This window comes from Notolepis coatsorum, assembly GCF_963971535.1.
Source record: "Notolepis coatsorum genome assembly, chromosome: 20".
NCBI lineage: Eukaryota > Metazoa > Chordata > Actinopteri > Aulopiformes > Paralepididae > Notolepis > Notolepis coatsorum.
The window spans coordinates 13,337,497-13,471,724 of record NC_140184.1 but is presented as its reverse complement, the minus strand read 5'-3'; the positions used below and the strand labels follow the sequence as shown (position 1 = coordinate 13,471,724).

At 42.6% G+C, this 134,228-nt stretch overlaps 2 protein-coding genes, 1 long non-coding RNA gene and 1 pseudogene across 4 annotated transcripts; 2 read left to right on the top strand and 2 right to left on the bottom strand.

The window, feature by feature from the left end:
• Positions 1–7,331: 7,331 nt before the first annotated feature.
• On the bottom strand, positions 7,332–19,397 carry LOC311247312 (WW domain-containing adapter protein with coiled-coil-like; annotated as a pseudogene). Its single transcript has 3 exons — positions 18,845–19,397; positions 11,712–12,299; positions 7,332–7,469 (listed from the first exon to the last, which is right to left on the bottom strand). The product of its transcript is annotated as a WW domain-containing adapter protein with coiled-coil-like (transcript).
• Positions 19,398–20,083: 686 nt separating this feature from the next.
• On the bottom strand, positions 20,084–21,184 carry LOC311247311 (heat shock factor protein 1-like; the record flags this gene model as incomplete). The annotated part of the gene is made up of 1 exon (XM_084337670.1): positions 20,084–21,184. One exon carries the CDS (start codon positions 21,182–21,184, stop codon positions 20,084–20,086), a length of 1,101 nt encoding a protein of 366 aa, XP_084193796.1.
• A 23,552-nt stretch (positions 21,185–44,736) lies between these two features.
• On the top strand, positions 44,737–45,961 carry LOC311247353. Its single transcript, XR_014620841.1, has 3 exons — positions 44,737–44,875; positions 45,266–45,325; positions 45,519–45,961. It is a non-coding gene; the product is annotated as an uncharacterized lncRNA (long non-coding RNA).
• Positions 45,962–53,659: 7,698 nt separating this feature from the next.
• On the top strand, positions 53,660–116,687 carry LOC311247310 (uncharacterized protein; the record flags this gene model as incomplete). The annotated part of the gene is made up of 9 exons (XM_084337669.1): positions 53,660–53,700; positions 54,199–54,235; positions 71,071–71,150; positions 71,260–71,398; positions 71,776–71,886; positions 93,832–93,882; positions 98,702–98,855; positions 98,987–99,096; positions 113,324–116,687. 9 exons carry the CDS (start codon positions 53,660–53,662, stop codon positions 114,797–114,799), a joined length of 2,199 nt encoding a protein of 732 aa, XP_084193795.1. The 3' UTR covers positions 114,800–116,687.
• Between the last annotated feature and the right edge of the window lie 17,541 nt (positions 116,688–134,228).

The following is a 134,228-nucleotide window of genomic DNA, read 5'->3' as shown; positions in this document are numbered from 1 at the left end:
TATGGTTAAGGTTAGGCATGGTTAAGGTTAAGGTTAAGGTTAGGCATTGTTTCGGAGTTGGTTAAGGTTAGAACGGTTAAGTTTAGGCGCTGTTAAGGAGCTGGTTAAGGTTAGAGTTTGTGTTAGAGAATGGCAATAGACAGCCTATTTCCTCAGCAGCCTCGTTGCGCGTCCTGAGTTTGCCGTGTCACGTGCCTGTCGGGGCCAATCAGGCCTACCCCGGAAGTCACTTACTGTTGCGGAACAGGTACACGCGTCCGGGTGACGTACGCTGTCTGCGCCCCGAAGATGAAGTCCTCTTGTCCCGCTACTCTCTGGGCGTCGTCTCGATTCGTCTCACGTCCACCGTCGCCGCCATCTTGTCCACTGCCACCATCTTGTCCATGCGCGCTCTGGTCGCGTTTCTTCCTGCACACTTTGTCTGTGTGCCCCGTGGATTTGCAGAAGCTACACCAAACAGTCTTTGTGCAGTTATATTTCCGATGGCCTTTTTCTCCTCGCATCGCCAACACGCCAGCTCCGTCGTGGGCCTGGTCTTCTCTCTTGGCGTCGCTCGGGCCTTCAGCACCCTCTCTCCCGCCTCAGCGGCGGCTGGGTGGGTATCTTCTGAGGCCTCGAAATTTCGCAACTTGGCCTTGAACTTTCCCAGCGTCATGTCCGCTGAACCGTGTGTTACCAGTAGTGTGAACGGTTTGTACAGCTCCGGTAGTCCTCTCATCACCATCGCCATCATTAGTCCATCGCTTGGTGCTTCTCCTGCAATCTTCAGCGCTGTAATGATCTGCTCAGCTCTGATGACGTATTCGGTCACAGTCTCGGTGTGCCCCTTCTTCAGTGCTGTTAGTGTGATGTAGAGGGATACGATTCGGGGTCTTCCTTGTCCGATATAATGTCCTCTCAACACTTCCAGGCTTTCTCTGCCTTTGTCCTTAGTGTCGCGGAATATCAGCCCCAAGCTTGTGTCGTCGAGCAGTGGTGCTAACTCACAATATGCATCTGCATTATGCTTGTCGTCCAGGGCTTGCGCTTCCGCCGTTAGTGGTCCTGTGGGGGCCGTCAAGATCGTCGTCTTCAGTCCCACACCGTGCATGCAGCATAACATGCGCTCTTCCCAGAGCTCATAGTCCTCGGCTCTTCCGTTGAGCGAGGGCCATTTGCTCTTTCCTTTTGTCGCCATCCTCTTGTTGATGGTAGGCCTAGCTTTAGCTCTTGTTGGCCTAGCGTCTAGCCACGCGGTGCTCCCGGTGCTAACCTAGCCTATACTTCAGCTAAACTTGCTACCCTTTATTATTTCGCCCCTGCATGATCTGAGCCCATAACCTGTTGACAGCGTCAGCTATGGGGCGACAATAATATGTTCATGAGGCATGGTTTATTTCACATTGGTACACAGCAGTACATGAGACATCCTTCTCTTATGAGAGCGAAGGTGGAAGAGACAGAGGGGGAGTTACCATCTCCTTTTATACCTCTATACCTGGCGGCAGCATTAGCAGCTCCGCCTATAGCGCCCTCTTGTGGAAACAGTTATACACAGTTAGACATACATAACCTCTAACTTTAACAAGCCCAGTGGGGCCCTAGTCTTGCCGGAGAAGCTAGGGATGGGAGTTGGCTTGAGATGCGGAGTTGGGGGGGGGGGGGGGGGCATCTACATGTTCTGTGGATCTTGCACTGTGGACTGTCTGTATTATAATCTCTAATAATTGACTTTTATCCCTTTTTATGTTCTATTTATTTGCATTAGGTAATTTTATGTGTGCCGATGGCGCTGGCGAATGGGGATCTAGAATGGGCTGTGGGGTTGAGACATGCGGGCCACGTCTTGGGGCCTGACCGATATCGACAATCATCCCGCGTAGAGTTAGGAGCGGTCCGGTTTGCATCGTTTGTCGCTTGTAACATACATAAAACAAACAGCTAGATGATCATTGCTTCAACTGCTTCCTCAACGGATAGACTTGGTCCTTGGAGAGTTATCCAGAGTTATCAGTGCTTTATATACTGTTGGAAATAGTGAACAAGGTAAGTGTCTAATGCTGTTTTTCTGAATACCGGTAGATATATATCTAGTGTAGATATATATATGGTTAACGGGTACGTTAAATCAAATGTGACGTAGGTCGGTTGGAACGGATAAAAAGTTACTGTTAGTTTGTATACAGCGCGAGCCACGTACGGAGAAAAAGTTACCTAGAATGTCCTCGTCTTGTCAACAAAGCACAGGGAGGCAGCGGTCTCCGACCAGGGTCACCTCAAGCCAGAGGTGATCCTGGACTACAACCGCTGCAAGGGGGCAGTGGACACCTTGGACAAGGTATTTATTATTTCTTTCTTTATTATTTTATAGTGCATGCCTGGTGTTGTGCTTTATTTATTTATTCTGTGCATTTATGCGATGGGCGACCCACAGGAACACACATGCACTGAGTCGCTGACGAAATGTTCTCTGCACTTCCATATGTGAATTATTTTTTTTGGTCTACAAAATGAAATTAATAATTTTATTTGGTTTCTCTCTTTTCTTTTGTTTCAGCTGGTAGGCACATACAGCTGCCGGTGGGGGATGCGTGGGAGGAGGTCCCAGCCCTAGGACAACCAGAGGACTAGGACCACCTGAAAAAGGGGCCTGGTGAGGCCAACGAGGCAGCGGCATCGAGACCCCACCAGACGGTCACTGGTGACACCACCCCCCACATCGCCAGCATATCGGACAGGGCCCAAATCAAGTGAAGGCCCTTCCCCCCTTGGCACGCCACTCTGAATCACTCTTCTCAAGAGGCTACCCCGCCACAACACTGCGGGGCCAGTCGACGTGCCGGGGAGACAACCCTCCAAGGAGGTTGATCCCTCAATCCAGGCAACAGGCCCCAAGAGCAGAACTCGACCTGTGCCCGGAGCACTGCGGACTAGACAGGCGCCTAAAGCGTCTACTGCAAGAACAGTATCCCAGCAGAAGGGGTGTTCGGTATGCTGTGCACCATGTCACAACCTCCACAAACCCGACCCCACAATTCATCAATCCAGCGGGTTCGAGGTTCAGAGAAGAGGCTGACACAAATGGCAGACGTCATGAAAGATGCGGGGGCATACTCTCGGGCAGACAGGGTCAGGCCCGGCCTCAAGTCGACTCTGCTACCAACACACCGGGGAACCAACCACCCCCCTATGTTTAGTTTAACAGGAGGCGGTTGTTCCCTTAACCCACAAAGAAAAACTCAGAAACATAACTGCGCGTATACACAGGCTATACAAGCAGTACAAGTGTTTCAGCTTTCAAAGGGTTAACCCAGGCCAACAGGTCGACGAGAACGAGTTCAGACCTGGGCCCGGGACCTACACAGGGATGCCTAGAGGAGTTGACAGCAACCTCCCTGACAGCCCCCTCCTATCCCCATCCTAGCAGGGAGGGAGGGGTGAAACAAATGGAGAGGGACCAAGCCCCCTAACACAGCGCAAGGTACAACACAGTATGGACCAAGCATGTCACTGTTAAGGGCAACTCGTGGTGGCATACATATGACACACACATCCACAACATCAAAACCTTCTGAGGTAGGTCTGCTTTTTGGTGGTAGTGAGATTAAATCCATTCTTAAACAGTTTTCTAGATACAAGCGTTAAGGTCAGATAGGTCAGTGACTAAATGTAATGATTTAGTAATCCTCTCTGGCTTGTTACTAAACACTAGGTCCATTTGGGTCTTATCCTAGTTGGCCCTTTAATCATCTGAACAAAAGCAAATTTTTAGGGCTTTTCTACCACGTTTATCTTCCCAGTTTGTTGAAATCTCCCATCAAAAGTACTTCTTTATCAAAGTTGCACTCTCTAAGTATGGTGTGTTCAGCTGGTCAGAAAATATAGCTTTGGAGTCTGGTGATCGGTACAACCCTAGGAGGGTAAAGGACATTTGGGGAGACACTCTAATTCCTTATCTGAAAAGTGGATCTGGGTACAGTGGATGTTATCTTTAACATAAAACATCACACCTCCCCATCTCCCTTCAGGTCGCTCTAAATATATTATAGCCAGGTACAGTCAGAGCAGCAGCTGGGGAGTTATCATGAAGCCACTGTTCAGAGAAAAATAAATAATCCAAATTTGATTCTAAGAGTAGTTGTTTAATCTTTTCACTTTTAGGGGTGATACTGCGTATGTTTAGGGGTCCCCCTGGAAGGCCTTTAGGCTTGGCATGGGGGTCCCAGACCACTCTAGCATTATTAACAGACTAAACTTTTTAAGTTTTTTTTAATTGCTTCTTCAGATAGACAAAACAATATAATAAAAAACAATCTGGACATCCTGCAAAACTTGGTCCCAGCTTTTATTTGTGAAAATGTCTCAGAAACCCCTTTATCATCAATGTGGCTGTTATTAAATGTTGATTCAAGGTCATTTGTCACTCGAAGACTACCCGTGTGACCAGAATTAAATTTTAACACTATTTTCCTCAAATGTACCTGATTTTAGATTCTACTTTTGCTTCATGTATTTTTGGTCTTGACTTTTTACCTGGAGCAATCTTTTCAACTGAACGTACATGTTTGACCTTGTAAGCGCTTGTTTATAAAAAAAAATTTAAGGAGAAAAAAGGTTTTTGATTTATTTCTCAGTGACTCATCAGGATAAATAAACAATGACAATGAAGTTTTGAATTCTCACATTTTACAATTGAGTCATTTAGCTGAGGCTTTTATCCAAAGCAACTTAGATTGTGAACAGCATGTCACCAGGAGGTACATCTGTGGCAGCTAAGGGTCAGTGGCATTGTTCATCAAATAATATCAAGCTTGACTGTTACACTCTTGAGTGCATAGTAGTATAAACATATTAGCAAGATAGGTAGTAGTATAATATTTTATTTCTTTATTATTTCAGATATTGTTTGAAGGTGTTTCTAGTCAATGGCAGAAACATTTCTAAAAATGTATCATTGTTGCACTCAGAAGATGAAGCCTTTCATACAAAGTAGGTTAAAATGTAATATTTAATTTTCATAATTCTGAGTTAGTTACTTTTTTTAAGACATCAATTCACACCTTCCCAGTTCCCACTTATCTTGACACTTACAATTCATCCATATTAGCTAATCGTACATTCGAATGTGAATATTTCAAAGTTGGGATCAATTCACTTTTTAATTCAAGATGTAGATTTTATTTTAAATATTGTACAAGTTCTGTCATGAAAAGGTTTTACTATCCAACCTAATGAAAAGTAAATATGAATGGATGTTCTATCATCAGAAAGTAAACAATTTGTTTTGATTTAAATGTATTGAATTTAGAGTACATTGATTCTAACCCTATACCATTTTGATAGTTGCATCAATACTACAGCCATCACTCTGTCAGTATACACACACAATAATGACAAAATAGTTAGTTACTTGTGCAACAGGTTGCTCTGTAATTCCCATAAACCCACAAGCAGTTAGATGCAGCGCTTGACGTTGACACCTGCCCACCTGCCCAATGAGGGTAGAATTCGTCATTGGCGGGTAGATGCGTCATTCTACCCGCCAATCGGGCAGGTGGTTTTTTTTTCTATGAAAAAAAAACATTGTAGTCTACAAAAAGCCTCTGGAATAATGAAGTAAATCCAGCTCATACTATATAAATACTACAACTCCCACAGGACTGGGTGCGCACAGTGTGCTCATTCATTGGCCCATCCACTTCGCCCGGCCCCTATCATGCGCGTCGTGTTGCTTCCGTCTTGTGTGTCTGGCAGCTGACAGCTGAACGAACGCTGTTAACATTAATAGCTCAACTGGTTACAATACACAGTTAGCTAACGTTACGTTACAATGTGGCGGCATATTGTGGGTGTGAAAAGACCCGGTGAACCAAACCACCAACAAACAAAAAATAGAAAAGATAATGAGACCGAGTCCGAAAACACGAACAAAGTAGAGGAGGCGAATAAAAGAAAGCGGGTGTTCATTGAAAAGTGGCGCTCAGGTCGCGAGTGGCTAGGATATGACAAGATCTCACTGCTAATCTACCAGGGGAATCCGACTGTTTAATTAAAACAAAGCATCGCGAAGGCCCGAGGTGAGTGTTGACGCGATGTGATTTCTGCCCAGTGCTCTGAATGTCAAAGTGAAGAAATTCAATGAAGCGCGGGTAAACGGCGGGAGTAACTATGACTCTCTTAATCTCTTAAGGGAACTTATTCCACCGGGTGTTAGTGGGACCTGTGCGGACACAGTCTCATGGCACACACGGACCCCGGTAACTATATTAAACAGTTGGAATGGCCGGTGCGAGGGGAACTAATCCAGGGTACAGAGCACCTGTGAAGGAGCTAGACCTGGACCCTTAGTGTTCTACGTGCCACCCCTAATGAAGATGCCTCCTCGTGGCGGTCCGCGGACAGCACCCTCAGCTGCTGTATGTAGTTGGGGGTGGCCGAATCTTCATAAAGTTGGGGCGGTCCCGGCGATTCACTCCTCGTGTTTCCCTGACACTTGATGGATGGTGAATGGCGACGCGGATGGAGGGCGGCAGCCAGGCGATTCACTCCTCGTGTTTCCCTAACACTTGATGGATGGTGAATGGCGGCAGCCAGGCGATTCACTCCTCGTGTTTCCCTAACACTTGATGGATGGTGAATGGCCCTTCACGGTAGCGTGACTCCCTCGGAACCCTTGGCCCCGTCCCGAAGTACGCGTTCGGACACCCACTACGGCTTTATAGGGGCGGCCCTTGGGCCGCTTGACTGAGACCTTTGGGTCACAGCCGGAGTCATGTGGGTGAGTCGGCGCGGATGGAGTGCGGCAGCCAGGCGATTCACTCCTCGTGTTTCCCTAACACTTGATGGATGGTGAATGGCGTAGCGTGACTCCCTCGGAACCCTTGGCCCCGTCCCAAAGTACGCGTTCGGACACCCACTACGGCTTTATAGGGGCGGCCCTCGGGCCGCTTGACTGAGACCTTTGGGTCGCAGCCGGAGTCATGTGGGTGAGTCGGCGTGGATGGAGGGCGGCAGCCAGGCGATTCACTCCTCGTGTTTCCCTAACACTTGATGGATAGCGTGACTCCCTCGGAACCCTCGGCCCTGTCCCGAAGAACGTGTTCGGACACCCACTAAGGCTTTTGACTGTTGACCCTCAGGCCACAGCCGGAGTCATGTGGGTGAGTCGGTGCGGATGGAGGGAGGCAACAAGGCGAAGAGCGCCTGACTGAAAAATCTGGGATGGCCTTCGAGCCATCTTCGCGATTGTGGTGTCGCAGGCGCAAGCCTTCGTCCCCTTAAATTCAGATTTGAAGTCTCATATCCTTAGTCCCCGACTCTAACCTGACCAGTGTCCGGCTCCCTGCTACGGTCTAGATTGCGACCTCCGGGCCGCGAACGGGATCACATGGGGTGAGCCGGCCTGGGCGAGCAGGCGAGTCAAAACCTCCAGCGCGGTAGGAGTCAGTGGAGCTAAGGCCACCACTGGGCCGCAGAGGGGCGGTGGGTCTCTGTGACACGAGGGGGGTGAAATAACGGGAAGCGCCCCCCACAAGTCTCCGAGTCCCGTGAAAATCTGCGCTGGAGGGGCCTAGCTGGTTTTGGGAGCCCACAAGCCGGACGCCCAGGTAAGTAGCTTGGTACGAGTCTGGTCTTGGAGGAGAGTTCCTGGAGGTGCGTGGTTCCCGCAAAGGTTAGTGGGTGGCTGATTAGATGGATGCCTATGTCTTGGCTCATTGCATTTAGCGTCAAAGTGGAGAGATGACAAAAGAGCCAGGTGCATTAGAAGCACAAAAGGCCACTGTTGGTATCGTTGTTGCGCACAGGCGGCAGTCGGACAAATCAAATCAAATCAGATTTATTTATAAGGCCCGACAACACACGTTAATGTCCCCATGGGCCGTACAGGTCTTCTTTAAACAAGTCAAGAATAAAACATAACAATAAGTCAAGAACAGAACAAGAGCACCATAGGTCCAAAAAATTTAAGATAAATGCAAATAAATGAAAGAATGCAAGCACTCCCAGACATACCCCACGCGAAGGTAAGGAAAAACTCACTAAAACCTAACAATAGGGAAAAATGCTCCACAGGTAGTGTGGAGGAGAGAAACCTTAGAAGGGCCATTCAAGGGGGGATCTCCCTTCTTAGATGTCTGTGATAGTAGTGTTGCAGACTAACAGTTGGTAAGCATGCACTCAAGTGTGTAGAGAAACACAGATGAGTGCAAGCAATAGCAACTGGACATTTTGAAAGATTAAAGATAGAGCTAATAGCGATAGCAACTGAACATTTTGAAAGATTGAAGATAGAGATGATAGCGGATCTATTTGAGGCACAGGGGCGGCGCAAAGAGGGTCACGTCCTCCCCGTCTTAGTCACGGGACATTCAACACTCCGGTCATTGCTCAGGGACAGCCGGAGACAGGGAGATAGGGGGCGGCGCAGAGAGGGTCGCGAACTCCCCGACATCATCGCGGGACTTCCGGCACTCCGGTCACCACCACAAGGCTTCGGAATCTGTCTGTTCTAGGCCGTTCTGGCCGAAAACGGACCAGAGCCAGGGGCGGTCGCAGTGACGGCATGTGGGCAGGAGTGGCGGACGATAGCCCTGGTTTAGGGACTCAACCCCCTACCCCCGGCGCAGTGGCAGAGCGCCCTAAAACGGTGAGGACGGAGCGCTTTGCTTCCGGCCCACGACCCTACAGTTGGGGACATAGTCTGGCCGTCGGTGAGCAAGTAGATAGGGGCGAGGTACCTATCGAGAGTCTCAAAGTGAAGAAATTCTTAAAGATGGTGCCGGCCCCGGCCACCCCCCGAGCGCTGTGTCGGTTGCAGACTCCGAGCGTGAAATGGGTAAAGCGCCCCTCACCTGCAAGTTGTCAGAATATCAATGGACATGGGTGAGGGGCGGGTCAGGTGCTCTCACTCATTACTAGCCAAATGCCCCTCTTATTTTATCACACACCACACTACTGACACTTTGGATTAGATATTATTTTAGCACAAACCACACCAATGTTCCCCCTAAGGTGCGCCCGTGCGCGCGCGCACATGGCAAAACGCTCCTGCGCACATCTGAAATCGGTCGCGTTTTTTTTTACCTTATTTATTCAACAAACATGACCATGTTCACGTCTTAAACTCATACTGAGGCTTTAGTTTTGGTTTTAAATTGCATATCTATTAGAGCTGGGCCGTTAACAGCGTTAACGTGCTGCGTTAACGCTATACTAGTATCGCGCGATAATATAATTAACGCATTTTTTTTTACATTTTTTTTTTTTTTTACCTTTATTTACCCAGGGTAGGTTCGCTGAGCACAGATGCTCTTTTTCAGGAACGCCCTGCTTCACATTCACACAGTTCCATTCACACCTGGGAGCTGCCCAGTACAACCACAGTTGACACCATTGGCCACTGAGCAACTCCACTGGAGCAGTTGATTCAAGCCATGTCACATAGTTCAAGTTTGAAATGATTCTTTCTGTTTTGCTCCTGAGAGTGCTAGATACTGTACTGTACTGGTAATATTATTTATTTGTGTTAACTTCTGAATAAAACAATTTATTAAACACAAGTACATCTTATTGAACATTAATTTGATATTTCATTACCAATTATCATAGCAAAACAGCTTTTTCAAACAGTCTGTAATGCATTTTGGAAACGGGAGATGGGCTCATGGTGTAATGGGCCACCTGGCCTGAGAAACATAAGGAGGAAAGAAAAAGTAAGGACTTACTTCTGGTCATTATTTGGGTAGAACACACATATTTTGAATGCCTTCGGCAGGTTTTTTTTTTTTTTTTTAGCCATTTTAATCTAGATTAATCTAGATTAAATCCAGGATTGCAGATAGATTAATCTAGATTAAAAAATTTAATCTATACCTCTAATATCTATATATATATATATTTTTATTTTTTGATTTTTGATTTTTTTTGATCGGATCGGGAAAGATCGGTATCGGTAGATACTCAAAATCACATGATCGGGATCGGATCGGGAGCAAAAAAATGTGATCGGGACATCCCTAACCATCCCTAACCCTGTTGCGTGTGACGTTACCAAGAGAAGCCCCGCTTTCAGTGCTTTGTGGGCAGCGCTACTGCACGCTCACACAGACACACACAACAGATGAGGAAGTGGACAGATCCGACCAGCATTGCTGGCTCCTCACAATGCAAACGCGAAAATGTACATTACAGATGAACTGCAGAGAAAACGTCCAATTTATCATCCCGGTCGAGACTAATTGGAAGCGGAGTGCAACGCGTGCAAAGCTTGACCATATCATGTTTATGTGTCTAATAAAGGTGCTGGCGATCTCAAAGCTCACATGGACACAGCAAAACATTACAAACAAAGCAGTGCGAGGCGAGTTTGATGCCAAAGTTGACTGAATTGATTGAAGAATGCAGCTATACAGAGAGAGAAAGAAAATAATTTAAAACTATTTTGATGCCTCAAAATGATGTTTTGGTTTGATAAGATGCTTATGATACAATCAGGATTCTGTGTGTAATAAATTAGTTTAGTACACTAATTGCAACAAATCTGAAACTGCATAGTGCACTTTTAAATTAGTATCTTTGTGAGGTTACTGTTTTATAATTTACATTACATTGAAAAGATAAAGATATATCTTTTAAAGCTGGATTTTCTAATACAGAAGAGGTATTATTTAGAACATTACATCATATTTTTCTTGTTATTTATTTTGTCCAGTAAGACTTGAAAATATATATTATTTTGTCATAGATTGATTTAGTTATTTTCTTGCGATTTGTCAGATAGATTACTTTAGGCATAATACAGCATGTTGAGTAACTTTGGTTATATAGAGATATTATTTTGTTATATAAAATAATATAAACAATAATTTTATATCCATACAGAGGAGGTATACTTTAAATATATTATAATAATAAGGCATCTTTGAGTAAACTTTGATTAAGTATCTTGAGGCTGAAGGCAGAGTGTCCTCTTTAAAAAAAAATCACAATATGGTCACCCTTGAAGTCGCATTATAATTCACTTAATAAAATAATGACGAGTCAGCCTCCTAAAAAGACAAAAGTTAGTGACACGACTCACACCGCCACCGCCAACCCAGCCAAAGTAAGGACTATGCTCTGTATCGTCAATCAATGGTCAAATAAATATTTGATTAAGGAATATAATATGCCTTTTTGTATTATTTCTCTGTGTATCAGCTAAATGTATATATTTTTATGTTAGACATTAAGGGAAATTAAGATTCTCAGATTTTTTACAAACCGCCGCATATCAACTAACCGGTTAATCGGCAGGTGACGTATGTTGCTCAGTAGTTGCTGATGTCTGCTCAGGAGGTTTGAGTGTTTGCTCAGACCAAAAAATAATTAGAGGGAACATTGCACCACACTACTGACATTTTGGATTAGATGTTATTTTAGATGTTTCTGTTCAAATAAAATCATATGTCCAAACAAATGCTTGCAGTTACATTGTCCAATGACCTATATTTATAACTTTTTGGGTGGGGGCGCGAGTGCTGGGATTTTTGGCTGGTGAAAATGTAACGTCAAGCCCTGGTTAGATGGTAGAAAAACGATCTAGAAAAAGACAATACATCATACAACATTACTCTAAAATAAACACTTCTTGTGAAAGTAAAAAAAGTAAACATGTCAACAAAGCGGACAATATGTGTGACATTAGTTCAATACATTACTAGTGTCCACATAAAAAATATAAAAGTCCATACCAGAAGCAGTTTTCCCTTCCAGTGTGTACACCACATGTTTGTTATAAATCGATGAGGATGGGATGTCTGCTTCACCACCGGCGTGCTCACTTTTGGCTGTGAGATGACGGGAGGCGTGCTGTGGTGGGGTTTGTGGGAGCCAGCGTTGGTCTGCGGCGTGCTGATCCTGGGCGACACGTTGGACCTGGGCGATGAAGCATCTGACGTTAACGACATTGGCGACTGGTTCGACTGCTGGACTTGGTTAGAGAGATGAGCAGCTTGAGAGAGCAGAGTAGTGATATTGAACGCCGACTGTCCAGCGGTGAGGATCTTGTGGAGCATCGACTGTAATGATGCTTGTGTGACAGCAGCTGTGAGAACTTCGTTGATCTTGGCCATGTCAACACTGGCATTGTTGAGCTGCAGTGCGGTCTGAAGTGCTGGGAGGAGCTGACGGAGCAAAGTGGGGTCCTGCAGCAGGGGCGTGGCGGGGGACTGCAGGGCGGGGGACTGCATGACCGGGGACACGGTCACGGTGGAGGCGGAGGAGCCCGGTAGCCCCGTGGAGGGGTTCAGGCTCCCTGAGCCTGAGGATGACGAATGGGACTGGGTGGTGTGGTATAATATGTCCTCATGTAAATATGTTCCCCTTACCTGTGCCCCCCCCCCCTCTCTGTGGAATCACCCCCCTCCCCTGTGTCCCCAAGCCTGTACCCCCTCCCCCCCATCTGACCTATCAAATGGGACCACACACCCCCCTTGTTGAACTATAAAGGGCTCCTCCCGACCACAATCAAGGTCTTTTACCTGGGTCACTTCAGCTGACTACCTGGGGAGAGCCCCTCAGCCATTCTCTCTATGTAATCTATCTGTTTGGTTAATAAACCCTTGTTATTATCCAAGCCTCGGTTGACTGAGCACATTCTTCATCAGGATATCTACCAATATCCCACAATTGGCGTCTACGAACTTGTGACGGACTTTTTGCGTCCTCCCGGCATGCTGTATCGTTTCATCTATACAGAGAAAAGTGAGTATATAGACTGGTCGACCAAAAATTTATGGAAAGGAATTAAAACCTTCCCGCTTTTCTCTGTGCCAGGTGAATATTACAGAATGTTGTCAAATATTGAGATCATGGCTGAGTAAGAATAATGTGCATTAATATATCTGATCTGTATTGAGAATCGTTACCAGGGCGCGCGTGCACCTGGGTCCTTATCAGGCGGTTCTGAAAGGATGGGTTATATGTGCTAGTCCCAAAAGTTTAGGCACAAAGGTTGAAGTGCTATTCCTGGTCGAGTCGGAGCCGACCAAAAGCTAAGGCACACAGTACAGGTTGTTGGATTGCTACCCCTAGTCTAGCTGATGCAGACTAAAAATATAGGCAACAAAAGAAGATACGTGAGCTTATTATGATGTGATATCCTTGAAAACGCTACTCTGTTAAAAACGTTCTGTGATTCCTTTGCAAAGAGGCGGGAAGTAGGACCGAGAAGCTGATGGAATCATAATTAGAAATTACCAGAGTAGCGTCATAATATTCATTGTTTCAACCTCAAACTAAGCCCACAATCTCTTCCATTTCCTGAAAACGATGTATTTTGGATTAAATTAACCAATTGATCAATACAGATAGCGGGAAGATGATCACGCGATGTCCTAGTAGTACATGATTATGCGATGTCTCGGGAGTACGTGAATGTACATTAAACGGGACATCAGTCGCGGAAAGTACATTAAACAGGACATTAGTCGCGAGTAAAAGAGACCGAGAGTAATGATTAAACGGTATATATAATCTAATATATCGCTGGTAAATTTCGAAGTCAGGTTCGGTCGTTATGCTTTAATAACGTTATGCTTTAATAACGATGTGTAGTTAAATCAAGGGATAAATGCCTTGTCGCAACAGATGTTGGCCGACTAAACGTACAGCGATCCAATACAGTCAGATATACACACACGTTAACTTATATGTATTATTGTTGTTTTGTCTGTTTAAAGTCTCGTTTGTATGTGCACAAGTATTATAGGACCCGTCGCGTTGCTTTATTGAGTCAAGAACCGGCTGCGGATAGCACGACGAGCATTGAGAGACGAGTTACCGTTATACAAAGAATAACATTGAAGTGCAGTTCACACGACAAACTAGAATAGTAATTTCCGGAACCGGCCCACGGGAACAACCATTTGGAGAAGTATAGTTTTATCGTTTTAGTTTGTTTACGTTTCACATATGCACAGGCGCGTTCATTCGGTAACAAAACGCTGGTTTAGGAATTCCAGGCTATTGAGAGCTCGTGGGAAAAATACTGTATGAATTGCAAAGCGTTATTTCCGAGGCGAATGAGAACGCACGAACGTCGCATGGAGCGATGACGTCACGCTATGCGCGCCGTGAAGTTATTATTTTATATTAAACTATCCATAAGCGAACGTAAAGTGTAATGTGCCCAAGGCCAAGGGTGCGTGAAATCCACGTGTAGTATATGTTTTATTTGTATATGTATGTGCGCGCTGCTATTGGAAAATGTTGAGTTGCGGTGGCGAGATGCGGGTTGCTGACGACACGTAACGGATCCAACGTCAACACAACAGCTGTCCCCGGTGAGTATGAAAATCATAAATATAGATGCATTGATTGATTGAAAACTTTATTAACAGATTGCAGAATGGGTACAATACAGCACAGCTCAATACACAATTGTTAAGGGGATGCAGACCAGAGAGAGACTTTAGTCTTGTTTACATCAGGGTCCCCCATTTTCAATTTATCAGGACATATTATGACATACATGACATACAGATAGTCAGTACTGCTACATCTGTACGAGTCATTTGACGTAGAAACTGTACATACACAACTATCATCTCAGTTACAGTAAATTACAACTATCTCAGATCACTTGAGTGTTTATGTGCTTTAATTTACACATTATAAGTCACATAAAGCTAATTACAATGTCTGTTTCAGAATTATAATACATCTGTGGGCGTACCGGTCATACTGACCATGGGAGCTAAACAAACACTTCCGGTTCCCAGTATATGGCAGTACAGGAATTGTAGTCCACATAAACAGCGTTAGATTAGACTTTATAAGCTTTCAATGTTGAAAACTTGGAACACAAACAACATAGATTATGTTTAAAAGTAAGATGTTTAGGTTATATTCACTTGAGTTAATGTGTTTATCTAAAGAACCAATGAAAGATAACTAGCCCTTTCCATTGTAAGACATTTTTAAACATGATTCAAAATGTGTGGTTCCACATTCATATGATGCTTGTGTACATATGCGATATGATTGATAAATGATAACACTATCATTACATCCTAGGACGGGATGGATGAGAAATAGCTGATGTTTTGTTAAGCTCACAGACAATCAAGGAGAACCCACTCAGATGGTCTTAGAAAAGAGTGGAAAATTAACATGTGTTTGTATTTACAGACAACCAAGAGATCTGGCTCTGGGTCAAGATGCAGAATGGGTGTAAACACATTGTATCACAAAAGTTGAAACTCCAGTGATTTGCATTTGAACACAGACAAGACACAAAGTGAGACCAGCTACAATCATTTAAATTGAGACCCCAAAGTAATCTACATTTGAACACTCAAACCAGCTGAGGACGATGTGGAGTGAAAGACAATGCAAATAGCCAGTCTGACCACACCTATAGAGACTCAACTTAGTATCTCCACTTAGTATAGTAAGAAGTATCGCTTTAGATGCAGATTTACACTTGGGAGACAAAGCAATGCAAATGCCTACACTCGTGACCACAGACTTGATGAACTCACCTGGCGGTGGATGGCAACAGAGAACCACTTAATTAACATGAATTAGACACAGGTGATGAATTTGCAGTTATGAAAATCTACCTAACTCCCATACTAACAATAACTAACCAGTCGTTTTCATCATCTCTTTTCAAGAGGCACATGAATTAGAGAAGTGCCCGAGATGAAAGATTAATGATGAAAACAACTTTACTTACAATCCCCTCATTCTATTCTCTGTTTATAACCAATAACATGCATGACTATTCCTTAGACTATTCTTTTAACAACTAATACATTTCCATGACTGCAAAATATCAACCACAAAATTGAAACACAATTATCTAAATGTACAAGGTACACACGTACATTGATCATTTAGCTGACACTGTATGACAGGACATCAAAAAGAGCACAACTCTATCAGCTGAGTAACAATGGTCATCAAAGTGTTGAGTGCTACAGTGTAGGTTAGTTTATTAGGACAAATGCATGACAGTAAGGTTAGTTAGGGTTAGATGACAAAACGAATGATTGTTTTTCATGCAAAATTAACTGGCTGTCTAGATTTTATGTTTTTTTCCCCCTATGCCATGATGAGCCACACTGAGATGTGAAGAACGCCAGAGAAGTCATGGCGAGGTAAGTATCCTGAGGCACACCCAACGCATCCTGAGGTAAGATCAACTTCAATTTAACACCACAGACTATTTTATCTGATTCAAGACTTTGGCCATTCATTTACTAATTTTATTTAAAGCCTAATGCTGTAAGATCTAGTTAGATACAAGGTCTGATAAGATTGTAGTGAATGTGACCTTCTTGACACAAGGAATCACTGATAATGCAATTGGCTTGCATTTCCTATTTTCAATTAAGTGATTTTATTTACAATAAATTGAATTAACCCTAAATGATTTTCCTCTGTAGCAGAAAGGCGTTGAATCATTTATGTGAGGAGTTTTCTAAGGCAGTTTTTATCATCCTCAGATCACGAATTGGTGAGAGGACAGGACGAGGAACACAACCCAGCGACCTGAGCGACCCACGACAGCATACTACCACCAGGGACGCCGCCAAGGAGCTGCGGACACAACCAGAGGCGACGACAACAACCGTGGGAGAACCATCCAACCCAGCCCACAGACATCCCCAAGAAAGTGGAGCAGGGGACCACGAAGGAGACTGACCAAGGAGACACTGACGAAGAGGAGATCAACCTTTTGATGGCCTCCACCCCGGCACTGCAGACCACGACAGACCAAACCCATCACCTGCAAACGGGAACTGAAGTCCCCGACCATCAAGGTGGATTCCCATGACAAGATTGTCATCCGTGTGAGAGAGAGCGTCCTACTTACTAGCCACTACACCGGCGGGCCCTCGCCCTCCATCAAATGGTACCGCAATGACGAGGAGAGGACAGCGAAACCAGCACAACACATTCAAAACCGCCCGCCCCCTTGCCCCTCTAGTACCGCGATGACGAGGAACGGGGGGGACCAACCACCACACAGCACGTTCAAGAACGCCCTGACCACCATGTCTCTAGGCCTGATAGGGGCCAAGCGTGAGCACAGTGGCAGACATGTGATGGTGGTGGAGAACAACACAGGTTCTAGGAAAAGAGTCTGCAAGACCACTATAGTTGACTGCTACAGGTGACCCTTGACAGGGAATGAACGGCGACCAGTGAATGTTCCCGACTGCATCGCCAAGAAGAGACATCATCAGAGACCTGTGAACCAAGAGACTTCTGAACACAGTGTCCACATTGTTATGTATTTATTTAATTTTTATGTGTTACTGTTTGGCCCTGCCACACGGCCGACAGAGAACACCTTGTCAACAACGACGCAACATCATTCAGATTAATACCTTCACAAGCAGGAAACTTTTCACACAATTGTATGTATCTGCAAAACGATGAACTAGGGATGTGATGAAAAGAAATCAATGAGAAAGCATTAACAATGGTTAGTAATAATGAGCTAAAATGTATTGCTGAAGGAAGAAGTGACCACATGATCACATTACATCACATTTGAATCACTTAGGTTACAAAATTGTATTGTCAGACAAGAAAGAATCAGTTGTTTTATTCTCTCATAGAAGAGGACATGTAACGTTGTTTTGCACCTGTATGGTGAACCATTGATAGTATATGCACTAGAATTACATACAGAAGCGATGCATAAGACGTTTTATCTCCTCATTTATAGAGAAGAAATGGAGAAAAATTGCCTGATTCTAAGTAAAGACCAACAAAACTGAGGCAATCACAGATGAAAGTGACACTCAAACTCAGGGTAAATACAACTGGATCCTAAGTAATTTCATCAAGAATCATCATAAAACGTGCAAATATATATATATATATATTTTTGAACAGTTTCCCATAATCAATCATGTTAGTTTTATTAACCACCAGGTTAACGGTTGTTAAAATGTTTTTGTACACATTAGCCTTATGTGTAAATCCTATTCCTAAAAATTATGCACACAATTTTGTTTTTTCACCCTGTGCACTCTGACCACACAGACAGTGCATGTATTTAATTGGGTTATTACGATGCCTGTATGCACAACGATCACATTAGCTCCCCTGAGTCACGACATGAACGACTGAAGGTATGCCAAGATATTTGCACAGCGATAGCTTCTAATGATTATGTTAATTGTTGTTTGATATCAGAGATGAGGACCACTCATTGATATAGGTATTTTGAGCGATTAATAAAAGAAAAGGGTGACATCTATTCCCACATCTCTGATATCAAAATAACACAGACCGCAGTCCAGTCGATCATGTCATGAATCATGTATATAAATAATACTAGTTTAAATTATTAGGCCAACCAACAGAACACATTGGCCAACATTTTCATTATTTTAATTATTTTCTATTTTTTTCATTATCTGATAACCGATGGATTACATCGGTCCCCACTTTTACCTGTTCCAAACAATCCTGGTATATTATACATTAATCTCACCCACATTATAAGAAAGAAAAGTGAGTATTGTGGTATAATATGTCCTCATGTAAATATGTTCCCCTTACCTGTGCCCCCCCCCCTCTCTGTGGAATCACCCCCCTCCCCTGTGTCCCCAAGCCTGTACCCCCTCCCCCCCATCTGACCTATCAAATGGGACCACACACCCCCCTTGTTGAACTATAAAGGGCTCCTCCCGACCACAATCAAGGTCTTTTACCTGGGTCACTTCAGCTGACTACCTGGGGAGAGCCCCTCAGCCATTCTCTCTATGTAATCTATCTGTTTGGTTAATAAACCCTTGTTATTATCCAAGCCTCGGTTGACTGAGCACATTCTTCATCAGGATATCTACCAATATCCCACAGTGGCCAGGGTCACTGTGGGCTTCTCCACCTGGACTGACTTAGCAGCAGTGAAGCCAGAGGCTGCAGATGCTTGCATGGCCTCCCTTCTGTAGTCCGTCTTTGGGGAAACTGTTAACAGCAATCTTCGTGACCTCCTTCTGCCTCTGCTCTCTCTCCAGCCACTCTTTGGGTTTCTCCCACTGGGACATCTCCGTCCTGCAGTTGTAGTAGTACTTCTTCCCAGAGGAGCTGATGTGCTCTGACCAGTGGTCCCCAGGCTCGTAAGGTGTGTCTGAGGTCTTGCTGGGGTTAGAATGTGAGTTGGAGCTTTGAAGTGAGCTGTGGTTGTGAGAGTTTTCTTGTGGAGAATAACTGGTCCCGCCGTCCCTGTCCCGGTGTGTGTGGACAGCCTGGGCTCTGCTGTGGCATGTGCTGTCAATGTGTTTGTTCTCATGACGGTGATCCCCGCCAGGATGGCTCTTGGACGAGTATTTGAGAGTCTGATAGGGCTGAGAATCTCTTCGGTCGCACCCATCGCAGCGTCTTGGTTGTTTCCTCGCATACATTACCATCAATGCCGTGTTAGTGTGTTTGGAGTGGATATGAAAGATGGACAACGTTACTAGGTTTTCTTGTCGATTCAGCAACCTGGAAATATTGTAATCATCTGCTCTGGCTAGAGCGAGCTTGGAGAAGCTAGTTTCAGATCAATAGCTCTGGCTAGAGCTAGGTTGGAGATGCTAGTTTCAGATCAATAGCTCTGGCTAGAGCTAGCTTGGAGATGCTAGTTTCAGATAAATAGCTCTGGCTAGAGCTAGTTTGGAGAAGCTAGTTTCAGATCAATATCTCTGGCTAGAGATAGCTTGGAGAAACTAGTTTCAGATCAATATCTCTGGCTAGAGCTAGCTTGGAGAAGCTAGTTTCAGATCAATAGCTCTGGCTAGAGTTAGCTTGGAGACAGAAGTTGTGCCTGTTCGATAGATAGATGTAGACCGATTGCTGTTGTAGATGGTGTGTGAACACTAGCTTGGTTTTAGGAGATCCAGGTCCAGCTTAGTTACATGGTGGTTTTGGGAGATGTCCAGGTCTAGGTTAGTTACATGGTGGTTTTGAGAGGAGATGTCCAGGTCTAGGTTAGTTACATGGTGGTTTTGAGAGGAGATGTCCAGGTCTAGGTTAGTTAAATGGTTGTTTTGAGAGATGTCCAGGTCTAGGTTAGCTAAATGGTGGTTTTGGGAGATGTCCAGATCCAGGTTAGTTACATGGTGGAATCGTCCTCCTCCGAAGGTTCCGATGTGAAATAAGAATCTTCTTCCAGCTCCAGCAGAGAGGGCAGATCAGCCTGTCCCAAGCACATTGGTTCAGTCTTTACTAGGGGCGTGGCCATATATTGCACTAGTTGCTTCCTTGTGTTAGAAGAGTCGTTTCCACCGTCCGCTCCTTTAGCAGGCTCTGGAGACAGCAGAATGTCATTGCTGTCCTGAGCGATGTCTCCACTGGGTACAGAGCTGAAAAACTCAAACAGTGGGATGGAGTCGCCGTTGATGATGTGCTGTAGGTTCTCCAGACCGTAGTCTATACTGCCAGAATTCAGAGGGATGTCAGCAGGAAATAGACTGGCTGCACTAAACCCTCCTGATGAAGCAGATATAGCTTGGGAGGACTGCAATGGTTCCAAGAAGTGCTGCTGGCTGTATTTAGGCATGGAGTGGGCAGAGCTACTGTCGTTCAGCATCAGAGGGATCTTTCTCTTCATGCCCAGAACTCTGTTGGACTGGCCCAAGAACTGAATCAACTTGTTGACAACTTTCTGCTGCTGGGAGTCTTTCTGTTTCAGACTGTCGATTTCCCTCCGCAAAGCCTCGTACTCTTTTTTAATAGAGATGATATTAGAGTCGTTGTTCTCCTGTTTCCCCTTCATCAGCTGAACATCACTGAGGACCTCCTCAGCAAACACCTTCAGCTCATCCTGCTTCAGATTGGACACATTGGTGACTTTGCGTTTGATGTTCTCCAGCTTCTGATCTTGTCCTCTGATGAAATAAGGATGTTGGAACTCTGTGTGGTCTTTCTCCTGTTTCACAAGAACCCCATGCTCAATGTGGACCACCTTACGGAATCCATATATGTTGAGTTGTCGTACGAAGCTGGCCATGTTGTTGTGCTTGAAAAACTTTGGAAGAACCTCCTTGGAGAAGCGACCCTGGTCAAATACATGAAAACTAGATCCATTTGGGCTCCAGCAGATGAGAGGGTCAGTTTCTGAGTCTTCCACCAGTGTCCAAAGTTTGGTCAGAAAAGCTGGAACGCTGCTGCCGCTAACGACCACACCTCCAGATCCACCTCCGTGAAACTCCATGCTCCCAAAACAACAGGGATACAATAAAACAAAGCCAACGTTCCCACAAGTCGAGTTAGTTAGTTAGCGCTCTGCTAATGTTGTTAGCTCGTTTCTCAAAATAGCTAACAACTAACTAGACAATTCCGTGCAGGGAAATTGTGAAAGTGTGGGTGATGCCTGTGCACCGCCGGCCAACGGGAGAGGGTCTGTGTTGTCTCTGTATTGTCTCTTTCCACAGCAAACCGGTAGGCAAGGCTCCTTGGTTGAGAAATGCAGGCTTATGTTGTTTAGTCTATCTGTTCAGTACTGTTCAATGAGATCTTCTGAGAGAATTGTTGAATAGATACACAAATGTTCTAGAATGTTTGATTATGACATCATACTGTGACATCACAAATGTTCTAGCATGTACTATTATGACATCATACTGTGACATCACAAATGTTCTAGAATGTACTATTATGACCTCATACTGTGACATCACAAATGGTCTAGAATGTTCTATTATGACATCATACTGTGACATCACAAATGTTCTAGAATGTTCTATTATGACATCATACTGTGACATCACAATGGAACATGTTTGAGTGCCATTCTCGAAGACACTCTGATGTCACGAGACTGCCGCCATCTTGGTATGAGGGTAACAAACGGATTTCTACCATCAAATGCATGCGTTGAGCACCGTTTTTATTACATGTTTTATCACATTCTTGTTCATTTCATAACATTTGCATACGATTTGTTTTGAAAATATTGAGGCCAACATGGCATTTTGTTGAAAGCCTTTCTGGTGATTCTAAGGCGAGATATGAGTCAAAGAAGCTCGCCCTGATTGACTTGACATGTCCATACAAAACACCTGCAGACATGGCCATCTCTCGAATACCCAAATTGAAGCTGCTGTGTTACGTTTTGTACTAATAACAAACACAGAAATCCAAATCGCAAGTTTTATACAATACCAGCTGATGCATCACGGAGGAAAAAGTGGCTGGCGGCTAACGTTCGGCTAACTCCCTCTGATGTTGTGGTCGTGGTAGCTACATGCTAAGCTTATCTTATCTAATCTTACGTGGTGGTACCACGTGTGCCACTACCCGATCAAACATCCACGTAAGATTAGATAAGATAAGCTCCTATCAGTTCGATATGATATAATTAACGTTAGCTCAGCATGTAGCTATTTTTCTAACGTTAGCTGCCAGCCACTTTTCCCTCCGTGATGGTATAAAACTTGCGATTTGGATTTATGTTTTTGTCATTAGTACAACGCTGAAGAAAATTCCGCTTGATTGTCTTTAATTTGCCGCTTTAACGATCCGTTTCTCCACTAAATGAAGCGTACACAATGTACCAGGCGGGACAGTTTCCCCCCACGCTGCAGTTGCGTAGCAACAACAGACAGGAAGTTGACTTCGAGAATTTGAATAATATAAATAATATGTTTGGTAAGGCTGTCCCTGAAGCCTGTTTTTGGGATTCAAACTTCGTCAGGGTTCTTCGAACGGATGTTTGAACCTTCGTTTTTTATTAAAACATTTAAATAAAAAAATTTATAAATATATTTTCAAACTAAATCCTCAATTTGAATAAAGTGATTCAAACTTCATCAGGGTTTGAATCACTTTATTCAAATTGAGGATTTAGTTTGAGGATACAAAATAAATATTAAAAAAGAATTAAAACACCCGCCAGCCCAGCGGCCGAGACCTGCCCCTCCTCTTCAACTTCAGCTCCGTCAAGCTCTCTATTTTGCCCCAATAGACCTATCTCAAACCCTGCCCTCTTTTCTTGATCCTCCAATCACAACTGTCGCTTACCTCGCTCACGCACAGACATCACCTGCCTCACATGAGGGTAGTGTGTCAGACAATCCCGCTCAGCCCAGCTCAGCACCTGGATCCCTCAACAACAGCACCTGAACACCCATATTGCTGTCACCAGGGCCGGATTAACGACCGGGCCGCGGCCCGTGGGCCTCTAGTGATGAGGGGCCTCCAAAAAAATATATATATATATTATTTAAAAAAAAAATTATTAATTTTTTTTGGAGGCCCCTCGTCACTAGAGGCCCCAATTTTTTTTTTTTTTTTTTTTTTAACTTAAATTTTTTATTGTTTGAGGCCACTCGTCACTATAGAGGCCTTTTGGAGGCCCCTCGTCACAAGAGGCCCCACATTTTTTTTTTTTTTTTTTTTAACTTACATTTTTTTTTTTTTTTTGAGGCCGCTCATCACTCGAGGCCTTTTGGAGGCCCCTCGTCACTAGAGGCCCCAAATATTTGTTTATTTTTTTTTAACTTTTATTTTAAACATTTTTGGAGGCCCCTCGTCACTAGAGGCCCCACATTTTATTTTATTTTTTTTTCTTATTTTGGAGATCGATGTCATACTGTGACACTGAATGAAAACATATTTCATCAACTAAAATATTTTAGTCAACAAAAATATTTCATCAACTAAAATATACAGTACGTCTGCAAGTGGCTAATCTTGAGTATTTTTTCTCCTCTTCATAAGAGTTTGAGGTTTTCCGTTTGAGGTAAAAACAGCAATAAAAAGTCAAAACTTGCATCTCCACATCCCAGCCCCGACGCCTGAATACTTTTACCAACGGATTTCCAGTTCCGCGTTCGCGTTCTGCGCTCTGATTGGCCACTGACGTTTCTGGTAGCGCCAATCGTGTGACGCCTCTTTCTTTCACTGGTTAAGCTTGGCACTCTTTCGAAGTTGGTTAAGGTTAGAGTTTGTCTTAGAGCAGGGCGATAGAACACCAGCCCTGATTCCATACTCTAACCTTAACCAACTTCAAAAGAGTCGCCTAAGAAACGTCAGTGGCCAATCAGATCGCAGAACGCGAACGCGGAAATGGAAATCCGTTGGTAAAAGAATAGACACAGCCCCGACACGAATAAGGCAGATTGGGATCATTATTCATGACAGACAGCATGAACGCGTCGGTGCTGATAGCGGATATCATCGAGCTCCCCCTAGTGACTAGGGCCCTAGGGGGCGTTATTTCTAAACCTAGCCGCATTTCTGGCAGACGCTCTCTGATTGGCACTGACTGACGCTCTCTGATTGGCCACTGACATGTTTGCCCAATCGCGTGACGAGCTGTGTCTTTGCCCATTTCCTCGTCAAACAGCCTGCAAACTACCTGGCGTTCTATCGCCACGCTCTAAGACAAACTCTAACCTTAACCAACTTCGAAAGAGTGCCAAGCTTAACCAGTGTAGAAACAGGCGTCGGCCAATCAGAGAGCGTCTTGCCAGAAATGCGGCTAGGTTTAGAAATAACGCGACTAGGGGCCTCCACACTACACACTAGTAAAAAAAATAAAAGAGATACAAAAGAAATATATATATAATCAGATCCTCATCCAGCGTTTACTTTCACAGCATCTATAGTGACTACTAGTATCATCTCATCTCTTCTCTATCTATTTTTATTAAATTTTTTGTATTGCAAATTGTTTGATAATGAGGGGTGAGAGACGTTGAGTCTACGTGACACTGACGTCCAGGTCCAGGGGTCACTGTCAGGTCAGGTCAGGTGACCACTGATCGCGAGAATTGCACTTGCAAGTTGATCAAGTAGGCTAAGACTCGTCTCGAGTAGTACTGTATGATCAATTGAGACTGTGACACTCAAAAAACACGGATAAAAAAGTAAAACGGTGGGAAAGCGGAGCTGCTAAGTTAAAGTCTAAACAGGAAAGGGACAGAAAGAGCGCGTTACTTCGGCAAAGCATACCAACTATCGCTACTTTTTTCACCCCGTCAGGTAAGGAGGAGGATAGCCCCCTGGCTAGCACTAGTAGCAGCAACGTTAAAGAGGCTGAGCCAGGCGCCGCGGGCAGAGAGGACGAGAATGCTAACGTTGTTATTATTATTGATGCTAGCGACAGAGAAGAGGAAGCGGCAGCCTCTAGTTCAACTTCAGCCGGCCCACCACCACCAGTGGCTGACGCCAGTGCCACCTGTTCGTATACGCCCGCCGCATCTCCACAGCCCAGCCCCAACACCAACACGAATGAGCTAGTTCCTCCTCCTAATACAAGCCTGGTATCCACTACAGTTGAAACAAATACAAGCCGGGGTTACTATTAGAGGAATTACAGTATTCTATATATTTTTAAAGTGACATATAAAAACGCCACTGTGCGTGCATGCACGTGTGTGTGGGGAGGCCTCCACAAGAATCTGGCCCAGGGGCCTCTGAATTCTTAATCTGGCCTTGGCTGTCACCCCTTCTCCTGTCTCTCCCCCCCCCTATCCTATCCTCCCTCCCTTCCTCTACTATTCTCTTCTCTTCTCTCCTCCGCTATTATTCTCCCTCTCCTCTCCTGGCTCCAAACTTCTCAAAAAATAAACAAAATGAAACCCTCACTGATAGACCCTCTAAACACTGTGACAGACCGTCTAAACACTGTAACAGACCCTGTGATAGATCTATCACAGTGTTTGTCGGGTCTATCACAGTGTTTAGAGGGCCAATTAGTGTTTAGAGGGCCCTCTAAACACTGTGATAGACCCGACAAACACTGTGATAGATCTATCACAGGGTCTGTTACAGTGTTTAGAGGGCCCTCTAAACACTGTGATAGACCCTCTAAACACTGTGATAGACCCTCTAAACACTGTGACAGACCCTCTAAACACTGTGACTGACCCTCTAAACACTGATAGACCCTCTAAACACTGTGATAGACCCTCTAAACACTGTGATAGACCCTATAAACACTGATAGACCCTCTAAACACTGTGATAGACTCTCTAAACACTGTGACAGACCCTCTAAACACTGATAGACCCTCTAAAGACTGTGATAGACCCGACAAACACTGTGATAGACCCTCTAAACACTGTGATATCACACCCTCTAAACACTGATAGACCATCTAAACACTGTGACAGACCCTCTAAACACTGTGACAGACCCTCTAAACACTGTGATAGACCCGACAAACACTGATAGACCCTCTAAACACTGTGACAGACCCTCTAAACACTGTGACAGACCCTCTAAACACTGATAGATCAGTGTTTAGAGGGTCTGTCACAGTGTTTAGAGGGTCTATCAGTGTTTAGAGGGTGTGATAGACCCTCTAAACACTCTAATAGACCCTACAAACACTGTGATAGACCCTACAAACACTGTGATAGACCCTCTAAACACTGATCAGTGTTTAGAGGGTCTATCAGTGTTTAGAGGGTCTATCACAGTGTTTAGAGGGTCTATCACAGTGTTTAGAGGGTTTATCACAGTGTTTAGAGGGCTGGACCTTCTTGCTGTGAGGCGACAGTGTTAACCACTACACCACCGTGCCGCTATCGTCTATGTGTGTTGTCCATGTCAGGTCCTCTGAGATGTGGACCCCCAGGTACTTGAAGCTGCTCACCCTGTCCACGGTAGCCCCGTTTATAACATTACATCTCTAATATATTTAAGCATTACATCACACGCAGGAGTGGTTTGTGACCAATAAACCATGCCTAGGGGTGGTTGTTAGGCCCGAGGCGCAGCCGAGGGTCGTTAGACCCCCCTAGGCATGGTTTATTGGTCACAAATCACGACTGCACGTGGTGTAAAGCTTTTATACAACTGCCAGATTCATCCAACCTTATTTCTATACAATAAACACACATTAATCGAAGATTTATTGAAAAAACCATCCGCCAGAAAAAGTAGTTCCCACAACTCCATGTGGAAGCAGCTTGAAGTGCATCCAACCAAACTAACACATCCAACTGTGTATTATTGGAATGATTGAGAGAAGTTGCCTCATGTGGAAGCAGCTTGAAGTGCATCCAACCAACTAACACATCCAACTGTGTATTATTGGAATGATTGATTGAAAATTTATTAAAACGTTTTCTTTGCCCTATAGGAAAAAAACGTTTTCTTCGCCCTATTTTTTTATTTATTTCTTTTAGCCTAAACTTAACCAGTTGGAAACCAGGGGTACAGTAATAAAATTAGCAATCAACCAATCAATCAATTCAATAGACCATGCTCACTTAAAACAGCGCTGCTTCTCTCTCAGTCTGACTCCCCCGCTGTTGCAGACAGGAGTGTGTGTGTGTGTGTGTGCGTGTGTGTGTGTGTGTGTGTGTGTGTGTGTGTGTGTCACAGTGTGTGTGTGCGTGTGTGTGTGTATGTGTGTGTGTGTGTGTGTGTGTGTGTGTGTGTGTATGTGTGTGTTTGTGGGTACGCCAGCGTCGGACAGTGTGAGAGAGAACGCTGCAGTCGGAAAGTAGGAAGGAAGAAATTTAAATCAATCAATTAATCTATCAATCAATCCGCGATTTTTCTTTTGTTCTAGATTGAGTCAAGACCCATCAATTACATCATCCAACATTGTTTAAAATACTAACACATTCCCCTTGACAGAATCGCTTGATATTTAGTCGTTTAGTCGCCATTAACATATCCATTTGTAAATATTATTGGCCACCTTCTTGTGATCCGGCGGAGTGATGTGATGTGGGTCGGTTGTGGGCGGGTCCTGGGCCAGCAGCGTGGATTGTTGCCAATAAAGACGTGTAAAATGACTGTTTCAGCCAATCAGAATCGAGAAATTTGCATGCCGTTGTATAATGTATAACATTACATCTCTAACATACTGTAGTATTATAACATTACATGTCTAATATATTATATAACATTACATCTCTACCTACTGTAGTAGTTTAAGTAACAGGACATGTCTAACTCATCTCTGATCGCCTGTCTTCCTCTTGTATAGAAATGTCACTGTGGTTTCACTCCTTGTTGGCGTGCATCACAGTCACGAAAGGGGCTATAGCTTCAGGGTCATTGATTGATTGAATGAACACTTTATTAACAGATTACAGAATGGGTACAGACACAGTACAGCTCAATACATACAATTGTTAAGAAGGGGATGCAGACCAGAGAAAGACTTTCGTCTTGTTTTCACCTGTACTGCATAAACCATATCATCGAGAGGAAAATGCTAAAAACGTAATAATAATTCGTTAAATAATAATAATATTAGGTAGTAATAAAACAATTTAAATACATTTATAAAAAATTAAATAAAAAAGTGTTTTATAACCCCAAGGCAATTGAGTATTTAGAAGCCAAAAAAACAACAATATCAAACTGTAAAAACCGTGAAATAAAATCTAACAAAATATATGTGTCAGGCGTTGTGACAATGTAATTGCATTGTAAAAACACGTTACTTCCTGCTTGGAGTAGGTTTATAAAAGTTACATTTAACTTATAGCACCACGAACACTTACATAGAGTTGTGGTAAAGTGGTAGAATATTAGCCTACTTACATGGAAAGTTGTCCGGGTTCTTAGGCTTTTATGTAGCCTATTAGTAAGATTAAGAATACATCATGTGTTGTGTTTATTTTGACCTTTCCGTTTATAAAATAAAAGTTTTGCCATACGCCCCGTTTTTGTATTCATCAATGTATGTATCAATATCTGGAATTACTCCTATTTCCTATTAGTTGGCTATTTATATATTATATGGTTATTGTAAGGAAGTTATTGTATCTTATTTCTCAGGCTACACACATTGATACGAGCTATAACCAAACCTTTATGCAAGCCTAGCTTAATACAGGAAGTATCAGTAGGCCTACCGACCATAAAGCAATAGTCTCAATGGGTTTCAGAATAACCAGGGAGTGATACTGGAGTCCCTAAACAGTTGGTTGTTGATATAATAGTCTATCCACCGACACGTTTGTTTAGGCTTCGATGTTCTTTCATGATAGGATATAATAGCTTACGTCTTCCATTGATCTCGGGAGGAAATTGGTCGTTCATGCCAAAGGTGGTGTTCTTTAACTCCCTGCCCCTACCCTTGACAAGCTCCTTCTGCTGGTGATGCTCAAAACGAGCCACTATTGCCCGTTGTCTGTCCCCTGAGGGTTTTCCCATTCTGTGTACTCTAGAGAATGTGATGTTCTGAACAGTGTCCCTAGGCAGTCTTAGCTGGTCTGACATAAACTCCCTTATGACTGTTTCACAGTCTTTGCTCTCCTTCTCTGCTATCCCTGTAAAAACCAGATTGTCTTGCATAGACCTACACTGTACATCCAGAAGAGATTCCTTCAACTTCCTGTTGTCTATCTCAATTATGTCTACTTTGTTTCCCATGTATTCCACCTTTCCTTTCAGCTCAGCATTATCCTTGACCAGCTCATCAATTTGTCTCTGACTGAACTCCAAGCTTTCTTTGAGGCTCTTAATTTCCTGCATCATCAAGTCCAACATATCCAGTTTATCAAGTCTCTTATTGATGGCCTGTAATGTTAGATTCATGTCAACCTCTCTTATTGTCAGCGCTTCCTCCAATGAAGCTTCCTCTGCATCTTCAATGTCAGAATGTGATCTTTTACTCAGTTTGGGCTTAATACAGTCTGTAATCTTCTGTGACTTTATATATAATACAATATATACATACATGAACAACACATTTAACACTGTACATAACAGAATATTTTAAATAAAGTGCATGATGAGTGGTAACAGTGATTATCAAGTCCAGGTAAGTGCATGGTGCACGTGAGGGGACAGTCAATGAGCGTTTAACAGTCAGACTGCTTGGGGGAAAAAGCTGTTCTTAAATCTTGAACTCTTGGCATGTATGGACCGGTATCTCCTCCCTGGGGGAAGGAGCTGAAAGAGGTGATGTGCTGGGTGAGACTGGTCCTTGATTTCAAGTCAAGTCAAGAGTTTTAATTGTCACGGCATACAGGTATACAATGAAATGCGGGGTGATGATACACTTGGAGCGGTGGAGGCAGCAGGAGGTGAAGACGGAGGTGATGTTTGGTAGAGGAGTCCCGACGATCCTGCCTGCCGCCTTCACCACCCTCTGTAGAGCCTCTTGCTCTGCCTTTGTGCAGCTGGAGAACCACACAGACACACCGTAGGTCAGCACACTCTCTATAGTTACTGTCTGTACAATACTGCTGTAGGCCTATAATACTTATGTAAATAAGTAAGGCAATTGAAATATATCTGCAGTACAGCTCAATACACACAATTGTTAAGGGGATGCAGACCAGAGAAAGACTTCCATTTTCAATTCATCATAAATGTACAGTTCCCTCCCCCTTGTATATATTTACTGTATGTCACAAATGTAACAGTACTGCATGGTCTGCATCCCCTTAACAATAGTGTGTATTGAGCTGTACTGCATTCTGCAATCTGTTAATAAAGTTTTCAATCAATCATTCCGGGCCTGTGACGTCACTGTACCCATTCTGCAATCTGTTAATAAAGTTTTCAATCAATCAATCAATCAATCCGGGCCTGTGACATCACTGTACCCATACTGCAATCTGTTAATAAAGTTTTCAATCAATCAATCAATCAATCAATCAATCCGGGCCTGTGACGTCACTGTACCCATTCTGCAATCTGTTAATAAAGTTTTCAATCAATCAATCCGGGCCTGTGACGTCACTGTACCCATTCTGCAATCTGTTAATAAAGTTTTCAATCAATCAATCAATCAATCAATCCGGGCCTGTGATGTCACTGTACCCATTCTGCAATCTGTTAATAAAGTTATCAATCAATCAATCAATCAATCAATCAATCAATCAAACAATCAATCAATCAATCGGTCACTGTACCCATTCTACAATCTGTTAATAAAGTTATCAATCAATCAATCAATCAATCAATCAATCAATCCGGGCCTGTGACGTCACTGTACCCATTCTGCAATCTGTTAATAAAGTTTTCAATCAATCAATCAATCAATCAATCAATCCGGGCCTGTGACGTCAATGTACCCATTCTGCAATCTGTTAATAAAGTTTTCAATCAATCAATCAATCAATCAATCCGGGCCTGTGACGTCACTGTACCCATTCTGCAATCTGTTAATAAAGTTTTCAATCAATCAATCAATCAATCAATCAATCAATCAATTAATCAAACAATCAATCAATCAATCGGTCACTGTACCCATTCTACAATCTGTTAATAAAGTTTTCAATCAATCAATCAGGGCCTGTGGCGGTCACGTGTACCCATTCTGCAATCTGTTAATAAAGTTTTCAATCAATCAATCAATCAATCAATCCCGCAGTGCAACGTGACCCAAATCAGCCAATGCCCGCAGTGCAACACTCCAATTCAGCCATTGGGTGGGACGGTCACGTGACCCAAATCAGCCAATGGAAGCGTCCGGGACCTCAGCCTGCGGAACCTCAGCCTGCGGGACCTCAGCCTGCGGGGATCTGGGGTTCTGCAGGTGGATAGTATTGGTCTCTGTGGACGTTCTTCCTTAACTCTGTGACACATACCGTGGTGGACTCAGGGCTCGCGTCCACCTGCTTATGACCGCACGCGTCTTTTTTCAATGTATCCCAATGGGGAGAGAGCGTATGCGGCCGCATGCGCCGCCTATAGGAAGTGCGGTGCAGTCAGCTTCTTTTTTCAGCTCCAGCAGAGAGGGCAGATCAGCCTGCCCCAAGCACATTGGTTCAGTCTTTACTAGGGGCGTGGCCATATATTGCACTAGTTGCTTCCTTGTGTTGGAAGAGTCGTTTCCACCGTCCGCTCCTTTAGCAGGCTCTGGAGACAGCAGAATGTCATTGCTGTCCTGATCGATGTCTCCACTGGGTACAGAGCTGAAAAACTCAAACAGTGGGATGGAGTCGCCGTTGATGATGTGCTGTAGGTTCTCCAGACCGTAGTCTATACTGCCAGAATTCAGAGGGATGTCAGCAGGAAATAGACTGGCTGCACTAAACCCTCCTGATGAAGCAGATATAGCTTGGGAGGACTGCAATGGTTCCAAGAAGTGCTGCTGGCTGTATTTAGGCATGGAGTGGGCAGAGCTACTGTCGTTCAGCATCAGAGGGATCTTTCTCTTCATGCCCAGAACTCTGTTGGACTGGCCCAAGAACTGAATCAACTTGTTGACAACTTTCTGCTGCTGGGAGTCTTTCTGTTTCAGACTGTCGATTTCCCTCCGCAAAGCCTCGTACTCTTTTTTAATAGAGATGATATTAGAGTCGTTGTTCTCCTGTTTCCCCTTCATCAGCTGAACATCACTGAGGATCTCCTCAGCAAACACCTTCAGCTCATCCTGCTTCAGATTGGACACATTGGTGACTTTGCGTTTGATGTTCTCCAGCTTCTGATCTTGTCCTCTGATGAAATAAGGATGTTGGAACTCTGTGTGGTCTTTCTCCTGTTTCACAAGAACCCCATGCTCAATGTGGACCACCTTACGGAATCCATATATGTTGAGTTGTCGTACGAAGCTGGCCATGTTGTTGTGCTTGAAAAACTTTGGAAGAACCTCCTTGGAGAAGCGACCCTGGTCAAATACATGAAAACTAGATCCATTTGGGCTCCAGCAGATGAGAGGGTCAGTTTCTGAGTCTTCCACCAGTGTCCAAAGTTTGGTCAGAAAAGCTGGAACGCTGCTGCCGCTAACGACCACACCTCCAGATCCACCTCCGTGAAACTCCATGCTCCCAAAACAACAGGGATACAATAAAACAAAGCCAACGTTCCCACAAGTCGAGTTAGTTAGTTAGCGCTCTGCTAATGTTGTTAGCTCGTTTCTCAAAATAGCTAACAACTAACTAGACAATTCCGTGCAGGGAAATTGTGAAAGTGTGGGTGATGCCTGTGCACCGCCGGCCAACGGGAGAGGGTCTGTGTTGTCTCTGTATTGTCTCTTTCCACAGCAAACCGGTAGGCAAGGCTCCTTGGTTGAGAAATGCAGGCTTATGTTGTTTAGTCTATCTGTTCAGTACTGTTCAATGAGATCTTCTGAGAGAATTGTTGAATAGATACACAAATGTTCTAGAATGTTTGATTATGACATCATACTGTGACATCACAAATGTTCTAGCATGTACTATTATGACATCATACTGTGACATCACAAATGTTCTAGAATGTGCTATTATGACATCATACTGTGACATCACAAATGGTCTAGAATGTTCTATTATGACATCATACTGTGACATCACAAATGTTCTAGAATGTTCTATTATGACATCATACTGTGACATCACAATGGAACATGTTTGAGTGCCATTCTCGAAGACACTCTGATGTCACGAGACTGCCGCCATCTTGGTATGAGGGTAACAAACGGATTTCTACCATCAAATGCATGCGTTGAGCACCGTTTTTATTACATGTTTTATCACATTCTTGTTCATTTCATAACATTTGCATACGATTTGTTTTGAAAATATTGAGGCCAACATGGTATTTTGTTGAAAGCCTTTCTGGTGATTCTACGGCGAGATATGAGTCAAAGAAGCTCGCCCTGATTGACTTGACATGTCCATACAAAACACCTGCAGACATGGCCATCTCTCGAATACCCAAATTGAAGCTGCTGTGTTACGTTTTGTACTAATGTAATAACAAACACAGAAATCCAAATTGCAAGTTTTATACAATACCAGCTGATGCATCACGGAGGAAAAAGTGGCTGGCGGCTAATGTTTGGCTAACTCCCTCTCATGTTGTGGTCGTGGTAGCTACATGCTAAGCTTATCTTATCTAATCTTACGTGGTGGTACCACGTGTGCCACTACCCGATCAAACATCCACGTAAGATTAGATAAGATAAGCTCCTATCAGTTCGATATGATATAATTAACGTTAGCTCAGCATGTAGCTATTTTTCTAACGTTAGCTGCCAGCCACTTTTCCCTCCGTGATGGTATAAATCTTGCGATTTGGATTTATGTTTTTGTCATTAGTACAACGCTGAAGAAAATTCCGCTTGATTGTCTTTAATTTGCCGCTTTAACGATCCGTTTCTCCACTAAATGAAGCGTACACAATGTACCAGGCGGGACAGTTTCCCCCCACGCTGCAGTTGCGTAGCAACAACAGACAGGAAGTTGACTTCGAGAATTTGAATAATATAAATAATATGTTTGGTAAGGCTGTCCCTGAAGCCTGTTTTTGGGATTCAAACTTCGTCAGGGTTCTTCGAACGGATGTTTGAACCTTCGTTTCTTATTAAAACATTTAAATAAAAAAAATGATAAATATATTTTCAAACTAAATCCTCAATTTGAATAAAGTGATTCAAACTTCATCAGGGTTTGAATCACTTTATTCAAATTGAGGATTTAGTTTGAGGATAAAAAATAAATATTAAAAAAGAATTAAAACACCCGCCAGCCCAGCGGCCGAGACCTGCCCCTCCTCTTCAACTTCAGCTCCGTCAAGCTCTCTATTCAGCCCCAATAGACCTATCTCAAACCCTGCCCTCTTTTCTTGATCCTCCAATCACAACTGTCGCTTACCTCGCTCACGCACAGACATCACCTGCCTCACATGAGGGTAGTGTGTCAGACAATCCCGCTCAGCCCAGCTCAGCACCTGGATCCCTCAACAACAGCACCTGAACACCCATCTTGCTGTCACCAGGGCCGGATTAACGACCGGGCCGACCGGGCCGCGGCCCGTGGGCCTCTAGTGATGAGGGGCCTCCAAAAAAATATATATATATATTATTTTAAAAAAAAAAGTATTTATTTTTTTGGAGGCCCCTCGTCACTAGAGGCCCCAACTTTTTTTTTTTTTTTTTTTTTTTTTAACTTTAATTTTTTATTGTTTGAGGCCACTCGTCACTATAGAGGCCTTTTGGAGGCCCCTCGTCACAAGAGGCCCCACATTTTTTTTTACATTTTTTTTACTTACATTTTTTATTTTTTTGGAGGCCGCTCATCACTCGAGGCCTTTTGGAGGCCCCTCGTCACTAGAGGCCCCAAATATTTGTTTATTTTTTTTAAACTTTTATTTTAAACATTTTTGGAGGCCCCTCGTCACTAGAGGCCCCACATTTTATTTTATTTTTTTTTCTTATTTTGGAGATCGATGTCATACTGTGACACTGAATGAAAACATATTTCATCAACTAAAATATTTTAGTCAACAAAAATATTTCATCAACTAAAATATACAGTACGTCTGCAAGTGGCTAATCTTGAGTATTTTTTCTCCTCTTCATAAGAGTTTGAGGTTTTCCGTTTGAGGTAAAAACAGCAATAAAAAGTCAAAACTTGCATCTCCACATCCCAGCCCCGACGCCTGAATACTTTTACCAACGGATTTCCAGTTCCGCGTTCGCGTTCTGCGCTCTGATTGGCCACTGACGTTTCTGGTAGCGCCAATCGTGTGACGCCTCTTTCTTTCACTGGTTAAGCTTGGCACTCTTTCGAAGTTGGTTAAGGTTAGAGTTTGTCTTAGAGCAGGGCGATAGAACACCAGCCCTGATTCCATACTCTAACCTTAACCAACTTCAAAAGAGTCGCCTAAGAAACGTCAGTGGCCAATCAGATCGCAGAACGCGAACGCGGAAATGGAAATCCGTTGGTAAAAGAATAGACACAGCCCCGACACGAATAAGGCAGATTGGGATCATTATTCATGACAGACAGCATGGACGCGTCGGTGCTGATAGCGGATATCATCGAGCTCCCCCTAGTGACTAGGGCCCTAGGGGGCGTTATTTCTAAACCTAGCCGCATTTCTGGCAGACGCTCTCTGATTGGCACTGACTGACGCTCTCTGATTGGCCACTGACATGTTTGCCCAATCGCGTGACGAGCTGTGTCTTTGCCCATTTCCTCGTCAAACAGCCTGCAAACTACCTGGCGTTCTATCGCCACGCTCTAAGACAAACTCTAACCTTAACCAACTTCGAAAGAGTGCCAAGCTTAACCAGTGTAGAAACAGGCGTCGGCCAATCAGAGAGCGTCTTGCCAGAAATGCGGCTAGGTTTAGAAATAACGCGACTAGGGGCCTCCACACTACACACTAGTAAAAAAAATAAAAGAGATACGAAAAAAAATATATATAATCAGATCCTCATCCAGCGTTTACTTTCACAGCATCTATAGTGACTACTAGTATCATCTCATCTCTTCTCTATCTATTTTTATTACATTTTTTGTATTGCAAATTGTTTGATAATGAGGGGTGAGAGACGTTGAGTCTACGTGACACTGACGTCCAGGTCCAGGGGTCACTGTCAGGTCAGGTCAGGTGACCACTGATCGCGAGAATTGCACTTGCAAGTTGATCAAGTAGGCTAAGACTCGTCTCGAGTAGTACTGTATGATCAATTGAGACTGTGACACTCAAAAAACACGGATAAAAAAGTAAAACGGTGGGAAAGCGGAGCTGCTAAGTTAAAGTCTAAACAGGAAAGGGACAGAAAGAGCGCGTTACTTCGGCAAAGCATACCAACTATCGCTACTTTTTTCACCCCGTCAGGTAAGGAGGAGGATAGCCCCCTGGCTAGCACTAGTAGCAGCAACGTTAAAGAGGCTGAGCCAGGCGCCGCGGGCAGAGAGGACGAGAATGCTAACGTTGTTATTATTATTGATGCTAGCGACAGAGAAGAGGAAGCGGCAGCCTCTAGTTCAACTTCAGCCGGCCCACCACCACCAGTGGCTGACGCCAGTGCCACCTGTTCGTATACGCCCGCCGCATCTCCACAGCCCAGCCCCAACACCAACACGAATGAGCTGGTTCCTCCTCCTAATACAAGCCTGGTATCCACTACAGTTGAAACAAATACAAGCCGGGGTTACTATTAGAGGAATTACAGTATTCTATATATTTTTAAAGTGACATATAAAAACGCCACTGTGCGTGCATGCACGTGTGTGTGGGGGGGCCTCCACAAGAATCTGGCCCAGGGGCCTCTGAATTCTTAATCTGGCCTTGGCTGTCACCCCTTCTCCTGTCTCTCCCCCCCCCTATCCTATCCTCCCTCCCTTCCTCTACTATTCTCTTCTCTTCTCTCCTCCGCTATTATTCTCCCTCTCCTCTCCTGGCTCCAAACTTCTCAAAAAATAAACAAAATGAAACCCTCACTGATCACAGTGTTTAGAGGGTATATCAGTGTTTAGAGGGTCTATCACAGTGTTTGTAGGGTCTATCACAGTGTTTGTAGGGTCTATTAGAGTGTTTAGAGGGTCTATCAGTGTTTGTCGGGTCTATCACAGTGTTTAGAGGGTCTGTCACAGTGTTTAGAGGGTCTGTCACAGTGTTTAGATGGTCTATCAGTGTTTAGAGGGTGTGATAGACCCTCTAAACACTGTGATAGACCCGACAAACACTGTGATAGATCTATCACAGGGTCTGTTACAGTGTTTAGAGGGTCTGTCAGTGTTTAGAGGGTCTATCAGTGTTTAGAGGGTCTATCACAGTGTTTAGAGGGTCTATCACAGTGTTTAGAGGGTTTATCACAGTGTTTAGAGGGCTGGACCTTCTTGCTGTGAGGCGACAGTGTTAACCACTACACCACCGTGCCGCTATCGTCTATGTGTGTTGTCCATGTCAGGTCCTCTGAGATGTGGACCCCCAGGTACTTGAAGCTGCTCACCCTGTCCACGGTAGCCCCGTTTATAACATTACATCTCTAATATATTGTATAACATTACATCTCTAACATACTGTAGTATTATAACATTACATGTCTAATATATTATATAACATTACATCTCTACCTACTGTAGTAGTTTAAGTAACAGGACATGTCTAACTCATCTCTGATCGCCTGTCTTCCTCTTGTATAGAAATGTCACTGTGGTTTCACTCCTTGTTGGCGTGCATCACAGTCACGAAAGGGGCTATAGCTTCAGGGTCATTGATTGATTGAATGAACACTTTATTAACAGATTACAGAATGGGTACAGACACAGTACAGCTCAATACATACAATTGTTAAGAAGGGGATGCAGACCAGAGAAAGACTTTCGTCTTGTTTTCACCTGTACTGCATAAACCATATCATCGAGAGGAAAATGCTAAAAACGTAATAATAATTCGTTAAATAATAATAATATTAGGTAGTAATAAAACAATTTAAATACATTTATAAAAAATTAAATAAAAAAGTGTTTTATAACCCCAAGGCAATTGAGTATTTAGAAGCCAAAAAAACAACAATATCAAACTGTAAAAACCGTGAAATAAAATCTAACAAAATATATGTGTCAGGCGTTGTGACAATGTAATTGCATTGTAAAAACACGTTACTTCCTGCTTGGAGTAGGTTTATAAAAGTTACATTTAACTTATAGCACCACGAACACTTACATAGAGTTGTGGTAAAGTGGTAGAATATTAGCCTACTTACATGGAAAGTTGTCCGGGTTCTTAGGCTTTTATGTAGCCTATTAGTAAGATTAAGAATACATCATGTGTTGTGTTTATTTTGACCTTTCCGTTTATAAAATAAAAGTTTTGCCATACGCCCCGTTTTTGTATTCATCAATGTATGTATCAATATCTGGAATTACTCCTATTTCCTATTAGTTGGCTATTTATATATTATATGGTTATTGTAAGGAAGTTATTGTATCTTATTTCTCAGGCTACACACATTGATACGAGCTATAACCAAACCTTTATGCAAGCCTAGCTTAATACAGGAAGTATCAGTAGGCCTACCGACCATAAAGCAATAGTCTCAATGGGTTTCAGAATAACCAGGGAGTGATACTGGAGTCCCTAAACAGTTGGTTGTTGATATAATAGTCTATCCACCGACACGTTTGTTTAGGCTTCGATGTTCTTTCATGATAGGATATAATAGCTTACGTCTTCCATTGATCTCGGGAGGAAATTGGTCGTTCATGCCAAAGGTGGTGTTCTTTAACTCCCTGCCCCTACCCTTGACAAGCTCCTTCTGCTGGTGATGCTCAAAACGAGCCACTATTGCCCGTTGTCTGTCCCCTGAGGGTTTTCCCATTCTGTGTACTCTAGAGAATGTGATGTTCTGAACAGTGTCCCTAGGCAGTCTTAGCTGGTCTGACATAAACTCCCTTATGACTGTTTCACAGTCTTTGCTCTCCTTCTCTGCTATCCCTGTAAAAACCAGATTGTCTTGCATAGACCTACACTGTACATCCAGAAGAGATTCCTTCAACTTCCTGTTGTCTATCTCAATTATGTCTACTTTGTTTCCCATGTATTCCACCTTTCCTTTCAGCTCAGCATTATCCTTGACCAGCTCATCAATTTGTCTCTGACTGAACTCCAAGCTTTCTTTGAGGCTCTTAATTTCCTGCATCATCAAGTCCAACATATCCAGTTTATCAAGTCTCTTATTGATGGCCTGTAATGTTAGATTCATGTCAACCTCTCTTATTGTCAGCGCTTCCTCCAATGAAGCTTCCTCTGCATCTTCAATGTCAGAATGTGATCTTTTACTCAGTTTGGGCTTAATACAGTCTGTAATCTTCTGTGACTTTATATATAATACAATATATACATACATGAACAACACATTTAACACTGTACATAACAGAATATTTTAAATAAAGTGCATGATGAGTGGTAACAGTGATTATCAAGTCCAGGTAAGTGCATGGTGCACGTGAGGGGACAGTCAATGAGCGTTTAACAGTCAGACTGCTTGGGGGAAAAAGCTGTTCTTAAATCTTGAACTCTTGGCATGTATGGACCGGTATCTCCTCCCTGGGGGAAGGAGCTGAAAGAGGTGATGTGCTGGGTGAGACTGGTCCTTGATTTCAAGTCAAGTCAAGAGTTTTAATTGTCACGGCATACAGGTATACAATGAAATGCGGGGTGATGATACACTTGGAGCGGTGGAGGCAGCAGGAGGTGAAGACGGAGGTGATGTTTGGTAGAGGAGTCCCGACGATCCTGCCTGCCGCCTTCACCACCCTCTGTAGAGCCTCTTGCTCTGCCTTTGTGCAGCTGGAGAACCACACAGACACACCGTAGGTCAGCACACTCTCTATAGTTACTGTCTGTACAATACTGCTGTAGGCCTATAATACTTATGTAAATAAGTAAGGCAATTGAAATATATCTGCAGTACAGCTCAATACACACAATTGTTAAGGGGATGCAGACCAGAGAAAGACTTCCATTTTCAATTCATCATAAATGTACAGTTCCCTCCCCCTTGTATATATTTACTGTATGTCACAAATGTAACAGTACTGCATGGTCTGCATCCCCTTAACAATAGTGTGTATTGAGCTGTACTGCATTCTGCAATCTGTTAATAAAGTTTTCAATCAATCATTCCGGGCCTGTGACGTCACTGTACCCATTCTGCAATCTGTTAATAAAGTTTTCAATCAATCAATCAATCAATCCGGGCCTGTGACATCACTGTACCCATACTGCAATCTGTTAATAAAGTTTTCAATCAATCAATCAATCAATCAATCAATCAATCCGGGCCTGTGACGTCACTGTACCCATTCTGCAATCTGTTAATAAAGTTTTCAATCAATCAATCAATCAATCAATCCGGGCCTGTGACGTCACTGTACCCATTCTGCAATCTGTTAATAAAGTTTTCAATCAATCAATCAATCAATCAATCCGGGCCTGTGATGTCACTGTACCCATTCTGCAATCTGTTAATAAAGTTATCAATCAATCAATCAATCAATCAAACAATCAATCAATCAATCGGTCACTGTACCCATTCTACAATCTGTTAATAAAGTTATCAATCAATCAATCAATCAATCCGGGCCTGTGACGTCACTGTACCCATTCTGCAATCTGTTAATAAAGTTTTCAATCAATCAATCAATCAATCAATCAATCCGGGCCTGTGACGTCACTGTACCCATTCTGCAATCTGTTAATAAAGTTTTCAATCAATCAATCAATCAATCAATCCGGGCCTGTGACGTCACTGTACCCATTCTGCAATCTGTTAATAAAGTTTTCAATCAATCAATCAATCAATCAATCAATCAATCAATTAATCAAACAATCAATCAATCAATCGGTCACTGTACCCATTCTACAATCTGTTAATAAAGTTTTCAATCAATCAATCAGGGCCTGTGGCGGTCACGTGTACCCATTCTGCAATCTGTTAATAAAGTTTTCAATCAATCAATCAATCAATCAATCCCGCAGTGCAACGTGACCCAAATCAGCCAATGCCCGCAGTGCAACACTCCAATTCAGCCATTGGGTGGGACGGTCACGTGACCCAAATCAGCCAATGGAAGCGTCCGGGACCTCAGCCTGCGGAACCTCAGCCTGCGGGACCTCAGCCTGCGGGGATCTGGGGTTCTGCAGGTGGATAGTATTGGTCTCTGACTCTCTGTGGACGTTCTTCCTTAACTCTGTGACACATACCGTGGTGGACTCAGGGCTCGCGTCCACCTGCTTATGACCGCACGCGTCTTTTTTCAATGTATCCCAATGGGGAGAGAGCGTATGCGGCCGCATGCGCCGCCTATAGGAAGTGCGGTGCAGTCAGCTTCTTTTTTCAGCTTTTTTGTGCGGCCGAAAGTTTAAACTTTCTTAACTTTTCAGAGCGTACAGAATATCATATAATGATCACTTAACCCGCATGCTATAACCCCTTTATTGGAGATCTTGGACTTGTCGGAGGTCAGAATGAGGTCAATGGTAGTCTGAGTTGATTCACATACACGTGTGGGTTGGGTGATTAGCTGGCTGAGGCCGTGCAGATCACAAAACCTACTGAATGACTTGAAGACGGGTGCATCTTTTCGTTGCATATCCGTGTTCCAACACTGTATGGGTACAAGTTTACTCTATTATTACATGTCTAGATGTAACATTACTGTCTATGTATAATGTACCTATGTAAACGAGACGAACCCCCCCCCCCCCCCCCATTCGCAACTACTTGTCCAGACCACTTATACTTGTCCAGACCACTTATACCCGTCCAGCCTGGCTCTGCGGCTCTGCAGATACCCCCTATTGGGAGAATGGAAGACTGGCCCGATTTCCGGGTCGGTAGGTGGCGGTAATGCCCCAATTTTGGTGGCCGTCCGCCGTAAAACACCATTTAGAAGAAGAAGAAGAAGAAGAGAGGTCGGTAGTCGGCGGAGTGGACGGAGGAAACCATGTGGCGAAGCGGCTGCTGGCTAGCGACAGGCGCCTGGATGGGGGAAGGAGGAGCGGTTGGGTTGGATTGCGGCTGGACGTGGTCGGAGCAGAGGAGGTTGAGGTTTTCGGAGGAGATGGTGGAAGGACTGTTCCGTGTCGATGGCGTGAGGATGTCGGAAGGGGAGGTAGAGTCGCTCCGTCAGGGGGGTAGCGTTTTGCAGGTTGAATGTTTGGAGTCTGGTCCTGGTGTGCCGGGGCGGTGGTGTCGAAAGCGGGAGAGACTTAAGTTTACTTGTCGGGAGAACTGTTTGATGGGATATGGAGACATGGAGGAGGCTCTAGCTTGGAGGGTGGGCTCTCGCTGTCGTGTTGTGTACTCCGGGGATGGCAAGGTGTATCTGGGGTTTGTTTCCTGGATCGAGGGTGAAGACTGCGGGGTCAAGATTGACGGATATGAAGGGTATGAGCTGATGGGTATGTCCGCCTTGCTGCTCCCTGAGGGAGTGAGTTTGGCGATGGGAGATGACAGTATGGAGTGTGGTTCGGGGGGTGAGAGCGGGGGAGAAGGGTGGAGTAAGGTGGAGAAGAGGGGCAGGGATAGTGGGGGGAAGGGGGTGAAAAGGAAGAAGGGTAGGGGGGATAGCTCGAGTGGATCAGATGGTGAGGGTAGAGCCGAGGTTGTTGCGGGAGTGATTCATGTAGTGGTTAGGTTTGAGGGGGTGGGGGGAGTGAGCAAGTTAGGGTTGTTCGAGCTGCCAAAACTCGTAGGTAAGCAGTTAGGAGAGGTAAAATATGCTAGAGTTTTGAGAGATGGGAATCTGGCTGTAGGGTGTGTAAGTGTAGGGCAGGTGGAGATGGCTAGGAAGATGAGGAGCATTGGTGGCGTGGGTATAAGGGAGGTAGTGAGAGTAGGGGAGAAAAGGGAGGGGGGATGTAAGGGGGTGATAGCTGGGGTACCGGTTGAGGTTAGCGTGGAGCAGCTGGTGGAAGGGTTAGGGAAGGACGGGCGTAATGGCATGGTTAAGGGTGCAGAAAGGATGAAGAGGGGAGCAGATAGGGTAGAGACGGAGACGGTAGTGATTAAGTTTGAGGGTAAGGTTGTTCCTAGTGTAGTGTTTGTAGGGTATAGGATGTTTAGGGTTAGGGAATTTGTTCAGAGTCCTCTTAGGTGTTTTAGGTGTCAGGAATTTGGCCATGTAGCTGTTTCTTGTAAGAAGGGACAGAGGTGTGCTAGGTGTGGCGGGGAGCATGAATATGGGAAGTGTGGGGAGGGAGTGAAGATGAAGTGTTGTAGTTGTGGTGGGGAACATAGTGTAGCGTTTAGGGGTTGTGCGGTGATGAGGAGGGAGGTTGAGGTTCAGAGAGTGAGAAGGGATGATAGGATTTCGTATGCGGAGGCAGTTAGGAAGTTAGGTCAGGGAAAGCAAGGTGAGGAAGGAGAAGGGCATTTGGCAGTAAGGGTAGTGCAGGAGGATCAGGGGAAGCAAGGTGTGGATAAGGGGTTTAGGAAAGGGCATTTGTCGGTAGAGGAAGTGCAAGAGGAGAAAGAGAGGGTGTGGGGGGTGAAGTTGGAGATAGTGGCATTTGTGACGAGAGTGGTGAATACTATAGTGATGGTTAGCAGTAGGACAGAGAGGTTAAGGTTAGTAGTTGAGGCGGCAGTATTAGACATGGGTATGAAGGGGTTGACAATAGGGCAAGTAACACAGGAGTTAGGGAAGGTAGGGAAGAAGGTTGTTGTGAGGGATCAAGTAAGAGAGTTAGGGAAGGGGGTGGTGAGTGTTCAGGAAGGCCAGAGTCAGTCGCTGGAGGCAATGAGTGACTCATAGATTAGGTTGGATAGGGTGGTGATGTTAGGGATGGGTTTTGTTTTGTTTGGTGTGTTAGGGGGTTGAATGGATTTGGTCGTGATCTGACATTGAACCGTTGAATAAGAAAAAGAAGAGGGGAGAATGGAAGACTGGCCCGATTTCCGGGTCGGTAGGTGGCGGTAAATGCCCCATTTATGGTGGCCGTCCGCCGTAAAACACCAAAAAGAAGAAGAAGAAGAAGAAGAAGAAGAAGACTGTCGCAAACAATAGCAAGTTAGAGAGATTAGAGCAGAGCCAGCTACATCTGAGGGAACACCGTTTTGAAAAAGACAGCTACTGAAATGGAAGTGATGGTGTCGGCTGTTCATGCTCTGTTGATGACCGTGTTGCACGAACGGAGGCGCATGGTCGAGAATCGAAGAAGGCTACTGCTCCTCTTGTTTGCTAGCCCAAATACAACCACACGAAGACATCAGCGATGCGCTCGCCAGCGGAGGTTCTGGACGAGACCAGGTCGGACCTCTAGCTGGTGGGATAATTTCGAGAATGAGGTCGTGTTGGAAGAAGAATGGCGAGAGAACTTTAGGATGTCCCGACCAGCGCTACTGTCGCTGAGTGAAATGCTTCGCCCGCACATTCAAGGACAAACAACAGTCATGCGTTCGCCGGTCGGTGTGGTAAAGAAAGTAGCCTGCACTCTCTACTATCTCGCAGATGAGGGAAGACTGCGAAAGACAGCTAATGCCTTTGGCTTGTCGACACAGGTGACGAGACAAATAATCCGGCAGGTATCTCGGGCAATAACAATACACGTGGACCCCCAATATATTCGTTTGCCTCGCACGGTTTCCCAAGTCCATGAACCGTCCTCCAACTCCATGGATGATTTCGTTGTACCAGAAGCTACAGAGACTTCTGAAACAACCGAACAGGAGATTGAAGACTCATCAGATTCGCCAGAACCAGGGCCCAGTAACCTTGTGGTGAGACAAAGAAGAGATATATTACAGGTAGCTATTATAATGCTTGCTCCAATGTACAGTTTCTTCCCCCTCAAATGTATATACTCTTTGTAAACTCTTTTTTGTTTTTTTGTACTCAAACAGTACTGTATATCTGTAGATCTGGTATGTCATAAATGTCTAGATGTAACCGTACAACTGTCTATCCGTATGTCATATATCTTATGATTAATTGAAAATGGGGGACCCTGATGTAAACAAGACTAAATGAAATAATGTGCAATCAATCAGCCTACTTGTAGCTAGTTTTACACACGCACACATTTAAGCTAGCAAAAAATGCCTTGAGAACCCACAGGGCTCTAACCAAAATGCCAATGACCTGATTAATGTGGTTTACAATTGGCCTAATTTCTTTCTATCTTTTTATCCCCAAAGGCAAGACTCCAAGGACACAGACAGGATCGCCTGAAAAGAAAGCTTCCTGCTGACACACAGGTAATCATCATTGGTGATAAAGCAGAAATGTTCTGTGTAACGGATGTGAAACGTGCACGGTGGTCTTAACTCGTGATCGGAATATTCTGCCCACAAGCATTCTCAACATAAAATGTCAGACTAGAAACCATGGTGTACTGATTGACTCAGATCTGATCTTAACGGCCATTTAAATACAATTCTGATTCGACAGCTCCAGCATGCAATCGAGGAAGACGTCAAGGCCAAGAAAAGGATCATTGACTTGATTGAGGCGTCGGAGTTGCAGTCAAATGAAAATATGAAGAGGATGGCAAATACCCTGGAGACACTGACCAGGTCCGTTGTAGAAGGAGTTATGATGATGAGACAATCCAATATGCAACATGCACCTCAAGTCTTCAACATGGCACCACAACATGAACATCATAGTGGTCACACACATTATGGAAGCTGCTATGGCCCATCCCCACACAACTCTTCAGCAACACCTGGACAGGGCACATCCCCACACAACTTTTCAGCAACACCCGGTACCTACCTACATACCCTAACTCCAGCAATACCTGGTACATACCCACACAACAGTTCATTCAACAACTCAGGAATGGATACCCCTTTGGGAAATGGTACAGATAGTGAGTAAAATGTGTAACGAAACGGGTGTTTGTTTCCCTTCTTTCTCCCCCCATCCCTCTCTGCACATTTTAAAACTGTACATTTGAGTAAAAATAGGTGCCTTAACAGTTATATTATGTTTTATATTATATTATGTAAACATTTAAAAAGAAGGGGGTACTGTATAGTTTAGTAGTGTACATAAGAACCAGTTTCTCAGGAACCTAGCATGTATTTTTTTTTACCATGCATATCTTGTGTCATCTATTTTATTTTTTCAATGCATATTGTATTTTGCACAATATAATAGACAAAGAGTTAACACTGTAAATTGTATATTGCATAGTAGAGTACATAAGAACCAGTTTCTCAGGAACCTAGCATGTATTTGTTTTACCATGCATATCTTGTGTCTTATCTATATATATATTCTTTTTAATAAACCTCTTGATACCTCAAACATTGGAAAAATTTGCACCGACTTATTACTATGTACTGTTAAGAGTTTGCATTTTAAATTTTTCTTTACTAGTTTGTACATTTTAGACCGCAGTAATACCTACATTCTAATTGTAAACAAAAGTAGATTGTACTATAATAGCAGTCGCTATGCACAAGGGCTCACGGACTAAAAATGATGCCAAACTAGGGAGGCCACTGATACTGGTATGGGATATTGGTTTGATACCAGGCAAAAATGTAATATTGGTAACTTCCCTGATACTGAAAACCGATACCAAGAAAGATACGATAAGATATTCCTTTATTGTTCCCCTTGGGGAAATTCAGGAATAAATCAAAGTAAAGTGACTTGATTTTCTGCACACTCTAATGGGGAAAAATGTATATCTCAATAATTTGTCAAATGACGGTCCAAATCTATACTGTACTGGCCGATATACAAAGCCCAGGTATCGGGCCTGAAAAAGTCACACCGGTGCATCCCTAATTAAAATGAACCTTTTGCATTGTAACAGTACTGTACTGCCTGCACTATTACCCTAAAAGCACAGGGTACTGTCATCCAAACATGGATTAAGCCTAGTCCTACTAGACCGTGTAGTGTTAATAGTACTGTATTTAGGAAAACTATACCATCAATGAGGGCAGATGAGGAATTTCTGGAGAGAGGAGGATGGTCATAACATTTGATATTCAGACCGAGAGGTGCGATGAGTTTAATGAGCAGTCAAGTTCAATGGCCACTTTTCAAGTAGGCAGTGTGATTCTGGCAGACACACGATTTGAATATTCAGGGTGTAGGTACATAGTGGATGCATGTATCCTTTAGTATGATAATTTGTGTAATGTAAATTGGATGTGGGTGCTTGTTGCACCGGGGGCACCTGGGTGTGGGCATGCATTGTTTTGTGGTGTAAATACTGTAGATGTCTGCAAAGCCAGACAGTATTGTGTGGCAATATACATATTGCATTTTTCTTTACTAGTTTGTACATTTGAGTAAAAATAGGTACCTTAATACATTTTAGACAGCAGTAATACCTACATTCTAACTAGTCAACTTGCATACAACTCAACAAAGTGAGCGCAGTGCTTTTCCCCATTAAAGAAACTTCAGAATGTTATCTTTAAAAAATGCTGTCAATATGATTATGTGACTAGGTTCAAGATTCAAGATATTTATTTGTCATGTTACACAATACAACGCAACTCTTTACTTTGCTAGTCACAAAGTCACACAAAGTCACAAACTATAGTCTTTTAAACTAGAATTAAAATATTAAAATAATGCTAAAAATAAAGACTATTAAAAAAACAAAAGTAGAAAAATAAGGCATGACCGTATTACTACTTTTGTAGGCCTTGGAAGTCGGTCAGCACAACTGTCTAGCGGCTCCCCTTTTGCAAGGAGAACGGGAGAACTCGCAGCCTCTTTCACGGATCCATGAATTCAGTAAGGACCCTCCTGACCCTCTTTCCTTCTGCTGAGATGCAGTCTGCTCTGAAGTTGCGGTCAGTAGCAGGCTGGTTGTCCCGGTCTTGCTGAACTGCCTCTCTGACTATGTGCTCGTCCAACGTCTCACTCTGATTCTGTCCGATTATTTAAATACGCGGATGACACAACATTAGTGGGACTAATTAAGAACAGGGATGAATCGGCCTATAGAGCTGAAGTCGATTTGCTGTATGGTGCAAGGAGAACGACCTGCTTTTAAACATCTCTAAGACTAGTGATGCACCGATGTGAAAATTGTGGCCGATACCGATAACCGATATTAATATTGCTGTTCTGGCCGATACCGATATTTACCGATGTCGATATCTCTGTATAGAAAACACTTTTTTATGATAATCAAATAAAGAGCTATTTTTACTTTTGTAACTTATTTTCAGAAATGACTGATATTTTGAAACTATTTAAGGCCAAAACATGTAAAAAAAAAAAAAAAAGATTAACACTTTAAGTGCCGGAAACGTGTTTAGGCGTCTTTCCTAGCCATGCTCAAGTTGCCGAGGACGCCCTAACTCGTCTTTAATATCAATATTTAAAAAATCTGTGATCTGAATCATATTTTCCATCCGCAGCCTTCACACACAGTTCTGAGCTCCTCTCAATCCTCTAGCGGTTCAAGAGCGCCATCTGGTGGCCGATCGGCAGAAGCGCCAAACAGGAAGTTATGTGGATGATGTGGTGATCACCCATATTACTTCCGGGCACTCGCTATATGTCCCGGGACTCGAGCGAGACACAATACATAGCGATCCGTTGCCAATAACTCGATAAACAACATGATTTGGACGTATATACTATTATACAACCTGGAAATGGACCGGGTATTTTGACATCCCATAATGGTAAACTGTCTACCCCACGCTGATCGCCCAACGGCCTGCGGAGACTGGGGTGAGTTTTAGCGTGTAATATTTCCGTGTTCAATACTAACTGATCTGATGAACATATGACCCACATTAGATGAATGGTATAACGCTGCCCACGGAATTATAAACGCCCCCTCGCCCATCCGGTCAACATCAGATGACGTGTAGTAACTTCCAGAAGTACGTCCAGTTGGAATTTTTTATATTGCGCTGATTGCTATCAAACTGTATTTCATCATCAATATAATGCATTTGGGGTTATAAATCACCTTCTGGAGAAAGCTGCAGAAAGAGATGAAAACATACTTATACTTTAGACCATATTTTAGTATGAATATGTGAATGAAAAAGTTTAACGTTGCTACACCATGAACAATACATATAGGACCTTGAATGGGCCCTAATAATGGCAATCTAGCAATAGAATTTAAAAAGTTATAGCCCTGCAAAGAAGGGGAACTTCTCCATGTTAAATAGAGCTGGCAACGGATGGTATATCATGAATTTAGCCTTAGGCAATCAAAGTGTTAAAAAACAAATACATTTATTTTTTTTAATATCGGCCCTATCTTGATATCAGACCGATACCGATGTGTAAAAAAACAGCCATATCGGCCGATATTATATCGGCGGCCGATATATCGTGCACCACTATCTAAGACAAAGGAAATTATAGTTGCCTTCCCGCGCGGGGAGGCAGTCCACCCTCCTCTGTACATAAACGGCCAGCAGGTGGACAGGGTAGACGGTTTTAAATTCCTCTGCATCACCATATGTGATAATTTTAAATGGGAAGTTAACACCAGCCTCATAATTAGCAAAGCCCACCAGAGGCTCCACTCCCTGCGCCAGCTTAAAAAGTTTGGTGTGTCCAGGGAGGCGATGCTCAGCTTTTACAGAGCCACTGTGGAGCGTGTCCTTACTTTCTCAATGACTGTGTGGTACGGAAACACCACCGTCCATGATAGGGGACATTTAGAAAGAACTGTACGCACAGCATCAAAAATCATCGGCTGTGAGCTCCCCTCTGTGGCCTCCATTTATGCCACACAAATCAGGCGGAAAGGGGAGAAGGTGATCAGGGACCCTTCTCACCCTGCTTACGACCTCACGGAAAACAAATGTGTTAAGTTTGAGGGTAAGGTTGTTCCTAGTGTAGTGTTTGTAGGGTATAGGATGTTTAGGGTTAGGGAATTTGTTCAGAGTCCTCTTAGCAGTGGCGGCTCTACCACTAGGGGCGCTAGGGCGCCGACCCACCTGCTGGCCAGCTGCTGTTAAATCAGAGAACAAGACAATAAAACGTTTTCGTTTTTGTGTTTTATAGCCCTATAAATAATATAAACATGTTTAAAATTAATAATATTTACTCATTTTAAGTATGTTTGTATTTCCAATGCACAATATAACGTTATTATCTAAATTAAAAAAACATCGTTTTCATGGGCAGGAAGTGATGTTTTTTTTTATTTTTTCGTATTTCTCGCCCGGGCAAGAAGCGATAGCGCTCTGCGTGCGCGTCACAGTTTGATCGCTGTCTCCGTCACAGCCAATCAGTGCATACGGCGTTGTGCGTTGAAATATGACTATTATGTTGGAATCCGAGCGCGATTTGAAGCGGTCTAGCCAGCAGCGTGTGAACTTCCGTGAAGAATTTCCATAGCCGCATTTCGCGGAGACGCTCTCTGATTGGCCGACGCGATGCCAGTTTTTTTCCATTGCCGCATTTCTCGGGTTGGCTAAGGCTTAGACGAGAGAGAATGCAACTCAGTCGACTCGTCAACAACAACAGTCAGCAACTACACTGAGCTTAGGCACTCTTTCAAAGTTGGTTAAGGTTAGAGTTTGTCTTAGAGCATGGCGATAGAACGCCAGGTAGTTTGCAGGCTGTTCGAAGCGGAAATGGACAAAGACACAGCTCTTGGCTAACTAACAACAAGCTATATTATGGAGGCAGTGTGGAGGGACATGTATGGACAATGGATGGACATCAACACAGGCTGGATGGACAATGCCATGGAGTGGATATACTTTATCAACAAGCCAACAACAAGGTAGATTAGCGATCTTAACTCTAGTTTAATACATGATACGTTGTATACTGATGCCGCATAACGTTGTAAGCTGCTAGCTGTTAGCTCCGTTAGCTTAGCTGGCCACTTAGTGCATGGAAACGGAGTAACGTTAACGTTTAAACGTTATGTCGAGGTCATACAATACTACAGTCGACATAAGGTTAACGTTACCCCGTTTCCATGAAGTGTTTAAATAGCAGCAATCTTGTTGAAAATGTAACTACTAAAATGCTCTCTCGCTCTCTCTCTCTCTCTCTCTCTCGCTCTCGCTCTCATTTCGCCGCATGTGGGACATAACCACTCAGACAATGAATGGTAACTTGTTTAAAATAACGAGCTTTACAAATGTGTTTATTATTGAATGGATCTGACATCATCTGAGAGAGAGAGAGAGCGAGAGAGAGAGAGAGAGAGAGCGAGAGAGAGAGAGAGAGAGAGCTGTGCGTGTTTGTGTTGCTGCTGATGCATAATGAATGAATGGTGAGTTGTTTAAAATGACAACATACATGTGTTAATTATTTGATTTGATTGATCCGAGAGACAGAGAGATCGTCTATGTTTGAATGAATGAATGAATGAGAACTTTATTAACAGATTGCAGAATGGGTACAATACAGTATGGCTCAATACACACAATTGTTAAGGGGATGCAGACCAGAGAAAGACGTTTGTCTTGTTTACATCAGGGTCCCAGATTTTCGATTCATATCGATAGTTTAATAGCTAGCCTTGGCTCGTTTAACAATATGCAAAATATGTGTACAGCCCTGTACTCATACTGAAGTTATTCTTGGTATATAATAGGTCTGATTGTGTAACGAATCGATTCCACGTCGCGCTGTGTGTGAGAGAGAGAAGGAGAGAGGGAGAGATCTGCCTGTGTTTGTAGACGGGCGAGTTTTGTTTCTAACTTTTCTATTTATATATTGTGTTTCAAGTTGTGAATTAGAGTCTAGACTATACTTTATTTGACTGGTTGTGTGTTGTTGTAGTAACAGCTGAGCGACTCGTTCATAAGAGCCGATTCATTGCAGTGAGCGTGAGTCGAATCGCTCACGTCTTGCCATGAGTGTTGCGTGGTACTGTACTGTACATGTTTGGTATAGCGCCCCTAGTGGCGAAGTACCCAGCGGCCGCTACTGCCTCTTAGGTGTTATAGGTGTCAGGAGTTTGGCCATGTAGCTGTTTCATGTAAGAAGGGACAGAGGTGTGCTAGGTGTGGCGGGGAGCATGAATATGGGAAGTGTGGAGAGGGAGTGAAGCTGAAGTGTTGTAGTTGTGGTGAGGAGCATAGTGTAGCGTTTAGGGGTTGTGAGGTGATGAAGAGGGAGGTTGTGGTTCAGAGAGTGAGAAGGGAGGGTAAGTTGTCGTATGCAGAGGCGGCTAGTAAGGTAGGACAGGGAAGTCGAGATAGGGTGCAGGGGTTTGGAGAAGGGCATGTGGCAGAAAGGGTAGGGCAGGAGGATCAGGGGAAGCAAGGTGAGGATCAGGGGTTTAGAAAAGGGCATTTGTCAGTAGAGGAAGTACAGGAGGAGAAAGAGAGGGTGTGGGGGGAGAAGTTGGAGATAGTGGCATTTGTGACGAGAGTAGTGAATACAATAGTGATGGTTAGCAGTAGGACAGAGAGGTTAAAGTTAGTAGTTGAAGCAGCAGTACTAGACATGGGTATGAAGGGGTTGACAATGGGGCAAGTATCAAGGGAGTTAGGGAAGTTAGGGAAGAAGGTTGTTGTGAGTGATCAAGTAAGAGAGTTGGGGAAGGGGGTGGTGAGTGTTCAGGAAGGCCAGAGTCAGCCCATAGGAGGCAATGAGTGACTCATAGATTAGGTTTGGATAGGGTGGTGATGTTAGGGATGGGTTTTGTTTTTGTTTGTGTGTTAGGGGGTTGAATGGACTGACTGTGCAGTAGGTGGCGGTGTGCGCCTTTTGTGGTCGCGATCTGACATTGAACCATTGAAGAAGAAAAAGAAGAGGGGAGAATATGTAAGATGTAACATTACTGTCTATTTACAAGTTTACTCTATTATTACATGTCATAAATGTCTAGATGTAACATTACTGTCTATGTACCTATGTAAACTAGACGAAAGTGAAGTTGAAAATGGTGCGCAGTAGTGCAAATACTTGTCCAGACCACTAATACTTGTCCAGACCGCCTCCAACCCGTCCAGCCTGGCTCTGCGGCTCTGCAGATACCCCCTATTCCTAGTCCTTGCCCCACAATGGTGGAATAACAAAAAGAAAAATGACATGTGAAGTATGTTGTGTGCCAGGTTCAAACAGTGCTGTATATGTACAGTTTATTCCTACTCCTATCCAAGCTCCGGGAGGGTCATCAAAGAGAAGTCGGGTCATCAAAGAGAAGTCGCCTATTCTTAGTCCTTGCCCCACAATGGTGGAATTGTCCTAATAAACTAACCTACACTGTAGCACTCAACACTTTATGAACATTGTTACTGAGACGAAAGTTAAGTTTACTCTATTATTACTAGATCTGGTATGTCTAGATGTAACACTGTATGTGTATGGGTACAAGTTTACTCTATTATTACATGTCTAGATGTAACATTACTGTCTATGTATAATGTACCTATGTAAACGAGACGAACCCCGCCCCCCCCCCCCATTCGCAACTACTTGTCCAGACCACTTATACTTGTCCAGACCACTTATACCCGTCCAGCCTGGCTCTGCGGCTCTGCAGATACCCCCTATTGGGGAGATGGCGAGAAGAAGGCTGTGACGCAAGCGATTTCCGGTGGGTGTGTTGTTCTCTACTAGAATCTCTAGATCTCAGTGCGACCACGTTTCAGTAAAGTTGTAAGATGGCGACTCCTGTACATTTGAGAATCGACGATCTAGTTTGGTGAGATACACAATGAATATTTACATTGTTCAGTCGTTTTTATTTCACTCAAATGCACCCACATGTTACAAAGCAGTGCCGTTTAATGTGGTTTCGTATTTTCTAACGCACGAGAACGCGCTGCTATAATGTAATATCCGCATGTTAGTTGATGATGTTGTTACCCAAACAAATGCTAAGCCAAACCGAGTCAAAATAGAGAACACTACGCACCCTCTACTGAAACAAGAAGGATATTGTTTGCATGTAAACCCATCGCTATCACTTGTAGCTCAGTCGTGGTGATTTGAGAACTGGTATTATGACGTACTTTGATGGGATAAAGCTTTGTGCTTTTACCTTAGCTAGCCTATTACCGTTATTAGCCAAGATGATATCTGTCGCTAGCTTTCCATCTGGTGTTTGGGCTTCCTTGCTGGTCGGTCACACTCACTCACTCACTCACTCCAGGTTTCATTGAAGGCCATATTAATAACGTGATCAACATTCTCGTTTTAGGGGGAAGCTTGGACGCTACCCACCGTGGCCCGGAAAGGTGAGAATTCAGTCTTTGAGTTTAACTGAAAGGGGAATTTCAGTATTTTTTAAACCTAGACCATGTTTTTCCATCATGGGGTCTAAATTAATAATAGGGACAACAATTGTTGTAATTGGTCCAGTATTGAGGGTGCAATGTAATCACACAGGCCCATTCATGCACGTCAAAGTATGTCCACTAAAAGAGCTTTATTTTGCCACTGACAGGCTCTGACTGTTATACGTGTCTGAAGACTTCTATTTAATTTAACTTCTTGTAAGTCGCTTTGGATAAAAGTGTCAGCTAAATGACTAAATGTAAATGTATTTATTTTACTACACTCTGGCTCAAACAGAGGTCTCGCTCTGAAATCCTGTGAGGCGTGTGTTGTTGCAGGAAGAGAGTACTGTGGAAACTTGAGTGAGTTGGTGAGGAAGATTACGTTGTCTTGTTGGGAGTACAGAAAGCGTCACATTATCTAAAATATATAAAGCAGTGGTTTGTGTTTGTGCCTATCCAAATTGTACCAAGAAAGTGTCGAGCCACACGTTGCAAGTTTAATAGAAAACATGGATAAACAAGAGACTGGAAGAAGCGTAAACACAAAGGTCTTATCTGTCAGTGGAATAAAAAGCTCTTTTAATGGAGATACTTTTGACGTGCATGTTTGCCCTGCATGTGTGATTACATTGCACCCCGCTTTGTGGCTTCCGGCTGAAGTGATCTCCCTCAACACTGGACCAATTACAAACAATTTCCGTATTATTCATTTAGATCCCACGTGATCGAAATACAGGGTCCAGTTTAAAAAATATATATATTATGATCAGAATTTCTCTGAACTCATTCTGCACCACGGGTCGGGGCGCCAGAGGGCACTATTACTATTACGCCAGCGCTGACAGTCAATGCTTATCAAAATAAATCGTTTGGTTCCGGTTGCCGACCGACCCTGCCGACTTAGGTGCGACCCAATTTATTTTATGAGTTAAAAAAATAAATAATAATAATTATATATATTTTTTACAATAAAGTTTCATAAAAATCTTAGTCAAACCTTTAGTATTATGGATATTAAACATGCTGGCAGATTACATGCATCCATGTTGTCGTGAGCATTTTAATTAAAGGTGACATGCATTATAAATGGATTTTTTTCAGTGTCTAGCATTGTATTATAGTAATAGTAGTTAGTATCAATGTGTCTGTGTCTCTAAATACCATATTGGCGGATTGCTCTCATTCAGCTCAGACCATTTCCTGCTCGATTTAATTAGGTCATTCTGATTTGACTCGCATCGTGACGTAACGAGGCGAGGATGGAGCGGATGGTGATCCTATTGGCTCTGTGGTTGTAGCGCGCATAGTGAACCCGACACTTCATCAAACGGGGTTTGACAGAGAGTGAGAGAGAGAGGGAGAAACAGATACACCCTCGCGACAGAGCACACATACACACACGCGTCGCGCTGTCGTCTGTCTGTCTCTCTCTCCCCCTCTCTATCTCTCTCTCTCGATTCGGGAGCATAACTAACGCCCCGTCTATGGCTGTAGCGCACAGTGCAACACCTCCTCAAACGGGAGAGAGCGAGAGACAAGGGGACCTGCTAATCTCACACACGCAGCTTTGTTTACACAGTGCTCTGTCTCTCTCACTCACTCACTCACTCACTCACTCACTCACTCACTCACTCACTCACTCACTCATATATATATGGGCGGAGCCAGGCCAACATAGCCTGAAATTCAAAGTGAGAAAAAGGGGGCTTTTGAGTACTTGATTAGAAATATAAAACAATGAAATTTCTTTTAATAAACCTTACAGAGGTGTTCCATAGACTCACAGAAATTGTGTAAAGTTGCCCAAATAGTGCTAGGAATAGCAATGCATGTCCCCTTTAAATAAAGAAATTCCCCATCCATAGTTATGAAAGGTTTTTCCCCCGGACGAGCCCTTATAATTTAACTTACGGTACCTCCAATGAAATAATGTAAATTAACCCTGGGTTCTTTTAATTGAATGTCGGCGAGGTGAACAGAGAGATGAGACAAAGAGTCAGATGGCAGTCTGTAAAGTTTTACCGAACTCTCACGGCACAAATGGATCACAATCCGGACCACGCACCTCCACACGAGCAAGTGCCAAGTGGTGGTCTCGATAATACATTGTCACATCATTTATACATTTGTCGTGGCTGCCCCTCCTCCTGGCTTAATGATTGACAGTTGTCGCGTCATCGCTTGAGGACAAAGAGAATATGAGCGGGAATAAAAGGCACGAGGGAGGGGGATTCCGGGGGATTCTCAGTACATGCTTCATCGTAGAGGTGGGGGCCATCTGCAGTCCCCGGTTGTGGGGGCCTGCACGTCTGTGTATACGAGTGTACTCATTGTCTACCCTAGTCATCACTCTTTTCATCATGACACTTGAGGCAGATCATTGAGAGTTCGAAGCAATTTAACTGATCTATGTGTGTGTATCTGTGTGTGGGGGTTTATGTTATGTGATGTGTGTGTGTGTGTGTATGTGTGTGTTTGTGAGTGTGTGTTTGTGAGTGTGTGTGTGTGTGTGTGTGTGTGTGTGTGTGTGTTTGTGAGTGTGTGTGTGTGTGTGTGGTGTGTGTGGGGGTTTATGTGTGTGTCTAAGTGCAAGAGTTAATGGATGTTCTCTAAGACGCGGTGAGGGGGCCATCTGGTCAACTAGTTTACGGCCCACTGGTCAAAGGTTCACCGGGTCCTGAAGAGTCCAGGCACTTCATCGTGTGCGTGTGTGCGTGTGTGCGTGTGTGCGTGTGTGCGTGTGTGCGTGTGTGCGTGTGTGCGTGTGTGCGTGTGTGCGTGTGTGTGTGTGTGTGTGTGTGTGTGTGTGTGTGTGTGTGTGTGTGTGTGTGTGTGTGTGTGTGTGTGTGTGTGTGTGTGTGTGTGTGTGTGTGTGTGTGTGTGTGTGTGTGTGTGTGTGTGTGTGTGTGTGTGTGTGTGTGTGTGTGTGTGTGTGTGTGTGTGTGTGTGTGCGCGCGCACTAGCAGGATGGATGCAGAAAACGGGGTCATCAGGTCATATTCAGGGAGGAGAAGAATACAGACATGCATACTCCACTGCGCCAGGCCCCATCAGGAATATTATACATTGGGGCCTTTAGATATAACATATTACCAGACATTTATTAACTGATATACCCATCAATGAACTAAAAACCTATCAGTTAGTTGGGTCATCTGTGGCACTTCCGTGACCGTGGAGAGCGAAGGTTCGTTTCTCAATGGATTTGTCATCTAGGAGGGTTAATAAACAAATTTAGCTGGGATGTATTTAAAAAAAAAAAGGCAGGACAAATTTGTGAGAGACCAAAATCCAAAATGGCTGCCGTGGAAATAAACTTTTTAATGGTTTGACCTACAATGATGCACAATTAGGGATGGGTACCGAATGCGTTACTTTTAAAGGTACTTACCAAAACACGTCGGTACTACAGAGTATTGATTCACGTGAGATACCGAAAAAAATTTCAACGTTCACACGCACAATATGCGCTTACCTAGGATTTGACTTGATTCAACAACAAAGCAGAACACGGTCGAAAGTGTAGTTATTTGAAGTTTGGATTTTGTTTAACGACTGAGGTAGGTAGATTACATTTTAGAGACTAAAGTACAGAAAAAAGGTACCGTTGGGTACCGGTATCGATTCACAGGTACCGGTACCGTATCGGTTCAAATGTGAAAGGTACCCATCCCTATGCACAATACATGGTTTCAGAGCTTATTTTGGTCAAGGAATACATATTTGGTGTTTATAACGATTTGACCTATTGTTGACCTTCAAATGCAAGATGGCTGCCAATTTTGAGCTCCAAAAGAGATTTTCTTTCAAAATCGTCACAGAGCCTTCATATTAGGTTCTAATGAAAGCTCTGCTCATGATGAGTTGAGTTATGGACACAGGGGATAGGTGGGTATCTTCCACCATACTCCATCCATATGTGAAAGTTGGAGACATGAGCACCCCTGTTTGCTTCAGCAGGGTGGGTTATTGGCCCCAGATGAGAGGAGAGAGAGGCTCCGTGCGCCTTCAGAATCCTTTGGCAATCTGCGCATGCGTATGGGGAGTAGGTGCTGAAAAAGGGACTATAGCTTGGCCGATTAAGTTCCGATCGATTTGGAATGGGTCGCGCCGTGTTCAGGAGACTCAGGCGTATAAAAGTCTATTCGATCACCCACACACCCACACAGCCGTAGCTACAACCACTTACATCAAGGCTCTCATCCACATTCATTCATTTGCTCCCCCTGCGATCTCCATGATTTCATAATCCCGGTAGTGTTGCGGTGGTCTATGATTGTCTTATTATAAGTATATGCTGCTTTAAAGCGTGCATTGACTATAAACTACATTTCCCATAATGCATGTCAATTATGTGACAGGCAAAGTGGCGGCATCCCATGTAGATGGCAATGTCGCCTACATCAGTGTTTAACTACGGCGATTTCACCATCAAGTCGAATTGAACATCTTCATTAGTGTCATGAATGATGCCAACATGTCCAGTAAGATAAAAGTTGATGGAGATCGAAGGCAGTTTCAAGAAAGATGTGAAAACATGTTTGTGCTTCAAGGATAAGAAACGGTATGACTTTTGTGTTATGATGCGGCGTCTGTCGTCAAAGAGTACAATCTACGTCTGAATTTTGACACCAAACGCATGCCAGATTTAGCCTCTAAGAAAAACAACATTGTCCAAGAATTAAAAGGCAGACTGCAATCGCAGCAGAGTATGTTCACAGGAGCTACAGCCAGAAAACATGCAGCAGTGAAAGCTAGCTTTATTGTGGCTGAAGAAATATTGTCTGAACTGTCGGATCCAAACTGGCTGTGTGACTTTGCTGTTGTGTGACATAACGAGCATCTCGCCAAATGTAATCAGAAGTAAACCAATATAGTAGGGGTGGACGGTATGGTCTAAAATTTATATCACGGCATAATTTGAAGCATAGACGGTAACGGTATATATCACGGTATCAGTGTTTCCGTTAGAATAATTTTTTTCCCCTGATAGGCAGGCTATATAAAGAATGACATCCTCAAGGCATGTAGATTTATAATATTTTTACTTAAAACTAGGCTACTTTTGCGTATAAAGTCATTATATTCCAAATAAAATAAGTCCCCAGTCGAGACTCCGTGCTGCTCCCATTGCAAACAGCGGGGCTGGATGCTGGATTTTGCTAGAAGCATATGTAGCTGCAGAGCCGCAGAGCCAGGGGCGCTTTCAGGTCTGGTCACAGGTAGGGATGGGGATTTTTTTTTTGTTGACTTTTTTCTTTTCATGTCAACGTTCACACGCACAATATATGCTTACCTAGGATTTGACTTGATTCAACAACAAAGCAGTCGGAGCAATGACAAGCCGAAAACTGTCGAAATTGTAGTTATTTGAAGTTTGGATTTTTTTTACGACTGAGGTAGGTAAATTAAATTTCTTGAGACTAAAGTACCGAAAAAAGGTACCGTTGGGTACCGGTATCGATTCACAGGTACCGGTACCGGTATCGGTTCAAATGTGAAAGGTACCCATCCCTAGTCACAGGCCTGCTCGCCTATTGCTTATTAACAGCGGAGGAGTGCTGCCGAGTGCTTCCGCGTTTTCCCTGATTGGCTGCGACACGCCCCGCGGCAGGCGCGGCAGCCGCAGAGCGGAGCGGCAGAGCTTGCGGCATTATGTAGCCGTAATCCGCCATGATTTTCATTCGAAGCTTAGCTCACCTGGCAGCGCAGCGGTCCTGCGGTCCGTTGGTTTTTTTTTTTACTTGTATTCTTTCACCGGTTAAGGTTAGGCATGGTTAAGGTTAAGGTTAGGCATTGTTTCGGAGTTGGTTAAGGTTAGAACTGTTAAGTTTAGGCACTGTTAAGGAGCTGGTTAAGGTTAGAGTTTGTCTTAGAGAATGGCAATATTCTTTCTATGGTTAAGGTTAGGCATGGTTAAGGTTAAGGTTAGGCATTGTTTCGGAGTTGGTTAAGGTTAGAACGGTTACGTTTAGGCGCTGTTAAGGAGCTGGTTAAGGTTAGCGTTTGTCTTAGAGAATGGCAATAGACAGCCTATTTCCGCACTGCCGCTCTCTCGCGCTGCCGCGGTCACATGGTCACTGTCACATTCTTGCACTCCTCCGCTGTTAAAAAGCAACACGCGGCCCGCTCAACAGCGCCCCCCCACCCAATGGCTGAATTGCCAATGGCTGAATTGGAGTATTGCACTGTGCAATACTCCAATTCAGCCATTGGCAATTCAGCCGTTGGGTGGGGGGGGGCGCTGTTGAGCGGGCCTGTGACCAGACCTGAAAGCGCCCCTGGCTCTGCAGCTGCATGCTATTCGCAAATCCACTGCTGCAGCTGTCCTCCCGCTGCAGCCGTCGTTATCATAACACTACACACATATCATAATGTTTACAGCAAACTGTAGTTGATCACCAGGTATGTTTTATTAACGTTGAATAATTCATATAAGAAAAACGATAGGGATATCTCTTACCTTTCTCCACTGGTTAAAAATGCCAGGAACTGAAATTGAAACTTGCTGTGCGCCGCGGTGATATGTGTTTATTATGAAATGACAATTGCGTGTTGACACGCCCACTGCGCGAAGCCTCCTAAATAACTTTTTCCAGTTTGCACATATCTATTATCTATGACTAATTCTATCTATTTTTAGGGGCAAATGCGATTGAAATAGTCGCGCTGTGGTTACATGACGTCATTGCTATTTTAGAGCTGCTCTACCGGTTACACGGTATAGTCAAAATCCATACCGCAGAGCAAATTTATACCGTTTATACCGTCCACCCCTACAATATAGTTGTGAACTGAGACATCCCTTATTTTTGAGTACAGTTACAGTTGTGTGTTCATGCAGAGAAAATGTTTTCTGTAATCAAACTATCTCCCATTAGTTGGATGTATGGCCTCTGCAAGTTTGAGTGCAGCCATATGTTTTTGTAAAATGCTACATCTGTCCCACATGTTCTTAGCAGCTCACAAGTGTTGGTTGCACCATAGTTCTGCCCCTCTGAATGAACCTCATTAAATATGCAATTTAACTGATGGATATACAAAATGTATGTATTTATGTTCATTTAATTGTGTTTATTTCTGCTAAATAAGTATGTACATTTTGTTTGGTTTGGTAAACATTGCACTACATTGCACTATGAACAGTCTATCAGTGTACTGTATGTGTCTAGGGGCAGGTATAACCTCGTTCCCAGTTTTATCTCTGTGAGATAAAGCCTGGTAAAGAACTACTGCCCAAAGTGTCTATGGGGTAGAATTTCCGGTGTATGTATTAGGGATGAATGGGAAATGGGAAATTCTTGGCCGATACCGAAAATAGGAAACAGTTGGCCGAAAACCGAATGCCGAAAGGCCGAAAATGATTAATATAAATATATATAATGTATTTATTTTTCCCCCAGCTACCTGGTTATGGCAAAATACATGATTATGGCTAAACTTAACTTAAATAATATTAATAATCACTATTATTGGCCCATAAAACATTATTCAGCACTTTTGAATGCATACATTAATTCCAGACTGATTGCTGAAAGATTGTACAATTTAAACTTTCTCTTTGCATACAACAAAATGTGCATTAAAGTCGAGTGCATTTTCTTTTCTCTGTAGGATAACTACAACAAAGTGCATTCAGAACAAAGCCAAGGTGCTTTAAAACTGCATAAAGATCTGCATAAAGACACACACATGAGAGGGATAATAGCTTATAGCAGACTTAATGATGTTACTGTCATAATTCATGTATTTATGGAAGGACTGTTGTATTTACTACATCTCCCGTGACTCTTAGCAGGGGATGACGTAGCTTACGAGAGACGAGTGAAAGAGGACCGGAAGCGTTGTTAGCTAGCTTAACGGCTAACGTTAGTTTAAAAGGTTTTAACCACGACGGGCATATAGTAATTGCGAGGATATAAAGCATGTTAAAGACTCATTTATTGGATGCGTTGCTCGCGGAGTTTACATAGAAACAGCGCGACTCCCAAGAGGAGTTAGTTATCACAGGCTGTAGAACTCAGGAAGAGCTGCCAAGCTGCTCACGTTATACGTTGCGCAAAGTCTGTAGCCGCGTTTTGATTACGTCATCACAACAACACTTTAGGTTACGAACGTTACGTAACCCTGTTCTTTGACATTCGGTGCTAAAACCCCTTCGGCTGAAAATGCCTTTTTAATCTTTTATAGTATGTATTTACCCTGGAAGCTGCCTCCGATTTACGAGCGTCTGCTTCGTTCTTTGTTTCTCTGGGGACTATAAACAGATCTGGGCTGACCAGAACCGGTACGGCTGACCGGAACCGGTACACCTGTAGCCTGTACTACTTGTACTTCCATTTAGACCGTTTAGGAGGCATATCTTGTCCAGCCTAGGGCAGGTACAATAAGAGTTTTATTCTTCCTGTTTCTTTCGGCCATGGGATTTAGTGGATCATATTAAGTGAACTATATGTACTGAAGACACGACTTTGGACTGTAACAATTCCATGTACGAATAAATAAAAATGAAATGAAAATGAAAAATACCCTGATCATTGATTGATAGAGTAATATGTGGTTCTTAACCTGATAAATCAAAAGGATTTATGTAAAAATAACGTATACATCTATGCAAATTCATATTGTGGTGGAATTTTAGCTAACAATGACCCAGACTTTGGAACTGAAAGAATGATTACTTGAATCAAGGATAGAAGCTGATAAGCTAAATGTATTATCTGTGCAGAGTCTCACTTCATTTTACAATGTGTAGCTGAAAAGAGGCGGTTTGAATGCAAAGAGACAGGCAGGATACCGGGGGTGGGGGGGCTGCCCAAAATCGGACATTTCTAAGAAGCTGCGCTTCGTATGTTAATAGTGGAATTCAGACATGGCTATGTCTGGACAAAAAGATGTAAGCCTAGAATTTCTAACAGGAAACAAGCTTCCTGTGTTGCAACGGGCAGTTGTATTGTTGTTTTACATATAGCAGGATGTGTGGGGGACTGAAAGTAACACCTCCGTATCTCCTTGCATCTTTACGAAGAAATATAGAACAGAAAAACATAGACAATTTCAACAGAAGTGCATTGTAGACATTTTCTGAGCAGGGTTAAAGAGCAAATACAAAAATAAAGATTTTCCTGTAATATTTGTAACTTGAAGTAATAGAATAGAAGTAATAAATACATAAACAGTTATTTAACAATATGTAAAGAAGTAGTTACATTTATTTTATATTACATTCACATTGTCTTTGGCCCTTTGAGGGCAACCATAATGCTGACGTGGCTCTCTGTGAAAATGAGTTTGACACCCCAATTATACCTCCCTGTTAATTGGGACCCGGTCTACACCTTTGCCTAGGGGAAATTATTCTCACCTGAGGACAGCGGTGTGCTTTTCCTTATCTATCACTGTCCCCACCATAAAAAAGGTACTTTACCCCTTCACCACTGGACAAGTCCATCCATATGTGGCTGTGTCACATAATCAAACCGTTAATATCTTCTATTAAAACATTACGAATACCATCAACTTGTTATTCTATTTTTACTTAGGCACTTGGGTCAGTTGAGAGCTCTTGTCAACTTTCTGGTATAAATGGGCTAACAACGACTGCTAATAGACTGTTCCAGCCAAAACACAGAAGCATAAGCTTCCATTCATCTTTGTAGTGTTAAGAGTGACCTCTCTCTCTCTCTCTCTCTCTCTCTTTCTCTCTCTGCGTGTGTCTTTCTGTGTGTCTCTCTGGCTCTCTCTGTGTGTGTCTCTCTTTCTCTGTGTGTGTCTCTCTCTCTGTGTGTCTCTCTCTCTGATTCTGTCCGAATATATGAGCTGTTTGACGAGTTAATTGCCCATAAGCCCCGCCCCTTTTCATTGTTCTAAAATAAGCCTGGCTCCATTTATCTGATCTAAAATGTCTGTCTGAAGCCCCCCCCCCCCCCCCCCCTTGTTTGTTCAGCTGTCCCTCTCTGCGACGTCTGCTTCCCGCCGCATAGAAGCACCGTCAGACGCGGTGCAGGGTACACCTTGTATAGTGGTGAAGGTTTTCCAGGATTCTGAGCCATATAGTAGAGTGGTCTTTACGTTTGAGTTGAAGATTTGTAGCTTGGTCCTGAGTGAGTTTTTGCCTTCCAGATATTGTTTAGCAGGAATGTTGTCCTTGCCTTTCCAATCCTGGCTTGGACGTCGTCTTCCGTACCCCCTTCCACAGAAATCTGGCTGAGCTAAACTGAAAATGCTTGACTGAAAAAGGGGCGTTGCAACAAGGTCAAGATAAAAAGTCCATACTCTTAGCAAAAACTAAAACTTTACTGAAAAGGGACATTGCCCAACAGGGATTAGGGCTAGACAGTCAGCTGAGTTCGAAGTCAAGTTCCCTTTACTGTGTGTTGATGAAATTTAGTAGCCTAGGATTCTGTTAAAATTTTGAAGTGAATTTTATTGTTTGTTTTGAGTTGACCTTTAAATTCAGCTCAAGCAACTAACCTTGCTAGCTTTGCATACAGAATACTATTTTATGTTAGGCTATAGTGCTAAATAATTTTTGGTTCATTATGAAAATGTGATGGGATGAACTGGACACCATATTCTCAGTTCCGCAAATCAGCAACTGTTGTTTACACACAAACATTGACTTTATTGACCTCAGAGATACTTCTGTGTACTTATACTGTATATTATTCAACTCATCATGAGCAGAGCTTTCATTAGAGCCTAATATGAAGGCTCTGTGACGATTTTGAAAAAAATCCCTTTTGGAGCTCAAAATTGGCAGCCATCTTGCATTTGAAGGTCAACAATAGGTCAAATCATTATATAAACACCAAATATGTATTCCTTGACCAAAATAAGCTCTGAAACCATGTATTGTGCACAATAGCGTCGCGTGGGTAAAGTAACAGAGGATGCAAAAAAAAAAGTTATTAAAAAAAAAATAATAATAATTTATTATGTTTTAATTTAATTTTTTTATATTTAAGCCAAGCAGTCACCATGTACAGTGGCTCGGCGGCCAGTCAAACCAAGCAGTCAACATGTACAGTATGGCTCGGCGGCGTTACTACTATGAACAAAACAAAGCCAAGAGAACAGTTTTGACTCTTCAAATAAAGTGACTATATTTATTTTTCCAAATAAATATAATTTGAGTCAATCACAAAATTCACAATCTGTCAATGTCATTAACAATGTGTTTCCCTGAACAATGAGTGAACTAAAAACTAGGGATGTCCGATATTATCGGCCTACCGATATCGGCATAAAAATGTGATATGGGAAAATATCTATCTGTTTTTTTACATTTATTTAACCTTTATTTACCCAGGCAAGTAAGAACAAATTATTATTTTATTTATTGTCAAAGTATGCATAATTTTGTGTTAATTACACAAGAGATATGTAAGGGATAATGTATAGCTACGAGGTCATTGTCGCAAAATAATTGACCGACACGGAGTTTAGAATACCGAGGCGCCTCGCCGAGGTGTTTTAAACGTAGTGAAGGTCAATTATTTTGCGACAATGACAGAGTATAGCTATACATTATCCCGCTTATTACATGGCTAACTTACTAACAATATACCTAATTCATTTTACGCCATCGACAAGACGAGATCAAATGCAGACGCAGTTGTTCTGTGGCTCCGTCCGCTGTTAGCCCAAATAAAGTTATTATTATCGCCGGCAGGTGTGTGGACTGATTGCACTGCTGCAGTGTGTGTCAGTGGGCTTGATTGCGAACAGCGGCCATTATTGCTCGGCAGAGGTCCGTTATCGAGTAATACGGACCTCTGACGAGCGCTATTGACCAATCACAATCAAGCATTTCGGCGAATGTTAAAACGCCATGTAATAAGTAATGTTAATTACCTGAAATTATTCCGTTTTTTGGGGGGGAAACCCTGCATATATCGGTATCGGTTGATATCGGTTGATATTGGTATTGGAAATTAAGAGTTGGACAATATCGGTATCGGTAAAAAAGCCAATATCGAGCATCCCTACTAAAAACCAACCGGTATTGTGCTTTGTCGGCAGATAAAACATTTGACACTATAGGAGAGGAGACTGTTGTGGTCTTGGTCCATGAAACAACTATTACTTGGCATTTATAGGACAGCACACCTCAAAAGGAATGTCCGTGGTGAAACTTACGTGCTGTGATTGTCACGTGTCTGGTGCGCCCAGCAATCACAGCGCTCCTACTGTAAAATGCGGAAGCAGCCATTTTAGCGATAGCTCAGTGATTCTTTTACTCGTTTATAAAAATGATTTAAAATGTTTATTAGCAACGCCGAGCTTTCAAACCCTGCCGCTTGTGTGTGTGAAACCCTAATGGAACGCTGGGTACCTTTTTAAAATTTATATCTGATATATTTTGGACCCACCGCTAGCTTTTAAGCAGTACTTGGTGGTGCAAATTAACCTGGCTACTATGGAGGAATAAGTGACTGCGTATTCGAGCCCCTGGCTTGCTGTCTCGTTATTTAACACAAACAGCTACAACCAAGCTAGCTTGGTTACGTTAGTTAGCATCCAAGCTAGCCTGATAACGTTAGTAGTTAGCATCCAAGCTAGCCTGATAACGTTAGTAGTTAGCATCCAAGCTAGCCTGATGATGTTAGTTAGAAACTGCTTAGGCTGCTTACCTGGCCAATAATGTGGTCCTCCTCCTGGACAGATAGATTTGTTAAATCATAATATCCACAGTGGTGTGCTGTGCTGGTCCTCAGTAAATGTCCCGCCGGCGTGAATATTAAAGGCAACCAACTTGTGTTCAGCTTTTCTCTGATTGGCCACGACCCCCCGCCCCCTTTTGCCGCGAACACGGCAGAGGTCCCAAATGAAATAACATCAGTGGAGGCTGCTGACTGATTATGAAATGAATGAAGCGCGGAGCATAATGTATAATGTTATTTCGCGGAGCATAATGTATAATGTTATTTCGCGTTTGTAACGTCATAACATCAGTGGAGGCTGCTGACTGATTAATAATAAGCTCTCTTTATTTCGCGGAGCATAATGTATAATGTTATTTCGCGTTTGTAACGTCATAACATCAGTGGAGGCTGCTGACTGATTAATAATAAGCTCTCTTTATTTCGCGGAGCATAATGTATAATGTTATTTCGCGTTTGTAACGTCATAACATCAGTCCATCGCGAAATAGTTAGTTAGTTAGTTAGGCTGTTAGTTAGGCTGTTAGTTATGGCATTAAGTGATGCGGCGATATGGCATTAACCAACAACGCAAACACAACGAGGCACCTCTCAGAGCACCTGGGGGAGCCTCATGCGCATGCGCGGCCGCGGTAACTCTCTGCCGCGTAACAACACACAGCGCGGATAAGGGCGTGTGCTAGGGCGGTGTGGCCAATCAGAGAAATGCTGAACGAAAAGCTGAACACAAGTTGGTTGCCTTTAATATTCACGTGTCCCGCCGGCGAAAAATAAGTTGCTAATGTTTGATACTACTACTAGAGGATTCGAACGTGCCCGCGAGGGGATGACGTTCAGATGTTGTTTGTCACGTTAGGTGGACGTCAGGTTGAAATGTTCTGGACTGGCCCGCCTCCAGAGCGGCAAATTTGAAGACTCTAGACTACTTGGCTGTCAGAGTGCCCCATGTTAAGGCGTGGGAACCCCTTTTATTAAGCTCGAATCTTATTGGCTAATAATTGGTTGTGGAGTCCACAACCAACCACAATGTGGACGCTAGAAAAAGACACCTCCCCCCTCTGCAAATGTTCTCTATTCTGCCTGAGCTGCAGTGACTGCCGGGCCCTGTCTCAGTGAGTCTGACAGTGTTAGAGAGAGTGAGAAGGAGAAGAGGGAGAAAATTCAACAACAAAAAAATTATAACACATATTGTTATTGTAAACTATATAAAAAAAATATTTTTATTTTTATTTTTTACTGTTCATATTTTTGGGGAAGCCTGGCTTCCAGGAATATTCGCCACTGATTGTGCACCATTGTAGGTCAAACCATTAAAAAGTTCATTATCTTTTTTCCCCCTCCTTTTTCAGAAAAAATTAAATAAAATAAATTCCCTACCTATCCATGGCCTTAACTGACAACCAATAGGAACCATTTTTGTCAGAAACTGGCGGAGCAGACAAGCCCCTCTGTTGCCTAATAGTCCCTCGAGGGGCGCGAGCGCGGCGGCTCTTATTCACCCTGAGAAATGTGCTTCATATGAGAAATATTCAAAGTTTCAATATCTGTTTGCACATTAGTATACATTCAGTGTTCGACTTACGTAATGGTTTGCTCCATTTTGGTCTGGAACGCCGACGATAATCCTCAGTCACAGCAAATAATTGACGTTATCCAGGTGAAAAGTTAGTCTAAAAACTCTGCATCCTACCGTGAGCACAATGACGCCTCCTTCATGAGTTTTTCCTCCACGCGGAATGTCCTCCTTGCAAACATTGCAAGTGGCTGTTGGACTGGCTTGACTTTTTATTTTAAATTGCTTCCACCAAACCTCTGACATTTTTGTCTAGCTGCTCAAGTCAGTGGATAACTGTGTTTCGGGAGCGACGCGTTGTTGTGAGTGTAGGTCTCTTGAGGGAATCGGCATACATCACTGTCGTGCAACGGTGTAAATTAAAGGGAATGTGTTTGTTGTGGAAAATTCTTCTGCTCTGTGTGACAATAAATAAATTAATGATATATTATAATAATTTAAAACCAAAACTAAGGCCTCAGTATGAGTTTAAGACGTGAACATGGTTTGTTGAATACATTTTTTTTTGACTGCTGATTTTAAAAAAGAAAAAGAAAAAAGAAATCCCGATCCTCTGAAAATCACATGATCGGCGCCGATCACGTGATCGTATCGGGACATCCCTAATAATAGCCCTTTAGTGGAATACACTAAACACGTAATTTTTTCGCCTGATTATCGAATCTTCCTGAAATCAACGCTAGATTATCATTATTATCCTTCCTCATGCAAGAATGAAAAGACCCTTGTAGCACGGGGCTCCCCCCCACCTCCTCCCACCCAACAGCACACAGCCACACACACACAAAGACAGCTTCAATCGGGGTAGAAAGAAATATCAGATCAATGCAAGATTTTATATATAGTGTCCTTACCTGGTATCTGATGTAATGCAAAAGAAATAATCCAAGTATCTGATCGCCATTCCAAATACTGCTCGTGGAGGTCCGTCCCACATTACCGAGCGTTACACATGAACGGGCGGGCGGGGTTACTGTTCCATAGGGATGCACCGAATATTCGGCCACCGAAGATTATCGGACGAAAATGGTTAAAAAGGCACTTTCGGCTTTCGGGCCGAAATGGTTTTAGCACAGAAAAAATATCACTGAATGTCAAAGAACAGGTTTACGTGGGGGACCCTGATGTAAACGAGACGAAAGTCTTTCTCTGGTCTGCATCCCCTTAACAATTGTGTGTATTGAGCTGTACTGTATTGTACCCATTCAGCAATCTGTTAAATAAAGTTTTCATTCATTCACGTTCGTAACCTACCTAACGTGTTGTTGTGATGACGTAATCAAAACGCGGCTTCAGTCATTCCGCAATGTGAGCTCCTCAGTCCTGCGTTCTGCAGCATGTGATGACTCCTCTTGGGACTCGGGAGTCGCGCTGTTTCTATGTAAACTCCGCGAGAAACGCGTCCAATAAATGCGTCTTTAACATGCTTTATATTCTCGCCATTACTATATGCCCGTCGCGGTTAAAAACCTTTTAAACTAACATTAGCGTTAAGCTAGCTAACTGTTAGCTAGCTTAACACTAACGTCGCTTCCATTCCTCACACTCACCAGTCTCTCTTAAGCTACGTCATCCCCCGCTAAGAGTCACGGGAGATGTAGTAAATATAACAGTCCTTCCATGTAGGCTAGAACGCCGTGAATTATGACAGTAGTTCAAGTTTCTTTATTAGTTGTCATACAAAAATAGTACTTTTATATAACATGCTTACTGTAGCCACTACAGTAACATCATTAAGTCTGCTATAAGCTATTCTCACTCTTGTGTGTGCAGAAAGCATCCCTAAGCACCTTGGCTTTGTTCTGAATGCACTTTGTTGTAGTTATCCTACAGAGAAAAGAAAATGCACTTGACTTTAATGCACATTTTGTTGTATGCAAAGAGAAAATGTTTCAATTGTACAATCTTTCAGCAGTCAGTCTGAAATGTATGTATGCATTCAAAAGTGCTGAATAAATGTTTTATGGACCCATAATAGTGATTGTTAATATTATTTAAGTAAAGTTTTGCCATAATCATGTCTTTTGTCATAATCAGGTAGCTGAACAAAAAAGAAAAATACATTATATATATATTCCTATTATTCATTTTCGGCATTCGGTTTTTGGCCAACTGTTTCCTATTTTTGGTATCTGTTTCGGCCAAGAATTTCCCATTCGGTGCATCCCTACTGTTCCATGCCATCGTTGTAAAGGTCTACCTCGCCTGAGTATTTAAACCCCGCGGCTCAGATCGTCCCAGAAAAGAAACTACACCATTTCTAATGGAGTGCAATACCAGCTGGAAGGCTTAGGCAGCGGTATTTGCCCTTTTGCGAGCTCAGACCCATTCCCAATGATAACATCAGAATGGATGGATGAAAATGAATGGAGCTAATAAATGAAATAACAACCAAAACCCGACTATACTCGTGATTGGCGCTGAACGGTTGGCGAATTAACCCGACTATACTCGTGACAGGCGTTGAATGAGTTAATCAACTGAGGCGATGCTTGGTTCAAACCGAAACAAACTAATGTTGGGACTAAAACATCCACCATCTCTTTAATCCCCAGGTGGTCAGCCCCCCAAAGGACCTGAAGAAACCAAGGGGCAAACAATGCCATTTCGTGAAATTCTTTGGCACTGAAGACCAGTAAGCAGAGAACACACAAGCTATTCTCAATTCAAGCTACTGTGTTATACATTCTGAATTACCTACCTACCAAGTTGCATGTCCCTAGCGCTCTCTTGTGTCTGTGCAGTGCGTGGATCAAGGTGGAGCAGCTGAAGCCCTACCACCCCCACAAAGAGGAGATGATCAAGATCAACAAGGGCAAGCGCTTCCAGCAGGCGGTGGACGCAGTGGAGGATTTCCTAAAGAAAGCCAAAGGGAAAGAACAGGTGATGGGGGGGGGGGGGGGGGGGGCTTCTCTAACAGCTAAAGTGCTAAAGCAAAGAACAGGTGCTTTGTTTCCTGTCAGCAAATGGGGATTTCTTTTTCACATTAAAATGCAAACTCTGTGCGTTTCCAATTTTTGGCATCATATACAGCAAAATTGTGCTTGTGCCTAAAAAAATTGGCACACTAAGCTTTGTGTCATAAACCTGCATAGGCTACATACTAAAATGTCCAGCCTTTTCGCTACGTTGAAACTCAAAAGTTCCTTTGTCTCCGCACCAATATAATGCAAGACACGTTCCTGTACATGGTCGGCTCGAGGGTTGTTTGTGTCTGTTCGATGAGGCCTACATTTTTAAGTGTAACTTCTCCTCAACAGAACTCTGATGGCAAAGTGGACTCCAAAGGAAAGAAGATGCCCAACAAGCCACTGAAGATTTTGGAGGAAGACGACGAGGATCTCAGCGCTCTGAAGGACTCCTCCGAGAAGGTCAGTGGGCCGCTGCGCAGTAGCGAATGTATTTCCTAAGTCAAGAGTAAAAACATTGGAGTCGAGGGAGAGACACCAGTAGGATTGTTGTGGATGGATTTGCTATAATCGGTCCGTGTCGTTGGTCACTTCTACAAGGGTAGCCTAGTTAAGTGGTTTAAAAAAAAAAAAATCAGACATTTTCAGAGTAAATATTCCTGCGACCCAAAATTTGATTTGGCAGATTATTTTGTAAACTGGACACGATTTACCAAGCCTTTGGACTGTTACGCTGCTAGCCTAGTGTTGTCATTCAAAATGTCTGTTTTTCAATGGACTTGAGAGGACCATATGATACTTCCAGTGAATATTTTGGAGACCATGTTAATCTTCCCATGACCCACCTGTGGGTGCAGAGCCACACTTTGAAAAAAACTGACTTAGTTCACTGGTGTAGTCTATGAGATGAGTCGGAAAAGAAATGTTACTTGTTATGGCCTCTGAATAAGACCCCCCACCTCCACGTTGTCCGCAGCACTGAGGAACATTTCAATTGAAGATGTTTCGCCTTTGAGACGCCAGCTGTATGGCGACTGTCCAAACATTTATATAGTCACCGAGAGACTAAACCGGGGAAATAATTCGATCTGACAGACGCGCCGCTTGTCAAGAAATCACTGCTCCAGGATACTGCGTTTGGTTACTTTATTGCGGTTAAAAACAGTTCATATAGTACCGTCATTAAAAAGCGAATCACAGCTTGATTTACTATTGTGTAGCGTGCGGTCAGCAAAGTATGACCTCCCCCCGTTCACCCCCTCATTACCGTACCTGAAACTCGCCGGTGAACAGCTGACTTTACTACTACTACGACACCACGTGACCCCTTTGTGAATGACGTATCCATAACAACCCGTGGTCTATACCTGTCACCAACACCAGCGTAAAGTTGGATAGGGTGTCTTTTAAAAAGAAAAAAAATATTTACAAGATTATCATCTAAAAAAATGTATGTTTATGTATTTTCGTATAAAATGACCCATAACATAGTTGCAGATGTCGCAGAGTATGTTGCAGATGATGTTGCGTACCTATCACAAAAATCTAACTAGATTAGATGTTGCATGGATGTTGCGTAGCATTGATTGGTTGGTTAGCGAATGGGGGCGGGGCTGTCATATAATATTGGTTCCGCAGACAGGAATACTATCCTTGGTAGTTAATGTAATTTATACAAATGGAAGTATTGATTTCTTCGTAACGAATCATTCAAAAAATATACAGTCAACTGGAATATGTTAGTTTTTTACACATATGTTGGATTATGTAATTGGTAGGGATGCACCGAATATTCGGCCACCGAAAATTGTTAAAGGTGACATGCATTATAAATGTCATTTTTCAGTCTCTAGCATTGTATTATAGTAATAGGAGTTAGTATCAATGTGTTTTAGTGTCTAAATACCATATTCACCACCCACTTCAATGACAGAGCTCTCATATTTGCGAATGCATAAACTATATCTTAAATTATGGCTATGTGTCTAATATGGCTGTCGCGAAGTCATTGGTAAGCGACAGCCATATTAGACACATAGCCATAATTGAAGATATAGTTTATGCATTCGCAAAATATGAGAGCGCTGTCATTGAAGGGCTTCTACATCTACAACGGAGCACGGCCGCCGCTGCGTCAATCCGGCGGCGGCGCACGGAAGCCGGGGACAAACCACTGCGTCGCCCCGCTGGCGCTTCAGCAGCCTCCACGGGCGAAATAACATATAACGTTACAGCCTACAGTTCCACACTGATGTACAGTGAGTGTCTAATATGGCTGTCGCGAAGTCATTGATAAGTGACAGCCATATTAGACACATAGCCATAATTTAAGATATAGTTTATGCATTCGCAAAATATGAGAGCGCTGTCATTGAAGGACTTCTACAACGGAGCACGGCCGCTGCTGCATAGAGACATAGAGCACTGGGTTTTATCACTGGAGATATATTTCTCACTCACCATTGTATTTTGCGCCATCTGACAATATCATAATGATGTGTTTTCTATATTATATCCACAATCATTCATCTAAAAAATTGTATGGGCTTTGTTTATACTTCAGAAGTGATGTACAGTGACGAGTGAATCTGGTAGTTGGTTGTTAAAAACGCGAAACATAATAGCGTTACGCTTTCTAGTTCAGCGCATTTCATAATCAGCAGCGCTCCACTGCTGCCGCAGCTGAACACAAGTTGGTTGGTACACAAGTTGGTTGCCCGCGCTGCCGCTTGCTCCTTGGATTTCATTTGGGACGTGGGACCGACGGCTGCCGCTTGGCTGCCGGCTAGCGGCAAAAGGGGGCGGGGGGTCGCGGCCAATCAGAGAGAAGCTGAACACAAGTTGGTTGCCTTTAATATTCACGCGCCCAGGACAGGTGTGCCGTGCTTAGAGAAGCAGGTGGCATCGGTTCTTTGCCCTGGCATGGTAGAACGGTATCCCACCCGGAAGCCGACACCAGAGGGCGACAGGTGGCTGAGTGGGCTGATGAAGCTTATACCGCCGCAGTACAGAATTTAGCAGCAATTCAATTGGCTGTTTTTCTGTCAAATGGTGTTGGGTGATGGGGTCTTAGGACTAGGGATGCTCCAATATTGGTATCGGCCGCTGATATCGCTAAAATAGCTGGATCGGGTATCGGTGACAATGGGGCCGATCCATTAATATTTTTTTTTAATAGACTTTAAAAAAAAATGTTTGCTTCATTCAATACATTTAATTACAAATATATATATACATGTACAGATGACAATTAACATTTTTAAGACACATTGAAAGCAAAACAAAAAGGTTAAAGACAAGGGGACAAACTACACACTTCAATTCTATGCGTGTGACGTCCGGCGCCCGGCAGAAGCCCTCACAGCATCCCGGTCGATTTTTCAAACACACGCGGTCATTCAGCATGGCGCGAGCGAAAGGGTCAGCTGTTTGGAGGTATTTCACACTTGCTAACCCTACAAGTCCGACGGCTACTTGCAATGTCTGCAAAGCCATTGTCTCGAGGGGTGGTGGTATCACTGCAAAATATAACTCAAGTAACTCAACCAACTTAATCAAGCACCTCCACAAGCACCATGCTAAACAGCACACAGAGTTCCTCGAGTTGAAAAAAAATAAACGATACGACGACAATGGAGTTAACTTTGGCGGATGCACTGCAAAGACATGAGCAACTTTCACGTGATAGTGTGAAAGCGACACAAATAACAGAAAAGGTTCTGGAATTCATTGTTTTGGATGAGCAACCCCTGTCAGTGGTTGAAAACGAGGGCTTCCGCCGCCTACTTAAACATCTGGAACCACGGTACAGTACAGCTCTGCCTGAACTGTACAAGAACGTGTGCAAACACATATCGGAAGAGTTATTAAAAGATGTAAAAGCGATGAGCTTCACCACAGATATCTGGAGCTCTGACGTGTGCCCCATGTCGCTTTTAAGTTTAACTGTACACTGGCTGGACACGAGTTGTACGCCTCACAGTGCGATGCTACAAGCAAAACACTTTCATGGTTCACACACCGGCGACTCGATTTCGACTGCCATAAAGGGAATGCTTGATCAGTGGCATATTCCATTGACCAAAGTGCACGTCATTTTGAGGGACAACGGCAGTAACATGAAAAAAGCCATGGACGACATGGGAGTGCGCAGCTTAGGCTGCGTTGCACATACACTGCAGCTCGTAATCAACGAGGGACTACTCTCACAACGGAGTGAGTGATGCCGTTGCAAGCGGTAGACAGATTGTGGGACATTTTAAACATTCTCCACTTGCATATTCACGGCTACAAGACATCCAGCTCGAGTTGCAAATGCCACCTAAACGCCTGCAACAAGACGTCAAGACAAGGTGGAATAGCACCTACTATATGATGGAGAGTCTTCTGGAACAGAAGCGAGCCCTTTGTGCCATGTTGCTGACCATGAACTGCCCACGACACTGACGGCGAACCAGTGGGCCTTGCTGGATAAAAGTAAGATAGTTCTAGCACCATTTGAAGAGCTAACCAGGAAAGTAAGCTCATCCACCGCCTCTGCCGCTGATGTGATTCCAGCTGTCACCGTTCTCAAACGCCTCCTGGCTAAGGAAAGCGAGCCTGACGCTGGGATTAAAACGATAAACGACCCTCCTACAAGCTGTCAACAAACGCTTCAGCACTGTGGAAGATGAACCACTGTACGCACTTGCCACTTTGCTGGACCCGAGATATAAAGACAGGTAAGACTGTAATTATAGGCTATTACATTATATTATATAATCTCTCTCTCCTGTCTGTTGTGGTTGTGCTGTTAGAAATATGTATATATACAGATAAGAAATATGTATACAGATAAGTAAAAACTAACTTAAAATAAAATAGAAATTGTAAAATACTTTGCAATTAAAAAAAACAATAGTTTACAGATACAATTGAGTGAGGACTAATATAAACACACAGTAAAGTCTCTCTCTGTGCAAATTTCAATGTGATAAGATGCCATGATGTTAATTTAAAGTTGGAAGAAAATTAGACACATTAGATATTAATATTATTACATACACTACTACTACATTCAAGATTTAAAATAAGGATAAATGTGCAACCATCAGGGTAAAGGTGTGATCTTTTTTCATTTGTATTACTTTGACCAGCCTACAATTGAATGTTATTTTATTGTTTCAGATACTTTACAAGTGCAGACTCTGTCAAGAGTGCAAAAGGTGCACTGACCAAGGAGCTTGAGGGAGAACTGAGGAGGACCACAGCTGGAGCATCGGAGGCTTCAGAGCCACCAGAAAAGGCCCCTCGGGTGGAAGCACCAAGCACAAGCAAGAGCAGCTTTATGAAATAATTTGAAGTGTGGGGATCCTGGTGCAGCAAGCAGCTCGAGCGCTGCTGTTTAAATGCATGGCTTTTTTTTAGGGATGCACGATAATTATCGGGCCGATATCAGCAATTATGATGTCATCCCGATAAACCTGATAACGTTATTGATAGCTCCGATAATATATAATACATTTTTTGGTTAAAAGAAATCCGGTGTGGGTGGATTGGGATGAAGGGCGCTTGTTTTTATTATAGCCTCCTCCCGTTTTGCCAGTACTGTGGTACGACTGATAGCGTGTGGTTTAGGAAGAGGGAGTTTTTCACAAATCCAGCGCTCCCTTTCTTGGCTGTGACGTAGTCACATGACATTCAGAGGCAGCAGATGGTAAACAAAGATGTAGTCGTCGGACTTTTTCAAAGTTTCGGAGGAAAACAGTTTGTTTGCTATTTGTAACAAATGCAGAAGTTCCACGAGGAGGGAAAGGGGCAACAAGCTATAACACATCCAACCCAACAAGTCACCTGAAACATCACCACCGCTACGTTGATGTATTAAAATCCGACGCCGCCGAGCAGTTAAAGGCTAAGCTAATCCAAAACCAGCTGCAGTCTGCAGACCGGCGCAGCTTGTACCTAGGCTATTGACGAGGCGTTTGCAAAACTAAAGACGTTTGACAGAGATGATTTGTCTGGTTTACTACTATGACGACGCGCGAGGAGCTAAAGCTGCTGCAAATCTAGCCCCTTTCATGACTGTGAACCCTTGGTTGAATACGCAACCACTTATTGCTCCGTAGTAGCCAGGTTAATTTGCACCACCAAGCACTGCTTAAAAGCTAGCGGCTTGAGCCCTTGGGTCATTTCTGTCAAACTTATTTAATTTAGCAAACGCCTCGTCAATAGCTGGCTTTGGATTCACAGCAGCTTCTAGCTTCTAGCGTCGTAGGCTCACAACTAGGGATGCACCGAAATTTCGGCTACCAAAAGTTTTCAGCCGAAAATGGCAAAAAATGGCCTTTCGGCTTTCGGCCGAAAGAGTTTTTTCACCGAAAATATAATACCGAAACAGAAGCAACCTGTAACCTAACGCGTGTTGTTGTGATGATGTCGCGCTGTCGGGAGTCGCGCTGTTTCTATGTAAACTCTGCGGCTGCGCGCAACGCGTCCAATAAATGCGTCTTTAACATCCTTATTTACTATATGCCCGTCGCGGTTAATCACTGAGTGATCTAATATGCATATTCTTCAGAGCGAGAGGGGGGGGGGGGATAGTGTTTCTCATATTGACGCTGTCTGTCGTTGATAATATAATCTTTCTCGAGCATACACGTCGCGCATCTACTGTGCCGAGTCAAGAGAGCACATTCAACTGGGGACTAGAAAGGTGCGCTCAGTAGAGCACAGATGTCCGCCGCGGCAGCCAGAGAAAAGATGGAATTAATGTGCTGTATGCATTCAGAAGTGCTGAATAAATGTTTTATGGACCCATAATAGTGATTATTTATTATTTAAGTTAAGTTTTGCCATAATCATATATTTTTCCATAATCATAATGTTCCACAACATTGGTAAAAAAAAATCTATTCTATGAATCATTTTCGGCCTTTCGGCATTCGGTTTTCGGCCAACTGTTTTCTATTTTCGGTATCGGTTTCGGCCAAGAATTTCCCATTCGGTGCATCCCTACTCTCAACACCATCGTAGCGGTGGTGATGCCGCAGGTGACCCGCCAGGTCGGATGTATCATAAGTTATTGACGGATTGTGAATTTTCTGATTCAAATTATATTTATTTGGAAAAATAAATATGGTCACTATCAGTCAAAACTGTTGTCTTGGCTTTGTTTTGTTCATATAGTAGTAACGCTCATGTCATGATAAATCTGGTTAGGTCAAAACTACAGGAATATATATTTAAGTTGGTGTTAAGTTATTGTCCTGGGAAGTCTTTTTATGTATTATATGTTTTGTTTCATGTTGAAAAAAAAATGTGATCAAAAAATATATATACATTTAAAAGAAAATTTAATACAATAATTATCGGCTTGAGGAGCATAAAGTTATCTGTATCGGTGTCAAAAAAATCAATATCGTGCATCCCTACTTTTTTTTAGAGAGAAGACAATTGCTTCCTCAGACAACCCATACCAGTACTGGGGAGTCAACCGGCAACGGTTTCCTGGCCTTGCTGCCATGGCCATGAAATACCTCTGTGCCTTCTGCACTAGTGTAGAAAGCGAGAGGCTGTTAAGCACAGTCTCCAACATCGTGGATGAGAAGAGGAACAGGCTAACAGCAGAGAGAGCAGAAATGCTTGTTTTCATGAAAAATAACCTGCCATTGCTGCTTAAGTGAGAATTATTCACAACCGGTCACTGAGTGGTGTGTGACTGATAGGAGTCAGTCTCACATCAGAGGGCCTTGGATTTTCCCCAGGGACTGCTGCCCCCTCTAGTGGTTAATACTTTTTTTGACAAGTTAATGACTGCCTCTGTTTGAATATTTTGTTGCTAACAAGATACTTGTTTATTAGTGAATGGTGATTTAACTTTTATTAGTTTCAGCTGCTATATTATTTTTAATTGGATTTTAAATTCCTATTTGCACTAAATGTTTACAAATAATTTTGATTCCTGTTTATTTTGAATGTTTTACCAAGTTGTTTACTTGACTTGTGAATTGTGATTTAACGTAGCCTAAATATTTCTCAGTTTCAGCTGCTACATTATTTTATATTGGAATTTTTAATTCCTATTTGCACTAAATGTTTACAAAGAATTGATTCCTGTTTATTTTGAATGTTTTGTATTCATTATTTTAATAATAAATACCAATTCAGTACATTTATAGCTGTTCATTTGTTACATTTAGTTTCACTAATTTAGGAAAGTAATGTTTTTTTTTTTTTATAATTATTTTTTAAACATAACATCAAATTAGACACACAAGCATTAACAGTAAACATCCAATGAAATCACCATTTGAATCATTATAAATGTAGTTTACGAGATATATACCTAATACTTCCTATCTAATACCATACATACATATGCTCCTGCTCGCTCACCCCCCCCGGACCCCCACTTGGATAATCCATCCATTTTCATTCGTTTCTAACCAGGCACTACAATTCATATGCTAGCTTTTATTCTCTCCACCACTTCTAACCAGATTGCAATGTTGGTTTCACTGACACCTAAAATTCTTGCTGTAGATATTTCTAGATAAATCACATCGAGATAGGTAAGAACCCATACCTTCCGGCACATTTTATCCGGTTGAATCCATCGTGATGCTATCAGCTTTTTAGCAGCTGTGAGACCGGATAAAACTAGTCTCTTTAGCTGTATAGGGGCTGCAAACTGAAATACATCATTCAACAGCAATACAGAGGGATGTACAGGTATGTTCAGAAATAAGAATACTGATAATTGCTGGGACACTTCTTTCCAGAATATCTTAACTGGTGGGCAATCCCAATACATGTGCATAAATGTACCCTCATCCCCATTTGTACATAAGGAACATAGGGAGTCTTGTTTAAGTCCCATTCTGTTCAATCTTATAGGAGTCAGGTATGTCCTATGAATATAATTAAGATTAATTTGTTGATGGTCCGGGTTACGTGACGCAATTCGAACGTTTGCCCAGACTTCTTGCCAATCAAAATCTATTTCCAAGTCTGGTATATCCCTCCTCCAGACTGAGTCTAGGGGGAGGATTCCATACGAAGACGTTAGTAAGTGATGATAAAAATCAGATACGAAGCCTCTCGATGTCTCTCTTTCATAGAAGAATTTGTGATATCTGTGGTGCTCAATTGGTATCCTTAATGGGACTCCATGAGCCTTCAAACAATCCAATAACTGTGCGTACAAATAATATGTGGAACTGGTGAGGTTACATTTTTTATGTATATCTTGATAGCTACAAAAACCCTGTTTGTTGAAAACATCTCCCAATGTGTGTATGCCCTGCTTTTCCCATTTGGGGTATCTTATAGGTCGTTTTCCAATAAGGAGTGCATTGTTATTGAATAGGGGAGTATGGCTATGCCATTTATGTTGGTTAGAATATTTTTTTTGTGTTTCACGCCATATCCGGATCACAATAAGGGGGCCAAATTTCAATTCGCATTGCTTAATTGATAATATGGTGTATACTAGGGCTGCAACGATTAGTCGACATAATCGACGACGTAGATTATAAAAAATCGTTGACGAGGAATTGTTGCGTCGATTATTCATAAAAAAAAATTATAATATATATATATATATATATTATAATTTTTTTTTTTTTGCACTATCTATCTTTGTGAAAGTGGCTTCTCAGCTCTGGTCCAGCCAGCTGAAGACTTCTTAGCTTAACATAACAGACCGACAGTAAGTTTGGGGGAACTAATGGGATAACTGGGGATGTTGTTTGGTCCTGACAAGAGTCTCAAAGCAACTCTGAGGTCATGCTCTATGTCCAATCTGTTCCTCTGCTCTGTCTTCAGCTGGACCAGAGCTGAGAAGCCACTTTCACAAAGATAGGTAGTGCAAAGAAAAAGAAAGAAAATATATTATATATATATATATTTTTTTTTATATAATTGTTTTTCGATTAGTCGACTAATCGAAAAAATAATTGACAGATTAGTCGACTACCAAAATAGTCATTAGTTGCAGCCCTAGTGTATACTATGTCCTGCAGTCTATGTGGTGCTACTATATTTTCTTCTAAGTTTCTCCAGGATACAGATTCTTGGGAGTCAAGCCAGGTTGTCAGTGGTCTTAAAGAGTACGCTTTAAAATAGTGGTAAAAGTCTGCAAATGCCAAACCTCCGTCGGCTTTGTTTCTCTGTGCGGTGGATCATTTTATTCGTGGAGGTTTGTTATTCCAAATAAATGTATATGCGGTGGAGTGTAATTTTTTCCAGTAACCATCAGGAGGGGTTAACGGTAACATTGAGCTAATGAAGTTGATTCTAGGTAAAACATCCATCTTAACTATTGATACTCGTGCCTGTACTGAGTTTTTAAGTTTGGACCACCTGTCAAAGTCATATTTGATCTTATCTTGGAATTTTGTGTAATTGTACTTCACCGTTTGGCTTATAGTAGGGAATACCTCAACTCCTAAACATATGAAGTGTTTAACCATTGGTATTTTTTCTGGAAGGAGTATATTCTTTGCAGGGGCATTAAGTGGAAGGAAGGCTGACTTTGGCCAATTTATCCTAAATCCCGATAGATTGCCAAAGTCATCAATCAACTTGAGAAGATGAGGCATTGAGGTGTTAGGGTTTTGCATGAACAATATTACGCCGTCCGCATATAAACTAATATGATGTTGTGTGCCCTTAATTGCGATTGGTTCTATGGATTGGATTGTCTTATATATTGTGCTAAAGGCTCTAATGATAAAGCGAATAGTCCGGGACTAAGAGGGCAACCCTGTCTGGAAGAGCGCGATACCGGAACGATTTCGGACGTGATTATACCTGTTGTAATCATGGCCGATGGGAAAGTAATGTTTTAAGTCAGACCCATACTGGACCTGTCCCATGGAAGGTTCAGAATGTTGACCATCAAACTCCTGTTAAGCGCTGTCAGAGTGGGAGACTGGTTCACCTCCATAGACCTGAAGGATGCGTATTTTCACATCCCGATCTTCCTTCCTCACAGGAAATACCTATGCTTCCTGTTCAGGGCATAGCGTACGAGTACCAGCGGCTGCCGTTCGGCTACTCTCTGGCTCCTCGCACCTTCACCAAGTGCGTGGAGACCGCGCTGGGGATATACGTATTTTATTCTACCCTAGACGACGATCTGGTCCTCAGCCGGTCAGAGGAGATCGCCAGGTCTCATACCAGGCAGGTGGTGGAATTCCTCACCAGCCTGGGTTTTGCTGTGAACTGGAAGAAGAGTACTCCTCTTCCCAGTCAACAGGTGGGGTACTTGGGCTTAATTCTAAGCGTAAGGTCTATGTGGGCATCCCTCTCAGAGCGGCGGCGAGAGGATATTCTCGGCGCGCTCGGGAGGTCCTGTCCTGGCAGGACGGTTACGGCACGGTCCGTGATGCGCCTGCGCGGTATGATGGCATCTGCTCAAGCTGTGGTCCCTCTTGGCCTCCTTCATGAGGAGGATGCAGAGGTGGGTTTTTCAGTATGAAAATAGACCCTGTGAGAGTCAAGTGGAAGCAGCTGAAGGTTCCCGTGTCGGTACTGGGGGACCTCGCCCACTGGGGGGGGCCTGGGGCCCTCACCAGCGGGGTACCCATGGGCAGCAGGCTATCGCACGTCAGTCTTCACCGACGCCTCCCTCACGTGATGGGGGGGACGTGTCGGACCGATGCAGTAGGGGGCAGCTGGCAAGACCATGCTGCCCGGTCTGCACTACATATCAATGTCTTGGAATTGAAGGCAGTGCTTCTAGTCCTCAAGCAGCTCGGCCACCTTAATCAGGACGGACAGCACGACGTCAGCATCGTATATCAACAGACTGGGAGGAGTACGCTCCCCCCGTCTACACCGGGCGGTGGTCGAACTCTGGCTATGGGCGTCTCTCAATCTGCGCAGCCTGAGGGCTCTCCACAACCCCGGCAGGGAGAATGTGGGTGCAGATGTGATGTCACGGGGCGGTCCTCACCCGGACGAGTGGGGACTACATCCAGACATAGTCAGACAGGTCTGGGACCGATTTGGGGAGGCCGCGGTGGACCTGTTTCAGTCCTACCAGTGCCCCTTGTGGTTCTCGGTCAGTCGGAAGGAAAACCCCTCTCTGGGAGTGGATGCCTTCTCGATGTATCCGTGGCCGCCCAGGATTCTGTACGCGTTCCCCCCCATATACCTGATAGCTCAGCTGTTGGAGCGGATACGTCGGGAGCGCAGGACTTTGATCCTGGTCGCGCTGGACCGGGGCACAGCTGTGTGGTTCCCGGCCCTGATTCAGCTCTTGGTGGCCCCGCCGTGGCCTGTTTTGTGGTCACTGCGGGCCCTCTCTCAGGCACGCATAACTCTGTTTCTGCCTCCTGTTCTGGGGCAGCCTTTAATGGTTTGGCTGCTGAAAGGGTGAATCTGGAGGGGATGCGTCTTAACCCTACTGTGGTTAACACCATCCGGAGTAGGCGTGGTCACGTGCAAGTGAGGTGCATGTGCAATTTTTTCACGCGCACAGTAGGTGCTGGAGATGATATCTCATAATGTCAGAGCGAGACGCTCGGCCAGTATTCATATAACTAGGGTTATAGGATAACCTTCGTTCTCTTAAAGTGGAAATGAAGCAGTGCGATAAATACATATTCATAGCATCACATTAGTATTTAGATAAGCCACAGAATAAATCACGTTATAAAAATAAGCAGTTTCTAAGAAAAAACGATTTGTTGTGTGCATTTCTGAAGCATTTAGCATTATGGGCGTGGCCATTTTGTTGCTGACGTCATGGAGCTTGTTTGGTGTATACACTGCTGGTTAGTTGCCTATAGTGAATGGGTCAGTCGGTAAATAAAATGTTGCCTACAAAACAACGGGACCGCGGTGGTTCTGTTTGTATTGCTCCTGGCTGTTCAAACTAATTTTACCATGTGAGAGAGAGGAAAGTTGGTTAATTTCCACAAACTACCAGTGAAAAAAACAGTGTTGTTGGCATGTTGGCTCAGGCTGGCTGCACTCAGGCGGCGCGACCAGCCTGTTGGACAGGGAAGGAGGATCTGCAGCGAACACTTCATTGCCTCGTATTATGTTGTTGGGGGTGGAAGGTTTGTCCAGAAGACCACTAATCAGCTGAAGCCTGATGCGGTTCCCTCGGTCTTCGACAGACAGACCGGCGTTAGCTCTCGGGAGCGATCGCTAGCTAGTTGGCACCAGCCGGGGACCGGCGTTAGCAACCGGGAGCGTCGCGGAGCATTCAGCCTGCTGGCTACCTAGATCCACTTCAACCAGCGTCGCGGAGCATTCAGCCTGCTGGCTACACAGCTTGTCGGTGTGCTAATAGCCTCGGCAAGCTAACGGTAGCTGGCTACACAGCTTGTCGGTGTGCTAATAGCCTCTGCAAGCTAACGGTAGCTGGCTACACAGCTTGTCGGTGTGCTGGAGCCTCTGCAAGCTAACGGTAGCTATTAGCACATCGACAAGCTGCTGGAGCTCCCGACGCTCGGCTGGTTGAAGTGGATCTAGGTAGCCAGCAGGCTGAATGCTCCGCGACGCTCCCGGTTGCTAACGCCGGTCCCCGGCTGGTGCCAACTAGCTAGCGATCGCTCCCGAGAGCTAACGCCGGTCTGTCTGTCGAAGACCGAGGGAACCGCATCAGGCTTCAGCTGATTAGTGGTCTTCTGGACAAACCTTCCACCCCCAACAACATAATCCGAGGCAATGAAGTGTTCGCTGCAGATCCTCCTTCCCTGTCCAACAGGCTGGTCGCGCCGCTTGAGTGCAGCCAGCCTGAGCCAACATGCCAACAACAATGTTTTTTTCACTGGTAGTTTGTGGAAATTAACCAACTTTCCTCTCTCTCACATGGTAAAATTTGTTTGAACAGCCAGGAGCAATACAAACAGAACCACCGCGGTCCCGTTGTTTTGTAGGCAACATTTTATTTACCGACTGACCCATTCACTATAGGCAACTAACCAGCAGTGTATACACCAAACAAGCTTCATGACGTCAGCCATGACGTCAGCAACAAAATGGCGGCGCCCATGTTGAAAACAGGGATATTATATTTGATTTTTCAGACAAATAAGATAGATTTCACATTTGATTATAGAACCCTGTCTTACACAAGGTACACAACAAACAAACTAGGATCACATTGCTCACTGCTTCATTTCCACTTTAAGGCGAGACACCCCAGGTGAATAGGCAAATATACTTTTTTTTGTTGTTTGTTATATTTTGGTTCCTAAACATGTCTTCTATGAAACTAGTGACAATAAAACATCAATAACACACATTTAGTTCATTTTGCCTTATTGCATCCATAAATGTGACCGAGTCCAGCGATTGTGCCAACATGTCTCTATTTTCATTTTCCAGATTGTGAAAGTACAGAATGTAAGCTTTCAAATTATGTGTCATACTTTGAAATCTGAGTGTTATTATTATGATGTGCTCATTTTAAATCTTGTAGCAGTCTTTTTTCCCCAGAGACTGAAGCAGGGAAAACTGCTCTCAAATGTGAGTCCACATTTTAACACCTACACCGGGTTCCTGCTGGGCGTAAACAATACTTCCCAGCCACACCTCTCCCCTGAATAGTATTAACATAATTAAGTGCTGTGACAGGCATGCTGTCATGACAGATCAGATACAATCTCAAACACTCAAGTAATAATAATAGTAGTAGTAGTAGTAGCAGTATGATAATAGTATGTAATAGAAATAGTATGTCATGACAAATCGGATGTTATTGTCCTAAGCTTCTTTGAGCCTTAGAATGTATACAAAATCAAACACTTTGTATTGTAGTAGTAATAATAATAGTAGTAGCAGTAGTATGATAATAGTATGTAATAGAAATATTATGTCATGACAAATCAGCAGACAGATATCAAATCAATTCAAGAGGTTTATTCGTCACATACATACCAGGGCATACAGTGAAATGCGGGTGGTCATGCCCCCATCGATTGTGCAATAATACAAATAATAAAATAGACATAAAAAAACGGGTAATAAGAAGTCATAAGATGTGCATGATAAAAATAGACATGCTAATACAATATACAGTTTCAAATCTGTCATTATGCTATACTTACTATAATCTAAACTATACTATACAAGAACGACATCGGTTCTTTCCTTTAAAGTGACCTTTCCATTTTGTTTAAAGTGACATTTTGTTTATTCATCACATACATACCAGGGCATACAGTGAAATGCGGTTGGCCATGCCCGCTACGATTGTGCAATAAAACAATAGTAATAGTAATAATAATAATAAATATAATGTACATGTACCGGTACACAACAATACAATTATTCTATGTCCCTATGCTATACTTGCATAGATCCTAAGAGAAAATATATACATAATGGGGAGGAGACTGTACATTAGTACAGTGAAAGGTTAACCTGTAGTGTGGTAGTGAAAGGGTTAACCTTCTGTAGTGTGGTAGTGGAATGGTTAACCTTCTGTAGTGTGGTAGTGAAAGGGTTAACCTTCTGTAGTGTGGTAGTGCAAGGTTAACTGTGTAGTGTGGCGGTGAAAGGGTTAACCACCTGTAGTGTGGTCGTGAAAGGGTTAACCTTCTGTAGTGTGGTAGTGAAATGGTTAACCCTTTCTCGTGTGGCAGTGAAAGGGTTAACAGTCTGTAGTTTAGTAGTGAAAGGTTAACCTTCTGTAGTGTGGTAGTGAACGGGTCAATACACACAATTGTTAAGGGGATGCAGACCAGAGAAAGACGTTTGTCTTGTTTACATCAGGGTCCCCCATTTTCAATTCATAGTGACATGACATACACGACATACAGGTATAGTACTGTAACATTTGTGACATAATGATATGAAAATATACTAGGGCTGACCTTCGAAGCTTTTTTTGGCAATCGAAGCTTCGGGGCCGAGCTTCGATTTTAATTCGAAGCTTCGAAAAAAATTAAAAAAAAATTAAAAAAAATATATTTTTTTAATTTTTTATTTATTTTTTTGTCTTATGTTGTGGGACTTGTACAGCACTTTCGTAAACGTTGTTGTTTTTAAATGTGCTCTATAAATAAAGTGGGTTGGATTAATTAATTAAGTAGCCCCTTTCGTGACTGACGCATCCAACAAGGTTTCACTCGGCTGTGTGATTTAATTCAAGGTGGATCGCTGTTGTCGTTTGAACAACTTCAGATTTCATGGGAACTACCAATCCCCCAAATCAAGAATGTTTAAGATGAATGAAGTACGATTTTGATTATTTGAAATATGGCCTGTGTAGACTAAACTATGCACAGAATTATGTCAGTCTACAAGGTCCGGATTCTACATGGTCCGGCAATGTAGACCTTGTAGACTCCACTACAGACCAATTATCAGTGAATGTTCATGCATTTTTAAGAAGGGCAACTTCCACAAAAAAACAAAGAACTCACCAAAACATCTCAGTAGCACCTTATCTAAATGTTCTATTTCATATATGGAGATTCATATTTATTTATGTATTGCATGCATTTCTACATTTTATTTCCTATTTTGTTTATTCATCCCAGTATCTTTCTTTCTTATGTGTGGAATTCTACAAGGTGCGCGCACACACACACACACACACACACACACACCTACACACACACCTACACACACACACACACACACACACACACACACTTACATTTAGTCATTTAGCTGACGCTTTTATCCAAAGAGACTTATAAGTTCTGTACGACAAGACAGCAAGAAGGGTACAACTCTATCAGCTGAGTAACAATGTTCATCAAAGTGTTGCGTGTTACAGTGTAGGTTAGTTTATTAGGACAAGTGCATGACAGTAAGGTTAGTCACGGTTAGATTTTTTTTTTTTTTTTTTTATCATTTCAGATAATGGTTGAAGAAGTGAGTCTTTAGTCGACGGCGAAAGATTGGACGGGATTCGGCTGTCCTAACTGGGATGGGTAGTTCACACACACACACACACACACACACACACACACACACACACACACACACACACACACACACACACACACACACACACACACACACACACACACACACACACACACCTACACACACACACAAATCGAAGTAAATTTTTTTTTTTTTTTTTTTTCTTTTTTAAACTTTGATTTTTTTTTTAATGTTCGAAGCTTGTGCCATCGAATCGAACGTTCGAAGCTTCGAAGCATTTAAGACAGCCCTAAAATATACAGTACTGTTACCCAGAGATCCTAACAGAAAATATATACATAATGGGAAGGAGACTGTACATTAGTACAGTGAAAGGTTAACCTTCTGTAGTGTGGTAGTGACAGGGTTAACCATCTGTAGTGTGGTAGTGAACGGTTAACATTCTGTAGTGTGGTAGTGAAAGGGTTAACCTTCTGTAGTGGTAGTGGAAGGGTTAACCTTCTGTAGTGTGGTAGTGAAAGGGTTAACCCTTTCTCGTGTGGCGGTGAAAGGGTTAACCGCCTGTAGTGTGGTGGTGAAAGGGTTAACCTTTTGTAGTCTGGTAGTGAAAGGTTAACCTTCTGTAGTGTGGTAGTGAACCGGTCAATACACACAATTGTTAAGGGGATGCAGACCAGAGAAAGACGTTTGTCTTGTTTACATCAGGGTCCACCATTTTCAATTCATAGTGACATGACATACACGACATACAGGTATAGTACTGTAGCATTTGTGACATAATGATATGCAAATATACAGTACTGTTACCCAGAGATCCTAACAGAAAATATATACATAATGGGGAGGAGACTGTACATTAGTAGACTGTACACACCTGGGCCCTCATTTATCAATGTTGCGTATGCACAGATATGTGCGTAACCCGTGCGTACGATCATTTCTAAGCAAAGTGTGGGACTTATCAATTTGAACTCACTGCGCTCCGCGTAACTCAACTCGTTATTATTTTGCGCATAGTTTGCAGAAATACGGGAACGTTTTGATTATATTTAAAAGGCTTTGCCATTGTTAAACGTAATAAGTGGAACCCCGAAGCTGTAAGCAGAATACAAGTCATATGAACACCCACGATAGTGTTCTTCCCCCTTCCTATAAGAAAGAATAAACGCATTGCAATGAGAACAGAGGTTATTTGTTGAGTTTGTGTATACAAAACCCTTGCAATAAATGTGTCTCAAATGAATGAAAAGCATACATGCTCTGGATACAGAGCATATATCGTGTGGGTGATATGACTTGTATTCTGCTTACAGAATTCCACGTATTTAGTTTTACAATGTCAAAGCCTTTTAATATAAATCAAAACGTTCCCGTATTTCTGCAATCTATGCGCAAAATAATAACGAGTTGAGTTCTAACAAAGAACGTATTACATGCTGGGTAGGCTGATAGAGTAAACTATGATATGAATATGTTATATAATATATGATATAAATGTATACTGGTCCGTCCGAGGATAGCGAGGAGTCGGATAGCCATTAAATGCCATTTGAGAATAGGCTATTAATGCAAAGCGACGGCCTATAGCCTATACAGGCCACGCCCCCTCCGCCTACTGAGAGTTGGCTGTGCTCGGAGAGGGTGACTTAAAACGGTTATAACAAATCAAATGATTTGTGACTGAATTATTTGTGACTGAATTAAAACATCATTGTACTGGATCTTTAAATTTCACTTCCCCATTCTATTCTAGTCATGTTTCCTTTGGTAGTCTATGCAGTGGTGTTTAAATTCTAGTCACGTTTCTTTTGGTAGTCTATATAGTGGTGTTTTTAAATGACACTTTTCACTGCCATGTTCCCATTTACGTCTTGGGAGGTCTAATCAGTCGGCGTATTTCCCTGTAGTCTTGTTATCTAGCTTTCCTTTCCTTGCATGTATGCCCTTGCTATCCCTGCTCAACAGCATTGCCAGCCTGCTGGTTGAAGCAAACAGGAGACCTAATGTCAAAGACCGGACACACAATTGGAGCTGAATTTCCCCCGAGGCAATTGCATGCACTCTTGGTGCTATAATGCATTGCCTTAACCCTTAGAAGTCTAACCTAAATAGCTCCTCCTCCTGAGAATTTCCCCCTTTTTTTTTGTTACATAATATAAAATTACAGATTCATACCTTCAAAATAAGCCATCAATTGTCAAATTTGAGACGATAGTTTTCAATCAATGTCCTATCAAACATTCTGGTACAGTCATTACCAATTTGCAGCAGGAGCCTCTGAAGGGAATTCAGTGAATTCAGCTAATGATAAGGGAACTACACTCCTTCCCAGAATTCAATGTGATGTCAATGTTAATTTCAATGACTAATTCACACCATGAAACAAAGGCCCAGCAGGGAACAATTACAGCTGAATGGGGGTATAGTGTGACTGATCAATACAGGCAACACACACTTTGATTTGATGCCATGCATATACACACACTAGATAGACAGAGGTTTAGATATTTAGATAGATATACTGTATAATAGTAATATAATAGAAAGAGATAGAGAGAGATAGAAAGAAAGAAAGAAAGAAAGAGAAAGAAAGAAAGAAAGAAAGAAAGAAAGAAAGAAAGAAAGAAAGAAAGAAAGAAAGAAAGAAAGAAAGAAAGAAAGAAAGAAAGAAAAAAAGAAAGAAAGAAAGAAAGAGACATTTATAATAATAATAATAATTATTATTATTATTATTAAATAGAATAATTTTCTATAGGCTTGCCGTGGTAGTCAGTGATACTGGTGTCATTCTGTGTTCAGGCTTCCATACTTATTGAAAAGAATGCTCATATCCAAAAGTATTAGATAGATATAGGTCATACATGTAGGTATGCATTTGGTTACACACACACACAGAAGTAGTCTCAGACGGGGAGTAGTCTCAGAGAGGGAGATACAGAGGAGAGATGGAGAGAGAGATTTGAACTTAGTGTCCACTTGGGTGTCTGAAAACAGGCTGAAGTTAAACATCTCAAAAACCAAGAGCCTAATATTGGGATCCAAGCATACTATAAGAAAAGACGTGAAGCTAAGTATATCTTTAGACGGAACAGCTATTGAGCAAGTTAGAGAGGCAAAGCTGTTGGGTGTCACACTTGATGGAACACTCTCATGGTCAACTCACACCAACAATGTGGTTGCCAAAATGAGCAGAGGTATTTCAATTATCAGAAGGTGTAGGTATTTTCTAGCCGATCTGATATTGAAGCAAGTGATACAGTCATTAGTTCTTTCTCACCTTGACTACTGTCCAGCTGTCTGGTCTAATGCCTCAAGACAAGAGCTCAATAAGATCCAGCTCACTCAGAACAGAGCGGCCCGTCTGGCCCTGAACTGCTCAATGAGAAACAGTGTGGAGGGGATGCATACCAAGCTGTTGTGGTTGAAGGTGGAAGACAGACTGGATTGCAGCCTGATCTTGTTCATGAGGAATATATATATCTCAAGAGAACCTATCTGTTTGTATTCACAGCTAACATGTACACATGATCGACATAAGTATAATACTAGGCATGCCTGTAGGGAAACGTTCACACTGCTACTACCAAAAACCAATGCAGCAAAGAAAACTCTGTTATATAGAGCCATGTCATATTGGAATAAACTGCCAGTACATCTTACTCAGATAACCAGTAAGATAAGTTTTAAAAATAATTTGAAAAGAGCATTGAGAGAAAAAGAAATTAGTTTACATTAAAGAAAAACACAGATACTGTAGTTTACACTGTAAAGAAATGACTGTCTGAGAGTTTAATCCCTTTTATTGTATTTTCTGTGATCTGATACTCTGTTTGTGTACTGTAATGCTATTTGGAAATATTTTTATATTTTTATATGTAGGAATATTGGAATATATTTTTAAATGTATGCTACTATAATGTTATGTATGTATGTACTGTTTTTGTTGTGTGTGGACCCCAGGAAGACTAGTTGTTGCTGCGGTGATGACTAATGGGGATCCGTAATAAAGATAAAGATAAAGAGAGGGAGATAGGGAGATATAGATAGAGAGAGGGAGAGAGAGAGGGAGAGATAGAGGGAGAGAGATATATATAGGTTAGAAAGCAACCTGGGTTCTCAGACAGACAGACAGACCGACAGACAGACCGACAGACAGACAGACAGACAGACAGACAGACAGACAGACAGACAGACAGACAGACAGACAGACAGACAGACAGACAGACAGACAGACAGACAGACAGACAGACAGACAGACAGACAGACAGACAGAGAGAGAGAGAGAGAGAGAGAGAGAGAGAGAGGCGACGTCATCTTTCCTTCACTCGCGCTGTCAACTAAAGCACCGTGTTTACTACAGCGCGGGTGCCAAAACACCAAACTCGTCACACAGTAGCCAGTGGCTGATCATATACACACACGCACTCTGCCATACTTAGTTAATGTTTTAGCGCGACGTGGGTATACAGGACTGTCGAAGCAGAAGAAGCAGACATACATAGAAGCAGACTCGACACAAGTTTCGTCTTGACGCTGCGTCTCAGCGCACACACACACATACACACACACCACATTATTCTGCGAAGCAGCTCAGTGTCCCGTGGATATTATTGCAAGAGATATTTCATACATATTATGAAAAGCCGATGCCGATCTGTTGTTTAGAATTTGGATGGGGGGTAGCGAGTCTCTGATACCTCTCACCTCTGCGCGGGGGTCTAACACCTTCACAGCGCACACGCTTCTCTTGTGTGTGTGCGCGCGTGCGTGACGTGCGTTTCGTGACGCTCTGTAGTTCTCTGGCAAACGCAGATAATTACAAGCATAACATCTAGCAAGAATTAAACGTATTTACAAATCGTATTATGTTTAGCAAGTAAGGAGACATATATAGTAAATCTCAAAGCACTCGAAATTGTCATTTTTCTATTTTTACAGATTTCTGAAAAGCGCGACTTCCAGAGCATTTATGAGTCATTCTAAATCCCTTTGTTCTCCGCCCACGGGTCCAAACAAGCCCCGCGACCTAAAAGGGTTAATTTAGACACTCAATGCGTGTGTAAACATACACACACACGCGCACACGCACACACTCACACACTCACCACCTCAATGTGAAACTATAACAGTTAAACGTTAAACAGTTCCTAACCCCCCCCTGCACCACATAGACACACACACTTGGTGCAGTCATGTTATCACAGCCTCAGTCCTTACTGAGCACTAGCACAATGAAATCCTAAACCCAATGTCTCTTTGTACAATTCCATTTGTAAGCCAATTATTCACTGCACTTCGGTGAAATCAAATGATGGGTTCATCACACATTTGATTTATTTCACAGTCCAACATGATTAGCTTCAGCTCTATTCAGAGTGTCACAGTGCTGGCCAGTGTGAAATGGCGTAGTTGGAGCATGCCATAATGCTAACCCACACCGGTCTAGCCAATGACTTGTGGTCTGGTTTCTCCTGTATGTGTGTGTGTGTGTGGTGTTGGTTTGGAAGAGAAGGTGTTTTGTGTGCAAACTGAATGCTGTAGTGTTAACCCTGTATCTCCCTGCAGCCCGCCTCGTCAATGGAGCCCATTAGCAAGCACCTGAAGATTGTTGAAGAGGTAAAGTAACCAGCCCACTGTCAAGAGCTTTATTTTCTGCCTGTTAACAGCAGAAGTGGCTTAATAATTAATTAATTAATAATGAACCAACCATGGTTGCTTTCATAAGAGACTTTCATATATACACTTTAACCTGTTATGCCCTAGCCATATTTTCAGAAAATTCGCCTAAAAGTACATACCCAAGTAAATGGAAGATTGCCCCACTTCTACCAGGTCAATTTACATGTTCTTAGTATCTAGGGACATCTATGGACCTAAGGGAATGTATTCCCAGTGTCAGAAATATTGTCTGTTACTATGGTTGAGTAAGTTGTAATGAACCAAAGGAGAATATAAATGATGATTTCCCCCCCCCCATCTTTGCTAACATATTTTATATATGTAATGATGATATAACATTTATCATTTCACCAAAAGTGAAAAATGCAGCACCTTCTTGTGATCCAGTGTACTAATTATCTAAGCAAATGAACAAAGGGCAGATTATTTACCAGGGTTTTTGTAGATGCAGTACTGAATTTTGCCATCCGGACACATTCAATATGAAATATGAATATAGAATATCGCACCTATAAAGGCCCAAATCGCCTCTTTCCAATGGCAGAGTTAAATTTGGATTTAGACTGAATTAAATCTACTTTAAGTACAGTTACTTTTGTATAATGTCCATAGCTTCGTATTTTTTTACTGGATTGAGATGCGTTATTTTCCTAGACGTTCACGGAAAGGAAAAAAACTATTTTTATTTATCCTTTATTTATCCAGGAATGTCCCATTGAGATACAATATCTCTTCTTCCAGGGAGTCCTGACCAACATGGCACACAACAAGTTTCAACATAAAAACAAGGGCATTAAACAAAAAACATACAAATCAAATACAAATACAGAAGGCCATTTGTGCAGTGGCAAGAAGCATAATCAGATCAGCAATAGCATCAGGTAAAACAGTTACATGTTTCATGAAGGGCTAATCGTAGCATACCTTTTAAAAGCATTCACAGTAGGAAGTGCCTCTAGACAAAGTTTCACTTGCAGCGTATTCCATAAAAAGGGAGCATAGTGGGAGAATGCAGCTTTACCAAGCTCTGACTGCATCAAAGGAACATTTAAAAGCATCCCATTTGCTGCTCGTCTGGTATTAAAAAAGCAAGTATAAAAGGACCGAAGTCTGGATATATATAAGGGCAGCTTACCTAGCAATGACTTAAGGATAAAAATCAACATGTGTGATTGTCTTCTTTGGTACAGAGAGGACCATCCTAAAGACTGATACAAAGTGCAGTGGTGGGTGCGAGAGCCTGCACCCGTTACAAAACGTATAGCAGTATGGTACACATAATCTAGCTTTTTAAGCAGGGAGGAAGGAGCATGCATATAAATCACATCGCCATAGTCTAATACAGACAGAAAGGAACTCTGCACAATTCTCTTCCTGGCTTCAGACGGGAAACATTTCTTTAAACGGAAGAAAAAGCCCAGTTTAGGTCTAAGTTTTCTCAGTAGGTTCCCAATATGAACATCAAAGGCCATCTTTTCATCAATCCATATGCCCAGATATTTGTAGGATGCTACTTTGTCAAGGCATGTCCCTTTCAGTGTCAGAATTTGAGGGACAGCTGTATTAGCTTGAGAGCGAGAGAAGGTCATGTAGTTGGTCTTTTTTGCATTAACACATTAAGTGCCATGCGGAAATTGCTTAGACTTGTGGATTTGCCAGAGTTTTGGGACTGTTTTCGCGATATTTCATGATCTTTGCGGAGCTATTTCTATATTCTATTTTATAGCTATGGGAAATGGTTCGGCACATTTGACAAACACTATTTGCTGTACAATATGAAAAAAAAACGTTTGTTTCTACATGCCTTCGTTCGTTCACAATTCCAAGCTAAAAAAGGTAAACATTGACGGAAATCCAGGCTCATTTCCTAGAAAGAGAGTTATGAGCCATTTTCTGCGCGATACGCAAATCATGTACTTTGCTGCCTGAAACATTATTTCCACGTCATGACAAGACAAGACAAGTGTTCCTTTATCAAAACCAACATGGGGGCGGGGCCCGAAGTTATCGAACGTGTTATAAACTTAAAGAAAAACCATTGCATTATACCAGGGGTGGGCAACTTTGTATATGGTGAGAGCCACTAAATTTCCACACTGAATCTGGGGAGCCGCATTGTTTATCGGCAGTCCCGCCAGTAGTACCCCATCACTCAAATACTCATGCTCAACCAGTGCACAACAACACACCAACCGAACTGACGATACCACAACACTGACGGTATTTCACAGCCCTGTCGTCCAGCCCACCGTGCTGTCTTAAAGGCACAGTGAACACTGTTGTGATGCCTACCCAGATGCATACACAACATTGACGCGGCTTGACAACCGAGGTTCAAAGTTGACTGATTGATTGATTGAAAACTTTATTAACAGATTGCAGAATGGGTACAATACAGTACGGCTCAATACACACAATTGTTAAGGAGATGCAGACCAGAGAAAGACTTTCGTCTTGTTTACATCAGGGTCCCCCATTTTCAATTCATCATAACATATGACATACACGACATACAGATAGACAGTACTGCTACATCTATACATTTCACATCTATCTATACACTTCACAACATACTTCGGTTTTTTTCTTTCACTGCCCAACCCAATCCAACCCAGCATCTTTCACTGCCCAGTTCAGCCCAACCCAGTCCAGAATAGATCCATCTTTCATGTTAATGTTTTATGCTAATATTGTGAAGAGTAGAGCCACTGTTATTAATGTTTTATGCTAATAAATATTTTAAAGAGTAGAGACACAGTGTGATTATTACTATGATTGAAAATCAATTTAGACAAAGACATACAAAGAAGTAATTATCACAATTAGCGATTTCTTTTGACTGGAAAAAAATCTTTGGCTGGTAAAAAAAATCAGCTACTCGCCAGTTGACTGGTAAGCCAAAAAGTTTGTTTCCTCCCCTGTCCACAAGGAAGCATACTAGGACTGCTACTGTTCCTAATTTACAGGTTGAAAAAACCATCGGCTCAGAACTCTGCAGAATTTGCACCTGGCTCGCTGATAACAAACAAACTCTTAGGATCAAATAACAAACTCTGCAAGACCGACGGCTTCTCAGTTACAGTGGGTGACAATATTGTCACAAGGAAAGAGGCTAGGTTCCATCCTAGAGGAAAATCTTTCCTGTGACAAAATGGCATCCAAGGTAATAAAAAAAGTCAACCAACAAACTAGATTCTTGTACCGGATCTCCTCTCTGGTAAACAAGAATACCCTGAAGACTCATTCAAGGGTACTACGACTATGCTTGCACCTCATGGTACCAAAGCACCTCAAAGGCGTTAAAACAAGATTACAAACATCACCAAACAAACTGGTCAGACTACTACTTGATAGGGATGCTCGATATTGGCTTTTTTACCGATACCGATATTCCGATATTGTCCAACTCTTAATTTCCGATACCGATATCAACCGATATCAACCGATACCGATATATGCAGGGTTTCCCCGTCCAAAACACTGAATAATTTCAGGTAACTAATCATTTCACTGGATATATATATAACAAATATTGTTATTGTTTTTTATTTTTTTTAAATCGATACCGATATTTTCCGATATCACATTTTACTGCCGATATCGGCCGATAATATCGGTCGGCCGATAATATCGGACATCCCTACTACTTGACCTTACTCTTAGAACCCACCTCACCCCTGCCCACTTTGACTACCTAGGATGGCTTAGAGTAGACGACAGAGTACAGCAACTTGCAATGGGCCTGGTCTACAAGATGCACTATACGACTAAGGTACCCATGTACATGTCAAAATACTTCCCAAAGGTCAGTGAATATCACGACCACAACACCAGAGGGAGCTCAACAAATCATGTAAAACCCAGATTCGGCTCAAACAAGGGACTAAACACGTTTAGCAATTATGCCACATCAATGTGGAAGGCCCTACCCAAAGCTGTAAAGGAATGTGAATCCCTACCCACATTCAAAACCGCTCTTAAAGAGCACCTACGGGAGGCTGTAATTCGAAACTGGCCACCGTAAATGTCCAAACCCCCCCACCCCCTCCTATTGGACAGTCTCCTCCCCACCGTATGTATATATTCTCTCCCCACCGTATGTATATCTCTCTCCCACCCACCCTCCGCCTCCTAATGTACAGTCTCCTCCCCACCGTATATATATATATATTCTCTCCCCACCGTATGTATATTTCTCTCCCACCCACCCCCTCCTAATGTATAGTCTCCTCCCCATCATATGTATATACTCTGTCAGGATCTATGGGTAACAGTACTGTATATTTGCATATCGTATATGTCACAAATGTAACAGTACTATATACCTGTATGTCATGTATGTCCCTATGCCATAAATGTCATGATGTCATATGTTGTGTATGTCATAAATGTCACTATGAATTGAAAATGGGGGACCATGATGTAAACAAGACAAACGTCTTTCTCTGGTCTGCATCCCCTTAACAATTGTGTGTATTGAGCCGTACTGTATTGTACCCATTCTGCAATCTGTTAAATAGTTTTCATTCATTCATGCATTCATTCATTCATTCTCACCAACATAGATATCGTATTTTCTCCAACATAGATATAGTATTTTCCCCAACATAGATATAGTATTTTCCTCAACATAGATATAGTATTTTTCCTCAACATAGAATCAGTATTATCCCCAACACAGATATAGTATTTTGCTGGCTTGTTGCAGTGTTCTTCCTTGATGCAGACATTGGCTGTATATCTTTTTACTGTCCAGAGTCGTCGGAGGAGGATGAGGAAGAACGCGATGAGAGCGATGAAGACTGGAGCTCACATTGTGGACTTGCAGCAGAGGAAAATAAGGGAGGGTGGGGTGAGAACTCAGAAGATGAAAGGGGTAAAGAAGAGGAAGATGAGGCAGAAAGAGGAAGGTGAGAATGACATGGGATGGGAAAACATTAAGTCTAAATTATATACAAGAATTAGAATTTCTTGGATAGTTAATCAAGCTTTTAAATATTTAGTTTCAAACATGTGGCACTATGATGGTTCTCTGTTTCAGAAAAGGACACAGACTGGTTTGTAATCAAAGGTTATGAGGAGCTTGCAGAGAAAAGTGGAGCCAAACTACAGACAAGACTCTTGAAAATCCCGCTCAAGAGATTGTCAGCGGTAAGATGGGGAAGAAAATATTACATTGAGAGTTGTTTAGCATAATCCATTTGCAGATTTTATTAAAAAAAAAATGTACATGATAAAACTATAGGTATAGTGTATTCAAAAAAAGAAAAAATATTGCTTACCAACCTAGTCTTGTGCTTTGCTGGGTCTTGCTTAACTAGGCTTGCCATGTCTTAATCTAGGCTGGGTTTGCTTAACTAGGCTTGCCTAGGCACGTTATTGGCTGGGTCTTGCTTAACTATGCTTGCCTATGCAAGTTCTTGGCTGGGGCTTGCTTAACTAGGCTTGCCTAGGCACGTTCTTGGCTGGGTCTTGCTTAACTAGGCTTGCCATGTCTTGTTCTTGGCTGAGTTGGGCTTGACTGGATGTCTGTCTGTATATAGCCTACTGTCTCTTACAGAGAGAGAGGCGTGGAGAGAGACACTAACTAACCAAACCCACTCAGTTTAGTTTGCGCAGCAGATTAAAGTAGATACTTTGATAGTGGGATGTACAATGTACCCCTGTTGTGTACCCTTTTTAACTTCTTTAGCCCGAGGGGACCGTCGGTGGACCGCAGATGACATCGCGTCATAAATCCATGTCTACTGACTGTATGGATTAATGTTGCATTTTTCTTTTCAAATGTAGCCAAGAGTAAAGACTCTAATCCTGACAAAATAGCATTCATAGTGTATATTTTCAACAATATGTTTGTTTACCAATGGGTTAAAGTGTTATTAATGAAATATCTTTTTAGGAATTGTATTAATATGCTAGCGAATTTCGACCGGAAATAAATCAGAGCCGCCATTTTGCTGTAGTCATTATGATGAAGGAAAGACCGGGCTTCCAATGAGCGTCGGAATTTAAAAAAACTACCCACCCAGCTCAAGCCAGCTACTGTACAGCAAATTACTTGTGGATGAATTATTTTTTATTTCTCTTATTTCTCGGGATTATCTACCACAAAAGTGAACGTTATTGGCATAGATTGGAGCGCAGTTAGTTTGTCCTTCTGTGAACGTTTAGCAACAATACGCATTGCAAACCGATTCAAAATGGCGGATCAGTTTCCATAATAGAAAATAACTGTTTACAGTAGATTTCATTCACGGTTCTTGCTGCACACCTGGTGATACTAAATCCAAATTGAACTCTGCCATTGGAAGGAGTAGATTTGGCCCGATCCATAGATGTGAAACTTGACTATAATAAGGTAATTTATAGGCCTGATATTCTATATTCTATAATAATATTTCAAATTGCGTGTCCGGATGGTAGAATTCTGTATCTACAAACCCTTCTGTTGAATCATCTTCCCTTTATTAATTTGCTTCGATTTTTTTGTACACGTGATCTCAAGAAGGTGCTGAACGAGCTCAGGGCGGGATCCACAAAGAATGGATTGCACGGTGCTAATTGCACCCTTACAATTCATTATGAATTGAAAATGGGGCACCCTGATGTAAACAAGACGAAAGTCTTTCTCTGGTCTGCATCCCCTTAACACTTTCATAGCCCAAGCTTAATTCCTTTTTACCTCCTTGAATGCCCAGCACCACTTCAATGTTAACGTTAATATCGCCTAATCTATGTTTTAAATTATGGCTATGTGTCTAATCTGCCCGTCGCTTATCAAAGACTCATTTTCCAGTCAACATTGTCGTAGCAGATTGTTTTTTTATCGCTTCATTTCCGTTTTCTAGCATTTTGAAAAGCACTCGTTTTCACGAAAAAATAAGACATTCCATGATAATCGCCCTTTACTGGAATATTCTAGAACGTTGTCATTTTTCGGCCTATTTATGAATTGTTTTCAAATAAACGCTAGATTATCGATAGTATATGTGTACGCATGGACGCTCTGGCCGCGAGCTGAAAATCGATTCTCCTATTTCCTGACTCGCTCCGTGAAAACGAGTCTGATTATCCTAAGACTGGTAACATAGATTCCTTACCTGAGATCAGATGGTATCCAAATGGATTATTCCAATTCCTGATCGCCATTAGAAAAAATCGATCCTTTTATTGATCCACCGTGTATACTGTAAAACACATAATCCCCGCTGCTCTGAGGCTCCAGAGTGGAGCTGATCGACCCCGGCTGCGTGAGTGAGAAGTAAAATGTGGAGTCCGGGATTTTCTTTCTCATTCATTTTCATTGAGTTCAATCCAAAAGGGTGAATTACCATCTGGGAGACGATAGGGGGTGCTTTTTTCACATCTGAGCGCCTGGAGTGGCTGAATTTCCAACGGTAGACTCGGTTGATGAAATATGATTTCAGATCGCTAATAAAAGAGAAAATACGAGAATTCTCGTGAGTGGGCATTCAACCCGCGGGGGGTAAACCCGAGAAAACTCGGGTTGGGCAATCAAAGTGTTAACAATTGTGTGTATTGAGCCCTACTGTATTGTACCCATTCTGCAATCTGTTAATACAATTTTCAATCAATCACCTGTGCAGGGTTTTCACGCGGATTCTGCTCCGTCTTTGCGAGCTATCCACTAACGATATTTGCGAGGATGAGATACCAGCGCAGACACGCCCAATATGTGTAGCTCGAGGAGCAGTCTGCACTCCTGACAGCGCTTTTGGCAGATATCAGGAAGTGACAAATAAGCCCGAAATGAGGCACACGCAGACGTGCGTGTGTGGGTGTGTGTAGGACGGAGAAAGGGAGAGCGAGAGAGAAACGGGTTGTTTCATTTATAACAATGGAAGCGATACAATTCTGTCTGTCGCCTCGCTTAAAAAGTCGGTCGCCTGGCAAAAATCGCCCGCCGTGTGCGTTGGACTATAGACACAAAATACTAATTAAGCAAGCTCTATACATTACGAAGTAAACGAAATACAATACGAAATGAACGGAATACTATTCCATAGTAGTATATATGTATATGAATATAGTATTCCATTTAGGGATGTTCGATATTATCGGCCTACCGATATTATCTGCCGATATTGGCATTAAAATGTAATATCGGAAATTATCGGTATCTGTTTAAAAAAATTTATATATATTTTTGTTTTAACCTTTATTTACCCAGGCAAGCAAGTAAGAACAAATTCTTATTTAATTTATTGTCTAAAGTATGCATAATGTTGTGTTAATTCCACGACAAGAGATAAGTAATGTTAATTACCTGAAATTATTCCGTTTTTTGGGGAGGGAAACCCTGCATATATCGGTATCGGTTGATATTGGTATCGGAATTTAAGAGTTGGACAATATCGGTATATCGGATATCGGTAAAAAAGCCAATATCGAACATCCCTAATTCCGTTCATTTCGTATTGTATTTTGTTTACTTCGTAATGTATAGAGCTTGCTTAATTTGTATTTTCATGACATATTGCGTCCTGTGTGTTGTCACTATCTTTCGTCATTGCATATGTTTGTAATGTCCTATTCCAATTACCTTTGTCACATATAATTGTACTATATTCTATTGTGCTATATTTAATTTAGTTTATATCCCATTTAATTTGTATTCAATCTCTTTATTAAGTTGTAAAGCCCTGGCTTATATTTGATTTCATAATTATATTATATTCTAGTGAAGGAGAGGAGTTATTTTTCATTTAATAATAACTTCATAATAATAATAATAATCATGACATTGCATTACTGCTGATCAGCATGCCTATCAGAAATAAATGTTTACTGTATTGATAATCTCAGAACCAAGCATTTCAAATGACCTTTAGTGCTTAGCCTTATTTCTATATATTTTATTTCTAAATCACACCACGTTGCGAAGGCTATCTCGGTATGTGGCTTTATATTTCTCGAACAAATTATATACTGTTTATTATATACTATTCATAATATCTATTTTCTGCTGTTCCAACGAAACATCAATCAACAAAATCTGTCCATAGATTCTGGCTGTACAGGATGAAATGTATAGGATTGATTGAGCTGGCAACCAGTGTCTTTCAGTCTCAATTAAATAAAAAAGGTAATATTCTTTCACGGGCATGCCTGGCATTACGATGCCTGCGTCTGGCAACAACACTGGCAGTGACGCTGGCATGATGCCTCTTTATAGGGCTTAGGGATCTGTGCTTATTTACAACCATGTCTGTGAAGTGGCAGGTGCGTTGCGTTAACTGGTCGGTGCAATTGGCGGCGGTGTTGTGGATACCGAGCAGATTCCGACGAAGCTCATTTACATAGAAAGGGGACATGTTCCACCCATATTACCTCATTTAAATACGTGCTAATTGCACCGGATACAATGCTGACAGAACACTTAATTTGTATTTTGTGTCTATGCCTCATTTCTGTCTTATTTGTCCACTTCCTGATATCTGCCAACAGCCTGTCAGGAGTGCACAGGGGAAAACTCCACACATAGTGTCTGCGCTGGTATCTCATCCGCGCAATGTCCTTTAGTGGATAGCTCGCAAAGACTGAGCAGAATCCAAGTGCAAACCCCGCGCAGGTAAGGGTGCAATTAGCACCGCACAATCCATTATTTGTGGATCCCGCCCTCAGTTTTTCATGTGGTCATTTTTAGCATGGTACCGCATAGCACTGTAAAAAAAAACATTATTTATATTCTCCTTTGTTTCATTACAATTTACTCAAGCCTAGTAACAGACACAATATTTTCTGACACTGGGAATACATTCCCTGAGATCCATAGATGTCCCTAGATACCAAGAACATGCAAATGGACCTTGTACAGGGCTCGAAATTAAAAAAGATTACTTGGTAGCACTGGTGCTCCCAACTTCAAAAAGTTGGGAGCACCAGCAAAGATTTAGGAGTACCCATCAAAATGTAAGGAGCACCAACAATATACATGTCATTTTTTTTTTTATAAAAAAAAAACGACAATATAACAGTACTGTAATGCAGTAAAACAGTGAAAGTAGCCTTAAACTATAGTAGTGTAGACCTAGTAGTGTAGCCTATAGTGTAGACTAGGCATGTGCCGGTATGACATTTTGAGGGTACGATAACCTTGGGCAAAAATACCACGGTTTCACGGTATTCGGTACATAAAAAAATCCCCCATTGAACAAAACGTCTTTTATTACAGTGCACAATACGTTTTTCTGTAAGTGGTATTTATGAATGTGTGACGACTGTCTGTATTACACACAGGGAACTGTCTGACCACTTTCAAACTAAGTACAGAATATACAATACTTCCATTTGACATTCGCTATTTATGGGTGGAATATTCCGATTCTAGCTCACTAGATCAGTCACAATAAACTTTATTTTTGTATAGCTTATAGGGGTGGGCTTGAGTAATCGATTGATCGATTACTCACGGCTATGAGAGAACTCGATCTTTTAGCCAACAACAGCCAGCTAATGAATGAATGAATGAAAACTTTATTTAACAGATTGCAGAATGGGTACAATACAGTACGGCTCAATACACACAATTGTTAAGGGGATGCAGACCAGAGAAAGAAGTTTGTCTTGTTTACATCAGGGTCCCCCATTTTCAATTCATAGTGACATTTATGACATACATAACATACATGACATTTATGACATAGGAAAATACATGGCATGCAGGTATATAGTACTGTTACATTTGTGACATATACGATATGCAAATATACAGAACTGTTACCCAGAAATCCTAACATAAAATATATACATATGATGGGGAGGAGACTGTACATTAGGAGGGGAGAAACCCCTCTTTATCATCAATGTACACTATGAACTGCCGAATCCACAACAGCCAGGCAGCCAACCGTACAAAATACAGTCTCAGCCAATCGCATCGATTTGTACAGTTAGTTAGCTCCACTCCATTGCAAATTAAAAGGTAGTCAGTATTAGCTAGCTACAGTTGCTAGGTAGCTAATGTTAGCTAGCTAGCTAGCCAACAGCTGAAAAAACGAATGCCTATGATGGTATCAGCCGTTGACACGAGCGCCTATCAGTAGTGAATCGTTTACTGGGTAATTTTTTTAAGTGATGTTGAAAGAGGAGCTGCACTCTTGCTCTCTTAAGAGTGAATGAGAGATGTTAACTAGACGGGTCTGTGAGGGGGAGGGGCAGGGGCAATGCGAGCACTGGGAGCAGCGTGTATGAACGTGTGTGTGCGTCAACAACTTGCTGTAGGATGAGAGAAGACAGCGAGGCTTGAAGGCTAATCTTAACCAATCTAAAATCAGTATTAAATGTAAGAACGTCAAGCTCACGTTTGATTGGTTATAATGGTCACTGTCAACTCACAAGGCACATACTGAGTGACAAACTAGCGAGTGGACAGAGGGGGGGGGAGGAGGTCGCACCACAACAATTATTTGTACTTGCACGAATGCTCCCAATTATATTTTGAGATTGCACCGATAAAATTTCGGTCGCGTATGCGACCAATTCGGTCGCAATTTCGAGCCCTGTTGTAGAAGTGGAGCAATCTTCCATTTACATTCGGTCGCAATTTCTAGCCCTGTTGTAAAAGTGGAGCAATCTTCCATTTACTTAGGAATTGTTGTGGAATAATTCAAATGAGCCATGACAGTGAACTGTAGAAATTAATGAGTCAATTTGTATATATAAAAATATAGAACAGTTTATTTCTGCGTCCACAGAGCTCAGTTTACAATCCGACATATAACGTCTGACCAGAAAGTGTGAAAGAGACTTAACATTAACCTCTTCAGCCTGGAGCCCTATTTTCTGAAAATCCGCCTAAAATATTGCTCTACTTCTACAAGGTCCATTTGCATGTTCTTAGTATCTAGGGACATCTATGGACCTCAGTGAATGTATTCCCAGTAGGGGTGTAACGATTCGCCTCGCAACGATTCGATTGCGATTCTTCAGGAAACGATTCAATGCATCATGAAATCTCTTCATTTTACCACGATAATTATATAATAATAATTTTCAATAAAAAAAACATTAAAAAAAAATATTTTTATTATTTCGAATATAATCGATTCTAACATTTTCAAATCGATGCAGTTGAATTGTTACATTAGGATCGATGCATTTCGATGCATCGTTACACCCCTAATTCCCAGTGTCAGAAATATTGTGTATATTACTAGGCTTGCTTAAATTGTGATGAAACAAATGAGAATATGAATTATGATAATTTTCTTTGCATCTTTGACAGTGAATAACACGATGCTAAAAATTACTAGACATGAGAAACTGCCACCGAGCTCGTTCAGTACCTTCTTGAGATCACCTGTACAAAAAATCTAATTCAATGAATAAAGTTATCCCGAGTAATACGAGATATTAAAAAAATGCGTACAGAAGTAATTTGCTTTTTTAGACCTAGAGGCCTCTGGGAAGTGTATTTTTAAAAGAGTCCAACGCTCATTGAAAGCTCTGGATGTCCTCTTCAAAATGGTGTCAAAATGACTACAATTACTGACGGTAACTTTTTCAAAATGGCCGACTTTTGCGATCACAACAGAAAAACAAAAACTAAAATCGAACTAATAACACTTTAACCTATTGGTAAACTAACGTATTGATGGTAATATACATTATAACTGCTGTTGTGGCATGTGTAACGGGGAAGCCCGTGGGTATGTCCACAGTCACGGAAACGGGTGTGTTGACGAGTGACTGTGGCAGTGCGGGCTGGTAAATTAAACTCACTTCCCCATAACAGGGTTAACAGACGCATAGGTACGGTAGTTAGGAGTGAATTCACTTCTTAGTGCAGCGGCCTGGGTCGTCGCCTGCGGACGCGGGAGCCCCCTGTTCGACTCCCCCTCGGGACATTCACATTTAACATCAAACACAACGCAGACCAATATGATCCGTCACACATGGTTATGATGTTTATACTTTAATACGTTTGAAAAATAACGATAATTTTGTCAGTCTGTAGAGCTTGATTTATGACGTGATGTCATTTGCCGTCTGCCGGCGGACCGCACAGGTTAAAGAGGTTAAATACATGATTGACATGACGTACATGAGATACCAGATATGATAAAGAGGAGAAGAATTAAAACAAAGAATGGGTCTATGGCTTTGTTATGTCTTCACACACGAACTGGAGTCCAAAATAACCTTGGGCGTCTCATATCTCCTATATAGCGATTTTATCCAAAACGCTTTGCGATTTTGTTCCTCACATTCACCCATTCACTCACACATTCACACACCAACGGTGCAAGGTGCCAACCTGCTCATTGGGAGCAATTAGCGGTTAGGTTTTCTTGCTCAAGGACACTTCGACATGCTGCCCGGGAGGAGTGGGAATCAAACCGGGAACCTTCCGATTACCAGACGACCGCTCTACCTCCTGAGCGACTGTTGCCTCATGTTAGGAATTGAGTTGGAATTCAGAATCAATACTATTGCATGTAATTCACGGTCATGACCTGAAACTATGAATAAATTATTGTTGCATTTATATAGTGCTTTTCTAGATGCTCAAAACACTTTACAGTGTAGGGTGTAAATTGCTTCCTTCACCACTGGGTAGCACCCAACCTTGGGTTACAGGCTCAATGGCTGCGAGACACTGGCACCAGGCACACATCACACTGAAAGGCTCAGGAAACTGTTGATACCAGCCAATTAACCCTTTAATCGCCGTTGACGCTTTTCAGCGTCATTCCCCGCCATGCTTATTCTGCCGATGACGCTGTACAGCGTCATTGATATCAATATTTCAAAAATCTGTGATCGAAATCATATTTCTCCCCCGGAGACATTATATGTACTGGTGAACCCCTGTCAACTCTCTAACGGTTCAAGAGCGCCATGTGGTGGCTGATCGGCAGATCGCCCAGGGCATAAACGGGGAAGTGACGCTGGTGCTCATTTCAATTTGGTCCGATCACTCGCTATAGGTCCCGGGACTCGAGCTCGACACAATGGATATCGATCCGTTGCCAATAACTCGATAAACAACATGATTTGGACGTATATACTATTATACAACCTGGAAATGGATCGGGTATTTCTATATCCCATAATAGAAAAAATTCTGTTCCACGCTCATCTCCCAACGGCGCGAGGATGCTACGGTGAGTTTCAGCGTTATTTTGTAATGTCTTCTATACTAACTGCTCCAATGATCATATCACCCACACTAGATGAATGATATAACGTTGCCCACGGAATTATAAACTACCCCCCGCCCATCCGGTCAACATCAGATGATACGTAGTAACTTCTAGAACCACGTCCAGTTGAAATTTTTTATCTCGCGCCGATTGCTATCAAACTGTATTTCATCATCAATATAATGCATTTGGAGCTATAAATCACGTTCTGGAGAAAGCTGCAGAAAACGATAAAAACATACTTATACTTTAGACCGTATTTTAGTATGAATATGTGAATGAAAAAGTATAACGTTGCTACACCCTGAACAATAGATATAGGACTTTGAATGGGCCGTGGTAATTCTTTTTGTTTAATTATTCTGTACTTCTGTATGACTATTGACAAATATTAAAGAAACTTGAAACTAATGTCAATTTAGCAATAAAATTTAAAAAGTTATAGCCCTGCAAAGAAGGGGAACTTCTCCATGTTAAATAGGGCTGGCGAGGGATGGTAAATTATGAATTTAACCCCGGCGATCAAAGGGTTAAGGGGAAGTGATGATAGGGTGGCCTTGATGTTAAAGACCTGTTGGGACCAGGTGGGTTTGCAGGACTGGAGTTTTGAGAGAAACTTTGTGGTATTTCTTGACCAGGTGGAGAATGTCAGTCTGTTTGACACTGTGGTCTTGGTTGATCAGGTGGAGACTGTCAGTCTGTTTGACACTGTGGTCTTGGTTGATCAGGTGGAGAGCATTAGTCTGTTTGACACTGTGGTCTTGGTTGACCAGGTGGAGAGAGTTCATATGTTTGCCACTGTGGTCTTGTTTGACCAGGTGGAGAGCATTAATAATAATACAACTTTATTTGTATAGCACCTTTCATACAAGAATTGCATCTCAAAGTGATTCACAGCAGAAAAAGACAGGCACAAAATGAGCACAAAGTGCAGACATATAAATCAGTTTTTCACATGAGATAACACATTCAGGGCCATTGGGGCCCGTCTAATCTCACTCTATGAGGCCAGCTTTTCATTACAAGTGTTCACTGTGCGTGAGGTTGTTTGTAGAGTAAATCTTTTGTATTTGTAAATCTATATTTTATATTATTGCTGTGTCCATTGTCATTGTCAATTGACAGTATAAACCTTCCCTTCAATATGCCATAAAGAAAAAAGATTTTCATCAATACGTTCCCATTTTATAGCGTTGTGAATATGAACGTTATATCGGAATGGTCTGGTATAATTCCTCCAAAGCTAGTTATAGGGCGCTAAGCTAATAACGTTAAATCGATTGGTGTTTCGGCCCTACACAAGCTAGAGTTAAAAATCAAAATGCATATGATCGGTATCATGGTCCACTATGAATGCATGAAAGGGGGTGGGGGGGGGGGCGGGGGAAGTCTTTTCTGATTATTGATTACCAATAACGGCATTCGTTATTGCAACATCATACGATGACCGGGTCGATGGCTATGAGAACAAGGCCCGATCAGATTGAAATTGACGTCAAATCGCTCTTACCTGTGGCCAGTTGGATTCCAAAAAGAATTTCCCAGTTATTTGATCGCCATCTGGTAGATCGATATGTCCATTGGCTGATGCTATATTCCTTTACTGCATACTGAATTCGGCGTCGCAATAAGTGTTCCAGGCGATCGGTTGAAGCCCTCACTTCAGGCTAACAGAAAAGCTAACCCGGAGTGAAAAAAAGGTGACACCCCGTCGTTCAACAGGGGAAACTTCATTATCGAGAAAGCGTCAATACCAGGATCTGGCCGGTACTGCACTTTCGGAGTCCCGATATGCCGTTTCCAGCCAACATACAGCTCCGTCACATGGAGTAGGATATTAAAATGGAATAAAAGCAAAACCGAGTGTTAACATGTATATATACGTGGTTGGCCGTTTAACACTTTGCATGCCACGCCCGAGATTATTCGGGTTATTACCCCCCGGGTTGAATGCCCAATCACGAGAATATTCGTTTTTTTTTTTTTTTTTTTATTAGCTATCTGAAATCATATTGCATCAAGCGAGTCTACCGTTGGAGATCCAGTCACCCCAGGCGCTCAGATGTGAAAAATGCACCCCCTATCGTCTCCCAGATGGTAAATCACCCTTTTGGATTGGACTCAATGAAAATGAATGCGGGGAAAAAACCTGCACTCCACATTTTACTTCTCACTCATGTAACTGGGGTCTACCAGCTTCACTCTGGAGCCTCGGAGCCGCGGGGAATATGTGTTTTACTGTATACACGATGGATCAATCAAATGAGCGATTTTTTCGAATGGCGATCAGGAATTGGAATAATCCATTTGGATACCATCTGATCTCAGGTAAGGAATCTATGTTATCAGTATTAGGATAATCAGACCAGTTTTCACGGATATATAAGCTTTTATGTGATTATGGTGATAGGCTGTTTGACTCTGCTCGCGGTCAGGAAATAGGAGAATTGATTTTCAACTGGCGGCACGAGCGTGCATGCGTACACATTATACTATCGATCATCTAGCGTTTATTTGAAAACGATTCATAAATAGGCCGAAAAATTTCAACGTTCTAAAATATTCCAGTAAAAGGCGATTATCATAGAATGTGTTGTTTTTTCCGTGAAAACGAGTGATTTTCAAAATGCTATCAAACGGAAATGAAGCGATAAAAAAACAATCTGCTATGACAATGTTGACTGGAAAATGAGTCTTTGATAAGCGACGGGCAGATTAGACACATAGCCATAATTTAACACATAGATTAGGCGATATTAACGTTAACATTGGAGTGGATGTGGGCATTCAAGGGGGTAAAAAGGAAAACACGACTGGCTCTCAAAGTGTTAAGGATGACGCCCAATAACGTATATATACGTGGTTGGCCACGAAACGGTTAACACAGACCAGTTGAGGGCGTTCAGAGAGGAATTCTCTGATCAGATGGATTATATCTCCATTTACCCCTGTGTCAATAAGTCTCTATGAGAGTGTATCTGCATGGTGTTAAAAGCAGATGTGAAATCTATAAATGTTAGTTATCTAACATTTAAAAAATTAAATAAAAAGACTAAATCACTTTCTTCTGACGGGTAGACAATTTCCTTTGACAAGCAAAAAAACACTTTCGTGTAAAACATACAACTTTTCTCATGTACTTCTCTCCATCACATCCAGATATAAATGATGGGTGCTTGCTGAATGTATGGTTGCATGACAAAAATGTGTACAGTTGCCTACAGGGAGCAGGTCAACTTACTCACTGGCCCACTGGCCCAGTCTCCCTAAGTTAAGACTGTGAAGGTTTTTGCAATTTGGCATTTGTTTGGGCAAGTTGTCCAAGTTTAAAATGTCTGGGGTTTTGCATGTCGATTTTGGAAATTAACTTGACCATGTACCTTGACCTTGAACATGTTCTTGAAACACAAAATTTACATATTAATTAATTAAATAATTATACACCATGCCTTAGTTAATCTTCCTATGTGGCTTAGTTCCATAGTTATGGTCAGTTTTTGCTAATTAAATAATTATACACCATGCCTTAGTTAATCTTCCTATGTGGCTTAGTTCCATAGTTATGGTCAGTTTTTGCTAAACATTACCTTGAAAATGACATTTGACCTTGACAATGACCTTGAGACATAATAATTACTTTAGAAATTGATCCTTTGCAACAACAAACATAGAAAAAGTGATATTATACATCTAGTTCTAATAGGAGCTGAGATATGACTTGGTTACCCCAAATTGTATGCAGTGGTTTTTTAAAACCTTATGCCCATACCTAACACCATACCTAACTTTTGCAAAACTTTTAACCAAATTGCAAAACATATTCCCTCTCAGCTAAAATGTTTTACATTTGTAGTATTTTACCATCTCTATAGTCGACTAATTGCTAGCATCTGCAGCGACGTAATTCTCTTCGCAAAAAAATATTATATTTCTCCCAATACTGGAAGCTACTTCTGATAGCTCTATATACCTGTAAAGACATTCATTGTCAATGGATTGGTCAAAAATAATAGATAGCTGCTTTTCTTGTCCTTTTTTTGAAGGACAATTCTGATGACAATTCTGATGTATTGTTAAGCCCAAGAGTAGCCTATTGATCATTTGTTTTAATGTTAGTCAGATCACCATAAGCATAATAGATCTAAATAACTTAGTTAGTTCTTATTTCACATCTATGGGCACAGAGGTAAGTACTATGACAGACAGATATGACCAAATCAACAGAAAGGGGTAACAAGTCTTTCCTCCTTTGCCTTTCAGCCATAGGCCACAACAGGATTAACAAGCAGCATCAAGGCTGCAATGCCAACAGTTGTCTTGGTGCTGGGCAGACTGAAAGGTTACTTCGTGATCTTGATCTGATAAACATATTACAAACAAATTACCAATAGGCTACTCTTTGGCTAAACAATACATGGATTAATTGACATGTAATTGATATTGCTAATATAATGTCCATTCCATTGAATATATCATGACTGAATTATCTGTACTAGTGGTCTGTGTACTCTTAATTGCTCCCCAGAACAACACAAACTAGGAACAACAATGATATTTTATTGATTGATGTCTTTATTAAATCAATAAAACAAGAATTGAACAATACAATACAAAGAATATTGATCAAAAGGATAAAAACACGTGTGCATATGTGAGCGCGTGTGTGCGCAGGGAACATAAAACAAGATAAAATATAAAAACAATACGTTTTGCAGCCTTTTTTAAGGAGGTCTTGAAGGTAAACCTGGAAGCAAGTCGTTTTTATATTTTCAGGTAGTCTGTCCCATAAAATTGCTGCAGAATATAAAAAGGTACATTTGCCAATTAAAGTTTTCAATTTGAATAGCTGCAGAATATAAAAAGGTACATTTGCCCATTAAAGTTTTCAATTTGAAGGGTACGATGTTGGTGGAGCTTCCTCTGGTGGAGTACACTGTTTCATTTGAGAGACCCTCTCCTCTACTCTGAGCCACCTGAGAGACCCTCTCCTCTACTCTGAGTCACCTGAGAGACCCTCTACTCTGAGCCACCTGATATTGTTAAAAGGACAGATACAACCACAATGTCATATTGCAGGCAACTGCCTGTTTATCTCAGTTTATTCATGTTGGCCAGCATAAAAAAAATTTTGAACATGAGAAATACAAACTGAACAAATGCAAAACACACTAAATCTGAACTCATCATTAGTGTACTTCTCTCTTCTCCAGGTACAATTGTTGCATTGCTCCCCAACAACAAGCAGAGATATGAACGAGTCAAGGTGTCACTGCTGTGACCAGTGTGGAAAGCGATTCATCAAAAAGGCCACTTTTCTAAAACACCAGCGCATTCATACAGGAGAGAAGCCCTACCACTGTGACCAGTGTGAGAAGAGCTTCAAGACCGCTGCAGAATTAAAGATACACCAGCGCATTCATACAGGAGAGAAGCCCTACCACTGTGATCAGTGTGATAAGAGCTTCAGTATCTCTGGAAACTTAAATTCACACCAGCGCACTCATACAGGAGAGAAGCCCTACCACTGTGACCAGTGTGAGAAGAGCTTCAAGACCGCTAAAGAAGTAAAGATACACCAGCGCATTCATACAGGAGAGAAGCCTTACTACTGTGACCAGTGTGGATCACGCTTCACTCAGTCTGGAGACTTAAAGATACACCAGCGCATTCATACAGGAGAGAAGCCCTACCACTGTGATCAGTGTGATAAGAGCTTCAGTAAATCTGGAAACTTAAATTCACACCAGCGCACTCATACAGGAGAGAAGCCCTACCACTGTGACCAGTGTGAGAAAAGCTTCAAGACCTCTGCAGAATTAAAGATACACCAGCGCATTCATACTGGAGAGAAGCCTTACCACTGTGACCAATGTGATGCACGCTTCAGTCAATCTGGAGCCTTAAAGATACACCAGCGCATTCATACAGAAGAGAAGCCCTACCACTGTGACCAGTGTGAGAACAGCTTCAGTTCCTCTGGAAACTTAAAGGTACACCAGCGCATTCATACTGGAGAGAAGCCCTACCACTGTGACCAATGTGGAACACGTTTCACTCAAGCTGGAGCCTTAAAGATACACCAGCGCATTCATACAGAAGAGAAGCCCTACCACTGTGACCAATGTGGAACACGTTTCACTCAAGCTGGAGCCTTAAAGATACACCAGCGCATTCATACAGAAGAGAAGCCCTACCACTGTGACCAGTGTGAAAACAGCTTCAGTACCTCTGGAGCCTTAAAGTTACACCAGCGCATTCATACTGGAGAGAAGCCTTACCATTGTGACCAGTGTGAGATGAGCTTCAGTAGATTTTACAGCTTAACAATACACCAGCGCACTCATACAGGAGAGAAGCCCTACCACTGTGACCAGTGTGAGAAGAGCTTCGGTTACTATGGAGAATTAAAGATACACCAGCGCAGTCATACAGGTGAGAAGCCCTACCACTGTGACCATTGTGACAAGAGCTTCAGTCAACATGCCAACTTAAATTCACACCAGCGCACTCATACAGGAGAGAAGCCCTACCACTGTGATCAGTGTGACAAGAGCTTCAGTCAATATGCCAACTTAAATTCACACCAGCGCACTCATACAGGAGAGAAGCCCTACCACTGTGACCAGTGTGAGAAGAGCTTCAGTCATTCTTGCGCCTTAAAGAAACACCAGCACATTCATACATGAGAAGCTCTACCACTGTGACCAGTGTGCGCTTCAGTAACTCGAGACTTAACACATTGAGTGCCGCGCGTTTTGCGCATTGAGCTGTCAGCATGCCGACATTTTGTGGCTGTTTCAGCTATATTTCATGATCGTTGCAGGGCTATTTCTATATTCTATATTATTCTCTGAAGACAATCGTGTGGCTCATCTGACAGACAACATTCGTAGTGTTACGTGTAAAAAAAAGTTATAACCTGTTTATTTAGACTGTTTTTTTTATTTATTTCTGTACCATTTCTACTCTTCTGTATGGATTAGTTGTAGACAGTGTTTGCTCTGTACCTGTATTCCAATGTGGATTCGTCCATAGACACACTGGGGAAGCAAATACACACACTTGAAACTTGGATGAAGAGTGAACACATTTATTTTTACTGTTCACAGCACACAACTGTGCATTATAACCTTGAAGGTGACATATAATTAACCTGTTCCACCCCTTGTTGCATAGTTTTTGCGATTTGTAAATCAATGTTTTCAAGTATTAACATCACTATCATGCCACAAAAGCATGTAGAATGTATATTATCATCAATACGTTAGCTTAGCAATAGGTTAAAAGTGCTTTTAAGTTTTCGATTTTCGATCGTCTATCCAAGCCGAAAACGGAAATGGACATTTTGAACCATGGGAATTGTAGTCTTTTTGCGGCCATTTTGTAGAGGACATGCATAGCTGTCGACCAGCGTTGGATTTTTTCCGAACTACACTTCCTGTCACATACTGTGGGGGTTCAAAGTTCAGCGTTCTGAATGAATCTTATCAATAATTGTTATGATTCACGATAATAAGCCACAAAAGGTAACGTTTTTGACAACTATTGAAACGCCCTTAGTTTCTCCTCCCTATTGTTAGCATGTAGGAACAATATATAAATGTGTGAATTAAGGTAATGTATAAGTGAAAAGGGTCACAGCCAGCAAGACCCAAGATTGATGACCTCTCGACCAGGGACTTCACGACCAGAGGCCCCATGTTCTTCCCCCCCCCCCCCACGACGAGAGGATGGTCGGAGTATGAGAGGCCAAAGAAGGCTAGAAAGACAGCCAAGTATACAAACAACAAGCCTTATCAATAAAAGAAATGTTGGTAAAAATATAATCAAAAAGCAATGCCCTGTATTCTAAACTCTGGATTGGAAGACAGTGAATATATTGTTGTGTGAATCTAACCTTTTGCGTATGTAATAATTATGGAAACATATATATACTGTTAGTATATATTAATTATATGCTTTATAATTCTACATATAAAAGTAATCTGTACCGATGTGTCTGTCTCCCTCCCTCCTCCCTCCACATGAACATGCAGAAAGGGAGTAAACCATCGGAATGTGGAGCGGGGCCTCTTTCCCGCTCTCAGTATTGAGGCTTAGGATAAGGATTATAATATATATTATATTATATGTATTATAATTCTATGCTTAAAAAGGGAGTGTGTAATACTATAATAATATGTACTGTACTGTATAAATGCTGTGTTCCCAATGGCTGAAAGCAACCCTTTGCTTTGGGTTTTGAGTTTTCCCAGATGGCCTAGCTGCTCGGAACCCTTCCCTGAGCTCTCCGGCCGGCAGACTCATGGTTACCAGGTTAACCCTTGCAGGTTCTGTTAAGATAGTATGTGGAGGGACTTTCTCATACTCAAATGATATGTAACTGCAAAGTAATAAATAACGGAAGTAATGATAAGACACGTACTGTACACGTACAGTAAAATGATTGGATAAATATGTACTGACGTGCTAAACGTTGTCTGGCTAGTGAAATTTCATCACTGTATTTGAACCAATGACAAAGAGATCTTGAATTCCTTTATAAAGGCTAACTCGCTCCATCTCAAGAGAGATTTCTTTGGATTCTGCATTCTGATATTTTGTAAGAGAAACCTTTTTGTACTTATAAGCATGATTGTGCATTTATTGTAATTTTGTATTTTTAAAAATAAAACCTTTTTGAACCCACTTCGTGTACATCCTTCTGACCATTCTGGTAAGCATTGAAATGTGTTGCATTGTAACTTTACCCATTTTTGTGCATGATGAAGGAGATTCGGCAGAAACACTGCCTCGTGATGTTTAGGATTTATGATGTAAAACTCTAGTAGTAATGATCACATATGTCTTTATCCACACAGACCCCTAAAGAAAGAAATATATCATGTATGCCATGTGTGTATGTAGCATATATATATTCTATATATATATAATGTAGATTCTATATAATGGGCTTATTAAGTAATGTTAAAGTAGTAATACAACCAAGCTTTCAAATGAGCAGTATTACAAGTCCTTTCGTAAAATGATGATAATAATGATGATGATAATAATACGATTATTTTTATTATAGGCATATAAGAGTTCTCCTAGACCTACATATTGTGACTTCGTAAGAGTAACTTCTAGTTGCCGTGTGACGGATAAGGGAAATGGATATCATCTGATTAAAGACAGTGTCATACTGGTCAAATGAATCCTTCCCGGTGCAAATAAAATAAGAGACTCCGCAACTTCAATCACTTGACCTATGGTCGATGACTGGGGGGGACGGAGCGGTGCGTGTGTTATGTCTGTCGGTCGGGTTTGACCCCAGCAGTTTGTGGACGCATTGGGTTCTGGATATCACAGACATCGCAGGACGCTGCTTGATGTTGAGATGAGCGGACCAATGAGTTATGGGGTTATCAATCTGACCGAAGACTGGCATGAGCATTTATCAATAAGCATCTATTCTATATTCTATAATATTTCAAATTGGATTGGTCCGGATGGGAGAATTCAGTACTGTATCTACAGAACCTTCGGTTTTATCATCTTCCCTTTATTAATTTCCTTAGATTTTTTGTACACATGATCTCAAGAGGGTACTGAACAAGATCAGTGGCAGTTTTTTAAGTTTGGTCATTATTATCATGGTCTTATTCACTGTCAAAGATGCAAAGAAAAATCATAATTCATATTCTCCTTTGTTTCATCACAATTTAAGCAAGCCTAGTAATAGACATAATATTTCTGACACTGTGAATACATTCCCTGAGGTCCATAGATGTACCTAGATACCAAGAATATGCAAATAGCCCTTGTAGAAGTGGAGCAATATTCCATTTACCTAGGTATATATTTTATGCGGATTTTCACATAGTGTGGAACAGGTTAAGCATTACATCACGCGCAGGATTGTGTTATACTCATTAGATCACGCCTAGGGGTGGTTGTTAGGCCCGACGCGCAGCGGAGGGTTGTTAGACCCCCCTAGGTATGATCTAATGAGTATAACACATGACTTCAAGTGATGTAATGCTTTTATACAATGGCCGAATTCACCCAACCTTATTGCTATACAATAAACACACAGTAATTGAAGCATAATGGAGATTTATTCACAAAACCATCCACCAAAAAAGTAGGTAAAAAAAAGAATTGCCGCCGTCTCTAGAAGCAGAGGGAGGTGCTATAAAGCATGCCATCTAACAACAAACTTCATATAAATCCCGCTATTTATTATTGTTTTGACAATGGGTCATGACAAACCAATTACATATATATGTAAACAACTAACATATTCCAGTTGACTGGATCTTTTTTTAATTATTCGTTACAAATATATCCATACTTCCATTGTGTCCGGGACATCCAGTGAAATCGCTTCGTGTGACGGCAATTTTAACTTTTTTTTTTAAGTCCGATTTTTCTTTTGTTTCACAATGGGTCATGACAAACCAATTACATAATCCAACATATGAACTAACATATTCCAGTTGACTATCTTTTTTGGAGGATTCGTTCAAAATATATTCATACTTCCATTTGTCTATGGCGGATTAATTCAGTCTCATTCAAAAAAAATCGGTTGTGGGAGGGATCTGGGGTCACGTGGAGTTATACGAAATAACCATGTCTAACTTGACTGTTTCAGCCTATTAGAATCAAGAAAATGTGCATGCCATTGTGTAAATACAGTGTACAGTATACCCACTATGAAACCATTCACAGTTGTACTATGCATTATACTGTGCAAATACATTGGGATGTAATAAATAAATAAAATCTCTGACTGATCAAATCTGACTGAGTCTGACGGTGTAGGTCTATCATAAAAAAAACTGTTCAAATTATAAGTATTGTATTTTACTATGACAAACTTGGATAAAGAGTGAACAAATGTATTTGTACTGTTCAGTTGCACACAACTGCATTTATAACCTTGATGGTGACATAAATACAGCAGTACAACTACCCACTATGAAGCCATTCACACAGTTAATAATAATATCTTAAATTTATATAGCGCCTTTCAGGAGACCCAAGGCGCTTAACAGCTAAGGGAGGGGGACAGGGAACAACGTAACAACAAAATATTAATCAAAAGGAAAGAGAAAAAAGGGGAAATCAGGCAGTCATTTACAAATTTGGTGAAAAGGTGGGTTTTGAGTTGGGATTTGAAAGAGTGCAGGGATGTAGCACTACAGATGTTTTGGAGCATCGTCCTGTGCTGTCCTGGGTTTCTGCATCTGTACAAAACAAACGCATTGAACATAGCAATTTGAAACAAGTACATCACAAACTTCTTGCTCCACTTTTCACTCTTCCTTATACAAGGGTAATAAGCAAGGTTCTGATCCAACTTATCAACACCATTCATGCACTGATTATAGGCCACCACACATGTTGGCTTCTGGACGGCAACCCTCTCTCACCTCTTTGCCACACGTGGGTAGCCGTAAATGTGTCCTGGTGGAAGCTGCTGATCATCTTCACAATTTTATTGTCCCTCCACGCTAGGACCATGACCCGGGCCATGGTCCCCCCACCTCAAGGTCGGCATTAGTTGCGTCCCTTATCTCCGGCGGAATCAAATTCTGATTCGACCCCTGTTAAGGGATTGCCCTGAGTGGGAGTTGAACCCCGGTCTCCCGCACCGGGGCCGACATCACAAACTGCTGCGCCAAGAAAGGATATCCCCCCTAAGCGCTCAGTTTGGATGCCTCTGGGGAGTGAGTTTACTTGCAGTACCGCTTACCATCCACAGCCACCGAACTACTTGTACCACGTGACTGTGGATATACCGCGTTACCTCACCCCCCTAAACTCACTCCACCCAGGGCATCCGGGTCTATAGGCACCACTGTAACCGGTCTCGTATTGCTCTGCGTCCACCCAGGCCACAGCAGCAGATCCACCACCAGGCCTAACTCAGGCCACAGCAGCAGATCCACCACCAGGCCTAACTCAGGCCACAGCAGCAGCTCCACCACCAGGCCTAACTCAGGCCACAGCAGCAGCTCCACCACCAGGCCTAACCCAGGCCACAGCAGCAACTCCACCACCAGGCCTAACCCAGGCCACAGCAGCAGCTCCACCACCAGGCCTAACCCATGCCACAGCAGCAGATCCACCACCAGGCCTAACCCAGGCCACACCAGCAGATTCACCACCAGGCCTAACCCAGGCCACAGCAGCAGCTCCACCATCAGGCCTAACCCAGGCCACAGCAGCAGATCCACCACCAGGCCTAACCCAGGCCACAGCAGCAGCTCCACCATCAGGCCTAACCCAGGCCACAGCAGCAGATCCACCACCAGGCCTAACCCAGGCCACACCAGCAGATTCACCACCAGGCCTAACCCAGGCCACAGCAGCAGCTCCACCATCAGGCCTAACCCAGGCCACAGCAGCAGATCCACCACCAGGCCTAACCCAGGCCACAGCAGCAGCTCCACCATCAGGCCTAACCCAGGCCACAGCAGCAGATCCACCACCAGGCCTAACCCAGGCCACACCAGCAGATTCACCACCAGGCCTAACCCAGGCCACAGCAGCAGCTCCACCATCAGGCCTAACCCAGGCCACAGCAGCCCTCCCCAGTTCGAATACTACGCTAGTAGTACGGTTTACAAGTTCTCTTCTCCTCCTACTTTACCGCCATCTACTGGAATCCGTCATCCCCTACATTGTCCAATGGAGTGCAGCTAATGCTGCTACTTCCTGACTGAGCCCCCCTCTACGAGACACTCCTTGCCCCCTGCGATCTTATTCTGGACTGCTTGATCCCTCACAACCCCCTTATCCAATTCCCTAACCACCTCCTCCCATTTCAGACCTTCCATTCCCAAATGTTGAACCGCTATCCTAACAATCATCTTTACCCTATCTGTTCTACCCTTAATCTCTGCCGTAACATTAACTACCCCTGCCACGAAGGCCACAATACCAAATTTCTCCTCCCATACCCTCTCTCTATCCTCCTGCTCTACCCTCTCTGCCAAATGCCCTTCTCCAAACCCCTGCACCCTATCTTGACTTCCCTGTCCTACCCTCCTAGCCGCCTCTGCATACGATAACTTACCCTCCCTTCTCACTCTCTGAACTACAACACTTCAGCTCCACTCCCTCTCCACACTTCCCATAGTCATGTTCCCCGCCACACCTAGCACACCTCTGTCCCTTCCTACACGTAATAGCTATATGGCCAAACTCCTGGCACCTATAACACCTAAGAGGACTCTGAACAAATTCCCTAACCCTAAACACCCTATACCCTACAAACACCTCACTAGGAACAACCCCACCCTCAAACTTAATCACTACCGTCTCCGTCTCTATCCTATCTGCTCCCCTCTTCATCCTTTCTGCACTCTTAACTATGCCATTACGCACGTCTCCCCTTAAATCTCCCACCAGCTGCTCTATGCTAACCTCGACCGGTACTCCAGCTATCACCCCCTTACATCCCCCCTCCCTCTTCTCCCCTACTCTCACTACCTTACTTATACCCACTCCACCAATGCTCCTCATCTTCCTAGCCCTCTCCACCTGCTCCACACTAACACACCCTACGGCCAGATTCCCATCCCCCAAAACTCTCGCATACTTTACTTCACCTAATTGCTCATCAATGAGTTTGGGCAACTCGAACATACCTAATTTCCTCACTCCCCCCTCCCCCTCAAACCTAACCACTATATGAATCACTTCTGCAACATAATTTCCTCCACCCTCGCCTTCTGACCCACTTGAGCTATCTCCCCTCACTTTCTTCCTCTTACTCCCCTTCCCCTCACTTACCTCACTCTTCTTCTCCACCTTCGTCCACCCTTCTCCCCCACTCTCCTCCCCACTACACTCCATATCGTCACCACCCGACCCCTTGCCCTGGCACCCGACCCCAATGCCCACTCCTTGTAACTCCACTTGTGTATCAAGTCCTCACTGAACTTGTTCAAATCTTTGTCCACCCAAAACCCCGGACACTCTTCCATGGGCCGGGGCCAACCACTAAAAGTGTGTTTCTCATAAAGTGATCTGTACACCTCCCACCAGTGCTCACTCCCCTTCGAGCCATCAATCAATCAATCAATCTCCTAAACGACCCTGACTCTATCTCCAATGAAGTCTTCTTCTTTTTCTTAGGGCCTTTCTTAGGCAACTTGTTTCGAGTCAGCCTTCCAGTCAAACTAACGCAGCTCCACACGTCAACAAACTTTTCGCCCACAGCGGACTCATCATCCACCTTGCTGCCTAATTGCTTCTCCCGTGGCAGTAGTATCTCCCATCCTTCACGTAGCCATGGGACGGGGGATGATATCTGTCACAATGTGTATATATACACACAGAGAAAGAGGATCTGTAATATAGGTGTCGTTTGAGAACTGAATAAATAAACCATCAGTCAGGTTTGATATCTCAAAGTCAATCCCTTTACATATTCAATAAAAGAGGACCATATTTTGCGCATGTCTTATTTTTTCAAGTTGCATCAAAGACCGCACCTCCTGTATCCATCTCCTGAAGGGAGGGTGTTTATTGGATTTCCATTCCATGAGAATTATTCTGCATGCAATGAGGCTACCGAATCCTATTGCTTTCCTTTGCGCATTTGTGGTATGAATTTTCCCTGGTATTACTCCAAAAATGGAGGTTAGTGGGTTGGGTTAGAGAGGTGTATTACATAGGACAGACAGACATTCAAATATTCTGGACCAGAAATCGATTAAGGAGGGACCAGAACATGTGGCCCAATGAAACTGTGTTACATCTGGGACAGGTGGGGTTTACAGATGGGTAGAATAGTTATTCTGTGAAACACCTTGGATTGAATTAAACCATGTCTAATACAAATGGAGGAAGTATGTATAGCGGAAATGCAGTCTTCCCAGACACCCTCAGGGAGAGCCATTCCCAAGTCGCGTTCCCAAGCTTCCTGCATTTTAGTGCTTGTTGGTGGGTCAATGTTTTTGATAATCTCATATGTTCTGGAGATTAAGCCCCTGTTGAACACATTCAGATTTAATACTTCATATGCGGAATCCTTATTTGGGGGTTTGGGGTAGGTATAAAAATATTTGGAAGCAAAGCTGCGAGCTTGTAAATATCTGAAAAAGTGATTGTGGCATGTTGTCTTCTTTGCGTAAAAGTTCAAATGTCATAAATGCATTGTCATCAAATATATCTTCAAAGAAGACCAGTCCCGAGTCGATGCCAACCAGCAAAAGTAGCATCCATTTGTGAGGGTGTGAAAAGATGGTTAAGGGACAGGGGAGGCAGACCACTCATCTGATTAAGATTGAAATGTTTACGAATTAAGTACTACTGGATTCGAGAACATCTTAGCATTCGTGCATGTTGGTAATGAAGCAGATAAAATGGAAATTGGTGGATGTGAGGTGAGCTCCATTGTTGCCGAGAGACGGCAGGGGTGCTACTGCGGGGGCTGTGTGCAGTGTGTTTTTATGAATGGGAATTAAGAAAGGCACGGGTCCACGCCATTGGTCGGGATAGAGGCGCCTCGACTGGGCAGTGCTGGTGAACGGAGAGGAAGTGAGTTACCGACGGTGGAGGGCTTCCCGTACAGACGATTTGACCGGAGGGTGTCGGCAGATACACTATGTCGTACTCCTGATCTACACAGAGACCGGGTTAAACCGGTCGCGTGTGTAAGTATTGTAAATGGAAATTATATATGGAATGGAATATATAAGGAAGATATAGGGTGATAGACAACAGCCCTGACGAGTACCTTTATATATTGGCAAGTATTCGGATATCAGGCCATTCGTCTTCACCACAGAGCTAGGGCTGTCATACAGAATTTGAATCCAACCACAAAAAGCCCCTCCAAATCCAAATTTTTCAGGAACTGCATGTAAATATTCCCACTCTATCATATCAAACGCCTTTTCAGCATCTAGTGATAAGATCACCTCAGGCAGATGAATGTAATACATTCAGAAGTCATCTCACATTGTAGAATGATTGTCGTTCAGGTATGAACCCTGTTTGGTTGATGTATAATTGTAGGTATCGGTTTGCGAGAGACTTGGTTAGTACCTTTGATTTACTCCTTTTTAATGATTTAAATGTGACTTTACTATGAGGCTATATTTAGTGTTTTTTTTTTCACAGGATTCTAAGTACAATAAAAAATAAAGTGTCTGTTCATCGTGCGATTGTGCCCTCTAGTGGTGAGAAGTGTACAGTGTCAGTGTTGACCTGTTTTGACTTCATGTACTGTAGTTACTGGTGGTAGATTCAGAGATGGTCTAGATGTGAAATTCCCAGTGGTGCCCCCACCCTCTGGAGCAGAGGAGACTTCTATAAGACAACAGGTGAAGCAGTGCTTCACCAAAAAACAGACAAACAAAAAGCACAACACACATATTACATAAAACATATTTTTTAGATGCCAACATTTCATTAGAATGACTATTTCTTCTGTTAATCAAACCAAAAAAGTGCCGTGGGTATCGTTCAAAACAGCGGCCCTTTCAGGTGACACGGGAGTGTTCTGATTCACTAACCCAATGTAAGTGAACCCAAGTCGAAATAGTATATTATACGTCGTTGATTGGACAGTTATGGTTTTTGACATGTTTTAATGCACGCCTAGTGAAGCACTGTTTTACCTATTCGTTTGAATCATGCGCGTTCACAACCTGAAAATTATTGACTAAAATGATTGACTAAATGATTGTCTAACCATTCAGAGGACACCAGTTCCTATCCCATGCTTCCTAGCCGACAGCCCTGTACAGTCAGTGTAACGTTACTCTAGGCCAGGGGTCGGCAACCCTAGGCACGCGTGCCTGCATAGGCACGCGGGGGCATTTGCATAGGCACAGGGGGCAGCAGTAAAAAAAAAAAAAAATTGTGACCAGTGGGATTAATCAACAATTTTTATTATTTATTTTTCTATTTCATTGAACATTGCACATGGGTGCCGGGACCCGTCTTTAGACGTCTTTGCTGGCCATGCTAAAGTTGCCGGGGGACGCTGTACGTCGTCTTTATATCAATATTTCAAAAATCTGCGATCGGATTCATAATGTCCCTCCGCTGGCCTGAGATACACCAGCAGGACCCACTGAGCTCTCTGGCGGTTCAGGAGCGCCATCTGGTGGCCGATCGCGCAACCGCTTAACAGGAAGCGCAGTAGAGGTTGTGCTAGATGTCCGTATTGCTTCCGGCCACTCGGGATAGGTTCCGGCACTCTAGCTCGTCACACTACATAGCGATCGATTGCCAATAACTCGATAAACAACATGATTTGGACGTATATACCTGATACCATTATACAAGCTGGAGATGGACCGGGTAATAATATATCCCATAATGATAAAATTTCTACTCGACGATGATCGCCCAACGGCGCGCGGAGACTGGGGTGAGTTTCAGCGTGTAACGTTACCGTCTTCGATAATAACTGATATTATCAACATTTGACCCACATTAGATGATTGGTATAACGCTGCCCACGGAATTATAAACGCCCCCTCGCCCATCCGGTCAACATCAGATGACGTGTAGTAACTTCTAGAAGTACGTCTAGTTGGAATTTTTTATATCGCGCTGATTGCCATCAAACTGTATTTCATCATCAATATAATGCATTTGGGGCTATATATCACGTTCTGGAGAAAGCTGCAGAAAGAGATGAAAACATACTTATACATTAGACCATACTTTACTATGAATATGTGAATGAAAAAGTTTAACGTTGCTACACAATGAACAATACATATAGGACTTTGAATGGGCCCTAATAATGGCAATGTAGCAATAGAATTTAAAAAGTTATAGCCCTGCAAAGAAGGGGACTTTCTCCATAGACAAATAGCGCTGGCAATCTATGGTATATCATTAATTTAACCTTAGGCAACCAAAGTGTTAAAAGCCATTTTTTTTTACTCAAAATGTGAGTATTACCAAGTCAACTTGTGTTCTTAAAACAATGACAATAAACATAGTTTTATTAGGTTGAAATAATGTGGTTGTGTACTTATTTTTCTGTTAACTTATTATGGCTTGAAAACTGAAAACCTTAATGCACAGTAACTGAACTCAATATTTTTAAGTTCTGGTAACTTATTATTATTATTTTTTTTACAGCGATCAATCAAAACTTATTTACACGATATACCTCACATTCACCCTCCATTCACATCCTGGTGTTCTCCATTAGGCCTGTAGGTGGAGCTATGACAGCACACATACAGTACACACACCGATGGTGTGTGATGTGTCCAAAAATGAATGGGCAAATGTGAGTGAAATGGTCGCACTGTATGCAGCTGTTTGTCTGCATTGCACCCCCCCCCCCCCAACTCAGATTTAGGGTTGATACAACCATCATAATAATAGTTAATAATAACAATAACAATAATGATGTAATAATGTAAAAATTATCATTAAAAATACCTGATTATGAGAAAAAAATATTACGATGCATGGAATATTGTTGAGGCACACTAGTTACAACTATATTTCAAACAGGCACTCCATGTCAAAAAGGTTGCTGACCCCTGCTCTAGGCTAACGCTAGTTGTTGTAGCTAGCTTCACCTTACGTGAAAATGAAACTTCAAACTATCCATCTGGATCAGCACATCCACACAGCGGTGCCTGGATGGGACCCGTATGATGGAGGAGGAAAGGACGGCCAGGAGACCGGAGAGGAGACTCAGGAGGAATACACCTGCAGCTCCTGTTACCACTACCACAACATTTACATGTCCTACCTGCAATAGGACCCAGGATAGGACTATACAGCCATCAAAGGACTCATCGTTAGAAGTGGATGTCATCATCGGACTTGGATGGAAAACCACAAGCAAGCAAGCCTTAATTAATGGGTGAGATACTTTAAAACTCCCCAGCTAACGTTAGTAATCTAGGTCTCACATTCTTTTTTCAGTTAATAACCTAGCTAGCTAACTGTAAAGGACAGGAACACTCTATTATCATGTTTTTAGCACTAACATGCAATCGTCTAGTCACTAGACTCTAGTGTCTCATTGTTTAATTTTGTGAAAAATATGCACATTGTAATTTATTTGCTTTTCAAAAGCTCAAACACATTGGTGACTTGAGCATATTATTAACTTAGCTACTGTAGCTGTTCATCATTTTAAGCTATGATGAATGCAATGCTTTTTACTATAATTATATAATTTTCGTATCTCTCCTAGGGTCATTATTGAAGTATTTTGGCACCCCACCCCACCTCCTGCCTATAATGTGCAAGAGGATACACCAGCCCAGGACAGGTGGATATTGACCAAGCTCAGTCAGGAGGACACACTATATAGCCTACAAGTAGGGATGTCCGATATTATATCTGCAGAGCAGCATGTCTCGGGGTCTGAGCTCGGATGGGAGGGACTTCGGGGGTCTGAGCTCGGATGGGAGGGGTTTGAGGCTTGCTAAGCACTACTGCGCATGCGTCTCTCTCTCTCTCTCTCTCTCTCTCTCGCTGACAGACGTTAACAGACAAGTGTTACTGGCGCGACATTAGCCGACAGACGTTAACAGACAGAAATAAAGCACTACTGCGCATGAGGGGGGGGGCTCTCTCTCTCTTTCTCTCTCTCTCTCTCTCTCTCTCTCTCTCTCTCTCTCTCTCTCACTACCCACTTTCAAAACCTCTCTCAAGGGACACCTACGGGAGACTGCAATTCAACACTGGCCCCTGTAAATATCCTAACCCAATCATTCCAACCCCCTCCAATGTACAGTCATTTACCTAGTATGGTTTTGTCAATAGTTCAATGTACAATTGTGTTTGTTTGTACAGTGTCTCCTCCCCCCCCCCCCCTCAATGTACAGTGTTACTTGTTTATACAGTGTGCCCCCCGCCCCCCCCCCCCCCCCAACCACCTCCAATGTAAATTACCCAGTATGGTTGTCAATATCCCAATGTACCCAACCCCCCCCCACCCAACCTCCAATGTACAGTTTCTACGTCAAATGTATATACTCCCTTTTCTTGACTCCTTCTGTATCACAAACAGTACTGTATTTGCAAATCTGGTATGTCATAAATGTATAGATGTAGCAGTACTGACTATCTGTATGTCATGTATGTCATATATGTCTATATGAATTGAAAATGGGGGACCCTGATGGAAACAAGACAAACGTCTTTCTCAGGTCTGCATCCCCTTAACAATTGTATGTATTGAGCCGTACTGTATTGTACCCATTCTGCAATCTGTTAAATAAAGTTTTCATTCATTCATTCACTCTCTCGCTACGTGTTACTGGCGCGACATTAGCCGACAGGTAATGGAGTAAAATAAAATGAAATATGAGCTAAGTTAAGCACAATAGGACAATAACACTACCGTATGCATACTGTACCTTATGTGAATACTGTATATTTCATTTAGTTAGTTAATTATATTGATTTGTTATATTGTTTATCTAATTATCTGTTACGATTAGTCCTACGCTTCTTTGGCATGCTGGACAGATGGACCCAGATGGCAGAGTATAGATGAGACCGGAGACAGAGCGTGACGATGAACAGTTTACTAACACACAAGGTACATACACGACACAGGTAACATTTAACAATGACCGCGCACAGCAGGGCAGGACAGACAGGACTATATACACAAGACTAATTGACAAGACACAGAGGGTAATTTACAAACAAGACACAGGTGTGGTAGACAGAAACAATAGAGCACAGAGTACTGGGAAAACAATAACAAACAACCAGACTAAAACATAATTACAAACCACAGACAGGGGAACACAAGACTAACAAAGTGGAGACAACAGATAATAAACACAACAAACACAACCGACAATAAATAACAATAAGTTGGTGTGTGAGCTGATGCCAGATTGGCATCAGCCCACCGGGTGGCAATGTAGACTGAGGGTTATTGTTAATGGGAGGTACTTGTGAATACTGTCTGAGTCCTGGTCCCACAAACCAAACCACTACCAAATCCAGCCTAATAAACCACTACCAAAGCCAACCTAATAAACCACTACCAAATCCAGCCAAATAAATCACTACCAGATCGCACTAGAAGCATCTGTGAAAAGTGATTAGAGTGACTCTCACATATGAATTCAGTCAATATATGCCCTGTTCTGTCCCTGTCCCCAATGCAGTAGTGGCAGTATTAACTCCTTAATGGCAAGCCTGCAATGTTATCAAAAATATTTTGATAGTCGCCACCTTGATCATGAGTGAGGCTTTTAACTATGAATTCCTCAATCAGTGACCTTGTGTAAAACACATCTCCTCTCTGGTAAACAAGAATACCTTGAAGACTCTGGCAGGAGCACTCATTCAAGGGTACTACGACTATGCTTGCACCTCAAGGTACCATAGCACCTCAAAGGCACTAAAAAACAAATTACAAACATCTCCAAACAAACTAGTCAGACTACTGCAGCTGACTCCTAGAACCCACCTCACCCCTGCCCACTTTGACAACCTAGGATGGCTTAGAGTAGACAACAGAGTACAGCAACTTGCAATGGACCTGGTCTACAAGATACACTACACGACCAAGGTACCCATGTACATGTCAAAATACTTCCCAAAGGTCAGTGAATAAATACCACAATCACAACACCAGAGGGAGCTCCACAAATCATGTTAAACCCAGATTCGGCTCAAACAAGGGACTAAACACGTTTAGCAATTATGCCACATCAATGTGGAACACCCTACCCAAAGATGTAAAGGAATGTGAATCACTACCCACCTTCAAAAACACTCTAAAAAAACACCTACGGGAGACTGCAATTCGAAACTGGCCCCTACAAATGTCCTAACCCAGTTGTACAGTAAATGACCAAGTATGGCTTTGTCAGTATTCCAATGTACAGTGTACAGTGCCCCCCCCCCTACCCAACCCCCCCCCCCCCCCCCACCTCCAATGTACAGCCCCCCACCCACCCACCCAACCCCACCCCACCTACCCAACCTCCTCCAATGTACAGTTTCTACGTCAAATGTATATACACTCTTTTTCTGGACACTTTTTGTATCACAAACAGTACTGTATTAGCAAATCTGGTATGTCATAAATGTATAGATGTAGCAGTACTGTCTATCTGTATGTTGTGTATGTCATATATGTTATGATGAATTGAAAATGGGGGACCCTGATGTAAACAAGACTAAAGTCTTTCTCTGGTCTGCATCCCCTTAACAATTGTATTGAGCTGTACTGTACTGCACCCATTCTGCAATCTGTTAATAAACTTTTCAATCAATCAATTCAATCAGATGCCATCGTATGTCAGCTTCTTTTAAACTAGATTGTCTGTTGCCTCTCAGGAGCAGGGCGGTGTAGCAAGACAAGGAAAGGATCATGTGAGATTAATGAACTGGTTAGTTACATAGATGGAGAGACTAATTAATTAACTGGTTAGAGTACCAGTCTTCTCCTCAGACATAAAATCGGTTTTTCACATTAGGATCTAACATCCCAACAGGCCACCTTGTTTATGGTTTGATTCAGTTTTAGTAGAATGTGAAAGACATGAATGATGTGACATACTATAAAATCAGTTTATTTACAGTGCAATGAAATTGTTCTGGATTACTGTTACTGTACAGTTCAAAGTCATCTTTACCTTCTGTTTGGTATCCACAGTTTAAAACCTGACAGTCTTCCCTCTTGTCTGACACCCACTCTTAATGGTTTATATGGTATATATCAGTAAACAATAAACACAATGGGTTTGATAAGCGATTGTTTTGATAAGGACCCCACAGAGATGCAAATATTCAATTAGAATCCAGGTACCTTCTGTGTGAAGTTGGCATGTCTTTGTGGGTTTCCTCCAGTTTCCTCCCCGCAACTAACTGTGGTGTTTTACAGTTCAGACAAATCTGGTACAGTAGCTCTGACTGTGGGGTTTTACAGTTCAAACATACACAGCCTCCGTCAGAGGAGAGGATAAAGGCTCTGTCGGGCAGCTGACCATATCTCCTCCATCACACACAGATGACCAGATACACATTCCACACAGGTTCAAGTTGAAGAAGTTTAATTTTAATGTACTGAATAATACAGGTACTTAAATGAATGTTCAATTCATCAAGACATTTAGAGACATACAAACATACAGTAGCCTACTATGTAAGAAAAAAGCATCAAGTCATGTTTATCATTTTGGACTAAAATAGAGGAATGTTGCTCAAGGAAAACGTAGTTGTGCGCACTATGAACCGGGATTTGATTGAATAAGCAACACATGTGTTTTTTACAATGACGTTGACAATGTGTATTGCGGTGGACAATAATAGAGAATGTGAAGTTGAACACCTTGTGAGAATGGTTCATGTTTAACATAGCTTTAACATTAGTTGATGATGATGATGAATGATTTTATTTCAGTCTTCTTTTACAAAGCATAGTAGTAGAATATTAAAATAAAAATAAAAAATGACCGAAAAGGTGTAGGCTTTAATAAAGTTCAACATTAATAAAGTAGTCAAAACGTGGGCCAAAGTGATAGCAACTTCACATTCACATAGCGTTAGTTGGGTGTTTACAGGGAATATTAGCTAATGTGCGATTGATTGATTGATTGAAAACTTTATTAACAGATTGCAGAATGGGTACAATACAGTACAGCTCAATACACACAATTGTTAAGGGGATGCAGACCAGAGAAAGACTTTCGTCTTGTTTACATCAGGGTCCCCCATTTTCAATTCATCAGGACATATATGACATACATGACATACAGATCTATACATTTATGACATACCAGATTTGCAAATACAGTACTGTTTGTGATACAGAAGGAGTCAGGAAAAGGGAGTATATACATTTGACGTAGAAACTGTACATTGGAGGAGGTTGGGTGGGGGGGGTTGGGTACACTGGGATATTGACAACCATACTGGGTAATTACATTGGAGGTGGTTGGGGGGGGGGGGGGGGCACCGCCCCGGAAGGGGCTAGTGCAGAATGTGCGTTAGCTAACGTTAGCTCACCACAAAAGCAAATGACAGACGGAAAATAGGCCCTTCTGTCCAAAATAGCGAAGGTGCCCCGGCCTAAGGTACTTACATTTTCACTGAAAGATATATTTGGTTATTTTTCAACGAAGAAGAATGAATGCTATTATATAGGTTAAACCAGAGCTAGAAACTCATACAAACTATTTGCTCCCCACGCATGCGCACTATGAAGCCCCGCCCAACATATGCACCTGAGTCCCTCCTATCCGAGCTCAGACCCCTGAAGTCCCTCCCATCCAAGCTCAGACCCGAGACATGGGGCTCTGCAGATATACCCTACTCCCTCCAAGTGGATCGAGCACTGGACGACCTGTCCATCAGAGTGCAGTCCCTGATAGGGATGTTGGGAGCGCAGAGAGAGAAGGGGAGGCATGAACTTTACGCCAACTCAAATGTGGAAAGGATCTTGGAGAAGCTGCCGCCCGCTCGACAGGAGCGTTTTAGGCGGCAGAGAGACCACCGAGACCCGAATGGCCCCGAACCGAACCTCCTCGATCTAGCAGACTTCCTGGCGAGAGAAGTCAGCAGCCTACGGCTAGATACATTCGGACGGAGCACCCCTGGCTCCAGAGAAGGAACCAGACGACTAAATGATGGAAGAAGATCGGTGACTGTGATGCACCAATCTGAGTCAGTACCGAGCAGCAGGAGCCACAGTACCCCCTCCAGAACGGAGAAGTGGAAGATAGTGTGCCCCTACTGTGAGAAAGAACACTGGCTAGCGCAATGTGACTCCTTCCCCAAGCTGAACGCGGAGGAAGCAAGTCAATGGATAAAGTCCAACAAGCGCTGTTTTCGCTGTGCGCGCTCACACATGGCAGCCGAATGCCGCTTAAAGAAAAGGTGCACCAAGTGCGATGGAGCCCATCTGGACATACTTCACGACAGTAACAGACGGCGCCCTTCACCCGCACCATCCAGCAGCAAAGCGAGCGTCATGTACATCGATCCCGCCAGCAGCAGTGGAGCCCGAGTACTCCTAAAAGTAGTGCGTGTGACACTAAGCTACCAGAATAAAGTCCTGGACACTTACGCCGTCCTCGATGACGGGTCAGAGAAGACCCTTCTGCTCGCCTCCGCTGCGGCCCAGCTAGGGCTGCGGAGAAGCGAAACCCAAATGACAATTCGGACAATAAGACGAGATTTGAAGACGATAAAGGGCGAGAATGTCTCATTCTCTATCGCAGCAAGCGGCCAGCCTGAGCGACGGTACCAGATTACAGACGCTTTCACCAGCCAAGAAATAGGACTGTCGCGGTACACATACCCCGTCGCCAAGCTGATGGAGAAATATGCACATCTGCGCAAGTTACCGATCCCGCTCATAGACAATGCTATGCCGACCCTGTTGATAGGCTCCGACCATGCAGACCTCATTGTCCCGATAGACCGGGTTCATACCGGACCCAGAGGCTGTCCTGCAGCAGTCGAGACCCGTTTGGGATGGACTCTCCAAGGCCCGCTCGCCAAATCTCTCAACCGAAGTACAGCCACTAGATGTCTCCACTCCCGAGTCACAGAGGGAGAAACCGCACTCCTGCAACACGTAGAGCGGTTATGGACCTTGGAACAAATGCCCTTTAAGAACGGAAAGAAAGACATTCGCTCTAAAGATGACATTTACGCCATTCACCTCCTCGAGACAGGGACCAAGAGAGTCCCGGTCAACGGCGTGTTGAGATACGCCACGCCACTCCTGCGGCGAGAAGGAATGCCTACTTTCCACGCCAAGACAGACGCCACAGAACGGTACCTGCTGAACACGGAGCGGCGCTTAGCCAAGAACCCCGCCCAAGAGAGTGTATACCGCGCCGAGATTGAGAAGCTCATCACAGCGGGACACGTCACAAAGATGGACATTAAAGAGGCTGACCAGACCACTGAATCGTGGTACGTGCCTCACCACAAGGTCCATCACAACGGTAAAGACTGCATAGTATTTAACTGCAGCTACCAGATCGGATCCCAAAATCTGAATAAAGAGTTACTGCCCGGTCCCACACTCGGCCCCTCCCTACTCGGCGTTCTACTCCGCTTCCGCCAGGAAAAGGTGGCCATCAGCGGGGACATTAAAGGAATGTTCCTGCAGGTGAGATTAGTAGAGGAGGACAA